We start from the raw sequence: 117,344 nt of genomic DNA on the forward strand, positions 1-117,344 counted from the left end.
TCAGCAGACAAATGGGTGCTGGGAATAGAATTCAGGTTTCCTGCAAGAGAAACGCACTCTCCACCACAGACCCACAACTCTCCAATCCTCTTCAGTTTCTCTTTTACTGTGGACTGTTACAGACTAGAGTAAAATCACATTTGGCAACCGAGATGTGGGGTGTGCTGTCTCTTCTTTTTGGATAATGAGGATCAAATTCAAGTTGTTGGACTTCTCTGTAAATCCCTTTACTTTTTTATTATTTTTAAGATTTTTTTTTAATTTTTAATTTTTATTTTTATTTGAGTACACACTAGCTGTCTTCAGATACACCAGAAGAGGGCATCGGATCCCATTACAGATGGTTGTGAGCCACCATGTGGTTGCTGGGAATTGAACTCAGGTCCTTTGGAAGAGCAGTCAGTGCTCTTAACCACTGAGCCATGTCTCCAGCCCTTTAAGATTTATTTTTGCATATGGGTACAACACAGCTGTCTTCACACACGCATCAGATCCCATTACAGATCGTTGTGAGTCACCATGTGGTTGCTGGGAATTGAACTCAGGACCTCGGGAAGAGCAGTGAATGCTCTTAACCTCTGAGCCATGCCTCCAGCCCACCCCTTTGCTTGCTAAGCCCTCTTGTCAGCCTGCAGCTGACCTTCAAAATGCTTTATTTATGAAAATGCTCTCAGCCGAGCTTCTAGCTTAGACCTAGGTGTCAGCCTCCCAGCCTGTTACTCTTCCTATGGTTCAATGCATCCCTCGGTCAAAAAGTAAAACCAAGGCTCCACAGAAAGGAAAATCAGTGACTGGTGGTCAGGGTATATACACAGACCATTTCCCCAGTCCTCCATTTATAAAGCATACGTTCATTCATTTATTTTGGTGTGTATGTGTTGCACATGTCACAGCACACGGTGGAGCTCAGAGGACAACTTGCTGGAAAATCCATTCTCACTTACCACTTTGTGGGTTCCAAACTCAAGTCGTCCACTAGGTGGCGAGCACCTTCAAGTGCTGTGCAATCTCACCAGACCCATTTTTCTTTCAACGTAGTAAGAAAAAATACGCCTTGCCCTACTGCAGAGGGGTGCCTCTTTGGAACTTAACTCCTTCCTCAGGAGCCTACTAAAAACGCCTCCTCCGCCGACCGCGTCCCTGGTCTCCATCTCCATACCTACTGGCCCTTTAAGGAGCTCCGCCCCACAGCGCGCCGCCAATCGCCTCCGATTGGTCCCGAGCCTGTCCGAGCGCAGCCGAACTTGACGCACCCGCCCGCAACCTGCCCGACGCACCTCCCACGCGGCTCCGCAGATCTTTAGCCAATCACCGCCCGGCGCGCCGAAATTAATCTGCATAACCCCGCCCCCATGGATTACTCAGCCAATTGAAGCGCTAGGCTTGGGTTTATTAGCATGAGGGAGGAGCGGGCGCGGGCGCTTGGTTGGAGCGTCGCCGCATCCCAGGTCCCGGGAAAGTTTTTTCAGAGGTGAAAAGAGCCGGGAAGTCGGGGCCTGCGCGGGGCGGAGGCTGCGGGGCGCGGCCTCCGGGACTCGATCTCGCAACAAAGGATCGCGGGGCCTCCCGCCCCAGGACCTACCCGCCCCGGGATCAGCCTCCCCCGCTTGGGCACCCCGGGGACCGGCCTGCGGTCCCGTCGGGGTGGCAGGCAGGAACCCCCTAACCTTTGCCGGCTTCTGTTCCAGGACCCCCCCGGAGTGGCCATGTCCCACGGTCCCCGGCAGCCAGGCGCAGCCACCGCGTGAGTGCGCCTCCCCCTGCCTGTCCCGACCCTGGATATGTCTTGTCCCCATCGTCGAGTACCCCTGGAAATGCCTTGTGTCCACCTCGAGTACCACTGGTCATGCCCGTCTCTACCCCGGGTACTCCTGGGCATGTCCTGTCCCACATCTCTGGGAACCCCTGAACATTCCATGTATCTACTCTCGGGTACTCCTAAACACGTTATGTCCACGCTGGGACCTCTGGACATGCACTGTCCTACCCTTAGGTACCTCTGTGAACCCCTCTTTTGGGAACCCTGGACCTGTCCTGTCCCTGTTTCCTACCTTATCCCCACTACTGGGACTTCTGACCATGTCCTGTCACTCTTCGGGATTTCTGTACTCCCCGTAGAATTGACAGGGAACCCTATAGTCTTCCTCGCTATCTCATTTTGCTCCTAGGCTCCAGGACCACCTCACTGCATCCTCCCCCCGCTCCCGGCCCCACCTCGAAATCCTTGAACTATCCTCACTCCACAGTGGTCTACTGTGACCCTTGGATCCTCAAACCCTAGGTCCCCACCCCCTTTTCCCGGGCTCATGCTTGCTCTCACATACTTCTGTGATCTCCAGTGACAAGAATGGGATGGGTAGGTATGGGGGAATGATTCTGGCACTTAATGGTGACCCTGGTTTCCTGTGTCCCCAAGACCTGCGGGAGGCAAGACTCCGGGCCAGCATGGGGCCTTTGTAGTGGCTGTCAAGCAGGAGCGCAGCGAAGGTCCCCGTGCCGGAGAGAAGGGGCCCCAGGAGGAGGAGGTGAGTCCCCATCTGAAAAGCCTGTCCCGGGCTGGGGATTTAGCTCAGTGGTAGAGCGCTTACCTAGGAAGCGCAAGGCCCTGGGTTCGGTCCCCAGCTCCGAAAAAAAAAAAAAAAAAAAAAAAAAAAAAAAAAAGCCTGTCCCCTGGCTCAGCAACACACACCTCACAAGTCCACACTGTATAAGACCCTCCCACTGCCTAGCAAGAGGCCACGCCCCCGCCCATCCTGTCATTGGCTTCAGTCCCACCCCTAGGAGGTTGTCTCCGCACAGGACAATTGGCTCTCTAGAGTTCTGACCCTTGATCTGCTGTCCCACTACTAGGCTAGGCCCCGCCCACACGCCCCAGACCCCGCCCACAGTTCTCAGAGCCCCTCCCAAGGACACAGCCCCCTCCTGCAGCCAGTGAAGAAGCGAGGCTGGCCCAAAGGCAAGAAAAGAAAGAAGATTCTCCCCAATGGGCCCAAGGCCCCGGTCACGGGCTATGTTCGCTTCCTGAACGAGAGGCGGGAGCAGATTCGCACCCGACATCCGGACCTTCCCTTCCCGGAGATCACCAAGATGTTGGGCGCGGAGTGGAGCAAGCTGCAGCCAGCAGAGAAGCAGGTAGAGACCAGAGAAGCGGGTGGCAGAAACAGGAGGGTTCCTGGGTCTTCCTGCCAGCAAGGCAAGCCTCATCGGTGATCTTCGGGTTCAGTGAGAGACCCTGGCTCAAAGAACAAGGTGGAGAGTGAGTCAGACAGACCTGGAGAAGGGATGCTCTTTCTAAGGGTTTGAGGGAGGGAGAGAGGCAAGGTGGGAGTTACGAACAGGTCCTGGCTCTGGCCACCCCTGTGTGCCTGCCTTCGTTTGGGCTGGCCCTAGTTTGTGGGTGCTACTCCCCTCCCAGCGGTACCTGGATGAGGCAGAGAAGGAGAAACAGCAGTACTTGAAGGAGCTGTGGGCATACCAGCAGTCAGAGGCCTACAAGGTCTGCACCGAGAAGATCCAAGAAAACAAAATAAAAAAAGGTGAGTGAGTCGGGCAGTGGTGGCACACACCTTTAATCCAGCCCTTGGGAGGCAGAGGAGCTCTGCGTTCGAAGCCAGCCTGGTCTATAAACAGTTCCGGGGGGCTGGAGAGATGGCTCAGCGGTTAAGAGCACTGACTGCTCTTCCAGAGGTCCTGAGTTCAAATCCCAGCAACCACATGGTGGCTCACAACCATCTGTAATGAGATCCGATGTCCTCTTCTGGTGTGTCTGAAGATAGTAACAGTGTACTTACATATAATAAATAAATAAATCTTAAAAAAAAAAAAAAACAGTTCCGGGACAGCCACAGATACCCAGGGAAACCCTGTCTCAAAAACAAACAAACAAACAAACAAACAAACACCCAGCAACAACAAAAAGAAAGGTTAATGGGCCCAAACTCCAATGGGCACAAAGGTTTCCAAGGGGGCCATGGGTGGGGACTTGGGACTGGGAGGGTCCCTGGAGTCCTGGCTGACCTGCCTTCTTCCCTCCTCACCAGAGGACTCCAGCTCTGGGCTCATGAACACCCTCCTGAATGGACACAAGGTAAGGGCCTCTCTGTCCAGAAGGACTTAAGGGAGAAGACACCAATGTTTTTAGACACCCCTCCTCCTTCCCCAGTGAGTGTGCCCCATAGATATAGGCAAGACCACTGTGGAGACACAGCAACACCATGGTGGGGCATAGCTTAGTCCTGACCTGACATGTAGGAAGCTGGGGACTCCAGGGCCGCTCAGAGCTGAGAACATTCACTGCTCTGCAGAGGAAAAAAGATTCAGTTTCCAGCACCCCCTTGGCTGTGTGCACAGCCATCTCTAACTTCAGTTCTGGGGGATCAGCTACCTGCTACCCTCTTCTAGCCTTTGTGGATACTGCATACATATGGGACACACACACACACACACACACACACACACACACACCCCAAAGGAAATAAAAGCAGGCCAAGTGCTCCAGGAGGCCCAAGCTCCAGAGATGTGGGTCCCTACCAAACTCATTGCCATGTCCCAGGGTGTGGACTGCGGCGATGGCTTTTCAACCTTTGATGTTCCCATCTTCACTGAAGAGTTTTTGGACCAAAACAAAGGTGAGATTTTCGTAGGTGCTGGTGTCCTGGTAGGAAGAAGATTGGAAATGAGAATGAGGACTGAAGTCAGGACTGAGGTTTCAGGGGCCCAGGACAGAGGAGGGATGGAGTTAGGGATGGATTGGGAATAGAGGGAAGACAGCCAGGCTGGAGACGGTAGGGGTGGGGGTAGGGCTAAGATTGGGGGGAGAAAAGGGTCAGGGCTGGGGTCGGGGATTGAGGGCCGATACCGGGTCTGAAGGGAGATGAGGTCAGGGGTAAGGCCAGGGATGGAGGGGAAGGGTCGGGATGAGGCCAGAGACGAAGTGGGTCTACAGCACTCCAGGACCAGTTCCAGGGCTCTGACTCCTGTCCTGCAGCACGCGAGGCAGAGCTGCGGCGCCTGCGGAAGATGAACGTGGCTTTCGAGGAGCAGAACGCAGTGCTGCAGCGCCACACTCAGAGCATGAACAGCGCTCGTGAGCGTCTGGAGCAAGAGCTGGCGCTGGAGGAGCGGCGCACGCTGGCGCTGCAACAGCAACTGCAGGCTGTGAGACAAGCGCTCACGGCTAGTTTCGCCTCTCTGCCGGTGCCCGGTGCGCAGCCCCGCCCACAGCCCCGGGCCCGCCCACAGGACGTTCTGTTAGGCCCCGCCCCAATTCCGCGCCAGGCTCCGCTTCCGCAGTATCTGTCCCATCTACCGGACGCGGACCTGCCTGTTGCGCGTAGGCCCCCCCGCCCCCGCCCAAGGAACGCCCCTTCTCTGCGTGTTCAGCCTCGGGTCCGCCCCTCACTAACCCGCTGACCCGCAGGCACCGGGGAGACGCCGACGCTCGGAACGCTGGACTTCTACATGGCGCGGCTTCACGGAGCCATCGAGCGCGACCCGGCGCAGCACGAGAGACTGATCGCGCGCGTCAAGGAGATCCTGGCGCGAGTAGCCAGGTCCGAGGTGCAGGAGGGGAGGAACGGGGTGAAGAGAGAGTATGGCTCAGCTCGAGGTCTTCATCACCCCCTCTGTCCCACAGCGAGCACCTGTGACAGGCCTCTTGGACCGGGAGACGCCCCTCCACACCCGCCCAGGAAGAAGCTGCACCTTGGGGTCTCCAGACCCCCCTCAAATGAAATCTCAACTGCATCCCTTTAACCTCGAACCCCAACCCAGGTTGCAGAGCCCGGAAGACCTGCCTGCCTCACAGGGAGGGTCACAGTACAGTGGGTCAGGAACAGAGGAACCATGGCCTCCGGACTCAGATACCCCACCGCCACCCCTGATGAAGAGCAGGACCCTAGGCCACTCACCATACAGCCACTGGACCCACTGGGCAGGCGCTAACCAAGCAGCGCCGGGGTAGGGGTGGGGTAGTCCAACAGCCCCTTACCCCACGCCTTTCATCACTCAATCCGGACTTTTAAATATGTGTCAATAAAAGCAAGTGAGTTTTCATTCAAGTTAACAGTTGTGGCTTCAGAGGAGTAGGCCCAGCCTGTTCATGATTGTCCTGCTGCGGTGGCCTGGCCTGCCTTCCTACCTCTAGTACAGGATCTCAGAACCTTCACTACACGGTTATCAAGTGGGGAAACTGAGGCAGAGTTGGGCTAGAGTCCCCTATCTCCCTGTCCGTTTTGAGGATCCTCTGTGGCTTTAGGGTCAGGCTGGATTCAGTTCACCCAACCCCCAGATTGGACTTCAGTCCACCTCCCAGAAATTTTACTAAATAAAACTTGCTTTAGCTGAGTGGTGGCCACAGCTAGTCCCAGCCAGCACTCAGGAAGCAGAAGCAGGGGAATCCATGAATTTGAGGCCAGCCTGATCTACAGAGTGAATTCCAGGACAGCCAGGGCTACACAGAGACCCTGTCTCAAAACAACAAAACAACGAAAAACAGCCCCACCACAGAGTTCTCCAGCCATCAGCTACATCTAGTTCTGGAACACTCCCCAGAGGAAACCCTAACTGCCTGAACCTTCTCTATGCCTGATCTCAGCCCCCCCTACACACCCACACCTACTTCACATCCTGGGACATTTCCCATCACAGCGGTCACACTGTGTGGCAATTTATGCCTGTTCTCTCAGTGGGCACCACTGACGCTGTGGGACACATCCTCCTTTTTTTCTATTCTTTTTTTCGGAGCTGGAGACCGAACCCAGGGCCTTGTGCTTGCTAGGCAAGTGCTCTACCACTGAGCCAAATCCCCAACCCCGGGACATATCCTCTTCATGGCTGAGTAATACTCCATATGCTCCAAGCTGTGGTGAGTCACTCTGCCTGAGCCTATCCACTTCCTGTTTGACCATCCATGTCCAGCCCCCAGGGCAGGAGCTGCTGGATGTGACAGAGAACTGTGGAGGACACCTCTGGCTCAAACTTGAAAGAGCCCTGCCAGGGGACTGTTTAATTAATGAGATAGACTATCCTTTAAAACCTGTCTAATCCAACACACGTGTGAGGTGCCAATGAGTTGTACCTCTCAAATGTGTTCCCACCCTCACCCCAGAACCTCCAGGCATGACCTTATTAGGAAGCAGGACGATGGCGGTGTAATTAACTTGAGTGAGGTCATGTTGGGGCAGAGTGGGCGCTATGCCAATAGCAAATGTCCTTTCGAGAAAAGGAAAGTTGACACAGGCCTGGGACTGGGCTTTGTGACAACAGAGGCAGAAACTGCACAGGCCTATGGGCCAAGGACTGTGGAGGACAGCCTCCCAACTGGGGGGTGGGGGGAGGGAGGTGGGGACTAATGCCAGACCTCCAGTTATCACCTGAAGGATTAATTCAATCTGAGTTTTGTTTTGTGACAATGTCTCATGTAGCCAAGGCTAGTCTGGAATTCACTGAGTGGTCAAGGATGACCTTGATCCTCCTGCCTCCACTTTCCCAGGTGGGGGTGTCCCTATGCCCAGATCCCTCCCCCGCACCCCCACCCCCGTAAATGCTCTATCTGCATTTACACCTGCGTGCCAGAAGAGGGCATCAGATCCCTTATAGCTCCTAACCAGCCAGTGCTCTTCACCGCTGAACCATCCCTCCCGCTCTGGTTGATTCTTTTAGGCCACCTACTTTGTGACACTCTATCGTGGGAATTCAGAAGACACACAGCCCCAGCTGTTCATTGACCCCTGCACCCCATTTCACCCACCACACACTTGGGGATCCCTGAAAAAGTAGCATCTCACAGTGGTTTGGTCTTCATTTCTTAAAAATTCTTTTGGGAAGGAGAGTGGGGTAAGTTGAGACAGGGCTTCTCTGTGTAGCCCTGGCTGTCCTGGAACTCGCTCTGTAGACCAGACTAGTCCTGAACTCAGAGATCCACTCCCTTTACCTCCCCAGTGTTTAAATTAAAGGTGTGCCCCCTCACTGCCTAGCTTATGACAATTCTTTTTTCCAGGGGTAGTGCACACAACTTTAATTTCATCACTGGGGAGGTGGAGGCCAAAGGGTCAGGAGGAGATTAGGGTCACCCTTGGGAACATAGTGAGTTCCAGGTCAACTTGGGTTACATGAGATTCTGCCTCAAAAGCAAAACAAAACTTATTAAGGGAGAGATTTGGAGGTAGGGGCAGCAGGTGGTCTTTAAAATAAACAGGTGAGCAGTCACTGGGAGCTCTGGGACTTAGCCCCAGAGGAGAGCCCAGCTTGAGCAAGAGCCCTGGGGTAGGGTGGACTCTGGGGTAGGGCAAGGGGGGGAGGCATGCGAGGCCAGATAGACAAGACACCGGTGTTCACAGGCGGGGAGTGGGGAGTTGAGGGAAGGCTTCTGACGTGACCGACCGGTAGGCTGTGCGTGGAGTGGAGGAGGAAGAGTGGGAGAAGGTAGGGGCTCCCCGGGAGGCCAAGACTGGATGCGGCACCCACAGCCCGAGGCCTCCCCCTGTTGTTCGCGGGTCCCCGGGGAGGGCGCGGCTGGCCATGGCAGGCGGTTTCACCTTCCCCCGGGCGGCTCGGGTTCCCGGATCTGCTTACGCCCGGCTCGGCTGTCGCGGGTTCCGGGCGGGAGGCGCAGGACGCTGCGACCCTGCGCGCCATGGACAGTGCTGCGCCCCGCGAGCCCGGGGCCACCGAGCCCCCGGCCCGCGCGCGCCCGCGCCTAGTGTTCCGCACGCAGCTGGCGCACGGCAGCCCGACTGGCAGGATCGAGGGCTTCACGAACGTCAGAGAGCTCTACGCCAAGATCGCGGAGGCCTTCGGCATCGCGCCTACTGAGGTGAGAGCGGACCACGGATACCACCCGGGACCCAGTCTGATGGAGTTTCTATATCCTCCGAGAACCCGACCCAGCCATCGGGAGGCCATGAATGGGGTGGGAATCAGCTTAGTGAAGCTTGTAGAGCAGTCACCTAGGTAGGGTTTGGAAAGCCAAGTACCATCCCCGACACAGGATAAAGCCGGTGTAGTGATGTAAGTCTGTTATTCTAATACTGGGAAGGTGGAGGCGAGGTTTGGGAGTTCAAAGTTGGTCACCCTCAGATACATAGTAAACTAGAGGGTCAGCCTGAGCTACGTGAGGCCTTATATAAAATAAAGTCACTTCTCAGTTCTTTCATTCAATTATTTCTATCATTCCCTTCTGGTTGTTTGTCCTTTTCTTTCTTTTAATTTTGTTTTTCTGAGACAGGGTCTCACCATATAGCCCTGGCCAGTCTGTAACTTGCTCTGTCGCTGAGTCTGGGATCAAATACACAGAGATCCACCTGCCTCAGCCTCTAGAGTGTTGGGGCTAAAGGTGTGGGCCACCATTTAGTATGGGTTTGCTTTATTATATGTGGGGATACCAGAGCACACGGTCAAGGTTGAGCAACAGTTTGTAGGGGTCAGTTCTCTCCTCCCACATGCGACCCCTGAGAATCAAGCAGGCTGGCCGACTGGACACACACACACACACGCACGCACGCGCCTTCTTGACCGTTCTCATTCTATTGTTTGTTCATTTAATTGAGATAATATCTCACTTTGTAGCTCAGGCTGGCCTGAAATTCACTCTGTAACTCAAGCTGACTTCTAACTTTGCAGCATTTTCCCTTGCCTCCGCTTCCCAACTTCTGGGCTTATATTCCTGATCCAGGATGCTTGGCCTTTTTATTTTGGGGAAGCCTGATACTCTTAGTCATCCTCCTGTCTCAGCCTCCTAAGTGCTGGGATGACAAACCCAAAGCATACCCACCGTCTTGCCAGCCCACTTGGTCACGAGTGGGCAGTTAGAGGCTGGGGGCAGCTGTCTCATGCGGGCCACAGTTGCTTCTGGCCGCTAGGGGACGCCCACAGAGCAGGTCTGCCTCAGAAGGGTGTGCAGAGTCGACTTTTGTCCATAGCTGAATCTGGGTCCCTCTCGTATCCGAATAGATCCTATTCTGCACCCTCAACAGTCACAAAGTGGACATGCAGAAGTTGCTGGGGGGACAGATTGGGCTAGAAGACTTCATCTTTGCGCACGTGCGTGGAGAGACCAAAGAAGTGGAGGTTACCAAAACGGAGGACGCTCTAGGACTGACCATTACAGACAACGGGGCTGGATACGCCTTCATCAAGGTGCCTGGGTGTGTGTGTGTGTGTGTGTGTGTGTGTGTGTGTGTGTGAGAGAGAGAGAGAGAGAGAGAGAGAGAGAGAGAGAGAGAGAGAGAGAGAGAGAGAGCTGGGTGATTAATGGCCTTGTCTAGACCTAAGAAGGCTCTGAGGACCCCAGGGAGGTGGCCCGGGCAGACGACCTACAAGTGACTGTAATTTCTCACAGAGAATCAAGGAAGGCAGCATTATCAACAGGATTGAGGCGGTGTGCGTGGGGGATAGCATCGAGGCCATCAATGACCACTCTATTGTGGGCTGCCGGCACTACGAGGTGGCCAAAATGCTACGGGAACTGCCCAAATCTCAGCCCTTCACCCTGCGTCTAGTGCAGCCCCGGAGAGCCTTCGGTAAGGACTGCTGCGCTCTAGGCTTGCACGAAGCGGGGAAATGGTATTCTTTTTTTTTTTTTTTTTTTTGGTTCTTTTTTTTTTCGGAGCTGGGGACCGAACCCAGGGCCTTGCGCTTCCTAGGCAAGCGCTCTACCACTGAACTAAATCCCCAACCCCTGGGAAATGGTATTCTGACACACATTCTCACAGCCCAAGCTGCCCTCAAACTCAATATGTACCCAAGGATGACCTTGAACGTCTCATCCTGGCCTGCTTTGCAATGGCTCCTACATAGTGCTCCAGGGACCCTAGGATGAGAAAGGAGTGTTGCTTCTAAAAAAAGTTGACGAGGGTTGGGGATTTAGCTCAGTGGGAGAGCGCTTGCCTAGGAAGCGCAAGGCCTTGGGTTCGGTCCCCAGCTCCGAAAAAAGAAAAAAAAAAGTTGACGAAATGAGCACCATTTTGGGGTGTTTTCTGTATAGTGTCCCGGGCTCTTTTTCTTTTTTCTTTTTCTGGAGCTGGGGACCGAACCCAGGGCCTTGTGCTTGCTAGGCAAGCACTCTACTACTGAGCTAAATCCCCAATCCCGTGTCCCGGGCTCTTTAAGGTGCTGATCAGTGCTCCTTACCCCCAACCACTCTTTGTCAGGAGCGCCTCAAGGTTGGACAGCCACACACGTCCACAGACATCACCCAGGATCTCTTAGGGAAAGATTAATATACGCCGGGGGACTCTAGGGGCTCTCCAACCTTGACCACACCTCAAGCCCCTCACTGGGGGATTCTAAGCGGGGATGCACCCCCCTCACCACGCCCCAGCTCCTTCACTGAAGAACTAGGCGGGGCTCCACCCTGATCACGCCCACAAACCGTCACTGGGGGATTCTAGTTGGGGACTACGCCTGACCACGCCCCTACCTCCTCATTGGGGATTCTAGAGGAAGCTCCGCCCTGACCACGCCCCAAGCCCCCTCACAAGGAGGTTTTAGGTGGGGCTCTACCCCTACCACATCCCCAGCCCCATAGTCCTGCTACAGCTCTCAGGAGATAAGGCATGCCAACCTTGAGTTCAAAGTCAGCCTGGGTTACAGAGGAAGACCCTATTTGCAAAAGAAAATAAACAGGAAAAACACACCACACAAAACAGACCACATCTGTACCGATTTGTCCCCTCCAGATATGATTGGTCAGAGGAGCAGGAGCAGCAAGTGTCCCGTGGAAGCTAAAGTGAGCAGCGGGAGGGAGACCCTGCGCCTGCGCTCAGGGGGCGCTGCCACTGTGGAAGAGGCGGTGAGTGACTGTTGGCATGGTCGCAGTTGACACTTTTTTGTCAAGACCACGGTGGGATATCAGGCCTGTTATCCCATCATTCAAGAGGGTGAGGCAGGAGGATGGTCACAAGTGCAAGGCTAGCCTGAGCCTCTGAGCAGGACCATGTGTCAAAAAGACAAAGACCCTGTTCTCAGAGCAGCCGTTTCCCACCTTGTGCAGTGGGTACCGGATGGAGAACGGGACAGTTCACAGAGTCTGAGGGGTGCCACCTGTTCCTGGCAGAGAAGCGGGAGGGATCGATGTGACCTCTAACTTATTGGTTATTTTTTGCATTTTGTGTGTATGCATACAGAGGTCAAAGGTTAATATCTGTGTCTTCCTTACTCCCCAACTTTAATTTTTAAATGGCATTTCTTTTTTGTTTTATTATATTTTGCCTGTGTATTTTGTGTGTGCACATGTGAAAAAGTGCGTGGACAGGAGAGTGGAGGAGGTCAGAGGACACTGGGAAGCAGTTTTTATTTTTGCACCTTTACAAGCACCCTAGAGCTTGAACCCAGGTCCTCATGCCTGTGAAGCGAGAGTCTCACGGAGCGTACCTCCTTGAGAGTTGGAATTCTGTGTGTTAACTATACTAGGTAATGGGGGTCCTTGTGAGATTTTTCACGTGTGTTCGAGTACATCCATCACCTTTCTCATCTCCTTACCCCTCCCACCCAGACCTCTGCCTCCTCCTCTCACCTCTTTTTAATGGTACATGGTTTGTGTCAGGGCATAGACCATCAGCTACACCACTGAAGAAAGTGTCTCCTATCCCTTCAGTAATCACCCCTGGGGGCGGGTCACCCAGCCCCTCCCCACCATCAATCGGGAAGGTGTCACCACTAGCAACTACAAACCTGTCAATTCTCAAAGGCGGGTCCCGCAGTTCCTATCCCTGGCAACCACTAATGGTCTATCAAACTTGGGGCGGGGCCTCCAGCTTGTCATTCACCCACTGGGCCATTCACCTGTCCGCAGCCCAGCGACGTGGAAGCGGCAGCGGCGCGCAGGGTGGACGACCTACTGGAGAGCTACATGGGCATCCGAGACCCCGAGCTGGGTAAGCGGCGCGGGTAAGAGCGGGGTCCCGGGCACGGGAGGGTGGTGGTCGGCGGGAGCGTGCACCCGAGCTCACAGTCAGTCTGTCTTTTCACCCTGTCCCTCCGTCTGCCCGTCCGTCCCTCTGTTTGTCTATCTTGTCCCTCTTTTCGTCTGGCCCCTCAGCGGCCGCGGTGGTGGAGACTGCTCGGAGCTCGGTGGGAGCCCAGGCCTTCGCACGCGGCCTGGACGCTGTTCTGGGCGAGTTCGCCTTTCCAGACGAGTTCGTGGTGGAGGTGTGGGCAGCCATCGGCGAGGCCCACGACGCTTGTGGCTAGCGTGTGTGGGAGTCTCCAGTCCTGGGCCCAGCCCCCTGCCCCAGCGCCACTCCACAACCCAGGACAGCCCTGAGACACGCTCCACCACCAGAACCCGACCCAGTTCTGAGACCCAGGCCCATCTTGAGGCCCAGCCTGGTTCTAGCACCCAGTTCAGCTCTGAGACCCATCCGGAACCTCATCCCGGTTCTGGAACCCAGGTTAGCTCAGAGGTCCAGCCCAGCTCTAGAACCCAACCCAGTTCTTTGATCCAGGCCCATTCTGAGGCTCAGCTTGCTTCTAGCACCCAGTCAGAATCCCAGCCTGGTTCTGGAACCCAGGTTAGCCCCAAGGCCAGGTCCTGCTCTAGAACCAAAAGTGCTATCCTGCCTAGCTCTAGAACCCAGCTCAGCTCTGAGACCCAGCCGGAATTCCCTGACAGCCCTGAACTCCAGTCCTGCTCTAAAACCAAAATTGAAGCCCAGGGCAGCTCTAGAACCCAACCCAGTTCTGTGACCCAGGCCCACCCCAAGGCCCAGCTTGGTTCTGTAACCCTGGTTGTCTCTCAAGACCAGCCAGCCTTTAAATCCCAGTCTATTCCTGGGGTACAGTCTGACTTCAGAACACAGGCCAGCCCTAAGGTTCAGGCTGGCTCTGGAACCCAGAGCGGTCCCAGGCCTGAGCCCTGTTCTAAAACTTATCCTGAATCTGACTGCCAACCCATCCCTAGAGCCCAGGCTGGCTCTGAGGTCCAGCCAGGCTCTGAGGCCACACCCCGTTCTGGAGCCCGGGTTAGAACCCAGGCCAGCCCTCAGGTCAGCTTCTGCTCAGAGACAAAGTCTACTTCTAGACCACATATGGGCTCTGAGGGTGGGCTTGGTTCTAGAACACAGACCCACCCAGATAGGAAGCCATGCTCTAGAGCCCAGGCAGACACTGGGACCAACCCTGATGCTGCAGCCCAGGTCGTGGCTGACCCTCAGCCTTCCAGAATGCAGCCAAGCCCTGTCCCAGAGCCACACTCTGGAACCAGTACAAATGTTAAGAGGCAGCAGGGCTCAGAGCACCATCCCAGTTGCCAGTCCCAGAAACCAGGCTCTGAGAGCCAGCCCAGGTATAAGACAGCTGCCACCATGGCCTGGCCCTTCCCTGATACTTGGAGTGGTCAAGGAGGAACGGATTGCTTAGGACCCCAAGGAAGGTCCAGCAAGCCACTGGCTGCCAGAAGCCAAGTTGGTTGGAGTAGCCATCTGTCCCCCACACCTTTGCTTAGTACAGGCACCCAAAGCCATATTGCTGCCCGGCCCAAACTTAAACCTCAGCCCTGCCCCACACCCCAGCTGCCTGTCAGCGCCTCCCAACGCCTTGCACCCCAAGCTGGCCCCGGTGATGAGTTTTATTCTGAGGCCCAGCCAGGGGGCAGGAGCAGGACTGCAGACCCCCACTCCCAAATGCCACGCACTACCGAAACGAGGCCCAGCTCTGGGGTGTCTCCGGGCACAGACCCCACCCCACCCAGAAGATGTCGTGCAGGCTTCAAAGCACAGTCCGATTCTGGGACCCAGACCGACTTCCAGGCCTGGCCTAGCTCCAGAGCCCATGTTGGTTGGGTCAGACATCGAGGAACCCAGCCACAGCCATTGGTAGAGAAGGAGCCCAGCTCCAGGTCCCTTTCTAGTTCTGGGGGCAGAAGCCAGCACCTGGTGACTGCTGGAGCCAGCTGTGTCCCCCAGCTGGACACAGGACAGTGGCTTGGCTCTGGAGCCCACCCAGCCTCGAGAACCCAATTCAGTCCTCCGGTTCCAATCCGCGACGGAGCCCAGCCTAGCGCTCAGAAGGATTCCAGTTCCAGAATCCAACCAGGCCTCAGCCCCAGCCCCAGCCCCAGCCCCAGCCCCAGCCCCAGCCCCAGCCCCAGCCCCAGCCCCAGCCCCAGCCCCAGCCCAGGCAGTTCTGGAAGCCAGCCCAACACAGGAGCCTGCTCCCTCAGTTCTAGGGACAGTCGTCGCCCACAGACCCCTGGGCTTGAGCTTATAAAGGAGACTGATACCCTGGCGGGACCTCAGTCTCCAATCCGACAGACCCCCAGAGCCCCCACCCCTGCCCCGAGCAAGGTCGCTGGGCCTCGTCCTCAAGATGGAACCCAGGCCACAGCAGGCCCCAGGCCAGGCCCCCCACCCTCCCTCCTGGGCCCTGTGTCACGTGTCCCAGACACCCCCCAGAAGCCAGCCCTTTTCCCCAAGCCCCAGCTGGGATGTCAGAAGCCCAGTCCCCCCCCCACCATACGCATCACTCCTAGCTCCTCCCCCGGGTCTGGGCCCCTCCCCCACCCCAGCTTGTGACCTGACTCATCCCAGCAGGAGTACTAGATGGTAGAAACTGAGGCTTGGGTTTCAGGAGCCTGGCTGCGAACCCCAAACCCCTTGTAAGAGGATCCAGCCACAGAAGGCACAGTGGTGGGAGGCTCCTGGGAGACCGTGGTGGGGAATAAAGGAGCCCACACCTCCACAACACAACCGCCAGTATCCCCTTGACTGTGGTTTTCTCGGAGCTGCAGGAAATGGAGGCAAATGGACACAGGGACGCTTGGTTGAGCACCTGCTGTATACCCGGACATTCAACCATTTATTGAGCATGTGTGTTGGATAGCCGTGGGGGGAGGGGGCTCAGTAAACACGGAGAGGTTGGTAACTCCAGAGCCAGCTACTGGGACCACAGTGGGTGCTTCCAACACCCAAGGCCGATGATCCTTGAGCCTAAAGGAACAAACATGAAGCCCCGGGACAACGGGGCTGAGACAGACGCGGACTATGGCAAGATGGGAGATGCCATCGGCACCCCAGGTTCTCTCTGTGTAACCATAGATTCCTGCAAGGGACCTCCCACATATGCTCCAACCTCCTAGCTGACAAGTAGTCTGGGGAGGGGGCCAGGGAGGATCTCCCTAGCATGGAGGAGGTATCTTTGTAGTTCACAGGAGTCAGCCCTGTGTTGTAACTCCATCCCACCAAACATTCAGGCTCCTGGGACAGGAGACAGGTCGTTAGCAGTCACCAAGAACCCCAGCTTTGATTGGCACCGTCCTTCAGGGTCCACTGAGCATGGCCTGTGTGGGGGGTGAGTGCAAGGACACAGCCTGGAGCTGGGAAGTGAACCTTGGATGCAGGCGTCGAAGCACGGACCTACGGAAGAGGATGTAGACCCAGGGGTCCAAGATCTGGTTCCATGTGGCCACGCGTAGGTAGATGAGCAGTTGGCGCTCCGTGGTCCGCAACAGCTGTCCGGAGGGGCTCATGACAGGTAGCGTCTGCAGCAAGGTCTGCAGGATGAAGACCTGGGGAAGCAGAGTGTTGTGCAGTGTGACCTCGGAGCACTGGGGTGACCTTGAGCTGCTGCTGCTGGGGCCCAGGAAGGCGTGCAGGCCTTGAGCTCGTGTCTTCCTTAGACTGAGGTTGAGGAGGTAAACTGGGACTTACTGAGGCGTTGACGCAGGGATCTACACTAACTCAGTCTTCAACATTCTCCCCTTTATTGATTTTTTTTTCTTGTGACATGATCTCACTCTGTAGACCAGGCTGGCCTTGAACTCACAGAAATCCTCCTGCCTCCGCCTCTGGAGTGCTGGGATTAAATGCGTGTGCCCCCATGCCTGGTTTACATTTTATTCCAGACAGGGTCTAGCCAGCAGCTTGGGACAGACCTTAGAGTCTGGACCACACACCTTTCTCCCAGAGGGAAGTCGTCTTTGTGCTAGGGGAGCCTGGATACAGTTGGCACACAATAAATGTTTGCTGAAGGAACAAGGCAAAAACAAAGCAAAAACCCGTGCCCATGTTAAAGTCCTACCATCTGGGCTCCATCTTCCTAGAACATCTATACAAGCCTGCAGTCCATGTGGTGCCAGGGAACACAGCGACACTGAGTTGTTCAGCCATTCTGCCTAGAATGCTTTCCCCAGCATTGTCTAGCAGGTGAACTCCTATTCATCCTTCAAAGCCCTATTCTAGAACATACAACCCCAGAAAGTCTTTCCTTACGCACGGCAGATCCTAAAAGCCCCAAAGATCTGAACTGGATTGCCCTTCTCCTGAGACACAACTAAAGACGCGCATACGTGTGTGTTTGGGGGAGGGGGTCTTCAGCGTTGGGACTCACCAGCAAGGGCATCCAACACACCGTGGCCACCACCATGATGCCTACGAGCTGAACCATCATCTCCACCTCACAGTCCCGGGGGCGCTGTGTGGCCTCGCGCGCATGGTAGACGCGGCAGAGCGTGGCCACGCTCACGGTGTTGAGCAGGAGGGACAGCCCCACGGACACGCTGCCCAGGAGAGCAAACATGAGCCCGAAGGCCACGTCGCCGCGCTCCGCCCCAAGAGTCAGGAAGCACCAGGAGCCGGGGTACTGCACACTGTAGCGGCCGAGCCCCAGCAGTGGCAGCAGCCCGAGAGTCCCGGCCCCCACCCACACCAGCCCCACAGTGGCCCAGGCGCGGCGCGACGTGGCTGCGGGTCGTGAGAAGGGCCGTGTGATGCCCACGAAGCGCTCTGCAGCCATCGCGGCCCCCAGGAGCAGGGGACACAGCCCGAAGAACACCATGGCCGCGCCCATGAAGTGGCAAAGGCGGCAACCGGGATCAGTGGCACGCCAGTCCAACAAGGCGGCGTGTTGCGACGCCACGACAGCGCCGGTGACCAGCAGCCCCAGGAAGTCGGTGAGGACGAGGCCGCACAGCAAAGCGAGGAAGGAGGAGCGGGGTCCCGCCCCAGGTCGCGCCCCGGCCAGCACACTCAGCGCCAGCAGGTTGGACCCCAGGCCCAGTGCGCAGAAGGATGCCGCGAACCATGGCGACGCGATGGCACGTCGCTCCTGCAGCGTGATGTTCACTGGGCGGAAGCATGCCCCCAGCGAGGTGCTGTTGAGCCACATGGCTCCTGAGCCTGACGTGATAAGGGGGTCAACACCCCATCAGATGCAGGTGACTGGGACGTTGGGCTGATGCAGGCTCTGGCGCACCTGGGAGACAAGGTGGGCTGGTTAGCGGGGCTCTAGCGCCTGTGGAGAACTCCTACCGAGTCTTCAATGACCCACGAACAAAATAACCTTTCTTTGAGGCAGTCTTTGACTGCCTGACCACTGTTAGTCCCAAGGCTGCTTCTGACCCTATGAAGTGGCCCAGACCAGCCTGGAACTCCTAGTCATCCTGACAACCTCCTGAGGAGCTGGAATGACAGATGTGTCCTGATACCCTGCACCCCAGGTTGCAGTTCCAGCCCTAGTACTCACTGTGTGGCCTCAGCTCCCCATCTGTCATCCATCTAGCCTATGAGGTTGTGGGTGCAGTCGTTCTGGCCAGGGTTAGTTACCTGCTGGGACGCTCCCACTGAAGCGGTGTGGGCCGTTCCTTTTCTCCCCTGACGTCACTTTTATAATAAGAAACGGACCCAAGAAGTTCCTGCTCCATTTTCGGAATGAAAAAACAGCCCAATGGCAACATGTCCCCGGGGAGGACTCCAGCAGAGACCGGTGTGGGGCAGGAGGGGAGGGGTGCAGGGGCGGAAGGGACAAAGACTACAGAACTAAGGCTGGATATGGGGTCATCTAAAAGTGAGACTATTCAACAACAAAATCCTTCACAACACTGGAAAGGCTCTGGCAGGAGGATTGCTGCCAGTGTAAGGTACACAGTGAGATTTTAAAAAAGAAAAAAACAAACAAAAAAACAAAAACCAAGGCCAGAGACCAGAGACAGACAGTAGCATAATGTCTCTCACCCTGTGTTCCTTCCTGTGCAGCCCAGGCTGGCAACAATTCTTGCTGATCCTTCCTTCCTCAGATTCTTGGTGTGTGAACCATGTTTGACCTTTTTTTATTAGTTTTTGGTTTTTTTTTTTTTTTTGGTTCTTTTTTTCGGAGCTGGGGACCGAACCCAGGGCCTTGCGCTTCCTAGGTAAGCGCTCTACCACTGAGCTAAATCCCTAGCCCCAGCCCTTGGCTTTTCATTTCTCCCTTCCCATCTCCAGACCCCTCTTCCCTCCCACTGAGCTCCAGGGTTTTAACAGGTAGTTCCTCAGGGTTCAGGATGTATCCTCTGTTCTTGTCCCCACATCCCCACAGAGAGCCTCAGTTTCACCTCTGGTAAAGACAGCTGATGCTGAGAACAATTATTTCTTGCACCTACATCTGGCACACAGTAGGTGTTTAATTTATGCAACCCAGAATGCTCCCTGCAGGTAGAAGCAGCCTAGTAGGCACTGCTTCCATGTTCCCCTTAGGAGGTCACTGCCTGGCTGGCACCATCCAGAGGAGGATCCAGGGGAGAGACTGAAGCTAGGATAAGGACAGGGCGGGCAGTCTGGTGGATAGCTCCCCCTGGCTCTGAGGACAGGGTGGGCGGACTGATGGATAGCTCCCTCTCGCTCTGAAGTGTTATGCACATCTTTGAGTTTCTGTGCTAGGTCCCCGGGATTGATGCTCCCTTTCCCAAGGCCGGCTGCATTGGCGGCCGATCCCCTCCTCTGTCCAGTCCTTGGCCCAGCCTCGCCAAGGACACCAGGTCCCTCATACCTGCTGTGCCCGGGAAAGAACAAGCCCAGCCCCCAGCTCTATGGCCCAGGAAGTCAAGTTGGAGCCCAGCATCAAGGATGGACAGCAGTTGCCAGTCCCTCCCTCCCTCCCTCTCTCTCTCCCTCCCTCCCTCAGTCCCTCACCCCCTCTGGGGTTCAAGTGATAACAGTGAGCTCAAGTTGCCTAGGCGAGACCTGAGGCCTGCCTGGCAGCCTCCCACCCTGGGCAGCAGCCCATGCTGTGTGGTCTCGGGAGACTTACTTGGTGTCTCTGCGCCCTATCAGGTTCCACAGCCTTGCAGCAAGGAGCTTTGGGCCTGGGAATGTCAAGGCTCAGGAATTCTGTTTGTCCTCCTGCAGACTCTGACTGTGTAGACCAGGCTGGCCTGGAACTCCCTGAGAGTCATCTGCCCCCAGCTTCTGAAGCTGGGGTGACAGGCGCAGGCCACCACACCCCAGCTTTGGACACCCGGGAGCCAAAGAAGTCACTGGGATGTGGGGTGGTCCTGCATTCCTGAGCCCTGTCTCCACTGTTGGGAGCGGTAGGCAGTGGTGTTCTGTCTGGGATGGGGCCTCATTCTTGTATACGTGTGCCCTGGGACGCTGGTCCCCATTCCTTGAGGCCCAGGCTGGGTGGCCAAGTTCCAGCCTTGGTGGAATGTGGTGTGTGGCTGGGCTCTGATTGCTAGGCCCCTCCTCCTCTCCCCAGCTCACCCATCTCCAACAAGCCTCTGCAGCAGGCCTCAGAGCAGCCTGGGCTCTCTGCACGTCTGTCACCCATGGCCACCCTACACAGCCTCAGTTTCCCCCGTGAATCGAATTTGCCTCCCCTGGTGGCTTTCTGCCTAGGAGCTCCTGAGCTGAACCTTGGCCTCAGCTGTGCCCAGTAGGCATCTCTGCCAACACCCCAAACACCCAGGGTGTGTGTGCCCCACAACCCCACAGACCCTCAGGCTTACCACAGCTGTCCCTCAAACCGTCTGCTTCCTGTTTGTGCCGTAGCTCCAGGGTGCAGGTGGGCTGGGAGGAGGGGCCACCTGGCACCGTGCCCTGGAGTCGATGGATGCCCGTCTGGACAGGACATGTGTGATGAGCCTGTGTGCGTACAGCCTCCAGCCACACCTTGGTGCAGCCCCCAGCTCCAATCCATCCTGGCTCAACTCTAGCATTGCCAGAGCATTCTGGCCCAGACACAGGAAACCAGTATACCCACGTGCCACCAGGCGAACTGCACTGGCCCAGGCTAAGACCACTGGAGCCCCTTCGGGGACCTTGGGTACCTGGCCACTATCATCAGAGTGGACAGGCCACAGCGGAGGGGCTGGTGATCTGGGCTCCCCAGGCACTATAGAGGCTCACCTGGGCACAGTGCTGTAACCTCACATCAGGGAGAGGAGGGACTCATCTCAGCTGTCTGGACCCAGATCTCTCTGTGCTGTTCCAGGCGAGGCAAAGAGCAGGAAGGGGAGTCTCCTGGGGAAACCGAGGCGCATTGGCTGAGGACGGCTCCAGCAGAAGCCCTGGGGCCTTGGGTATAGCGGAGCGCTGGGGACCCTGAGGCGCCCAGGGCTGGATGTGACTGTGAGGCTGTTTCCCGTCCCGCCCTGTCTCCATCTGTCTTTCTGCCGGTCTCTCGCCAGCCCCACCCCCTGCACTGGCCTCGCCCCTCAGCCGGTTCCTCGATAGGGTCGGAATCAGGCAAGGCACAAGGGTGACAGGCAGACATCGGTTGTTGACAGGCCAGGGACCCAGAAGCCCAAGCCCCACGTGGGAAGAGCTGAGAGCCAGACGGGGCTGATCCTAGCACAGCAGCCACTAACCCTCACTATGGTTGTCCAGGCACCTTCCAGGGTCTCTGGATGGCAAGGCCAGCTCCAGCCTAACTGCAGGGAGGCAGGAGAAGGCTGTGGTGGGGGAGGGGTGCAGCGCAGCAGGGCAGGCTGCAGACCAGGCTGTCCTCCAGAGATGTAGCAGTCTTGGGGAACCCTCCCCTGCAGACTCACTGCGGAAGCCCTGACAGTTGCCTGGAATAGCTGGGCCAGGCAGGGGCTGTTAGTCCTGTGCCCTGTGGCTTGAGGCGGGGACCTAGGTGGGGGAGGTGACCTTGGGCCCCTTTGGCTCTGACAGGTCCTGGTGGGGATTGGATGCCTGGCCTGGCTGTGACCCCAACCTCCCAGTTCCCCTCTTCCCAGGTTCAGCCAGACTCCTGTCAGCGGCAGGAAACCCCTTGCCTACTGCACCGCCCCTTCCGGTCTCACTTCTGAGGGTCCCTCAGTCAGTCCCACCCATCCTAACATTCAGTGCTGAGCCCTGACTTGCCTCTACCCTGGTGGACTTTCTGTAGTTCCTCTCTGGTTTCCTAGCTGGGCCTGCCCTTAAGTCTATCCATCCCATAAGCTAGGGATGGGATGGACACTGACCACACCAGGGTTCCATGCTCAGGGCTGCGCAAAGCAAATGTCCCCCTCCACATTTGGCTAGGAAGCAATGCTGTGGGGAAGACTGGGGTTTGTAGGGTGGTTAGGTATGCTGGCCCGGGGCACAAGGCACTGGTAAGAATGTCAGGGGTGAGGATGTGGGGCTGCGGTGGGACGAGAACAGCCGGCTGTGCTCGTTCTTGACGCAGACAAGTTGGGATTGGGGGCAGAGAGGCTGTTGTAGGTTCTTCCTCTGTCCCTTGACCCGAGATAAGGACATGTCTGGTTTGGAGAATCAGGCAATGGCTGAAGGACATCCAACTTTGTTGTGTGGAGGTGACAGAGCTCAGTATGAATGGTGAAACTGAGGCAGACTGTAATATGGTGCAGAGCCTTGAGACCATCAGGTGTGGCCAGGGGCTGAAATTTCTTGGCACTGGCTCCCAACCACACTGGCTCCCAACCACACTGTCAAGGAAGGGAGGAGGAGTCAGGCTTGAGGCTGCTGGGGTGATGTGGGAGCTGAGGCTCAGGACGTACCCCCTGTGGCTGTGGCTTCCGCTGAGGCTAGGGGGCCTATTCTTAGCCAAAGGAAGGAAAAGGCTGGAGTGAGAGCTGGAAGCAGTTTCCGGGACATTAGTCCATTGTGCACAAGGAGAGGTCTGAGATGGGGTTTGTATCCCTGCCCGGCTCACCATCTATGGCTCCCCAGTACCCTGGGCTGGCTGGATCCCCTTCCAACTCTGGGCACCTTGGGGTACCCTTACCTCGTCCAGCTCTGCCTCTTTGCAGGCTGGGTCGCTACACACAGGAAAGGCCAGCAGGCTGGAGACTCCATAGAGTAGCGGGGTAGAGAATGGACCTTGTAGCCCAGGTAGAGAAGCTGATGCCCAACATGCCATGTGCATGCGTGGCATCCCAGTATCCCATCTTCAATGTCTGGCTCTGCCCTGTGACCTCTGGGGATGAGCGTCAACGGCAGAGGCTGTCAGTCACCTGCCCATGGGAGAACAGAGGGGGCTATGTTTGGGCAGCAGTACAGTCTGATTCGGACAGGCATGTGTCCTGCTGCATTCTCAAGACCCCAGTCAGAGGCCATCAGGTTAGGGGCTGGGGATAACAGGGTGGCCTCTTGGCCTTGCCAACGGGTGACCCTGGTGGCAGATCTGGGCAGTCCACCAGTAACCTTGGCCTCCACTGGGTGCAATCCAGGACCTACCCCAGTGATGACCACCACACGTTCCCAGATGTGGCCAAGCCACATCTCCCCAGATGGTTGTGGTTTTAGGGTCAGGTGGGCAGAGAAGACCCTGTGTTCTGACCCTCCCCAAGCCACTTGGGTGTGGTATCTGTCCTGTGACTCAGAGCAGAAACCATTTTAGAATAAGCTTTCTATTAAACGTATCAAAACCATGTAGGGCTCCGCGGTTGAATAAGTCCACGGGAACAGGAACAAGGGGTTTCTGCCACCTCAAGCAGTCTTTCTAAAATCCTTTCAAGACAGGAAGGGACCTGCCAGAGGGGCTGCGGCCAGCACAGTGCTGGTGACTGAAGCCCAGAGGTGGTCCACGGATCCCCAAGGCTTCTGAAGAAGACCTCCTGGTCCTCTCAACCTTCCCATCCAGGAGCTGTCCAGGGGCCAGCATGGCAGGGGCGGGCAGCCTGCCCACAGGCGTCACCGGCGGTAGCGGTAGCGCTTGAAGTGGAACCAGAGCTGGAAGATTCCATTGGCAAACTGGCAGCGGAAGCCATGGCGGTGCGAGTACTCCCATTCTCGACTGACGATCTTGAAGGCGATGTCCTCGTAGGGCGGGCCTGCGTGGAAACGCAGGATGGCAAAGTCCCGGTTGTCAGCGCAGGCCTCCAGGAAGTACTCTGGTGTGGCACGTTTGCGGATGAGGTCCGGGTAGAAGATGTTAAATTTGTAGCCCTGCACGATCTTGGGTGGAGGGTTGTCAAAGTCATAATGTGTCTGGTTATATTTGTTCCATTCAAAGCCTGTGTGCACACGGTTAAAGAATCGCGGCTTCCGCGGCCGATACTTGTCGGCCCACAGGTAGGCGCGGCCACCCAGTGGCATCTCCACGCTGAACTGTGCCTCATCCTGCCCCATGCCCTCCCTCGCACGCCGGAAGAAGATGTCCTCAGCACTCTCGCTCGCGTCACCTGTGAGGGTGGAGGGGCCAGCAGAGGGGTCAGTGGGGGCCACCCACACTCCTCCTTGTGAGGGCAGAGGGGCCAGCAGAGGGGTCAGTGGGGGGCCTCCCTGCCCCTCCCCACCCCATTACAAGGTCCCTGGTCTGGGTCAGTCCCTACCTGTAGCCTGAAGCTGCTGGCGAGACAGCTGCAGGCGCTGCAGGTCCTCATGCGGCTCCAGCACATGCGCGTCCAAAGGCAACTCGTGCGCGGTGAGCAGTCGTGGGCTGTAGCGGCCAGCGTCATAGTCTGCCAGGCTCTGCTGGATCAGGTCCTCCTCCATCAGCACTGCCTCGCCATCTGCCTCTCCCTCTGCCTCGCCTGCTGCTGTGGTCTCCTCGGGTTCCACGGGGTCCACTGAAGTCCCAGGGCTGGGAGGCCGTTCCTCAGGTTCAGGGCTATACGGGTGGTGAAAAAAGCGATGAGGCCCATCCCTGCCAGGCCTGCACCAGTTCTTCCCCCACCTACAGGGTCCCCCACCTGCCAGGTCACCTGTGAGTGGCTGTGGGCTCTGACTTGAGGATGGGAAACAGCGGCTCACTCTCCACACCCTGCTCCTGCTTCAGTTTGAACAGCTTCTGTCTAAGGACATCTTGGTGGCGCTCACGGAGCCTGGGGAAAGGAAGGCGTGACCATCCCAGTCCCTTGGTAGGGCACATTCACACAGTGTGGCCCCAATTGGCCACAGTGCTTGGTCCAGTCAGATGGGGGACATCCAGAGGAACCAGGGCAAGCCAGCAGCCGCTATGTTTACAGCACACTGCCAAACATGCATGGAATCTATACACAGTTCGCTTGCCAGACGGGGAGGGGACAGAGGGAGGAGAAGAAATGTGGAGGAGTAGGGAGAGGACGGGGACTGGGAAGGCAGCAGGACAGGCAGCCCGGTGTTGAGATGACAAGCACTAGAGAAGCACTGGCCCTGGTGACCCACTGGCCAGGTGGTTATGAAGGCCAAGGAGGAACCCAGGTGCCGAGGACGTGGCAGCCTCACCTGGCCCTGGCCATGTGCGCGCGCAACTGCTGCAGCAGGCTCTCCCAGTAGCCCATGTCGAGGTTGGGGCCGCCGGCACGGATCTTGCCTTCGATGCCCTGGAAGATGACCTGCAGCTGGTTGTACGTCTTTCCCTTGAAGACGGACTGCACGTCAGAGCTGACCGAGGCGTTGACCCCCTCACGGCGCTCACCTGTAGGACAGGTTGCAGAGTATGGGCCAAGGTTCCCAGCTACCCCACCCTGTGGGCTCAGGAACAAGGACGAGAGGCCTGCCAGCCTCTAAGCTGGTGGAGGGTAGATGAGCAGTGCACCCATTACACTCTGCTGGCCCTGGGTGAAGGCCAGGGCTCTGTAGGCGGGAGTGCAGCTGTGCCAGCAGTGGCCATTCCCTGAGGCTCCCTAGCAGGCACATCCCGCTGTCCAGTGGAGGCCACTGCTGGCCCTGGAACTGGGAAGACGCCTCACCCTGCTTACCTGGGCCCTTGCCCGAGGCCTCCAGCTTGCGGAGCTTGGCAATCTCATCCTCTGTGATGGTTGTCATGTCTCGCCAGAAGTCCACGTTCTTGCCCTGCTCCAGCTCCATGTACACCTGTGGGGTGGGGCTGTGAGGGTGGAGTCTGAAGGAGGGGGCATGGGAGGGCTGGGTAATGAGGGGTGGGGTGAGGGCTGGGTAATGAGGGGCAGAGCAGAGCTAGGCACAGCTGTATGTGCAGCACCTGGATGTCCTCTAGCAGGTCCTCCATGTCTGCCACCGTGAGGCCGTTGAGGAAGGTGTAAGGTTCATGCATCTCCACTGCCAGGTCATCGTCCTCTGCACTGATGTACTTGGCCAGCAAGTCAATGGGCTTGGCCCGCCCGTCTCGGATTCGGATCTTGGAACTGTGGGAGGAAATGGGGTGGCAGGGTCAGGGGCAGAGTTTTGCTGGGATAGTTGACTCCAGGACTTTCCCACAGGACCGGGGAAAAGCTGACCGGAGGTCCCAACCAGTCACACAGGTTCAGCATGACAGGAGTGTCAGATGGCCCTCCCCAGGGTGGGACAATAGGGCTGTGCTGGGGTCTCCAACACCAGGACTGTGCTCAGGTTCCTTCAGTGAGGCCCAGGACACTCTGGACAATGACTTAACAGGGCTGCTTAGGGATCTGCCTCCTGAGTCCAGACACCACTCCTGGCAGAACCAGGGGAAAAGGAGATTGTAGTTTGCAGTAGAGGGCCAGGGAGAAGCGCACCGAAGCTTGGCCTGCCGCAAGTGGAAGCTGTCCTCCTGCTCCTCCCAGGTCTTAAAGTGCTCTGCCTCCTTCTCCCGTTGCAACAGTTCCAGTTCCTGCTCCCGCATGGCCTTCTCCCGTTCCCGCTCCAGCCGCAGCTGTTTTACCTGGGCAACAACAGAGAGCCACCCCGCTAAGAGGCATGTGCCTGGCATACCTAGCCTCCAGAACAGGATGTGAGTGAGGCACCAGAGACAGGAGGCCCCGAGCTCCCACGCGGCCATGCCCAAGGCTGGCCTACCTTTTGCAGCTCTAGCCGGTTCTCCTCCTGGATCCTCTTGTTACGTTCCTTCAGCTCCTTTTCCTCCAGGTGACCGATGCCTTTTTTCTCCAAGGCTTTGTTCCAGATAAAAGTGCCCAGCAGGTTGTTGTCTCCAAAGGGGTTGTCGGTGTTGGTGTAGCCCATGTACTCCTCACCCCAGCCCATCTTCTCACGCTTCTTGCGCTCCTTAGCTTCTTTCTTGGCCAGTCGCCGGGCACGCTTCTCCTCGGGTGTCTCGAAGGCCTTGAGCAGCTCTTCTTGCTGCTTTCGCTCCTCACGAAGCCGCAGCCGTTCCTGAAGGCTCTGCTGCTGACTCGCGGCCAGGGCAGCTACTCCAGGACTCCGGGAGCGTCTTGGGGAGTCAGAGCTAGATGCTGATGACCCTGGGGACCACGAATGCCTGTGACCCTTCCGGGCTCGGGAGCCCTGTGCTTGCTCCTCACCCGAGTCAGAGTGTGAGGACCGGTCCTGTGAGTGCCATCGGGGTGGCCGAAGGCTCCGGCTTCGCCTCCTAGACTTCTGCACACGGTTTCCTTCCGAATCTGACCTGCTAGGGGGTGGGGATGGGGTACACATCAAGACCTGCTCAGTGCTGAGTGCTGCTGGGGCACCATCCTAGGTGCGGGGGTCACAACCAAGATCAACACCCAGAGTATTTGCCTTTGTAGGTTCCATCAACCTGCAAAACACATCAGTCCTCATACAAACTAGGTTGCCCTTCATAGTAGGGCTACACAAGTCCCAGAACTATAACAGACAATACAGCAAGGAACCATGAAAGAGGAAAAAGCACCACCAGGTAGTATATTTGAGGACGTAAGTTCGAATCCCCAGTAACCACAGAAAAAGATAGCTATGGCTGTTCGAGTTTGTATCTCCAGTGTTGTATGTACAGTGTCCTGATTAGGCTTTGGTTAACTTGTTAGGAGTACATCCATTTAAGAAGTAACTTCAACTGAGCAGAAATAACTATGAGAAATTGCAAAAATAAAAATTTAACTATGAGGCAACGGCCTCTGGAGGACACCTGAGCTACAACATCGAGTTTCTGCCAGCCTGAGACAAGATCGTGTCTATGAATAAATGGGTGGCGAGTATGGTCACTCAGTCCCCTGTGCTCATGCCCCGGGGTCCCCGGGAGTCTTCGTTGCTCCGGCTCAGCCCGGCAGACTAGCACTCAGCTAACGCCCCGCCTGTCCCTCAACTCCCAGGCCAGAGCAGCCCCCAGGACTCTCACCTGCGCCCTCGACTGCGCCGTTTGCGTTCGCGCCGCCGCTCATGTTCCCGTCGCCTTCGGCCGCTCCCCCCATGGCTCCGGCTCCGGCTCCGGCTCCGGCTTCGGCTCCGGCTCCTGCTGCAGCTTCTACTCCTACTCCGCTGCTTCCGACTCCTACGACCCGCAGATCGTGAGCGCGAGCGAGAGTGCGAACCCATTTGGCGGCCCGCGCCGCGCATGCGCGGGCCTAAACAACCAGGAAGCTTGGCGCCGGGGGCTTTCTTTTGCCGCGGCGCGCCCGGGACTGCCCAAGTTGCGCCTGATCCTAGGGAGTGACTTACTCCCTCTACCGCAGACTCCAGGGACGACACAACTCGAGATTTCTCCGGAGTTCTCAAGCTTGGCACGCATGTTGTATTCCTAACGGGATGCCATTAGAACCAGAGGATTGACGTTCCATTCAGGCAGTGAAGAAGACTGACGTAGACCGGTCCTCGCACCCTAGTGGGCCTGCTAGCGGAGTGCTTAAGAAACTAGGAGGCGGTTGTTACAGGGCGGAAGAGGTCTCTGGTGGGCGGGGTTAAGGAAATCAGGATTTGCAGGGAGCAGGACTTGGGGAGGCGGGACCTAGCAGAAAGCTTACAGGAAAAAAGTGGAGCTGGGTTGGGGTATATGGAGATTGACAGTTGTGGGTTGGGAGACCGGGCCGGGGACCTGAGCGGAGCGGGGCCTGGAAAGGAACCCAAGAATGGCGGTTACGGGAGCCGGGGTGGGTGGGGTCTAGTAAGCTAGATTGACAGGCGTAGACCAGTGGGCGGAGGAGTGCATATCAGGACCTGAGAGGGCGGAATCGGGGCTGAGCAAGATTGACATCTGTAACCAGGAACTGTGAATAGGTACAGGCAGGATGTGTAGTCGAGAGTTTCGGACTGAGGAATGGAAGGAAGTGGAGCCGCGGTGGGCGGGCCTTGGAGGTGAGATCGACACATTGGACCTGAGGGCCGGGCCAATGAACTCAAACTACGCTAGGAGTATGGCTGGGCCCGGAAGGGGACGTCAAAAGGGGCGTGCCGAGAGCGGGCGGAACTTAAACGTGCGAGGCCGCGTGTAGTTCTAAAAACTGAAACCCGGAGAGCCGAACGCTCGCGGGAGACCTGGATCTTCTAGGCTAGCCTGGCAGCAACCGGTTCCGCGCTAATAAAACACAAGACAGGAAGGGACAGTTTCTGGCTGACTCCTGGAAGTGTCTTGAGTAGTACTTCGCCGGCCAGCTTGTGTATACTGCGCTCAACTTGCGGATAATCTATGGATAGGGAAGTTTAGGCTTGGAGAAATGAAGTCATCTGCGAGTTGGATTCCATCACGTGGGATCCAGGGAGGGTTTAAAGCGGTGTCCGCCTTCACCTGCTCTTCCGTCCCATGCACGCAGAATTCACCGGAGACGAGCTGTTTCTTATTAGAGATTTATTACAGATCTCAAAAAGAGGGGTGTGACAGGTGGAGCGGGAACCTGGGCTGCATACATTTGCCGGCTGCGCTGGAGGGACAGGCCCCACTGGTTGGTGCCAAGGGGACACTGTACTTGGATTGTCAAACACCAGATCACATGGGCTGAGGACCCGGGATCCCTATTCCTGATGAGTAAGACACAGGAGGTTTGTAGTTTACAGAATGGATTCAACAATAAAAACAGGATGTGGGGGAGGATGTGCGATGTGATTTTTAACCACTGGGAGAGAGGAGCTAGGGGTAAGAGACAAGGGGCTGCAGAGACAGTACCGTGCCAGGGGACCCCACGGGAAGGGCATATTGCACTGAGGTTGGTGTGGGGCTGGACAGGGGACTTGCTGGGATGGCTTGAGGAGAACAGAGGCGGGCCGGGGAGGGCACCTCTTCAGCCTTGGAGGCGCCCCCAGGCAGGCCTTTACAGTACAGTTCACACACCGTCCACGGTGGGGCGATAGCGGCCATCATAGAGAACAGGATGGGAGGTGGGGTCACGAAGATATTTACAGATTCTCTTTTGAGAGAGTCTCATGTAGCCCAGGCTGGCCTTCAACTGGATACAGCCAAGGATGGCCTTGCACTCCTGCTCTTTCTGCCTGTTTCCCAAGCGAGGGATGGCAGCTGTGTGCCTCCCAATCTGGTTTCTGTGGTGCTGGAATGGAACTCAGGGTTTATGCAGCTGGGTGAGTTCTGCCCACTGAGTGGTAGGGCCAGCCCTGTGATTTTTTTTTTCCTTTTGGTCTCGTTTTACTCTAACCCACGCGAGCCTGGAACTTGCCACAACCCTCCTGCCTTAACTTTCCAAGTTCAGGGATGGCAGGTGTGACATGCTTGCCTGGTGTGTGCAAGCCCCAACCCCTTAGTTAACTCATGCAGCAGCTCCCCACGGTGTGTTCACTGTGCATTCCTCAACAGGAAGGGGGCTGATGTGAGGTCCAGGGACAGGCATCTGCCCATCTCTCCTACTCTCCCCCTCCAGGGGTCCTCTCCCTGGCCATGCCTTTTCTGGCCACGATGGCAGTGTCATGCTCCACACTGCCTCCACAGGCTGCTACAGTCCTTGGAAGCCAGATAGCCCCTGTCCCTGAAGGTGCAACCCAAGAGGCCCATGAAGCTGACCCAAAGGTTGTGTCCTGTGGCTGCGTGCTTTCAGAACATTCCTGCTTGACTCCGCCTACCGTGGGTGGAACATCCACGAAACAGAGGCATAGCATAGCTGGACTGCACCCAACACACTGGGGTCTGCCCAGTGGAGAATGCTTGCTGCGATCTCCCTGGTGGTCAGTAGATATGGTTGGCTTTGCTGAGGTGATGTCCCTTTCTTACTCTCTTCAACCAAGGTAAGGACCAAACTCTCACTCTGCAGCCTGAAGCCTGGCTGTGCCCTTCTTGGGGGCAGAGATTTCCCTGGGAGTTGAGGGGACCCACAGCACCAGCTCAGGGTTTCATGGGGATGAGAGGCAGACAATATGGAACCTCCCAGTCAGCATCAGGTGATTGTAGCCACAAGACATGCGTAGGGACATCCTTCCAGTGGCAGTAAACAGATGCAGAAAGACCACAGGGCATGACTAGTCCTGGTTTGCTTGGGTCCCAAACCTGAGGTGAAGGAGGGGCTCTGTTGAGGCGACCCAACTCAGGAACACAGACCCGGGACGGCAAGCCGCGGCTCCAGGGCCTGTCTCCTCTGCCAGTCATAACGAGCTCTGGAGTGTGTGGGGTTTACTGGAGCTACCTGGCCACTGTCCCCAGGGTACTGAGACACATAGAACCTGATCCACCAAGGCTGGTGGCTGCAGCCTCTTCCTGGGTTTTTTGTGTCTTGTCTTTTTCCTAGAAAAACACTCCTGTGCTCCCTCTCCGTCCAAAAAAAGGGGGGGGGAGGGGTGGACCCAAAATAAATACAGAATGTGCACTCCAAATCTTGCCGCCCCAACAGGCACAGGTAGCAGCAGATGGAGGCCTGACCTATCCTGGGGCTGGGCCTGGCCAATGGCGTCCGTCAGTGGGGAGGGAGAGAACAAGGTCGGGCCAGGGCCATCGGGGTGATGTCGCTGAGCTCTGAGCCCCAGTGGGGGGCAGCGCCTCCAGGAAGTGGCTGGGGTGGCAGAAGGACGCTGGGCTCCAGATTGGGGACTGCATAGAAGTTACTGCAAAGACCAGAGAGGGGCAGGTGAGGGAGGGCAGGACCCAGGCGGGGGCCCCAGCCACCCACTAAACTTCCTAGTGCAGCCTCAGAGCTACAGGTGTAGGTGGCCCTGAGGCCAGGCCTGGTTTTCCTGGGCCAAAGGGCTGATACACCTAGAGATCCCTGTGCCTAGAGAAGCGGGGAGGGAGGCGGGGAGGAAGGGGTAGAGGGGGAGGAGTCGGGGGAAGGGAAGAGGAGGGGCTGAGCAAGAGGAATCTCAGGAGAAAAAAAGAACAAAAAAAAAAAAAAAAAAAAGAAAGGGAAGAGGAGGCGCCGGAGGAAAGGGAGGAGGAGCTAGGAGGGCTGGGAGTCACCAGGGGAGAGGGAGGAGCTCCGGCCTAGTCCTCCCACCCTACCTGGGGACTTACTGTGTCGCTCTCGCCGTCGGAGGCGGGCCGTGCGCTATAGTGAAGCGGGGAGTACACCCAGCTCCTCTCGTCGGTGGGCTGCGCAGCGCGTGCAGGAGGGGTGCAGAAGAGCAGGGGGCGAGGAGCAGACAGGCAGAAGGAAGAGACAGAAAGTAAAAGAGGGGGACCCCCAACCCTGGGGAGCAGCCGCAACCCCGGTTCCCCCTGTAAGGGGCACCTGCCCCCAACCCTCGGCCCTGGGGAAGCAGCGGAGGCGGCGGCAGCAGCGGGAAGCAGTTAGTGAAGCAAGAGGGCCGGCAGGGGTCGGGCCAGGAGGTTTCCTCCCCACGTGCCCCATGTGTCCCACTACCCTGGTCCCCATCTGTCCAGCCTGTAGTGGAGCGGGGCCCCCCCTGCTTTGACCCCGGGCTTACCCTACCCTCGACAGCCAGCCCCAAGAGCCTGCTGCTGAGCACAGGCAGACGTGACACTGCAGCTTCGGCCGCTGAGCACTGTGAGTGCAGGGACATGGCTCCTGCATGAGTTCCATCCAAGCTGAGCCTCATCAGACTCCCCCAGGCCCAGAACCCCAGAGAGCCGGTCTTGGGCTGTCACCCTGCCTTCTTCAGGGCTTCCCAGTGGCAAGGAGCACAGGCCTGGGAGTGGGGCACTGAAGTGCCTCAGACGACAAAGTTCACAGTGCTGAGCAGATAGATCAAGAGTGTATGGGTGGGGTGGGGGTGGTAACACCCCCTCTACCCAGAGGCCAGTGAGATAGATGCCCACGGTCTACCTCCTGCAAGGAGCCCAACAGTCTACCCTGCAGAGGTTAGCCTTGCACCCCCAACTTTGCCATCCCTGGCTCAATGAAATTGCAGATCCTGCTTCCACATCTTAATGCTGGGGTGACAGACATCCTGCTACCTCCAGGGCTGTGAAGGTAGCTCTGGGAAGGTCACCCAGCCTCTCTGAGCCTCATACTTATTGTTGAAATGGAGGTAACAGGCCCAGCTACGAGGTGCACTACAGTCCAGTCATGTGTCCTGGGAGGTCACTTGACAAGTGACGACTATGAGGATGGGTTCTTCTGAACCCTGTGCCCTTGTGGGTTCCTTTGTGTGGCCTGAGCCTCAGTTTCTCTCCTGTGAAGTATGCAACGGAGGGAGGGCAGATCCTCACTCGGTGGTCCCTGCAGCACAAGGCTTAGCAACACTAAAGGCTGGAGGGTCACGGGGTGCCCACGCCTGTGACATGAGTAGGTTGGGGTCTTGCAGACCTGGACACAGATGAGTAGTTGAGAAGGAGTGGTGCTCGGGTCATAGCGTGTCTCTGGTCTAGGTGGGGCTCAGCTGACCTACACTACAGCTGTGATTCCCCTTGGTCACTTGAGAGAAGGGGTGTGGGGTGCTGTGTTCTGGAGCCCAATCTCCACGAGTGGCAGACTGTGGTCACTTACAGCGCCTGTGTGGCTTGGTGTCACGGCCCGCAGTTGGCGACGACGGGGAGAGAAAAGCCAGTATCTCCCGTGGGCGAACTGGCCACACAGTGGGCCGGGCGGGAGGAAGGAAGAGAGGAGAGGGTAGAGGATGAAGCGGGAACCAGGCAGGGGATGCAGGTGGGCAGCTGAGTAGGACTAGCAGGCACAGGCGACTGAAGCAGGATGTTTGGCTGGGTCGGGGCCTAGGGACCCCATAAGACCAGAACCTAATACGGGACACAGCTCCGGGCACTCCCAGGCCCAAACCAGCAGCACACATGGCCCCAACATGGCTGACAATGTGTCTGACCAGGTGGGAGCGCCGGCCTTACTGGAGCAGCTTAGGGACAGCGGGTGAGTTAGTAGGGAGCAGTGAGGGCCCCAGGTGGGAGAGGACAACCCTAGACCCCAGATGAGGTTTCAGCACCAGGGTCAAGAGATGACGCTAGTGCCAGCTGACCCACAGGGGGTGCTGCTGCTCTGACCTGCTTATGGGCCCACGACCACAGGGTCAGTCAGGATGGTCTCAGATCTGCAAGGTCTGGGCTGTACTAGCCTTGTCCACAAAGGGGCACGTCCCACCTTACAGAGCAGGCGACATGGAGTCCTCCTGCCTGTCACTCACCGGGTTCCCAGGCCCCACTACCATAAGTATCACCTCCCGCACAAGGATGAAGCTTTCTCATGGGTTCCCAGCTTGACAGAGACACAGGGCCTCAGTCTTTGCTCAGGTCTCCCCATGGACAAGAGGAGCAATGGCCTGCCACCCAGAGTGATCACACCAGAGACAGAAGCAGCTGTGACTGTCCGCAGCCTCGGGAGCCTTTGGGGGAACTTACAAAATAGATGTCTGTGGAAGGCGCATCTTCCTCATCAGAGGCTTGGCTGGCGGGCTCTGAGGCCTGGCTGGCAGCGTCTACTTCCACCGTGGCTGCTGCCGATGCCCCAGATGGGGGAACCTCCACTCTGGAGACACACGAACAGTGATGGGGTCAGAGATGGTTCTGTGCACAGCCCACCCTCCCAATGCTAACTGGTACTACCAACTCTCTATCTCAGGGGACACTGTTTGGAGACAGGTCTCAACCCACAGCTATCTGTGCTGCTCAGTTCTCTCAACTGGACACAAAACAGTCATCCCTGAAGAGGGAATGGTGATCGAAGAAAATGCCCCCCAACCCCACTGTCCTGCACATGAGTCTGCCCCTGCACATGGGTCTACAAGGCATTTTCTTTCTTCTTTTACTGATAACTTTTACATTTATTTTGAAACAGGGTCTCTCAACACAGCCCAGCTGTCCCGGAACTCGCTCTGTACACCAGGCTGGCCTCAAATTCAGAGATCCCCCTGCCTCTGCCTGCTGAATGCTAGGATGAAGACGTGTGCACCACCAGACCCAGTCAGTGGGGCACTTTCTGTATTGATTGATGTAGAAGGGCCCACCCACTCTGGGCAGGGCCACCCTGCAGCCAGGCCTGAGTATATGAGAAAGTGGGCTGAGGCACCTCCCATGCCCTCAGTCAGCTTCAGTCCTGACTTCCCTTAGTGATGGAGGTGACTTTAGAGCTATCAGTGGAAATAAATCCTTCCCTTCCTAAATTATGGTCATGGCACTTATCACAGTAAGAGAAACCCTGAGACGCTGTCCTGCCTCAGTGCTGGGGTGACAGCTCGGCCTGGTGTCCCCTTCGTGTTAAGAGCGGGCGGGGTGGGTTTCTGTTCTAGGGTGACTGCAGCATCAGTCCCCCTGAATAAGGAGCACACTCACCCTGCACCCTGCTCCTTGGGGACGACAACCCCCACACCACACACTGGCTCCACCTGCACAGTTATCTTCTGCAGGTCTTCCGCATGCAGCTCCTCCTGGGGCCTGCAGAGGACGGCCCAACCTCAGTTTCCTCCCCGACCCCAGAGCTGCATGCAATTCCTGGTTCCCGGGGAGTCCTAGCCTGGGGTGGTCCCAGGCGGGGGCAGCCGCTGGGCCCTGCTGAGGCCTGGAGAGCATTCGCAGAACAAGCAGGTGGCCCTGTGGCCAGAGGCCCACGCTGGGGAGCTGGGGTCTGGAACTGAGATGCAGGAGGGTCGGAAGGTTCTGGAAGCCGGCCAGGCCTGTAGTGTCTGTGGGGCGAAGCCTGGAGCTCAGTGCCAAATGTTGGTGCCTTTTAAGGGTGGGTGGGGCCATGGGGAAAGAAGGGGCTCACCGGCCATCCTGGCCTGAAGACTGCGTACGCCGCCTGTGGGAGAAGTACAGAGGAGATAGGTACCTGCTGTTGGAGCTGTGCTGACACAGGGCTGTGCCCGTCTGCTCCGGCACCAGCTCCACACTGCTCCGCCAACCCAAACCCTGCCCACCTGTACCGGGGCTGCTCTGATGTGTCTGAAGGGGACCGCTCTGGGATGGAGAGGGAGGTGGATGACAGGGTGGTGGCGATAGAGGCTGTGGTGGCTTCCTCAAAGGACGGTGGGGTGCAGGGCAGGAGGTCAGGCCGGCCTGTGGGAGCAGCAAGCAGGAGCCTGTATGGCTGCAGCCCATCTCCCCTCCCACTCAGCTCCACCTCAGGAGCTGGCCTTCTGCCCCGGCCTATCAGCCACCCCATCCACTCTGGTCAGCCATGTTAGTGTCAGAAACCTGGACCACTGAACAGGCTGCCCTGTGACCTCTGCAGCCACGCATGGCATGCCCCAGCCCATGTGCCCAGGGGGTTCCTCCGAGGGCTGGTTTCCTGGGTGCCTGAGCCCAGGTGGCAGGTCACCTTCATCCTCCAGCGTGGGGTAGCTGCGGGCTCCCCGCAGGTCGTACTGCACATCCTCTCTCTCACTGGGGATCTGGCTAGCTGAGAAGGCTGCGGTGGGCCCCAGGGGCTTGACTGCGAGCAGGGCGCCACGCCCTTTCTTAGATGGAGAGGACTTGAGGGCTGCAGAGTCGGGAGAAGGGAAGGGGCGAGGGGTCAGTGCTGGGATGCTCTCCAACTCCATCGCTTTCTGGCAGCAGCCCTCCGTCCTTCCTTCACTGTCTATGTCCTGGGTTCCACCTTTTAGGGCTGCACAGGAGGCTGGGTGCAGCCTTGCCTGCTTGCCCCTCCCAGTGTCCTATGGGAACTGGTGAGATGTGGTCCCAAAGGGCTCAGGGCTCAGAGCTCACTGGAGCTCTCCTGGCCGATCTCACTCTTCCCCCAACCCCAGCTGGGGACTCGCTGGCTGGCTCTTGTCCCCCTCCCACAGGTGGTGGCTCACAGGAACTCTTCCGGAAGACCGTGCTGCTCATGAACTTGAAGAAGCGCTCGGCATAGAAGCTGGGCCGGTGGACTGAGACGGTATCCTAGGAAAGTGGGGCAAGGATGAGGTCACGGGCAGGGTAGGGACGAGTACATGATGCACACATGCACCCGCTTTTGGCTTGTTTGCTGACACTCGGTCACTATGTAGCCAAGGCTGACTGACCTCAAACCCAGGATTCTCCTGCCTTAGCCCCTTGAGTGGTTGGATGACCGGTGTGCTGCCCTTTTGCCTCTCCCCGCTAACCTTAGCACACATTCTGCCAGGACCATCCTGAGAACCCTTTGGAGAGCTTCTCTGTTCTGTGGGCAGTCTTAGACGCTGGAGTGACTCACTGAGGAGCCCAGCAGCTCAGCACACGGCGAGACCCTTCCCAGCACTCACGTGGACACCAGGCCACAGGCTGAGCTGCAGAACACACTATGTCCCCTGCCCATTCTAGCCTGCTCAGTGCCAGGCCAAGGGGTGCAATGAGTGAATGGCACTCACCCCATCGTGGACGAGGGCCTTCCAGGTGTGTTCTAACTTCTTGATGAACCTGGGGACAGATGGGGCCCAGACTGTTAGCCCGCTGGCCCAATGCCAGTCTGGGAGGCAGGGCTCAGAGGACCCCTTGGAGCAGCACTGACAGGAGCAGAGTTGAAGTGAAACCTAGAAGGCTGGGTAGGCTGGGGTCAAGGGGAGTGGGTAGGTGGGCGTGGCCAAGCAGCCTGGAGAGGTGTGGCCAGGAGGAAAGAGGTGAGCACTTTAGCCTGGTGGGTGTGGCTTGCGCACCTGTAGGACTGCAGAATGTCAATGATTCCGATGTGTAGGAGCAAGCGCTCCCCACGCCCATTCACGGCTGGGATCCCACCCATCCTGTGGAGAGAGGCTTGAATCAGCGGATCTCAGAAAGGCCAGGCTCACAACTCTGGGAAGCACCACATTGGGAGCAGACAGGCGGGCAGCCAGAAGCTACCCTGGGGACACGTCCCCATCCCCACAAACGCACAGCACCGGGGCATGTCTGCCTCAAACATCCTAAGGGGTTAATGCAACAAGTCTGCCCATAAGGCCCGGTCAGGTCAGTGGCCTTCCTCGCCTCAGTGGCCCCAAACCCTGAAGCTGAAGGCGAAGCCCCACACGGGGAGCACAGGCTGTACGGGGCCTCTGCTCACCCTTGTCCCTCACAGGTGAGCCGTGGCGTTGGCAGCTCTCAGAGGCTCTCGCTCTCAACTCTGCAGGGCGTGGTGCCCTCCCTTTCAGGGCCACTGGGGTGTGGACTGGATGAACGTACGTGTGTGTGTGTGTGTGTGTGTGTGTGTGTGTGTGTGTGTGTGTGTGTTGAGCAGGCCTCCTGCTGGGCCGCTGCAAAGCCACTGTTCCTCTTTTTTACACAGGTCTCACTACGCTGCTCTGGCTGGCCTGGAACTCGTGAGATCCCCTGCCTCTGCCTCCAACCCATGTGCTGAGATGTGAGTGGATGCCACCTGGCCGGCTTCTCTGCCCCTGTACTGGGCCTGTGACTGCACTGCAGCTTTCCGACAATGAGCGTGCCCCACTCACGTGTCATCTGTCTCAATGGCCTCCCCACGGGCAGCTCCGCCCTGAATGGACTCCATGGCTGTGGAGTAGAGGGCCTTCTGGGCCACCGGCCGCTTCTCGTCAGCCTTGCTCTGGGCGCCCTCGGCCTGGCGCTCCCGCTCCTGCTGGTCAATGTTGTGCACACCCAGCAGCAGGCTGTAGTCCATTATCTTGAAGCTCTCCAACACCTGTGCCAGGGACACCAGGGACATGGGCCAGGGGACAGGTGGTGCAGCGCCAACCCAGATGGAAGGGACCCAGCACCTGGCAAAGTGTCTAAGTGTCATCAGGACGAACAGGGCTCTCCCAGATGGAGGGCTGGGCCCAAGAGGAGTTGCTTGGTCCTGGGTGGGAGGGGTAACTCCCAGGCCTGGAAGCCACAGCCCCTCAGGACAGGTAGAAGACCCAAGAGTCCCTCGGGGAAGCTGGGAGCTATGGACAGTGAACTCAGAAGACAGGGCCTTGTTTGGTTCACATCTTTAATTCCAGCACTTGGGAGACAGATGCAAGCAGAACTGTGTCTCTGGGTTCAACCTGGTCCATAGAGCAAGTTCCAGGACATCCTGGGCTATGTCATCCAGACTGCAACCCAAAGGTGGCAATCCTGGCCTCAGGCTCCCAGGTGTAGAATGACAGGCAAGTCTGTCTGTCTGTCTGTCTGTCTGTCTGTCTGTCTGTCTGTCTGTCTCTCTCTCTCTCTCTCTCTCTCTCTCACACACGCACACACACACACACACACACACACACACACACACACAGCCTTCCTTTAGTCTTTGGGCTGCATCCTCTCCCCTCCACTGTCCCTCGTACCCCAAGACTCTTCCAGAATCCTCACATCCTGGTCACTCAGGACCATCACGCAGACCCAGGTGGCCCAGGTATCCTCCCTTCACACCTGTTTTCTGTAGCACCAGGATGGAGTCCTGGGTCCGCCTCATAGAGGACAGGGTCTCTACAGGGTCTAACTTCTTGTTTTTTCTCTCTTTAAATTTAATTTTACTTTTTACTTGTTCACTTTATTTCCTACTTACTGCCCCCTCCTGGTCACCCCTCCCACAATCATCTCACTCTCCCCTTCTCCTCTGAGAGGGTTGGAGCCACCCTCTGTAACTCCTCCCACCCCCCACTGAGGTCAGACCAGGCAGCCCAGCTAGGAGAACGTACCCGACAGACAGGCCATAGTGTTTGGGGTAGCCCCCGTTTCAGGTGCTCGGGACCCTCATGAAGGCCACACTGCACATGTTACATATGAGTGGGGCCCAGCCCTGCATGTTCTTTGGTTGGTGGTTCAGACTCTGAGAGCCCCAAGGGTCAAGGTCAGTTGACCTGTTGGTCTTCCTGTGTCATTCAACTCCTTCTTTCTTTCTTTTTTTTAAAAGATTTATTTTATTCATATGAGTACACTGTAGCTGTCTTCAGACACACCAGAAGAGGGCATCAGATCCCATTACAGATGGTTGTGAGCCACCATGTGGTTGCTGGGAATTGAACTCAGGACCTCTGGAAGAGCAGTCAGTGAGCCATCTCTCCAGCCCCCTCCTTGTTTCTTTTTGTGTGGCGCTGGGGACAGAGTCCAGGCCAGCCCTGTGCCAGCTAAACACTAACCACCAAGAGCACCACAGCCCCACCTTCATTTTCTATCTGGGGATAGGTTAACTTACCCAAGGTTTGACCCTAGTCTGAGTGGTCCTCCTGCCTCAGCGTCCCAAGTGCTGGGACAACAGGACTCACCAGTGTGAACTGGCTCCAGTCCTGAGCTCCAGTGGGGCAGAAGCTTACCAGGCAGTCTCGCTGCAGCGTCTTGACCAGGGCGCCAAAGGTGTCAGAGTCCAGTAGCAGCCCCTCTGGCATGTCCTGCATGAAGTCCAGGTCCTTGTAGGTGGGCAGGCTCTTCTCCTTCTCCTTCTTGCTGGCCCTGCGCTTGTACGTGGAGCCCTTGAGGTCGAACTTGAGGTGCATCTTGACGACACGGGGCAGCACATTGTTCATGACCACCACTCGAATGTTCTTGCCGCCGGACTGCACACAGTACAGCCCATAGAACTTGGGCAGCAAGGTCCGGGGGTTCTGGTTGAGGTTCTGTACGGTGAGAGTACAAGGAGTCATCATCTGGTGGCTGTCACTGACGCCCAAGGTCCAGCTTGATCCTCAGATCTCAGCAGAGTCAGGGGATGACTTCTGCAACCTACACCCCAGCCCCAGCCCCTCACTGGGGGATTCTAGGCAGGGCACTGCCCTGACCACACCCAAAACCTTCTTATCTTATTGTTTTTTGACTTTTGATTTTTGTTTGTTTGGTTTTTGGTTTTTGAAGTTAGGGTTTCTCTGTGTAGCCCTAGCTGTCCTGGAACTCACTCTGTAGACCAGGCTGGCCTCGAACTCAGATGTGGACTACCACTATCTGGCTCTGTTCTAGTTGTTTTTATTTTATGTGCATGTGCTTGCCTACATGTGTAAATTATGCATGTTGTGTGTACCTGGTGCCCAGAGGCCAGAAATGGCCATCAGATCTCTTGGACGTAGGCCGTGGGCAGCCACGAGCCTACACTGGGTGTTGAGAACTGAGGCCAGGTCCTCTGTGAGAGCAGCTGGTCGTCTAACCACTGCACTACCTCTCCAGTTCCTATTAACACTCTTTTGTTTGTTTCTTTGGCTTGCAGACCGGATGTCGGCCTCTAGTCGCCCTGTCTCATTAGCACACCCTGCTCCTTGCCATTTAGGCGTGTTTGTGCACACATGCATATGACTGCATGGTACACCACACATGTAGAAGTCAGGAATCACCTCTTATACTGTGCTTCCTGTTCAGTGTATCACACCAGGGACAGGCACCGCTCCCCTTGAGCTGCCCTAGGCTGAAGCTCGTGTCTGCAGTCTCCCCGTGCTCTGGAGGCCAGAATTCTCACCCCATCCCAGGCACCCAGACATTGGCTCCTGAGCTCAGGAGTCCCACCTGGGCATCAATCAATGGAAGGGTGATGCTTCAAAGGGGAACCAAGCCAAGGCTGCACTGAGCTACCCAGGGTGGTCACTTCTAACGCTCCTGGTCCGTCCCGCCTGGGACTGGCAGTCTGGCCCTGTTAAGCAGAGGAGACCCTGCTCCACTGGCCTCTCATAAGAGGTACAATGGCTGTGGCTCACTGCATCCCTGGCCCTCATGCGCCTGAGAAGAGGAGCCCGAGGGGCGTGGAGGACTGAGGTGGGCATTCCTGCAAGCTTCCCCATGCTGGGGCCCCTGAGAAGGTTCTAGAAGTCCAGCTCCCACCCGCCCACCTGCCCACACCACGCACCATATAGTAGCCAGGCAGCAGTTTCTGCAGGAACTCCGCCTCCTTGTGCATGACAGTCTTAATGATGAACTCGTCATCGCTGGTGACGTAGAAGACGGAGCCACTGGCACCCGGGTTGGACAGCTCAATGAGTGGCTCGTTGCAGAGTGAGTACTGCAGGGCAGGGCAGGGAGCTTGAGGGTGTGGCTCCGTCTGCTCGGACCCCAACATGTAAGTGTACTGCATTACAGATTGTCGGCCACAGAGTGTGATGGGCCCAGGCATGTTCTCCCGTGACAAGGCCCCTGCTTCCCTTCAGCCGCCACGGGCACGTACTTTGAGGGATGCTCCACAAATGGGTGACAGTGGCTACACCTCTGACCCTTCTACCTAGACCTGGAACCTCTGTGTGATAGCCACAACCCTGCAGCCATGCTGGGTCACGGGACCTTCCGAGGTGGAGGCTGGGTGCATGCTGGCCCTCAGCCTATGGCTGGTTTCCTTCCCCACTTCTTGCCCGCTGACATTCACGTGTCATCTCTGTACGTCAGTCTTCCCCACACTCCAGGAGGGGATGCTGATGTGTAGGGACACATGTCTAAGCCGCGTCGCATCTGTTCCCCAGCCAGGCCATCTGTCTGTCCTTCCTCCACCCACTGTGGTGAGCCACAGCCATCTCTGAAAGGCGGGGACACCTGCACTTGCTGCACTTCTCTCCTGCACCCCTGCTGTCCCATCATAACCACTGGGAGGTAAAGGGCCCTCCTGGGAACTGGCCGAGAGATGCCTGCCCCATGCCTGTGCCCCAAGTTCGCTTCCCCCAAGGGCCTCTTCGCCAAAGATGCCCTAGGCCTAAAGCCCCAGCCATTCTTTCTAGATGAATCCAGAGCCTCCTGGAAACTGTGACCAACTCAACAGGAGCCGGTCCGGTATATAAGGGGCAGAAAAAGCACAACAGGGCAGGTTGCCATGAGGAGACCCACAGTGACAGCGGCAAACCAGACCCCACGGCCGAAGACTTGGTCCCCAGTACGTGCTCCTGGGTGGTGCGTGGCGGAACCCAGGAGATGTGAGGTCACAGGGAGGTGTGCCCCTAGGGGTCATGGTCTCCATCTGGGGGAGCTTGGTACTTGGTGATGCTGACGGATACACTTACCAAGTAATCGTCCGGACGGATACCAAAGAGCTCCCGGAAGTAACGGAAGGCAACAGGTGCATAGGTCTTGAAACGGAAATCCTGGAAGTGGTGGGCGGGGGTAAGGTTGCTCCCTTCGCTGCAGAGGGGGACGCAGGGGGAGAGCTGTGAGGGATGGTGACTTTTTCGGCTGCCTCTCCCCATCTGTCCCAAGCACAACCCCACAAAGAACTTGGGATCGCTGCTTAGTGAGGATGTTGTGACAGGCTTCAGGATACACCCTAACAACATCCCTCCTTTCCTCGAACACACATGTGCACGTGGAGGTCAGAGGTCGACACCTCCCCACCGCATTCTCTGACGGGGACTGCCGGTGTGGCTGTGAATTCTCTGCCTCCCGTACGCTGAACTTAGAGACAAGCACCAGCGCCAGCTTTTGAGTGGGCTTTGGGGCCAGAACCTGGAAGCACATGCAGGACCAGCTTTGGCCAAGGAGATGCAAGCAGGGCAAACACCATGTGTGTCTCCTCCTTCCTGCAGCTAAAACACTAGCAGGCAGGAGCACAGGCAGTCCTGCTGGTGGCAGTTGGCACACTCAGACCCAGCCATGAAGGGCGGGCAGCGCTGTGGTGCCAGGGCCTACCTGGGAAAGAAGATGCTCTCCACCACATAGAAGTCCTGCATGAGCACATCGCGTTCTGGCTTAGAGCTGAGGTTGCCCACCGTGTACCCAATCCCCAGTTGGATGGCACCCTTCAGGGTGGACGAGGTGGTCTGTGGGAGGGTTGGTGGCATCAGGACCCCTGAGGCCTCTCTGTCCTGTGCTGCCTGCCCCCCACCCTACCCCCACCCCTGGGGATATATCCAGCTGCACCCATCCAACCCCTTCCACAGCCACACGGCAGGGGCTCCACGACAGAAGTGAATTCTGGGGTGCGGGGCTCAGGGGGGTTAGTCATGTCTCATGGGGATGGTGTAACACAGTGTTCCTAGAACTAGACAGCAGGGACCATGTTACATCTCTGATGGTGGACACTTTAAAGTGTAACTGTAAACTGAACAGTGCTGCCTATCTCGCCACGCCTCACACCAACATCCATGCAGGAGCTGGGGGCCGGTCACAGGGGTCTCTCTTCCCAGCCCCCACACCTGTCTCGGGTACCTTCTTATACGTAGTCTCTCCAGACGCATCCACGCCTCGATGGCCCAGCTTCTTCCCATGGCCAGGGCCTGGCTGCCCTGTCACCAACGGGGCCTGGGAGACAGGAACCAAAAACAGTTTAGGAAAGAAGCCAGAAGGTTCTGTAAGTGCAGAAGGTTGCTGTGCTGTGCTGGGGCGGGTCACCAGGGCCGAGCTGCCTGTGGTTCTCTACACCTGCCACCAGGGGGCACACTGCTCCCAGAGCCCAGATCATCCCCACGCCATCCTCGGGGCACCAGCTCTCCCTCTGCACAGCTCCACAAGCTCTGGGGTGTCCCTGGGACTCCCCTTCTGAGGGCCCCAGGAAAAACTGTCCTACTATGGACTCAGAGGACCCTCAGGCCCCAGGCGGTGTCCTAAGGCCCCGGCCTCCTGCTGTGTGGATACTGACATCACCCCAACACCACCACATACACACACCAAGACTGCCCTTCCTACCCGACACACTCAACAGTGTTTAGGGCCGAGAGGTGCTGTACACAGCCTCAGGACATAGCAGCATGTCAGCCGCCTGGGACAGGGGGACTCACCTCTGCAAGGATAGCCTTCTTCTGGGTCATACCTGGAGAGGGAGGACACATTCAGTAAGGAGGCCCGAGGTCCAGGCCAGCCCCTTCCTCAATGGCTCTCCGTCTTGCTTGTTGACTTGCTTGTTTGGTTTGGTTTTATGAGACAGGATCCGTGTAGCCCTGGCTGTCCTGGAACTTGCTCTATAGACCAGGCTGGCTTCGAACTCACAGAGGTCCTCCTGCCTCTGTTTCCTGAGGGCTGGGATTAAAGGCGTGTGCCATCACGGCTGGCTGTGCTTTTGGTTTTGAGTCAGGTCTATACTGGCTGGTCTGTGTGTCAATGTTACACAAGCTGGAGTTATCACAGAGAAAGGAGCCTCCCTTGAGGAAATGCCTCCATGAGACCCCGCTGTAAGGCATCTTCTCAATTAGTGGTCAAGGGGGAAGGACCCAGCCCATGGTGGGTGGTGCTGTCCCTGGGCTGGTGGTCCTAGGTTCTATAAGAAAGCAAGCTGAGCAAGCCAGAGGAAGCAAGCCAGTAAGTAACACCCTCCATGGCCTCTGCATCAGCTCCTGCTTCCTGCCCTGCTTGAGTTCCAGTCCTGACTTTCTTTGGTGATGAACAGCGATGTGGAAGTGTAAGTTGAATAAACCCTCTCCTCTCAACTTGCTTCTTGGTCCTGAGGTTTGTGCAGGGATAGGAACCCTGACTAAGACGGGGTCTGTCACTGAGCCTAGGGCTCACCATTACTAAGCTGCCTGGTGCCTGTCAGCCACAGCAATCCTCCTGTCTCCGTCTCCCCAGTGATGGGCTAACAGCTTTTTTACCTGGGTGCTAGGCATTCAGTCCTCACACCTGTGCAGTAAGCCCCGCATCCACTGAAGCCATCCCTGCTCCAGGCTGGGAGTGACTTTCTCCTCTGCCCTGGGATGGTGGCGGTGAATGGGGGAGGGGTGATTTCATCCCCACCCCAGGTTCACTGGGATGCCTGGATCACAGGCAGAGACAGGACCAGGTGACTGTGTCCATGTGGGTTTCAAACCCAGCACTGTGTGGACTGTAGTGCTGGTGACCCAGAGACCGAAGACCACAGGATCACAGGGACTCACAGAAGGTTCTAGAAGCTGACCTGGTATTTGCCTTTGCCTCTCTGTAGTGAACAGTCTATGGTTCTGTGTCTGGGACCCAGAGATGACCCTTGAGGAGACAAGTGTTTATAGTCCCTGTGGGCCATGGAGGCATGACCTGTCACTGCTGACATGATGGTGGTGGGGAATGGGCTGGTGGGATAGAAAGATGAGTGTTGCAATGAGGGTGAGTCTGTCTCCTAGGCCCGTGTCACTGCCAGTTCCTCAGGGGAGCTGGGGGCTACGAGCCAAGGGATGCAGGCTCCCAGTGCACAGCTGGATAGAGGAACATCCCAACCACAGGACACTCTGATCCTGACCCTCATAGGGAACAGGGACCACGGTGGCTGGGTAAGGGTGATGGTGCCTTTGAGCCACTTGACTGCAAGGTTCTATCAGCTAACCCAGGATCCGCCCCTACAGTGGAACACTGCATCTGGGGCATTGAGGCCAAGGCACAGGAGAGGCAGAAGGTTGCGTGAAGGAGGCAGAAGCTAGGACTTGTCGCAGGCTCCCTGGGGTGGGAAGGAAGACTTCAGCTGTGCTGGCAGCAGCTCCCAGGGCTACAGGTGACATTCTGAGGTCCTGAGTCACCTGCCCTGCCTGTAGCCAAGCATGGACCCCAGAGTGGGGCTCTGACCTGACTGGCTGAAACATGGAGTCAAGGCAGACCCTGGGGATGCGGTCAGGAAGGGTACAGGGGCACTCGGTGGCCCTGATGCAGCTCAGACACTCTCCTCCCAGCCAGCTGTCTTTTGAACGAGCAGCCCTGTTTTCCAGGAAATTACGTTTAAAAATAGTCCAGGAGGAGGGGAGGCAGGGCACTCACTGGCCCAGTCAGCCCACATCTGCCGGCAGCACCCAGGCCAGCGGTGACTGTACCTACGGGGCCATGCAATGACCCCTTAAGCTCCAGGCCAAAGCCAGGGCTGTGTGACCTCGAGTGATTCTATGAACCTATAGGCCGTTTCTACTGTGAGGTTGGAAGCTGTGTCCCTATCACCACAAGCACCTGTCACATGGGCTACAACTGCACACTGCCTGGGACACCACCCAGGCCACTCCATCTGTAAAGTGGGCTCTGCCCATCCCCTGAAGACACTTCTTGGCAAGTGACCCTAGAGTGACATGGACACAGAGAGATCTGGGGCACAGGAAATATGAAAGAGACTGGAATGGACAGCAAACAGAAACTATGGCCGGGGAGATCACAGGCCCTGGCCTTCACTGCCTCAGAGAGCAAGGCCTTGGGCCAGGAGACGTACAGATGGGGGTTGGGGGGGAGGGAGTTGTCCATTAGCGCACTCTAGCCTGCTGACTGGGTTACAGAGAGGCTTCCTTTTCCTGCTGCCTCCCTGCTTCCTTCTCTCTGCGTCCTCAAGCCACACAGGCCCCTTCCCTACTCCATCCTGCCCTGGGCACAGCTGTGTCCTCTGTGTCCCTCTCCTGCAAGGCTTGCCCCACTGCTGAACAAGACCCTCAAACATCCCTCCACGGCTACACTGCTCAACTGTTAAGGACCTGGTGGCTGATGGCTCTCATGCTGCCATGTACAGGTGACCTGCTCTGTCTCTGAGAAGAGGCCTGGGCAGGGAAGAAGATACCCTGTAAAGACAGCACACGGTCCTGTGGACCCAGCCCTTCCGGCCACCCAGGAGAGGCATGGCGCTCACATCCTCGGGGGCTGGTGCAGGGTGCATGCACAAGTGTGGTGTGGAGCTTCTACACTGGAGATGCATTACACAGCAGCAGAAAAGGAAGAGAATGGTCTGATGCCCTCACTCCACAATGCATTCCTGTCCTGCTGACCCACACAGCAGAGTACCACGCGGACCAGAACAAGAGTGAGGCCTGGCACAGAGGACCCAGCCAAAAAAGCCTCACAGTGCCCAGGACAGGCCATGCCCAGGGTTGGAGAACACAGAAGGAAGTGCATGTGCTTGCTGGCAGATGACTTACACAGAGAAGGCCTCCTCCGAGAGATGGAACGTTCTGGAACTATGTGGACTCCCTGGCTGCATAATCTGAAGACCACACAGGTGCATATGCCTTAAATAGGTGATCTCTACAACCTACCAATTATAGCTCAAAATCCCCAAACCAATACCCAGACACAAGTCCACACTGGTGAGCACATCGCCACTAGTGCAGGCCTCATGGGACCCGCAGACTCCATCTGTCACAGAGCTCAGGCCCTGGCCTCTGAGTGGCCAGGATCAGGGCGCTGTGTCCAAGCCTCACAGACATCTACCAACTTCCCCTCCCATCTGCTCTAGGCTGGAGACCCAGCCAGTGATGACCCCAGCAGCAGGCCCCCATTTGGACCCTGCCCCATCTCTGCAGTACTGAGGGACAGGCCAGTGGCTGTCTGCAAGCCTGAGAGAGAAGGCTCATCTTCCTGAGCAACAGGTCAGGAAGGCTGCCAGCCACACCGTCATGCTCCTGAGAGTGTGTGCCACCCTGCAACCCACGTGGAGCTGTGGACACCCGTGGGCATGCAGCAGACTTGTGAGGTTTAATGACCTTTCTGCTTCAGCCAGCTTAAGGGACTTTAGGGTTGTCTGAGTGACTTGGTCCCATATGGGCCTCCAACACCTTGCACCAGAAACAAGCTATTGAAGAGGGACTGGGTGCCATGTATTCCAGAGACACAGCAGAACATGCATCACACCCTGGTCTCCGTCCTCAGAACCGCAGAAAGAGAAAGAACAAAAAAAGAGATGACGGGGGGTTGGGATTTAGCTCAGTGGTAGAGCGCTTGCCTAGGAACCGCAAGGCCCTGGGTTCGGTCCCCAGCTCCGAAAAAAAAGAAGAAAAAAAAAAGAGATGAAGGAGGAGACAGAGGAAGACTTGGAGGACAAGACAGAAGAGGATAGAGGAGGGGGAGGAGGAGGAGGAGGAGATGGAGGAGGAGGAGATGTAGGAGGAGGAGGAAGAGGAGGAGGAGATGGAGGAGGAGGAGGAGATGGAGGAGGAGGAGGAGGAGGAGATGGAGGAGGAGATGGAGGAGGAGATGGAGGAGGAGGAGATGGAGGAGGAGGAGGAGGAGGAGATGGAGGAGGAGGAGATGGAGGAGGAGATGGAGGAGGAGATGGAGGAGGAGATGGAGGAGGAGGAGATGGAGGAGGAGGAGGAGGAGATGGAGGAAGAGGAGGAGATGGAGGAGGAGGAGGAGGAGGAGGAGGAGATGGAGGAGGAGATGGAGGAGGAGATGGAGGAGGAGATGGAGGAGGAGATGGAGGAGGAGGAGATGGAGGAGGAGGAGGAGGAGATGGAGGAGGAGGAGGAGATGGAGGAGGAGATAAAGGAGGAGGAGGAGATGGAGGAGGAGGAGATGGAGGAGGAGGAGGAGGAGATGGAGGAGGAGGAGATGGAGGAGGAGGAGGAGGAGATGGAGGAGGAGGAGATGGAGGAGGAGGAGGAGGAGATGGAGGAGGAGATGGAGGAGGAGGAGGAGATGGAGGAGGAGGAGGAGATGGAGGAGAAGATGGAGGAGGAGGAGGAGGAGGAGATGGAGGAGGAGATGGAGGAGGAGATGGAGGAGGAGATGGAGGAGGAGATGGAGGAGGAGATGGAGGAGGAGATGGAGGAGGAGGAGATGGAAGAGGAGATGGAGGAGGAGATGGAGGAGGAGGAGGAGATGGAGGAGGAGATGGAGGAGGAGGAGATGGAAGAGATGGAGGAGGAGATGGAGGAGGAGGAGGAGATGGAGGAGGAGATGGAGGAGGAGGAGATGGAAGAGGAGATGGAGGAGGAGATGGAGGAGGAGGAGGAGATGGAGGAGGAGGAGGAGATGGAGGAGGAGGAGGAGATGGAGGAGGAGGAGGGGGGAGGAGGAGAAGATGGAGGAGGGCATGGAGGAGGAGACAGAGGGAGAAGGGGAAGAGAAAGGCTGTCTCGTATAAGAGAAGGGACCAACCCTGGTGGTGTATATCCACCATCCCAGGACCCAGGAGGCTGAAGCTGGAGGACATGAGGAGGCAGAGGTCACATACACCATGGCTACACAGCCATCCTGCAGCAACACCTCCAGGTGGTAGGCTGATCACCCCTGCACAGAGAGGTATCAGGAGAGGATCAGGAGACCATCTACTTCCTACAATTAAGGAGGGCCATCCTCAGCTACATAGTGACCTTGAGTCAGCCTTGGCTACATGAGTCCTTGTCTTATAAGGCAGTTGCAGGATGTTGCATGGCTGGGCATACTCACTTGTAGAGAAACTAGACCCTAGAAGCTGTCATGGCCGGCATGATGGGATACAATGGGATGCTCCACAGAAAGAATCTGCGAAATCCTGGAGGAGCAACAGCCCCGGCTTAAGAGCTCCTTCTCTCTCTGTGGGTTAATCTTTATCCTACAGCGCCGACAGCAGAAACAACACTGGACCCTTGGACTCCATGCGCCCCGAGAGCAGCTGTCCCCACCTGTCCCCACTGCCTGGTGCACGAGTTTGGTCTGACAGCTCAGGCAGGCAGAAATGAAGAATTCAGCCACAGTGCCTCACAACCGTCATCTCAGCATCCGAGAATCTGAGGCAGGGGATGACAAGTTTCAGGCCAGCCTGGACTACAGAGCAAGATAGTGCCTCCTGTGCTGTGTGGGTAACAGGAGGGTGTTGAAACAGGGGCTCACCCACTGAGCATGCACAGATGCCTGCCCCCTGAACCCTCGAGACACTACCCGGAGACTGGGGAAAGGGGATAAGGACCCTAAATTAATTTTCTCACGAACAGTGTGGACTGGGAGCTGGGTGCTGTGAGGCTGGAGGCCAGACCACAGCCTGGATTACAGGATGGGCTGTGGAAGGGACAGGACCAAGGTCCACTGCTGCCTGTGGTGCTGAGACTCCCAATCCACATCCGCCCATTCCCCAGAGGTCCTTGCTTTCTGATAATCAGTTAGGTACCTGGGGACAGGGCTTCCTTCCGCCAGGGTATTCCATTCTGGCTTAGGCAGAACCTACATCTGAATGGGCCATCCCAGGTGCCTGACGCCGCACACGTACTGTCCCCATTGTTGTCCCAAGTCAGCATGCCTGTATATTACCTTTGCACAGCTGGTTCTACTCCTGGCTCTGCCCGCCGATACCTCTGTGCTGTGGCTGCTATTGCTCAGGGACAGCGGACCAACAGGAACCTCCCTGCCCAGCCCCTTCTCCTGGGGCTGTATAGTCTGCCTGCTTATCCTCTAAACCTCTCTGCAGCACGAACCATGCAGGACTTAGCCACCTCAGGGCTGACCGGCTCACCTCAGACACTCAGAGGGGATGGCCCTGCCCTTACAGGACGCTGACTTTGAGGCCATTTAGGGCACAGCTCAGCCAGCACACTTTCTCCTGGACTCCCTACTCCATAGAAGTGGCGCCGTCCTCTGTCATCCTGGCTCTCAGGAGACTGAGACAGGAGAATTGGGAGTTAGAGACCAGCCTGAGTTACCTGAGGAGACCATGTCTAAAGTATAAAGAGAAGGAATAGTCACAATGATGGGTTGGGGAAATGGCTCAATAGTTAAGGCACTGGCTGCTCTTCCAGAGGGCCGGCATTCAATGCCCAGCATCCACACAGTGACTAGCAACAAGGCATCTGGCACACCATATACTGGCACCATGGTGACCACAAACCTATGTGGACATGCACACATGCACACACACAAACAATGAAACAGCCCCAACGAGAGGCTTCCTTTATGCCTACTGCGGCTGTGCTCAGAAAAGAACCTGAGAGCAAGCTCAGTGGGTGAGGGGATGGATGGCCTGAGTTCAAACCCAAGGACCACATGGCAGAAAGAAAAAAGTGATTCTTGCAAGTTGACCACTGACCTCGCCACCCTCGGGGGAGCACCCATAAACGTGTAAGACAGATGCATAGACGATATTAAGAATTAAAAACAACCACTAATGTCAGTGAAGCTAGTCACAGGAAGCCACCTGCAGCCGGCAGGGAGGGAGAAGTATCCGGTGGCTGTGAGCAAGCCTGGCTTGTCTTCAGTCGGACACACGGTTTCTCTGTGACTCAGCGAGTCCACCCTTAGGCAGCCACGAAGGGAAGTGAAAAGCCCAATCCACCCAAACTGTGCACAGTCCTTGTGGGACTTTCCAAAACAGCCAACACCAAGGAAACATGGACTTCTGTCCATGGGGGGACTGCCGGCATACCAGGGCGTCTTGTCCCCACGTTGGAGTACTACTCAACCATTAAAAGGAGTGAGGCTCGGGGGTTGGGGATTTAGCTCAGTGGTAGAGCACTTGCCTAGGAAGCGCAAGGCCCTGGGTTCTGTCCCCAGCTCCGAAAAAAAGAACCAAAAAAAAAAAAAAAAAAAAAAAAAAAAAGGAGTGAGGCTCTTACACCCCATACTGTGGAGGGACCTGAAGGACATGGGGCTCAGTGAGTGACCAGGACAAAAAGGCCATACCCTCTGGGCTCCCAGATAGGAAGTGGACCCGTGGGTGCCAGGAGGTGCTGAGAAACAGGTGGGCTGATGGAAGGTTCTGGAATGAGACTGGAGTGAGTTCAGCATGACTGAGGCCTGCAGGGGAAGGTGCACAGGCCTGAGGACCCATGTCCAGTGCCCAGAGCCCACATAAAGGCAGAGGAGACAGGATGGCAGCACGATGCTGGCTGCAGTGTAATGGACAGATGGCGGGGGCACTGCAGCCTGGGGTGTGAAGTCCGCCTAGACTTCAGAGAGGGTGAGTGAAGCCGGCAGCCTATTTCTCCAACATGTTTACTGCGGCAGATAGGTGGGCAGGCAGGCGGGCAGTGACCCAGGGACAACCATGTGCAGCCCCCTGACTAGGCAGGCTGAGGCTCTGTGCAGGGCTGGGTAGCACTTCCTCCCCTCAGCCCGCCCTGTCCTGGGAATACCCGTCACCTCTTTGGAACAGAGAGGAGAGGAAGTCACGAGGTGGCGGTGGTTGAAACAGGGGGGCAGCCACACACACCGCAGGCCCTTAGGAGCTGCTGGAGACCAGCAGAGCAGGCAAACATTTGGCAGGGCAGCGGGGTGGGGTGGGGTGGGCTCCCAGGTAGATACTGGGACCCCACCGCCCTTGTTTTCCAGGGTGACTGTCCCTCTGACCCATCACGCAAGACAAACTTTGTGTTTCCCTGTTGGTCAGCTCCGAGAAGTAAACAGGAAGCCAGGCTAGGCAGGACAACCAGGCCACCACAGGTCCCCAAGTAGCCGGACACTGTGCAGTGCCAGTGGTGGAGAGGGGAGAGAGTCTGTCTCAAAGAGCTGAATGTCTGTCTGTCAGGCAAGGTGATCCCACCAACTCCCACCAACGTCTCAGGCAGAGAGGGGGCCCTGCTGTGCCCCACCAGGATACATGCGTGACCCCCAGAAGTTGGATCCCCCAGAGGCACAGTGCCCACCGCACAGAAATCCTTGTTATTTTTCTTGTGCCCCCAACCTGGCTTCAACACTCCCTACCCCATCTCTGCTCAGAAAACAGGTAAAAGGGGAGGCTGCGCTGAGGCTCAGTGGACAGGGCATTCTCCCAGCATGCACCAGGATCTGGGCTTCTTCCTCAACATCTCGTGCACCAGGCACCTCATAAACCAGCTGTGGTGGCACACACTTGTTACCCCAGCACTCAGGAGGTAAAGGAAAGAGAACTGGTAGCCTCAGATCATCCTACACTAAACAGCGAGTTTGAGGACAGCCTGGGCTTCATAGGACAACAACAAAAATGAAAGGAAGACAGAGAAGATTAAGAAACTAGAAAACTGCTGTCTCCGATGTCAACCAGGAAGCTGTTATCAGTCAGACGGACACGCTCGACAACAGAAAAAGTAAAATCTGCTGACAGTCAGTAGTCACCAGAAGAGTGGTGGTGAACCCCTGGACTCCGGCACCCTCAGAGGGCTAGTGACTCAATCCAAACGTGCTCAGTGCGCCTGTGCACCTCCACCCAGCACAATCCCTGTAGGCTGGGGATTATCTGCTCCCCGAAGCCCGCTCCCCCACACCCTGACAAAGACAGGCACATGAGCGGCTGCCAGTGCTGGGAGTCAGGGCCCCTGGAGACCTGTGACAGCAAAGGGTCTGCCCAGCCCGGCCCCGCTGCACTGTGCATGTCGGCCTGCGAGGCTGCGGCTACGACTCTGAGCTAATTCCCAGCTCAGCATAATCTCGTGGTGGGCCTCCACCTGCATGAGAGCAGGGACAGGGATGACACTCAGTGTAGTAACGGAACAGTCAGGACCCAGCAGCAGCCCCCTCACCCAGCTCGCCACACTCATTTTCAAGGGACATAGCGTCCCATGACCAAGGCCGATGTGGCCTTAACTGCACCCAGGCTGTCACATCAAGGGTCTCCAAACCTGCAGCACATACACATGAGCGCAGAGATCTCAGGGCTCTGAGCAGGCCTGGTCCCAAACCCTCCATAAGCAAGAGCTCCAGGCTAGCCCCCAGCCATCTGGCTCACCAGGCACAGTAGAAGCTCAAGAAAGGTCAACACTGGACCAGCAAAATGGCTCAGTGAGTGAGGAGCTTGCTGTCAAGCCTGAGTAGCTGAATTCCATCCCTAGGACCTACAGGGAGGAGAGGACTGACTCCTTCGAGCACACAGCCAAGGCTAACCTTCGATTCCTGATTCTTTTGACATTCAGGCCTCCATCTCCCTAGTGCTGGGATGACAAGGTTTACGTGGCCCTGGGGCAGAGCCCAGGGACTCATATATCCTAGGCTAGCTCTCTGAATAGGCAAACACTCCCATGTGCTGATAAAACTTTATTGACAAAACCTAGCAGGGGGGCTGCAACCAGTGAGTCCCTGCATTACCTTGTTCTTGCGCACATCAGCATCTTGACCCCGGCAGTCTAAATCAAGGAAGGGCTCCAGACCCTCTCTCCACTGGGGACACAGAGGCAGCAGTCACCCAAATGCATGATCTCAGGATAACACCTAGGGCAAGACTGACTGAACCTTTTGTCTCTAAGGTCAACAGCTCTGACCCTGACATCAAGGTCACTACTTCCTACTGGTCTGTGGCATTTGCCACCTGGCACACCTTGACAGTCCCCACGCACCTGTTGAATGCCCCCCCCCCCCAGCCCTGGTGCTGAACCATGCAGGAACATAGAGGCTCCTGTGGCTGGCATGGAGAACTGAGCAGCAGACAGGGAGGAGAGGGTGGGGCAGCGGTGTGGGCAGAGGGAGGGCCTGGAGCCAGTTTCTAACGGGCTCCTTATGGAACCGGAGAGTCGGTGGAAGGAAAACGAAGGACGCTGGACCAGCAGAGGCATGGGGTGGAGGAGACGTGGGCAGGCTCTGGGGTGATTTTAGAAGCAATGCTGACATAATTCGCCACCAATTCAGATGGGGGAGGAGGCAGTGGCAGGTTGGGAGCGGCGAAGCTTAGGAACACTTTACCAGAGCCCAGGCAGGTCACCAGCCCTGTCGCCTAGTACCCAGGGTCCCCAAGCCATACCACGCACCCACAAATTGCAAGGGCCCCAGCAGCCGCAGCAAGGCAGGAGACAGGCGGTTTTTGGGCAGGCCCGTGGAGTAAGAAGACTAAACGTAACTGGATTCTAAACGCCACACAGATAGGTTTCCTTCCCATCAGATAGGTGGAAATCACCAGAGCAGATAACAGGCTGCTGCTGCCAGGTCTGCAGGGAGACAGACACCCAGAGCGGAGGTCTTCTAGGAAGCAGGGTAGGTCTTGCTCTTCTTGCCTTTGACCTCCAGCCCCCCACGAGGCTGGGGATACTGACACTGGACACCCCCCCCCCCCCATTCACGTGGAGGCATAGATGCAGTTGGTGGTAAATAAACGCAACTGACTCCTTTAAGGCAGCCAGCACTCTGGTGCTTCAACCCAAGGTCAGAGGAGACCCAGGTGGCTTCCCCGGTTTACAGGTAGGGGCACATCAGGGAGCCACACTGAAGGGTGGGTCTCACAGGCAGCGATGGGATTCTATGTGGATGACTAACAGGACTCTAGGCAGGAAAAGGAACTTCCGGGAGGGACAGCCCCTGGGGGTCAGACACAGGTTTGTCTAGAGATCGGTGACAGATCCTGTCTGCTCCAGCTAGCTTGTTAAACACCGCCCCCCACATCTCCCCAGTGATGAACAAGATTCCATATACAGGGACAATGTTTGGGAACTGAGTGCCTGGCGCTATCAGGTTTATGGCCACTAAGGGCCCTGCTGTCCCCTGTATAATTTCTCCATAATGGCACGGGACACCAGATGACAGCAGCACAGAAGGGCAGGTAGCTGGTGACAAGAAGCAGATTAGCTACCACTGGGTTCCCAACAGCATAGAGAACGAATCTGACCACCTGGGTTTGGGGACCACTAGATCCCTGGCTCCTCCTCCCCTCCCTGTCTTCCATGAGGACAGTTAGGGAGAGCCTTAGAAGCCTATGTGAGTCCACAGAGACCTAACGGCAGCTGCCAGCCATGGAGTACTGCTGAAGGGAGCCTAGAGTTCTGTGAATCCAGAAAGTTCTGATGACCTCGATGGAGAAGGGAGCATTCTGTCCTCTCTCGGCTGTGCATACCGACAGCCCTGCCTACAGAATGCAAGCCCAGAGACACTGCTCGAGACAGGGAAGGGGACACTAGGAAGCGGGGTTGCCCCACAGGCTACTGTAGCATGGCAGGCAGGGTCCAGGGAGAAAGGTCTGGGAGTTTGGGGGACTAATGGGACGGGACATCTGCTCACCCAGCCGGGACAGAGAAGGCACCTCAACATCATTTCTTTATTCTTCCCCAGCCCCCATTTTAGAGGGAGGTAAATTGAGGCCCACAAATAGGTGATCAGTGGTATGCAGCAGGGAGGGACCAGAAGGTGACAGTTCCAAGATTGACAGCCCAGCCACGGGGGTCGCATGGAGGACATACTCGCTCTTCCTTGCCAGGCAGGGTCCGCAGTGGGGTCCCCCAATTAGAATGAGGGTGCTCCAGCATCCCCCACACTGTGGAGAAGCCACTCACCACACACTCAAAGGGGCAGATATGACTCACTTGTCTCTATCCCCTACAGCAAGAGAATGCCCGAAAACGGGTCCCCTCTACTACCTCCAAACCAGAGGACTGCTTCACCGCTACCGCATGCATCTAGAAGAGGTTCGCTGCGTGCACAGGCTGCCAGGATAAAGAGCCGCACCCACGCCCGCCTGCGGCTCCATCGTGCACCCAAGGACCCTAAAATTGGCCGAGCGCTGCGAGCCCCGCATCCCCGGGCGGGGCGGTGCAGTCTCCCCGGCCCGAGCGCAGATGCCCCCTCCCCCGCTCATGCAATGGGAGAGCGCGAGCATCCCCGCGCCGCGCGTGAGAATGGATCAACCCGGCTGGCCGCATCGCAGGGCGAAGCGGGCGGGCGAGCCCACGCAGCACGGCGGGGGAGAGGGGTGAACCCATCGCAGCGACGGGGGGGTCGCATTTACCTGCCGCCGCCCCACTCTCCGCAGACCAGGCCGCCTCCGCTGTCACGGCCCCTGCTTCGGCGCTCTCTGCCTCGTCCGGCACCTCTAGCTCCATGGCCGCGCGCTCCGGCGGCAGCGGCGGCGGCGGCGGGCCCGAGGATGCACCCGAGCTCGGCCGCCGCCGCTGAACAACAAGCGCCGCCCGCACTATAGGGCGGAGGGAGGGGGCGGGGTCTGGGCGGAGCCTGGAGTCAACGCGAAGCTCTTAACCAATCGGATATAAGGACCGGACTTAGGGCGGCACCCAGTCAGGAGAGTGGCGAGCGCCCTCGAGCGAACGGTGCGGGAAGGACTTGTGTTCACGTGCAGTATGGGGGTGGAGGGAGGGGCTTCAGCAAAGGGAGGAACCTGACCAATTAGGGAACAGGGGTGGGGCTAAGGTGAAGTACGACTCACTAGCGCCTCCAAGCGTCCATAGACGGATGAACAGAGCAGCTCAAACAAACGAGAGGTAGGAGCGCCTGAAGGGGACTGAGATGGGGCGGGGCTTAGAGTCTACTACAGCCAATCTGATATTAAGGGCAGAGCCTAGACATGAGGCTCAGGATCACCCTAGGTGGACACTACACAGAAGGCAGAGGCAGCAAATCTATAGGCTAGAGATAATGCTAGCCTGGTCTACATAGCAAGTTCCAGCCTAGCCAGTGCTATATAGTGGGACCCTTCCTTAAAAAACAAACGAAAAAACAAAACAAGACAAAAACAAAAAAAATCCCCCACAACCGGGCGGTGATGGCTCACAATTTTAATCCCATCGCTTGGGAGGCAGAGGCTGATGGATCTCCAAGTTCAAGGCTAGCCTGGTCCACGAGTTCCAGGAACTCAGAAACCCACCTGCCTCTGCCCAGTGCTGTGTCTGAGTTATCCTCAGCTATATATTGAGTTAAAGAGACCAACCTGGGCTATACGAGTGTGTGCGTAAAAGAAATTTATTACATATATTAGAAGTGTATTTTAGGGGTTGGGGATTTAGCTCAGTGGTAGAGCACTTGCCTAGCAAGCGCAAGGCCCTGGGTTCGGTCCCCAGCTCCAAAAAAAAAAAAAAAGAAAAAGAAAAAGAAAGAAGTGTATTTTACTGTCATTTACAACATAAGTAATCAATAAAAATAAGCATACATCGTATTGCAAAATTTTATATATATATATATGTAATATATGTCGTTTGTTGTGTTTCTGAAACAGACATTTCAGCCTTAGCTTCCCCTTTGCTAGGATGCCAGGCATGGCCACCCTGCCTGTCCATTAAGACAGTTGCATCAAAAAGCGCATTGGTTGTGGCATGGACAGAAGTGAGTCAGCTTGACTAAAGCCAGGGCTTCCAAAGTGTGGTCACTGGAGCCCAGCATCAGCCCCTTCTGGAAGCAGGTTAGAAGCCTGAATCTGAAGGCTTCTTGCTGCAGGAACTAAGATGGGGCCACCAGCTCCTCCAGAGATGTGGACACCTGGTAAAAGCTGAGAACTGTTTGGGCATCACAGAAAGGAACTAGGTCAGGAGTGCTCGAATTAAGAAGAAGCAAGGTTTGAAAAAAAAAAAAAAAAAACCTAAAACTGGGAAGTCACAAGGGGCCAGGTGTACAGACAGGGAAGTCAATGCCGATAGATAATGATCTTGGGTGTGGCTAAAAGGTGCAGCCTGGCCTAGAATTCCCCTATGAGGGCTGGGGGGTGTGGTCAGGGGTGGAGACCCCACCTAAACTCCTCCAATGAGGGGGTCTGGGGCGTGGTCGGGGTGGAGTTCATAGTGATGAGTCGGGCAGTGGTTCAGTTTCGAGTTTTGAATATTCCAGTGTTTCCCTTAACGACGAAAGCGGGAAGCTTGACAGCGGGTGGGTTGCAGCAAGAGGCACAGCCTGTTCACCCCTTAGGATGCTCAGTGCTTTCTGCGCACCTATTCTGTAGCACTTGTAAGGCCGTGGGGTGCAGCGCTAGCTAGGCCTCTCTGGGTGCTCAGGGGTTAAGGCTTGTCCGGCCACGTGAGAGTACCTTGCGACTAAGCCACAAGCCCTCCCACCTGGGGCCGGCCTCTCTTGCATTCATATTGCACAGGACCTGCACACACAGCCCTGCCGGTTCCACCCGGCGAAGGGACGCACCCGCTGCTCCTTCCACTCCACTAGAGCAGCCGCGCTGAGCAAACAGGTTGTCCAGCCTGAGCAGCCAGGTCGGGTGTCCTCTCTACCACCCATGCCAGACAGCCGCCATCCAGGACTCAGCTGCCACCACCCATCCTGCGTCCACTCCCTCAGCCTTCCAAACGGGTAAGTCCCCAGCTGTGCTCATCCCAAGTGATCCCGTCTCAGGCTCCCGGGACCCCCAAGTTTGCTCTGAGAGCCTCCCATGGGAGCCGGAAGCTGGTATTCTGTGTGGACATCTGACACAGTTTCAGAAAGTTCGAGCGGCTGCAGTTTCTGCCCTGGCTCAGTGCCCAGGACGCTGCAGCCCAGCCTTCAAAGGGTCATTGTGAGCACAGGTGGTGTCTGGAGAGGCCAGCAGGCAAGGGGACCCTAGTTCCCAAGGGAGGCTGGCCTGCCCGTGACACTTTTGGGACATGGCAGAGGAAGTTGGGGTACTCCTGAACTAACTCTTGAGTTTTTCTGGAACTCTTCCTGAGGATCACCCCATATTTCCAAGGCATAAATGTGCCGCCTGAACTAGGTTATGCATTACGGGGATGGGAGAGGACAGGGGCTCTGTCAACTCCCCAGGGCATGTCTGTCAGCTTAGACTTGCATGATGAGAGTGGAATGGATGGACAGATGTCTGACAGGGAATTGACAGAGGAGTTGGGAGCTTCTGTGTCATTCATCCCAAGACAAAGAAAAACAATTCCTTCAGGATGGGGTGTCCAGCCACCCCTGAGTTTACTTTATCCAGGACGGGGGAGGATCGGGACCACAGGGTGGACCTGGCATTGGGAATTTTAACTACGGGCCATTGAACTAGCCCAGCCTGTTTCTCGTTTTGCATCGTGGAGAAGCCAATGCTACAGTAGCAGGCTCTGGTTCCCAACTCAGTTCCCAGTTACTTCGCACAAAATGAAGTGAGGCCCAGACAGGGACAGCTGCTCCCCCAGGCTGCAAAGTAGAGTAAGACTGTCACACAGGGGGCCTTAGAGCTGCCCTCAAAGAAACTGCCCCAGGACCGACATCTAGAAAAATCCCTGCCTATTTGGCCTGGCACTTCCGTGTGGTACCGGCTCTGGGGAAAGTCCACACTGAGAATTTAGGCTCTGTCCTTCCTCCTGGGCCTGGCCAGATGCCAGAGAGGCAGTGTTTGCTCAGGGTAGAACCCAACACCCTTTGTGGCCGAGGTCAGTGGGACACTCAGCTATGGGGACGGGCTGCCTAAGAATGATGTGCATTTATTGAGCACTTACTGTATGCTACGTATGTTGGGAACAAGGCTCAGAAATTCATATTTTGAAGACAGGATCTCACATAGCCCAGGCTGGTGTCTGTGTCCATAAGTAGCTAAGGATAACCTTGAACTTTTTTTTTTTTTAAGATTCATTTATTATAAGTACACTGTAGCTGTTTTCAGACACACCAGAAGAGGGCATCAGTTCTCATTACAGATGGTTGTGAGCCATCTGTGATTTGAACTCAGGACCTCTGGAAGAGCAGTCAGTGCTCTTAACCACTGAGCCACCACTGAGCCATCTCTTCAGCCCAACCTTGAACTCTTGATCTTCCCTCCTCTACCTCACATGTGGCTTGCTCTACCTTAGGAAGATGAAGACTGAACTGACGTCTGGGGTGGTGACAGGCCAAGGCAGAAGGTTAAGGCTCCTGCTAGTGTGCCAAGAATGGCTGGAGCCAGGGGCGGGGGACAGGCTGCTGAGTTGCCTAGGTGGGTGGTAGCCATGGAGGGCTGCGCATAAAAGGGAAATGGCTCAGTGTTCATGTGAGCCCTCTGGTGGCTGATAAGGGACGACGGTCAAGAAGGCTCAGGTGGAGGGGCTGTGCTGAGATGGAGGTTCAGGGTCAGGAGCCAGAGGTCAGTGGTAAGGCAGGAAAGTTGGCAGGATATCAGCACACACAAAACCCTACCCAAAAGTTAAATTATTGAAAGGGCGCCCAAGAGTTATGGAATGTCTTGAGCTAGAAACAGTGCTTGTCAGCCCCATGCTCATGGAGCCCCTAAACAAGGACATGTTAGCCCCGCTGCACCCTTGAACCAGACTGCTAGTTGGAATAAGATTTGGCAAATGGTCAGCACTCCATAAATGCACAAGTAGCTCCCAGAGGTACCTAAGGTTTTTGACACTGTCGAAGACACAGAGATGTGATTTGTACAGCAGCTGCAGACTGAGTGACAGCTCCCATCTCAGGTCTACATAGTAAGTTCTGGGCCAGCCTGGACTACGTAGACACCAGCACTGACAATAACCCCCCCACAAAAACAAACAAACAAACAACAGAAAGCTGTGAAAAAGACTTCAGGAGCAGTTTGAAGACTTCCTGGGAGGGGGTGGTTAAGGAACACCAGATGCCACTCCTGGTTCCCACGTGTTCCCTACTGGCTGAAGCTGGTATTGCAGTCCCAAGTGCTGGAGACTGGCTCAGGGAAGCCCAGGCTAGCCATTCTGAGTCAGATTGGAAGCCGTGTTTTGCAGAAAGGGAAACTGAGGCAAGGAGCCTTTGTGGTCTTGGTCGGCCTATCTCCTGGGCGTCCCCTGTTCTTTACTTTGCTCTACTGTGTACTTTGTGGTGATGAGCATCCACAGCTCAGAGGCCTGGACCTCATTGTGCAGTATGGGTTCCTCTAGAACTGATAGCAATCCTCCTGCCCCAGCGCTCCCCTCCTGAGCGCCACCACTCCTAGCTAGTTACAAAGTCTTTTATTAGTAGTGCATGTGGTGCATGTCCATGAATGCTCACGGACCGTGGACACCGGGGACAGGTTTCCGTTGCTTCTCTCCTTCATGGTGGGCAGTTCAATGAACTCTCCCTGGCTTCCTCCTCCCCCGGGTCAGTGTGAGCTCCATTGTGCCCCACGGCCTTTGCACAGGCCACGCCTCCTTCCTCCACTGAATCTTCCTGGCCCTCTGGCTCCCTCACCTTACTGTCCGGACCTAGATCCCTACCTCTCCTTTGCCCGCTGGCGCAGCCTTTTTTGTCCCTTCTCTTCAGAGCAGGGCCTGCTCCTCCCTCCTTGAAGACCCAGCAGTGTACACCATTGGAGTTGGAGCATTCCTGAATTCCGGTCAGACCTGTCCTGCCACACCTGAGGGGACATCACACCCTTCAGTGACCCCCGACTCCACCCCATCCCACAACCTCAAGCCCTGCCCTTCGCGCATGCCTCAGTTTCCCCAGATGTATGAGAATAGGCAAGCAGAGTCGTAGTTTCCCATTCTATACGCCCTTTCTGGCCTGCAGACATTGCCCTTTCCCGGCTGGCATCGGTACTGCAGCCCTGGGATGCACGCCTGTCTGGGATGCATCTGCTTCACCGCCTGTGCTCGCCCACCCCTAGGGGCGGTTGGAGAGTTTCTTTAATTCATAATCTCTAAACAAGTATTTATTCGTGTGTGCATACGTGCATATGCCGTAGCGTGAGGAGGTCAGAACTCATGCGGATTGGTGCTTTCTATTCTGTGCGGTCTGGGGACCGCACTCAGGACAGCAAGCCCCCCTCCCTAACAACTGTTTCACAGGACACTGAACAAGGTAGTCCTCAGGATTGGTCCCAGGTACTATGGAGGTTGAGGCAGGAGGATTGTGAGTTCCAGGACAGCTTAGGCTACAGGTGAGGCCCGGCCTCAGAACAACAGCAGAACCTGACCTAGGTGGTCTCCTTTAATCTCTGGAATCAGGTGCAACTTCCAGATGGGAAACTGAGGCACAGTAGCTTACAAATAGACAAACCACTTCGGTGCCCTTTTTAGTCCACCTACCCACTCTGCCATGCAGAACCTAGGATTTCGTTACCTATAACGAAATACTACCCACGGAGTAGGTAGTAACTCCCCGAGGGCACACAGAGAACAGGCAAAAGACCTGAGATTGAACCCACAACCTAAGGGTCTGAGAACACACGTTTTTCCTCTTAGCACGAAGTGTGTTGGTGAGTGGGAGGAAATGCGGGGACAGGACTGTCACCGTGGGCCCCCAGGTGCACAAGTGTTCACTGTGTAGCCCTGGCTGTCCCGGAACTCACTCTGTGCACCTTGAACTAACAAGCATCCACCTGTCTCTCCCTTCCAAATGCCGGGGCTAAAGGCAGCACCAAGACAGTGCAAAGACTTTGACTAGATTGTCTTGGCCAACTCTTTTTCTTTTCTTTTCTTTTTTTTTTTTTCCGGAGCTGGGGACCGAACCCAGGGCAAGTGCTAGGCAAGCGCTCTACCACTGAGCTAAATCCCCAGCCCCTTCTTGGCCAACTCTTGATTAGCCTTCAGAACCGCTCCAGCATGCCCATTCCAGAACTCTAATTTAGACACTCCCTCACTCCCTCTAGCTGTGAGGTGACAACTGGAGGCTGCTACTAAGCCCTTTGACCTTGGGTTAGGCTGCAGATCAATATTTACTAGTGAGGAATGTATGGGTGGAGCCAGTACTAGTCCGGCCTATTGAGGTGACTTCCTCCCACCTTGTGCCCAAGCCTAAGCTAGTCTGACTGGACCTTTCTACAGCTAACCCTCAATGGCAGGCCCTTAGAGGGAAGCAGTCTGAGTTTGATATATGAACCTGCTTGACCCGGGGTTGGGGATTTAGCTCAGTGGTAGAGCGCTTGGCGCAAGGCCCTGGGTTCGGTCCCCAGCTCTGAAAAAAAGAAAAGAAAAAGAAATAAAAATAAAAAAAAATGAACCTGCTTGACCCGGGAAAGGCCAGGAACACTACTGGTTATGTTTTTGAGGAAGGGTCTCACTGTAGCCCAGGCTGGCCCAGACCTCACTATGCAGACTGGGGCTTGCCCCAAACTCAGAGATCCTCCTACTTCTGCCTCCCGAGTGCTGGGATTAAGGCTAGAAAACCGCTTTTTTTGGGGGGGGGGCGGGAGGACGCGTTTACTTTTTTTTTATTTTAACATTTATTTATTACACCAGAAGAGGGCATCGGACCCCATTACAGATGGTTGTGAGCCACCATGTGGTCTCTGGGAATTGAACTCAGGACCTCTGGAAGAGCAGTCAGTGCTCTTAACCTCTGAGCCATCTCTCCCCCTACCCCTCACCTCGTTTGCTCTTGTTTCTTGTGTTTGGTGTTCTGCGGATGGCTGTGAGCCATGTGGATGCAGTTCCCTCGGAGGCTGCCAGGGATATCGGATCTCTGGGGCGGGCCACACAGAAGCTTGAGCAGCTACCTCTGGGTGCGGGGATTTGAACTCAGGTTCTTACACTTTCATAGCAAACCTTCCAATGCAGACACAGATCGTTCTCGTCTGGGCAAACTCTTAACCCACCTTCAGAACCCTCCCTGCAGCGCCCCTCCCTGCTCACCACACATTTGCCTCTTTGCCTTCTCACCACCTTCGCCTCCTCCCGATCCCTCGCAAAGCTTCTAACCCGCGGGCCGCCCGGGCGAACCTCGATGTGTGTTGGTACGTGGGAAGAGAAACGTCTCAGACCCGGTACTCCGTTCCTCCTGGCCGTGACCGCTCCGGGTTTTCCCGGCAGCCTCGCCCATGCGGTCCGCTACCCGGGCTGCCGGGCTCAGCCCGGCTTTGCGGGAAACCAGGACAGGATCGCGCTTGTCCGGATCGGATCGCGGCAGGGCCGGCGGCCGCTTCCCAGAGGCGTGCCGGACTGGGGCGGGGCGGCCTCCGACTTGAAGGAGGAAGAGCAGGTGCAGCCCGGAGCCGCTGGCAGAGCCGGAGAAAGGCGGGAGCGCGGCCCGGACCCCGCCGCCACCACCTCCGGCCCAAAGTGGGGGTCGGTTGTTTCCAGGCGCCTCCAGGTCCAAGGTGGGGGCTGCCCTACCGTTTCCAGGACGCCTGTTGTACACCATGGCGGTGAGATTCCAGGCGAGTTGTGCCGGGCGCGGGGAACCGGTAGTGGTCGGATGAGAATGGGACCCAGGCTTTCAAAACCCTGTCCACCTGCCTAACAGGCGGGAAAACTGAGGCCCGGAGAGGCGCGGTGGCTAGCCTACGGGTACATGGCGAGATAAATCTGTGAATTAGCCCCAAGAGCCACCTCTTGGAGCTTCCTCAGTTGCCCCACCCCACAGACCTGAGTTCGACTCCCACTGAGACACTGAGGCCGCCCGTGTGTGATCTTGAAAATGAGTAGCTGTGTTTTGTTTCGTTTCTTGGCCGCTAGCATTTATTGAGCACCTACTGTGTGCAAAGAGGTCAAGGAGCCTGGCGGGTCGGATGACTGTAGCCAGTTCTGGGGACCAGGAGGAATTTTGTTCTTCTGGCGTGGAACCCAAACTCCTACACAGGAAGAGTAAACTGAGACCTGTCTGCTGGGTCACACTCCAAGCTTTACGTCTTCGAGGTTTACTGCCAGTTTAGGAAGAAGAGGAATGACCTTCCCCCGGCCCCGCCGACAGACCTGTCTACAACCCCTCCCTACATCCCGCGCGCCTGGCCTAAGGGGAGGAGGGGCGGGTGGGGAGCCAGTGCCCCCGGGCGCATGGCTTATCTTACCCGGTCCCTTCCAGTTCGCAGGTGGCAGAGGCGGGGCCAGGCGCTCACCTGGAGGGGCGGGGCTGAGGGGCTTGGATCTAACATTTTAAACCCGCCCTCTGGTGGTTTTCAAGCTCTCCCAAAGCTCCTCACTGGGGACAGGATAAGGTCCCTAGAACCCCCATCCCAGACTACCCGGAGGGCTCAGACACAGGGAACTCTATGGAGGAAACGAGATGAGACTGTGATACCCCAGATTCCAAGGGAAGGGGGCGCCAGATGTGTACGTTGGATGGCACCTAAGCCTAGGGGCTCTAAAGGCTGAATAGGAGTTTGCCAAGGACTAAAGCTGACAGCAAGTCGCCAGGGTTGAGTGATGGAGAGGTCCGGACTTCCACAGCCAAGAGAAAGTCAGGGCCTGCGGAGCACAACTGAGAAATGCAGGAGTGGGCAGGGGTGGGGACCCAGGGGTCACATCAATCCTTAAGGCACAGGGAGTCCCAGAGGGTTTTAGACAAAGCCTGTGACCAGCCTACACCAGCTGGGACAAGCTGGGCAGGCTGGGACAAGCCTGGCCACCTGCCTCCCCTCCCCCTAAGGAGCCCAGGCACACTTGGGAAAGCCAAGAAATAAATAAAAATTTCACAGTCGAGTGCAGATAACCTTTGAGAGTGCCACCTGAAGATCTTTGCCAGGGTTTGTGGAGGTCCCCATGTGAGGAGGCTGAGGCAGGGGGATTGCCATGAGTTTATAGCTAACTTAGGCTGAGCAAGATCCCCAACCACCCAAAAGTAAACCAAAACCCAGTCATCAGAGCTGGGGGGAGGGGAACAGCTCAGCAGAGAGGGGGCCTGGCAGGTGGGGTCACATGACATTAAGAAGTCCTGAGGGTTCAGCCCTCAGGGGGGTAACCGACCATCCTTCCCAGGACTGAGAGAAGGCTCTGAAGACCTGGAAAATCTGGGCAGAAGGGAGGCTGGGATGTTGGGGAGAAGCCATGAGGCCCTTGTGCTGGAGCAAGGATAGCAAGGGGTCATAATGGGGTAAACAGGACAGAGAGGACTCTAGGGAAGACTGCGACTGTGATCCTGAGGAAGGTGGGAGCCATCGCGCCCCGAAGCTACTGAGGATGCACTGTGGAGGGTGGAGCAGGCAGTTGATGCCATGGCCTCCTCCTACCCCATGAGCCTGTCCCTGTCCCTACCAGGTGGCAGACATGGAAGAGTTGACCATCTGGGAACAGCACACAGCCACACTGTACAAGGTGAGCTGAGACCTGCCCCTCCAAAAGAGGCCCTGGGTCTGGGAAGTGTAACCCCTTGCCTGTTACCTGTGTCCCTCAGGACCCCCGCCGCGGCTTTGGCATAGCTGTGTCTGGAGGTCATGACCGAGCTGGTGGACCTGTGGTCGTGTCTGATGTGGTACCTGGAGGCCCCGCTGAGGGCAGGCTTCAGTGAGGCTCGGAGATGGCGGGTGGGAGGAGGGACAGTGGGGGAGGGGAGAAGGCACCTGGCACAGTCAGCTCTGTCAGCAGAGCCTGACTTCCTTGGCCTCATGTCCCTAACACTTCCTAGTCCCAGAGGTTGGGCAGTGCCTGAGGGCAGAATGGCAGAGAACTGAAACAGACAATCTCTGTCTGTTCTTTGAGCGCAGAGCAGTTTTCTGAGACCTGGAGATTGAGGCTCCTGGAATCTGGGTGGAAACAAACAGGTCCTAGTAACAAGAGGGTGATAAGAAATAGAGGGGGAGAAAGAGACAGACAGAGGTGGGAGAGACATGCAGAGAGACGGGGGGGGGGGTGTGTGAGAGACATACAGAGAGATAAAGGGGGAGAGACACTCAGAGACAGACATAGAGGGGGGAGAGACATGCAGAGAGACAGAGGGACCAAGAGACAAATATCACCTGATGGCGGGAGGGGAGGGGTGCAGTCCTGAGTCTCTCACTGGAGCCACTCCCTCAGGACTGGGGACCACATCGTCATGGTGAATGGTGTCTCTGTGGAGAATGTCACATCTGCTTTTGCCATCCAGATCCTTAAGACCTGCACCAAAACAGCCAACATTGTAAGTGAACAAAGGCAGGGAAACCTTTATTATAAGTACACAGACACACCGGAAGAGGGCATCGGATCCCATTACAAATGGTTATAAGTGATGTGGTTGCTGGGATTTAAACTCAGGACCTCTGGAAGAGCAGTCAGTGCTCCTAACCTCTGAGCCATCGCTATAGCCCCTGGGGAAACTGAGTTCTAATCCAATAAGGCAGGTGATCCTGTGATATTGGAGATGGAACTACACACTTCTTTTAGAATTTTGTTTTCTGGGGGTGCTAGGGCTGGAACGCAGGACACTTAGCCTGTGCTCCACCCTGACCACGCCCCCACACCCTCACTGGGGGGATTCTAGGCGGGGCTCCACTCTTGACCACGCCCCCACACCCTCACTGGGATATTCTAAGCCTGGCTCTACTCTGGCCTCCTTCCCACATCCTCGCAGGGGGTTTTAATGCGGGCTCCGCCCTGACCACGCCCCACACCCTCACTGAGCTATTGTAGGTGGGTCCAGCTCTTTTTTTTTTTTTTTTGGTTCTTTTTTTCGGAGCTGGGGACCGAACCCCAGGGCCTTGCGCTTCCTAGGCAAGTGCTCTACCGCTGAGCTAAATCCCCAACCCCTATTTTTTCTTTAATGATCTATTTTATGTATGTGGGCGTTTTGTCTACATCTATCTGCGCTCCAAAAGAGATTATCTAATGTCGGGAGTTACCGACAGTTGGGAGCCACACGTGGGTGCTGGGAATCGAATTTAGGACCTCTGAAAAAGCAGCCTGTGATCTTAATGACTGTGCTATCTCTCCAACCCCGATATTTAATTTTTGATCCCGCAGTGGGGATCTCAACCCCTGTATAGTTGGAACTACTGAGCATTCTGGGATAGTTTCACTTCCCAGCGGAATCAGACTGTAGGACCTCCTGGTTTGGCTGCTGTGCTGGATGTGTGGTCCATAGTTGTGCTCCTGTCCGGACGCCTGCCTCTGAAGTCACATACTGGCCCTTTGGTGTTGGAAGCCAGAGAGGCGCTGAATCCCCTGGGGTTTTTCTGTGGGTGGGGTGATCTCTCCCCTCTTCCTGCCTCTTCTGACATAACTCCTTCTGACTGACAGACAGTGAAGCGTCCCCGAAGGGTCCAACTGCCTGCCACCAAGGCTAGCCCAGCTTCTGGCCACCAGCTCTCAGACCAGGAGGAAGCTGACCATGGCCGGGGCTATGAGGGGGACTCCTCCAGTGGCTCAGGTCGATCTTGGGGTGAGCGTTCTCGCCGGTCCAGGGCTGGTCGCCGCGTCAGGATGGGCAGCCATGGGCGCCGGAGCTCTTGTGGAGGTTCTGAGGCCAATGGTCTGGACCTGGTATCTGGCTACAAGCGCTTGCCTAAGCAGGATGTGCTAATGAGACCGCTAAAGTCCGTGCTGGTGAAACGAAGAAACAGCGAAGGTGAGTCAGGCAGGGGGTGTGGTCAGGAGTGGAATGTGTGTCTCCCCCTCCCTAGAATCCCCAGTGAAAGGACTGGGGGCGTGGTCAGGGTGGCGCCCTGCCTAGAATTCCCCCCATGAGGGACTGGGGTCGTGATCAGAAGTGGAACACTCGCCTAGATTGGTGGCTGAAGCAGGAGGATTGCAAATTACTTCAAAGCCAGCTCGAATGATCTTGGCCTCCCAGCCGAGGAGCCCTGCCTCAGTTTCCCTCCTCTACCTTCCAGAGTTTGGAGTGAAGCTAGGCAGTCAGATCTTCATAAAACACATCACAGAGTCCGGCCTCGCTGCTCGGAACCGTGGGCTGCAGGAGGGAGACCTTATCTTACAGGTGAGCCCAGGCCCTTGCTTAGGTGGGGAAACTGAGGCCAAGGAAGGCAGTGTTCCCAGCCCTAGAAATTATTTCCAGTCCTCCCCTCCCACCTTGCTCCAAGTCAAATGTTTCTAGTCACCCCTCAAGCCCATATTTTCTAGACATCCTGGTCCTTTACTTGTACCCGGTTCCTTTCAGATCAACGGAGTGTCCAGTGCTAATCTATCCCTGAGTGACACACGGAGGCTCATTGAGAAGTCAGAGGGGCAGCTAACCCTGCTGGTGCTGAGGGACAGTGGGCAGTTCCTGGTGAACATCCCTCCAGCAGTGAGTGACAGCGACAGCTCCCTAATGGAAGGTGAGGAGCCCAAGGCAGGTGCAAGCCCTGTTCCTAGAGACTCAGAAAGGGATGAAAACTGAACTAGAGCTGCTCGGCATGACCAAGCTGGATTCTGTGAGGTTTGAGGGGGCCCCTGGCTCATCAAGGCCTTGATGTTCCCCCTTGTGACAAGAACCACATGACCACAAGAGGTAGATGTGACCCTGGCTGGCCTGTCGCCCTTCTCCCACAGACATCTCAGACCTGACCTCGGAATTGTCCCAGGCGCCCCCTTCCCACATTCCACCGCCACCTCTGAAGAGTCGGCGGAGCCCTGAGGACAGCCAGACGGATTCCCCAGTGTGAGTGAAGGATGATGGCCCGGGAGGGGGCCACACCTCATGTCTGTGCACCCTTGCTCTTTGCAGAGGTGACCCTGCATCTGTGAGGGTCCCTTGCAGAAGCATCACCAACTCACAGGATTCTGTCATCCCACCCAGGGAGACCCCACAGCCCCAGAGGCGGGAACGGTCGGTGGATTCAAGAGCCATCGCTGAACCAGGTGAGATGCTGGCAAGCGGACACCCACTCTCAGGGCTTCCTCACTTGCAGCCGCCATGCTGAACCAGCAAGAAGGAGAGATAATGTTGGTGGTTGTGGGGGGAAGGGGATGCCCGAAGCCTAAGTGTGAAGGGCAGGGCCTAGAGAGGCAGCTTGGTGAACGGCTCTGGGTTAGACCTGATGTGATGTGTTATAAAAATATAAAGAGAGGGAATTATGTTCTATGGAGGTCTGAGGAAAGGTGGTGCCACAGTGCGCCCATGCTGAGACATCCCTTCCCTCTGAGGGACCAGCTACATGACGGTATAGTATAGAATAGTTTATTCAGGACATGGGGAGGGGAGTTAAGAGGGTAGTAAGGCAGAGAGAGAGAGAGAGAGAGAGAGAGAGAGAGAGAGAGAGAGAGAGGAAGAAGAAGAAGGAGGAGGAGGAGGAGGAAGAGGAGGACAAGGAGAGGAGTAGAGTAGAGAGGCCGGCCATGAGCATGTGGAGAGAAGGGGAGAGGGGGACGGGGAGAGAAGGCATAAAGTGCCAAGAGAGAGCAAGGGGAAGCTGGAGCAGAAGCAAGAGAGTGAGGAGCGGGCAAGCCCCTTTTATAGTGTCAGTTACATGGCAACAGCCAGGGTGGGGCGGAGCTTAGACAGAATGCCAATCATATCTCTACTCTAAGGGGCTGGGGGCGTGGACAAGAGTGGAGCCCGGCCTAGAATCCCCTCAGCAAGGCTGGTGTGTTGCTAGGTGCAGTTTCTGTGTCCGGAGTGAAGGCTCCAGGTTTTGGTTTCTCATTGCAGAGTCTCCTGGAGAAAGCCGCTATGACATTTACCGGGTCCCTAGTCGGCAGAGCCTGGAGGACCGTGGGTGGGTACCTCAGATGACCATGTGGTGCCGTGGGCCCCACATTCTGTCTTCTTGGTTGTGGAATGTCATTAACTGCCATCTGGGCTGTTTGAAAAACCAAATCCTATAAGGGGTAAGGGCACCCTCCACCGCCGCCGGACTGATTGCCCTCCTCTCTGGTAGCTACAGCCCCGACACCCGTGTCGTGCGCTTCCCCAAGGGTGTGAGCATTGGTCTGCGGCTGGCCGGCGGCAACGACGTGGGCATCTTCGTGTCCGGGGTGCAGGCAGGCAGCCCCGCCGACGGGCAAGGCATCCAGGAAGGGGATGAGATCTTGCAGGTAACAAAGGACAAAGCATATGGCCCTGGATCCTCCTGGTGCCCCCCCCCCCCCCAGTTTCCGAGTCCCTTTTGTTGCCCAGGCTAGCTTGGAACTTGCCATCCCTCCCACTTAAGCTACTTCAGTGTTGGACTCTCTTAGGCCTGCGCGCGCCCCAAGCCTGGTTTTTCGGTGGGTGCCGGGGACACAGGTCCTCAGGTTTGCACAAGTGCTCCCCTAACTCTCTCAGGAGCTCCAGAGAGCTTTTACACTGTGGGATCTGTCCCCTCCCTCTCAGGACTTCCTGAGGCTTTTGGACCTGGTTGTCCTGAGCGTTGTCCCCAGGTTGTGTACCCCGGACCTTGTTTGTGATGCTCAGAGGTGGGCTGGGGACACCTGGGGAGTCATAGTCTGGGGTTTGGCAGGCAGTGGCTCTATTCCCAGCCTCACCCCCTGCCCTTTCCTGGCAGGTGAATGATATGCCATTTCGGAACCTGACTCGGGAGGAGGCTGTGCAGTTTCTGTTAGGGCTGCCTGCAGGGGAAGACGTGGAGCTGGTGATACAGAGCAAGCAGGACAGTGAGTGTCTCAGAGCTCGTGGGCCAGCCTGGCAGAGATCCGAGGTGGGGCGGGACTGAGAATGGCATCCGATGTCAAGCCCTGGCTCCCACTCGCCTTTAATCACCACACTCAAATGACCGAGGCAATACTCTGTGAGTTTGAGGCTAGCCTGCTCTACATAGACTATTAAAAACAAAACAAAACAAAGACCAGAAGCTAGCAGGGGCTCCCGGGTGGCCCCACAGGGACTTTATCCCTAGTCCGTCTGAGTGAGTCCCTGAGACAAATGGGCCCTCGGACTCACGCAGCCCCCTCTGTCCCCAGTCTTCAGGAAGATGGTCCAGTCCCGCGTGGGTGACTCCTTCTACATCCGCACACACTTTGAGCTGGAGCCAAGCCCGCCCTACGGCCTGGGCTTCACTCGCGGTGATGTGTTCCACGTGGTGGACACGTTGTACCGGGGCTCTGGGTCAGGCCACGGGCACAGCAGCCATGGGGGCCTCTGGCTGGCGGCCCGAATGGGCAGAGATCTCCGAGAGCAAGAACGAGGCGTCATTCCCAACCAGAGCAGGTGGGGGCGCTCACCATCCCCCATTGCTGAGGGCTCCCCGGGGTAGGACACAGTGACGTGTATGGCTTTATTTATTCATCCATCACTGAGGAAGAGTTCCCTCCCAGTATCCAATCCATCCCGGTTAACAGCATCTAGGGCCCTACATCCCTTGGCTGTGGCCTCATTCTCGATCTTCAGAATTGGGCGCGGCCTCTCCTCCCCTGCCTCCCTTCAGTACTCTGTGTTGACACTGAGCCCTGAGATGGTCCCTGCAATCTGCAGTTCAGAGGCCGCGGCTTGACTCCGCACCCTCGGTGACATGAACTCAGTTCTGACTCCCAGGTCCCCTGTGCTCTCTAGGGCCGAGCAGCTGGCCAGTTTGGAGGCCGCGCAGCGGGCCGCGGGCCTGGGGCCAGGCGCCTCAACAGGCTCCAACCCACGGGCCGAGTTCTGGCGACTCCGAGGTCTCCGGCGAGGGGCCAAGAAGACAATGACCCAGCGGAGCCGCGAGGACCTGTCGGCGCTGACCAGGCAGGGACACTACCCACCCTACGAGCGAGTCGTGCTACGAGAAGGTGGGTAGCTGCGGGCATGGGGTGGGGGGAAGGTGAGGACGACTCATCGAAGGAGACCGGACCCTCCTCCCAAGATCACAGAGGCTCAAGGCCATAGCCAGCTGTCCTCAAGATGCCCTGCTTCCTGTTGGTAACAATCCTGTCACCCCAGCACTTGGGAGCCTGAGGCAGGGGGTTTCTGTGAGTTTGAGGCCAACCTGGTCTAGATGGAGAGTTCCAGGACAGTCAGTGAAACCCTGTCACAAATAAATGACTATAAAAACTTCTATGAGGGGGCTGGAGAGATGGCTCAGCGGTTAAGAGCACTGACTGCTCTTCCAGAGGTCCTGAGTTCAATTCCCAGCAACCACATGGTGGCTCACAGCCATCTGTAATGAGATCTGATGCCCTCTTCTGGTGTGTCCGAAGATAGTGACAGTGTCATATACATTAAATAAATCTTTAAAAAAAAAAAAAAAACCTTTTATGAGAAATAAAAGACCCATGGGTGCTCAGTTTACACAAATGGGCAGACTGCATCTCAATAACACTTTCTAAAATCAAGCCAAGAGTCAGACACTGCATGGCTGTGGCTCCTGCCAGTCCACTCATGGAATAGTCCCAAATAGAATCAGAAGCAAACCAACTTCCGCTTTTGCTGACCTTGGACTCCAAACAGTCCTTCTGCCGTAGCCTCTGCCCAGGCTAGGTCTGCACTATGATGCCTGGCTTGTGTGGTACTTGGAATGGGGGGTGGGGGAGGGGACTTCCGGCATTCTGAGCGAGCACCCTGGCCCCAGAGCCTGGCCTTGTCACTCACTCCCTCCACTTTCCAGCCAGTTTTAAGCGCCCCGTGGTGATCCTAGGACCCGTGGCAGACATTGCTATGAAGAGACTGACAACAGAGGTGCCAGAGCAGTTTGAGATTGCAGGTGAGACAATGGTGTCATGGCATCTGGGGTGATGATCCCAGCAACCGTAACATGGCCTGTCCCCCATCCACCCACCCGTGCCCAGGCCGGACATCCTCAATAGTCTGGGCCCACAGAATCCTTAGCCACTGTGCTTGGAACCAGGCAAACACAGCCTTTGTTTGCTGAGAGCCGTTCCGGTTGTGTTTTTTAATTTTGTTTCATTCCTCCTGTGAGGATGTTGAGTCTCAGGACAACCTGGTCAACTAAATGAAACCCTGTATTCAAATCAAGGCTCCACCCTCCATAACTGGGCCCGGGGTCCAGGTGGAGGCAGGGTGGGTACAAAGTCAGCTCTGGCTACATACAGAGTTGGAGACCAGTCTGGGCTACATCAAACTCCGTCTTTAAAAGCACTAAATAAGAGGGGAAACTGAGGCCCATGAACATTGTTCCAGGTGTGCATTTAGCAAGTAGGGTGGCTCTGGGGTTTTTGGGGAGCCTTAGAGGGTTGTGGGAGGCTGGGTGTGCCTCACATATAGAGTCAGATCTTACAGGTTTCCATACACTTAGAAAGGAGGCCCCTGGGGGAGGCTGGATAGGGCCCAAAGGGCAAAGCTATCGGCCACCTCACCAGTCATCAGATGATACAATTGCTGGGGTCCATGTGCAGAACAATGAAATGTTGGGCCTCTGCTGGGCTCCCTGCAGCAGCATTCAAAGCCTTTCAGTGGAATATTACTCAGGCAGGAAAAATGAAGGCCACACTGGTTCCTGGAACCCCCCTGCAGTCTGCATAGCTGAAAAGTCGCAGGGGCAGGAATTGGGATGGGGACGAAATTTGTCTGCAATGGGGACAGCTGCAGTATGGGGAGTCAGACTCCATTGGAACACCCACACACACACACACACGCATAAGGATCACAGGTTCAAGAAGGGTCTAGGCACCATGAATGTGCCATTAGTGGTGTCCCCCTGCCTCTTCAGAAAGCGTGTCCCGGACTGACAGCCCATCCAAGATCATCAAATTGGACACAGTGCGGGTGATCGCAGAGAGGGTAAGTGCAGGGATGGAGAAACGGAAGCCCCATGTGCTGAGTTGCCTCCAGGGAGTTGGGTGTTTGTGGCTCCTGCAGTATTTGGGTCCACATCCCTGAGCTCTGGAGGCTGATTGTCATGAGTCTAAGATTAATCTGCCTTACACAGACAGACCTGTGTCAAAAGGGGAAAAAAAGTAAAAAATGACACAAAACCACTCAGCTACAGAGGTAATCCTAGCTCCCTGGATGCAGAGGCAGGGGGATTCCTGGGGTTCCCACAGATCTGGCCAATAGATGAGCTCCAGGATCAGACACAAAACTGACCGGGAGAAGCTGAGGTCTGCTGTTACCCCAGACTCTTTGTCTATCTCAGGACAAGCACGCACTCCTGGATGTCACCCCCTCTGCCATCGAGCGCCTCAACTACGTGCAGTACTACCCTGTCGTCATCTTCTGTGCTCCGGAGAGCCGGTCAGCGCTCAAGGCCCTTCGCGAGTGGCTGGCCCCCGCCTCTCGCCGCAGCAGCCGCCGCCTGTATGCGCAGGCCCAGAAGCTGCAGAAACACAGTGGCCACCTCTTCACCGGTGCGCGGAGGTGGGGATGGGGGGCGCTGCTGGGGGCGGGAGTTCCTGCCTACTGACTCTGCCTTGATTCCCCCTGCTCCCCGCAGCCACCATTCCCCTGAATGGCACTAGTGACTCCTGGTACCAGGAAGTCAAGGCTGTCATACAGCAACAGCAGGCGCGACCGATCTGGACTGCGGAGGACCAGGTGCCGGGTAGAGGGTTGCTATAGGTGTAGCCTAGGTGAACCCTATAGGTAACCAAGTTGTGGCTTCCTAGTACCCAGTAGCCGATATAGTACCAAAGGAACCCTTAGGGAAGAAAGCCTAAAGGGGTGGAGCTGGGAGTTGTGGGATGCTTAGGAGTTGGTCAGAGTTGAACTCCCGATGAAGGCCTTGATGTCAGATTTGGGACTTGGCCTAGAATCCAGAGGCAACCATCACAGGTCCACGGGTGACCAGGGCATGGGGCAGCAGAGGCTAGCATTCAAAGTACAGGCCTTGGCTTCCCCTGAGGTCATAATATACCCGTCCTCATAGCTGAATGGCTCATCCGAGGACCTTGACCTGCCGGGCCATGGGCTGGCCGCCAGCTCTGGAGACCTCAGCTGTGACAGTCGGGCTAACAGCGACTACGAAGACACCGATGGGGAGGGCACCTATACGGATAGAGAGGGCGAACCCCAGGATTTCGATGAGGAAGCCCCACCCACGGCCCTGGCCCGGTCCTCAGAGCCTGTGTGGGTAGATGACCACCAGGGGCTGATGGGTCATGGGAGGATCGCAGCCGCGGAGGTGCAGGTGGGCACTTGGCCCTGCGGGATGGGGGGGACACAATCGCACCCCTGAAACCCCTCCACGAATGTCAACGGGGGTCACCGTCTTTCTTTTCTTCGCTCCAGGCCGACAGCCACTACACCCCGGACCAGCGGCGCCAAGACAGCATGCGGTAAGTGTTCATGAAGGATGCAGGCCTGAGGCAGGGCCACTCCACGCCCCACAGGGCTCAGGGCTTCCCGAAGGAACGGGCACTGGGGCTGCGGCTTTGTCTTCATAGGATGTGAAAGAGTCCCAAGTCCCAAACTACATTTGAATACCCGGGCTTGCTCATCCTTGTGCCCACCCTGCTAGGTGGGATCGGTGTGGGAGGGTGAGGTCACGAAGCACACCAGGCTACGAAGGCCCCGCACCTCCCTCCTGTCCCCAGGACCTACAAGCATGAGGCCCTGAGGAAGAAGTTCACAAGAGCCCGGGACATCGAATCCTCTGACGAAGAAGGCTATGACTGGGGCCCAGCCACCGACCTGTGACCTGTGCAGTCCACCAGCCTGCCACAAGCCCTCAAGCTTCTGACCATTTAATAAATCTTTAAAAGTATTTTTTACATTAGAAAATAGCACAAGACTGAGGATTCTTTGGTCCCCGCCGGCCGAGGGGTGACGGTGGCGGGGCGAAGGCACACGTGGGCGGGGCGAAGGCACATGTGGGCGGGGCGATCACAGGTATACTGGCTGTTCCTGTCCCGTGAGCAGTCGGTAGGTGGCAGCTGGCATGGTCTTGATGTGGATCTAGGGATCAGAGGTGAAGAGTCTGGTAGAAGGGTCAGGGTGTTGGTGACAGGGTCAGGTGACCGGGTCAGGTGACCCACACATACTTCTCTTGTCTCTGTGAGCAGCTGGATAATGCGCGCGTGGGGCATGGCCACCACACTCTGCCCATTGACCTCAATGATGCGGTGTCCAACGCGGACTCCACCACGCTCAGCCGCACTCCCACGCAGCAGGCTGCAAATCTGAGGGGAACAGCGCTCAGGACCCGCCCCTAGGTCATAGGCTAGTCTCCACTCCCTAGGCTGTGGGCTAGCCCACACCCCACACCCGGCCTGGGGGTCCCAGCCTCACAATGCCGTTCTCCACACAGAAGCCCAGCTGCTCGCGCACGTGGGGCCGGTGGATGACGGCCGTGGTGACTGGTGGGCAATGGATGATACTCAGCGTCACGGATGAGTGTCGCCGTACCTCCTGTGGAACCCACCATGCTGCTCAGGCCTCTGTGGACCTCAGTTTACCTACCCATCAAACTCCCAGGGAACATGGGGATATGATTAGTGATACCATACAGTCACTGAACTTAGGAGACCCTGTTAATGGGCTTCTACACAACCTACCAAGCCCCGGGGGACAGAGCCCACAGAATCTGACTCACGCGCACAGCGGCCTGGCAGGCGGCCAGCGACAGCCCCACCAGGCTGGTTCCGTTGATGGCAGTGACACGGTCCCCTATGCTCAGGGCCCCGCAGCGCTCGGCAGGGCCCCCGTGGAGGAGGTTGGCAATGACCGCGGTGGGCAGCAGCGAGCCCCAGCCTGACTCAACCAGCGCGACACCCAGGCCCTCCCCAGGCCGCTTCTGGATGCAAACCTGGGGGCGGAGCCGTGTTGGGGGCGGAAAGTGAGGCGGGGTCTCAGCAGGGGCAGGGCCACATTCAGGGGCAATGTGGGCGGAGCTTCACCCAGAGAGAGCAGAACCTAGCTCAGTGTGGGGAGGGCTCAACGATGGGTGGGGCTTCGAGAAGGGAGCAGGGGAAGTGTTGGGAGGGATCAGGCCTAACTCGGGTTGGGCTCTAGGGGGTACCTCGGTGGGGTGGGATCAGCAGGACAGGGGACAGGGCCATGGTCCCTTGGGTAGCTGTGTGTGCTGCAGTAGAGCAAGCGCTCACCTCCCTGCAGTTCTGGCTGTTGCAGAAGTGGTCCAGGTCGCCATTGTGTGGGTGACTGGCAGAGGCTGAAGGCTGCATGCCCACCTGGCTGGGGTCGATTCTGTTCTCCTGCAGGAACTGGCTGTAGGCGATACTGAAGGCCTGACCGATGGCTTGCGCAATGAGCTGGGCCTGTGGAAGGCAGTACACTCCTATATGTCCTGCAAAGCCTCAGCTTCAATGCTCACTCCTTCAAGATGCCTCAAGGTTTCTAAGCCAAGCACTCTCACCTATATGCTCTGGAGGGGGCATGGCTCACGGCTACTCACATCCTCTGAATGGAAGACATGGCATAGCATCTTGTAGAGCTGCCGCTGGCGGTCCTGAGAAGTTGTCCTCTTGGCCAGCCGCCTGCGCGCCATCAAGACCAGCACAGGCCCAATGTCCGCGATGTAGGAGATGGTCTGCAGGGCATGGTCCATCAGGGCATCCTGTGGACACACACTGGGTGGGCTGAGGGCATCTCTGGGACCCCCAATATTCACGACAGTTGAGCCAGCCCTCCGGGTACCTGGGAGTCAGCAGCCAGCACTTTCACGCGCTTAGTGGAGATAAAGATGTCTACCTCGGTCATGGGCTGGGTCTCACCTTCAGGGGCCTGCAGGGTAGGGAGGGACACAGGAGTTTGAGGTGGTTGGGACACTGCACCCTACAGCGCGGAACCCTGCCCTGGCTCACCTTGACCCGATCCATGGCCTCCTGCGCCTGCCCCATGCGTGTGCTGGGCGGCGGGTTGCGCTCAGACAGCAGCTGGGTGGAGCCCAGGTATTTCGCCCCGAAGAGGACTCCGTCCATGAGCTCCTCCTGTCCACAGGGACCTGGAACTGCAGATGACAGTGAGGGGTGCAGCCAGGCCGGCCCATCATGAGGCACTCCACAGACTCTGGGATCCCCAGTCCCTGGGCTGTTGCTCAAGAAACTCATGGTTCTGTCCCATGGCTTAGCATGCAGAAGACCCTGGCCTAGAAGACTCCAGAGGGCTCAGTGTATGTGGCCAGCTCTGTATCTGCCACTCCCAGGAACCCTGGGAAGTTTTACCCCTACTATGAGGCACCCTCAGGGGGAATGGATCCAAAACAGGACCTCCTGACCAGGCCGGAGCTCAGGGCCTCACAGTGGTGAATCAAATCCCTGATATTCTAGAGTCAGGCAGGGCCTGTGATATAGCTCAGTGGGTAAAGGCACTTTCAGCCAAGCGAGATACCCTGAGTTTGATCCCTGGGACAAGGAACTATGGGCAGAGAACTGACTCCCACAAGTAACCCTCTGCCATATGCAATAAATGCAAAACATAAGAAATAAGGTCAAGGCCATTTTCCACGATGATCTAGAACTCTCTCCAGTCAGCCTGGGGTGTCTCCAAGTCCAGGTCCTCGAAAGCCCTCTAGCAATCCCACCCACGATTCTTGATCTCATGACCCTTGCTCACAGTGCCAGATCATTCTGTTTTGTTATTACTTTTTAAACCCTGAGCTATGGAGCCAAAGCTGGTGTGGAACCTGCCATCCTCCTGCCTCAGCCTCCTGGGTGCTAGGGCTCCTGTTTTACAACTTCCAGGTTACCCCAAAGGTAACATCTGGGGCTCTAAGCACTCCCTTTTGAGTAGGATACTATTCCTTCTGTGGTTCTAGAACTCTCCAAACTACATAGATGCAGGCAAAATTCTAAGATCTTGGCCCTCCTGAGATAAATCCCAGCGTCAACCTTGATTCTACAGCCTTCTGCGATACAGGGCTGTGCGGCTGCTCTCACCACTGCAGCACTCCCTGGCATGGGAGAGTTCCAGAACATTCCAGTCTGACAAACTGCTTATTCCCAGGCCTTCAGGGCAAGGATCAGTAACCCCAGGAACCTCTGTTCCCACTTCCCTGGTACTAGGTTCTGGTTGCTGCCTCAACTGGCTTTTTAAATGGGCTATGAGGATTCAAACCCAAGTCGTTGTGCTTCTGTGTCAAGCACCACCCCACTGAGCAGTCTCCCCAACCATCAAAATTTGCATAAAACTGTAAACGCCATTTTTAGCTCACAAGACTCCACAGAGCAGCCTGGAGCTGGCCTTTGCCAACCAGTGTTTAAACCAGTGTGACTTCTAGAACATCCTACAGCTTATGTCACCGCTTGGATATCTAGGATCTACTCTAATTCAATTGTCCTCTCTAGACCTTGATCGTTGCTGGCAAATTTTGTGTCATGTTTGGGAACCCATTTTTGGGCTGTTCGAGAACATTCTGATTCCTGTGTGAGAATAAACACTCACCCTCGGAGACGGCAGGGCACGAAGCCAGGGTCTCCTGGCTCTGGAAGATAAAAGAGGGACAGGACTGAATCCCCAGCCATGGCTGAGAGTCAGGGGTCAGAGGAGGTGGACACTAACCTGGGTACCCACGGGTGGATCTCGATGTGTCACCAGGGGTGCTGTCTCTAGCCACAGCTCCGGGGAGCTGCTGGAACTCCTGTTGTCTGCTGGCTCTGTCCCTTCCATCCATCCAGGGTCCCCACCGGGGTCCTCTGGTGGCTGCAGAAGGCGGGGTGCAGCCTGTGCAGGATCTGGGGGAACGGATTGGGCAGGCAAAGAGGCCTCACACCTCAGCAGACCCAGAAGGTTGTCCCCACCTGCCTCGGCTGACAGGAGCCCACCAGCATCCAAATTCTCCTGGGTGGCTAGGCCTTGGCCAGTGGCAATGTGCAGGGGACAGGGGGCTCCATCTGGGAACTGGCCACCCAGGTCGCTGGGCAAAGCTTCCAACTGCTGAACCAGCGCCCGCACACTGGATGTGTCCAGCTCCATCTCGCTCAGGGTATCGGGGCCTCTGGGCCCTAAGGCCCACTGCGTGTTAGAGGGATGGTCCTCAGAGGGAACCTCGGGGCCTTTGGGCTCCTCCAAGTCCATGGTCGGGGGCCCTGGGGGATGCTGGGGTTCTGGCAGGAACTCCATGTCTGGGATCCAGGTTCAGGCCGGCATTGTCACCAAGCTGGAAGACGAGGGCTCTGAGTGCGGAACTCGTAGACAAGCCATGGTCCTACAGGTGTCAGGTTCCATTCCCATGGGGCCTGCCAAGGAGGAAAGGCCCCCATTTCACACAAAAGTCAGCCAAGAACTCAGGTGCCTGCCCCAGATCTGCGGCTCCGGACCTCAGAACTCAAGCTCCAGACACTAGAACTGAGGCTGCGGACACAGAACTCAGACATTGACGGTAACTCAAGCACTGTCCTCCAGAACTCAGGCTTCTGTCCCTAGAACTCAGGCTCTGTCCTCTAAAACCCAGGCTCTGGCCCCTAGAACTCAGGCTTGGGTCGTGGAACTCAAGCTGCTCCCCTAGAATTCATGCACTGGTCCTGGGAACTCAGGCTCCGGCCCCTAGAACTCAGGCACTGACCGTGGAAAACTCAGGATCCAGCCCCTAGAACTCAGGCACTGACCATGGAAAACTCAGGCTCTGTCCTCAGAACTCAGACTTCAGCCTCAGAACTCATACACCGCCCTCGGGTCGCCCACTGGAGCCCATCCGGTCCCGCGCGGCCCGCAGTACCTGTGCCTCCGGCCCGGGCGGAAATATCCGGTGCGCCTGTCCTTCCAGGAGAGTCAGCAGCTCTCTGGGATCCCAGCTTTGGAACCGGATCATCGGTCAGTGCACTATCCAGGCATATTGCGCATGCGCACTCACGGAGGCCTGCTGGGAAATGTAGTCCCCGCGGCCGCTCTCTCCTTACGCGGAATCGCTAGGGTTGCAGCATAGATAGTAGACCACAGGTTCGAATCCCAAGACTCCAGGAACGGAGGAGAGGCCCAAACCGGCTTTTCTATTCTAAAATCGGGTTCTGCATCACTTCACGGCACAAACGGCTGAGGTAGGATATGGGGAGAAACCAGGGAGGATAACAGTAAAGATCGTGTGACTTAAAAATTTGGAAGTTATTGAGGATGGACTTCCAGTTTGGATCTCAGTAGGGATCTATAACAGCACAATCTCGAGTGGACAGGGGAATTTACAACGCGGTTCTAATTATAGACTAGGGACAATGATAATCCCTAAACTTAACTGTGTGTTCTCAAAGAGTTCACCTGGTTAGGTTTGTTAGCAGTGAATCTAGAATATTCTAGCACTAGTGTATTTATTCTTGAGACAAGTTGACTTCGAACTCCTGATCCTCCTGCCTCAGCTTCCTGTGTGCAGCCAGCTTCCATTTCTGTGGTGCTGGGAGTAGAACCAGGCTGCTACCAAGCCCCAATCACCCCCCACCCCCTTCTTCTATTACTACAGGGATCACTATGTAGAGTAGGCTGGCCTGGAACTCACCTCTGTCTCCCAAGTGTGGGGTTAAGTGGGAGTTCATCACACCTGGCTACCCTTATGTTCAAGCCAAGATCTTATATAGTTTAGGCTGACCTCAAAATTGCTGTGTAGGACAGAGTGAACCGAACTCCTGATCCTCCTGCCTCCACCTCCACATCACAACTGCCGTCCTTTTAAGCTTTCAAAAATTTCACATGGGATATAAACATGAATTTACTGTGACTTTTTAAAAATTTTTAAAAACATTTATTTATTTTGTGTATGTGAGTACACTGTCGCTGTCTTCAGACACACGAGAAGAGGGCATCAGATCCCGTCACAGATGGTTGTGAGCCACCATGTGGTTGCTGGGAATTGAACTCAGGACCTCGGGAAGAGCAGCCCTGGTGCTCTTAGCTGCTGAGCCATCTCTCCAGCCATACTGTGACATTTAAAGTTACTAAAAAATCTAAATCCTTGTTGATGTTGTTGTTATTTTAAGAAAGGGTTTCTCTGTGTAGTCCTGTCTGTCCTGGAACTCATGAAGTAGACAAGGTTGGCCTTGAACTCAGAGATCATCTTACCTCTATCTCCCGAGTACTGTGATTAAAGGTGTGCCATCACCGCTTGAACTAAGGGCAGGAATTTTATAAAATATTCTTTGAACAGGCGATAGCTACAGAAGTTCAAATTAGTCATTAGACTGCCAAAGATTTTTTTTAAAAAGACTACATTTCGGGGCTGGGGATTTAGCTCAGTGGTAGAGCGCTTACCTAGGAAGCGCAAGGCCCTGGGTTCGGTCCCCAGCTCCGAAAAAAAAACCAAAAAAAAAAGACTACATTTCCCAGAAGGCCGCGGGGCACCTCCAACGCCCTAAAGAGGCTCTGGAGCGCTGCCGTAACACGGAAGCATGCACGTGTGAGCGGCCGGCGAGCGTCATGGCGGCCGCCAGTCTCCTCGGGGCAACCCGGGTGTGGGCCCGCTGGCATCCCCGGGCGCTCCCGGTCCCCGGGAGACCTGGAGAATTATTTATCCGGGAATATGCCAAGAAGGCAGGTGAGCAGGCTCCGAAGGAAGCAACGTGGGTACGGCGGGCGCGCTGCTGGGGAGGTGGGGCTCCGAGGTTTAGCTGCGCAGGCGCAGCGACACGAAGGCCGAGCGGAACGGAACGCCTCTGGCGTTCGCTCTTGCCTCGGCGCTCAGTGCGCAGGTGTAACCCTTGTGGGCCAGGATGGGGCGGGGCCAGACTGGGTTCCGCGCTCCAACTTTGAGTAAATCGTCAAACAACCAACATCAACTAAGTTATTGTCATTATTTTAATTTAGGAAGTAATGTGGGTGGACATATTGGTTCAATGTGCAAAGTGCTTGCCGCGAAAGCCTGCGCACACCTTTAATCCCAACATTGGGCCGGGAGAGTCAGGGTGATTTCCGTGAGTTCCAGACCTGCCAGGAAGACCCACCCCATCTCAAAAAAATTTTTTTTTCTTTTAATGTTTTCTTTTTTGGTGTTGTTCCAGGAGACTACATAGTGACACGCTCTCTCCAAAAATAAATAAGTAAAAATGTTTGTAAACACAGTTCCATGCCAAGTTGGCCTAGAGTCACTGAGCCATCTCTCTACTCTCAAGGTTTTGTTGTTGTTTTGTTTTTTGAGACAGGGTCTTATGACTCTCCAACCTCAACTCCAGAATGCTGGGATGATAGGCATGTGCCACCATGTCAGCATCACTGAATGGAAGAGGGTTGTGTGGTACAGACTGGGCCTTCAGAGCACATGGGTGGGATAGGTCTGTGCTGTAACAAGGGACCCCGTTATGCATGGAGGTGCTGGGGTTGTTGGTCCCTGGAGCCAGGAGACCACACAGGAGTGTTGAAGGAAGGCAGAGCTGGGCAGGCTGGACTGACCTGTGCTCTTACTTTGCAGTCAGCAAGGGTGGCAAGGGTGGCGTGGCCGCTGAGGCCCTGAAGGACCCCGAGGTGTGCACAGACCCCTCTCAGCTCACCACACACGCCATGGGGGTCAACATCTACAAGGAAGGCCAGGAGGTGGCCCTGAAGCCAGACTCTGAGTACCCGACATGGTGAGTGTGCCACACTGCCTCGGAACCTTGACACCAGCCTCTAGGAACACGATAGTCCAGGATAGCTCCCTGGGGCCTGCTGGGCATGCCTACCCTGGGGCCTGCTGGGCATGCCTACCCTGGGGCCTGCTGGGCATGCCTACCCTGGGGCCTGCCGGGCATGCCTACCCTGGGGCCTGCCGGGCATGCCTACCCTGGGGCCTGCCGGGCATGCCTACCCTGGGGCCTGCCGGGCATGCCTACCCTGGGGCCTGCCTGGCATGCCTACCCTGGGGCCTGCCGGGCATGCCTACCCTGGGGCCTGCTGGGCATGCCTACCCTGGGGCCTGCTGGGCATGCCTACCCTGGGGCCTGCTGGGCATGCCTACCCTGGGGCCTGCTGGGCATGCCAGAGAGTGCACAGAACCATATGTCCCCAAACGCTGAAGGGGCAGGGGCTCTGTTTCTTGAAGTTTATGACTGACCCTTGGTTCAGGGAAACACAGGGCTGCTCATCAACAGAAATACCCACCCCCTTCCCAGAGCAATCTGAACAGGCAGATCTGATGGGGCCCCATTCTCAGGAGATTGGGAGAGGCAGGGCAGTGGGGTGCAGACTGGGTAGTGTTTCCTCGGGAGGCCACATGGATCCGGGGACGAGTGAATAGCAAGTGTGGCCTGTGCAGAGGTCCTGGGGCAGGTCAGAGCCAATTCTTTGGGAGCAGAGAAGAGGCCTATGTGGTTGGAACAGAGACTGAGGCAGAGAGGCAGACTGGAAGCAAGGCAGGGATGTCCAGGTCCCTCAGGCTGTTTCTGTCACTGAGAACCAGAGCAGAATTCAAAGCTCCAGCTGGATACCACCCACACCCTGGAGCTATAGGATGTCATGCAGCCCTGACTCTCACCCCCAGGCTGTTCCAGGTGGACCTGGGTCCCCCCAAAAAGCTAGAGGACCTAGAACCGGAGTCCCGAGAGTACTGGCGACTGCTTCGCAAACAGAACATCTGGCGTCACAACAGGCTGAGCAAGAACAAGAAGCTGTAATGTGAGTGTGGGCACTTCCTCCCAGGAGCCAGCCTGGTGCCAGCCAGAACGGGAAGAACCGAGTCCTTCATTCGCTCACCGTGATGTGCAGGCCTTACACACACTAAATAAACAAAGATGAAAATGAAGGGCAAAATAAAGGGACCTGCGGCAGTCACGCCCATGTGATGTGTGTCAGACCTGTGAGGGCCCCAGCCTGGGCCCCAGCCTCTGCTCTGCAGCTGAGCCCTGTCCAGGGCCTCCTCTCCAGGTCCTGATGGGCCTGCTGGGCCTGGCCTGGTCAAGGCTGTGACTTGACCTGCTCTGTGCCCTCAGGGCGGTGGTGCCTGTGCGTAGAGCTGGCGTCAGCCCCGGGCCAGCTGGGCATCGCTGCTCACTAAAGGGAGCTGGGCAGGACCACCTCTCCCGGCAGCTGCGATGTGGTTGCTCATTGGACCCCAGGCTGGACCCTGTCTTTGCCATCTGCTCCAGAGCCAGCCTGACTGGGGCAAGTGGCCTGAGCTCTGCCCACCTCCCCAGGGTCGGCCGAATCGAGAGAATGGATGAGGTCATGCTGCTGAGGTCCTACACAGAAAGTAACAGCTACCCCTTCCCAGGGCTCTGGGTGGTCCCGGCAACCCTCTGTGCCTCACTGAAAGGACCTGAGGCTCCATCCATCCAGCGGGAGTTTGTGAATCCCCCTTCTGTCGCCAGCCTTCACGATGCTGCCCAGCAGGCAGGGGCCAAGTATGCGGCCATCTTACTCCAAATGCGCGTGGGGCTCCCCGGGATGTGTCAAAGTTAGAGTAGAGCCTGCCACCTGATTTCCCTCACCTGCCTCCCAGCCCCAGCTGCATCCTAGCCTGGGCCTTAGCACAGGCTGGACCACCTGTGCCTCTTCCTCCTCCTCTTCCTCCTCCTCGGGTCAGAGTTTGCCATACTATTGACATGGCAGCCTCAACCCATGCCATGGACACTCCAAGGCTCTCCTCTGGTCCTTGCATCTCCGTGAAGATTAGCACTGATCACCAGTTGTGCCCCATGTGCTGAGGGGGCTGGTGGGTGGGTCCGTGGTGGGTGAGTGAGTGTGGATGGGTGGCTAGCGGAGTAGGAGGTTAGGAGATAAGATGGAGGGCTAGGCGGAAGGGTGGAGACGTGTGGCTGGAGGCGTGGCCTGGAGTCTGGCTAAGGATCGAATGGGTGGGCGAGATGGATGAGGGTGGCTGGGTGTGTTGGGGTGAATCTGCGTGGTACGTGGGCTGGAGTAGACTACACCCAGACTGATGTCCTCAAAGCTGTCCTTGTCAGCTGCGACTCCCAGCTTGGCTCTACTTGGGTGTCTTGGCCTCCATGGAAGAAAACCATCTTGACCAGGAAGTGTGGGTCCCCTCTGCAAGAGGTTTGCTGTCCTGCACTCTGTCCCTTCTGCGACATGGACATCCTGAGATGGGATGTAACTGCTTGGGATGTACAGGGCTCACCCTGGCCCTATAACCGCTCCATCAGCAGGCAGAGCGGCTCAGGCCCCTCCCCAGCAGGTGGGCGGCACAGCTATGTGGCAGGCAGGGCCCTGAGGACTGGTGGCATGTGGGTCTCTAGCCTGGCCGTTTCCCAGACACCATGCCCCACAGGCTGGTGAGGTAGGTGCTGGGGGAAGGGGCAGGCCTGTAGTCTGCCCATGCAGGCAGAGTGGGTAGGGACTTTGGGTGACATCACAGGCACCAACAATCAGGCTGGCTCTGAGGTTCATGTGGGCAGGATATGGTCATGCCAGCAGAATTTGGGGAGCTGACTGCAGGTCTCCGATCTCTCAGGGCAGCAGGTTGGGGACACAGGCATCAGACACAGTTGTACAAAATCCTTCCAATCACTCTTTATGGGGTGTCCCAGTAACGGGGATCCCAGGGGCTCCGGAGCCTGTGCACTGGCTCACCCTGGCCCTGTGACCCTACATCTGTGTCCTCTTGCTTTCCAGTTCAGGGGTCAGGGGTCCTGGCTCCGTGTGGGAGCTGAGCCCTCAGCCTCCTGTCCCCCGGCGGGGGCTGCGACGCCCACACTGCGGAGCTCACGACCCAGCTTCTCCACTATTTTGCGGAACGGTGGTCTGCGCGAGGGCTCAGCCTCCCAGCAGCTGCCCATGAGGGTGTGCACAGGGCCTGGGCAGCTGTCGGGGGGCTCCATGCGGTAACCCTTCTCCACAGCCTCTGAAACCTCCTTTAGCGACTGTAGATACGGGGGTAGGGGGTAGCATGGGTGGGGGCAGTCAGTGACACGGGATGCACAGGCTGCCCTCCCCGGGGTGCTGCTCACCATCTTGGGGTATGGGGCTCTTCCATATGAGAAGACTTCCCACAGTAGCACCCCAAAACTCCAGACATCCGACTTGCTGGAGAACCTCTGTTGGGGCAGAGGTCAGGGTGAGGAGAGTCCCTGTGGCCTCCCTGGACACAGTCACAGGCTACTCTCCCTCCATGCTAAGCCCATGCCTGCTTCAGAGATGGGGGAACTGAGGCTGAAGGGCAGCTCTAGGAGGAATGTTGTAGGCCCAGGGCTCACTGGAGAGGCAACCATTTTCCCTTGAAGCTCAGAGAGGTCAGGGAATACGCATAGGGTCACACAGCACAATCAGAATACCAAGCGCCCTCTGAGGAATCCCAAAACCCCAGAGAGAGTGGAAGACTACTCACCCCATTTTTGAGAGCCTCGGGTGCTGTCCACTTGACTGGCAGCCGACTTGAGTCCAGCCCCTTCCTAAGCTCTGCCTTTGCTAGGCCAAAGTCACTGACCTTGGCCACTAAGTCCTCAGAGACCAGGATGTTTCGAGCAGCCAGGTCCCTGTGTACCAGCTTCTTGCTCTCCAGGTACTCCATGCCTTCAGCAACGTGACTAGGGACAGACAAGGCCCGGTCACCCTGGAGTCAGGCCTCGGTTTCCCCTTCCACTTCAGGGCCTACCTTCCTGGAGGGAATGCCACTTACAGAGCAAACTGCAGGAGCTGAGAGGTGCTCACAAGCGCACGGCCCCGCGTGCGCAGGAAGTTCACCAGGTTGCCCTGTTTGGGGGGAGGGACTTGGGGGTCTCCAGGCTGTCGGGCCACCCCTCCTCACCCACCCATGCCACCTTGCACACCTTGCTCACGTGTTCCATGACAATGTACAGGCCGTGGTGCAGGATCACACCCAGGAGTCGCACTAGGTTCCTGTGCTGCAGCTTTCTGGGGGCACAGGGGTGCAGAGGGAACATAAAGTGGGGTACATGCTGGGACCCCAGCCCGGGGACCCTGTCCCACTCAGCCACTCACGTCATCACAGCCGTCTCATCCAGGAAGGCCTGGGCTGTCACATCACACTTTATATTCTTCACGGCCACCTTCTGTCCCAAGTACTCGCCCTGCAGGACGGCTGTGGAGGGGATAGAGCTCAGGACCCACCAGCAAGGCAGAGAAACAGACCCTATGTCCCTGCCTGGAATCCCCAGTGAGGGGATGGGGGCGTGGCCTGGGCAGAGGATTGGAAATACATTCAGGAGGCCTTGTTCCATCTCCCAGGCCCCGAATGAGAGAAAACAATATTCATGCAAACACAATGGCTGTCAGAATCCAGATTTCTGTCCCATGAAAGAGCCCACAGGCTCATATTTGCATAACTTCCAACTGCAGTGTGGACAGGGCTGACTTAACTGAGGCGAGTGCAGTTTACTGTCCTCTGACCCAAGCCCCAGCGGCCTGGAAAGTTTCCTGTGTAGAGGATCCTGGGAGGTGAGGATATGACTACTTCCCAGATACCCTACACCTGTTCTGTGCTGTCCACTTGAGGGGTCAGTTCTGAGCACTGCCTGCTGTGTCCCCTTCTCACCTCCAAACTCTCCCTCTCCAATCTGTGCTCCCAGAGTCAGATGCTGCAGGTCTAGCAGCCAGCCAGCTGCAGGGACAAAGAGAGCCATTGAGAAGGAGACAGGAGGGGTTGGGGATTTGGCTCAGTGGTAGAGCGCTTGCCTAGGAAGCGCAAGGTCCTGGGTTCGGTCCCCAGTCCCGAAAAAAAAAAAAGAGAAGGAGACAGGAGCACCACCTGACCCTTCCCACCCAGCTTGCATTCAGTGAGACTTGGAGAGCTGACATCCATCCCCACAGCTGTGCACACCTGAGCATGTGCCTGCCCCAGCAGCTGCACTAAGGCTGTCTGAAGGACACCCCACTCCTGGTACCGTTTAAATCCTGCAAGCCAGAGCTGCCCTGGCTTCCATCAGAGTACAATCCCCCTAGGTCTCCTAGGTCCCCTAGACATGAGCCATGGCTCCAGGACCTCCCTCTGGGGACAAGAAGTGTGGCTGCCCTTGTGGCCTTCCATGCCTCTGGGAGGACCTTTTTTCCCCTTGCTGATCCACACAGAATAAAAGTTCTAGAATCTTCCAGGGCTGTAGTCTCCCTAATCTTGTACTCTGCACAGACCTGCAGTTGTCTCTGAAAGCCCTCCCTTTTTCCCTCCTTCCCTCCCTCTCAAAGACCTCTAGCCCCCACCCTGCCCCCACGCTGAAAATTCAAACGCGACAGACAGCTCTCTCCACTGTGATTTTTGTCTCTGGGACTCCAGACCCCACTGGAAAAGTGTGACAGGGTTGCAAGGTGCAAAGGCTTAACCAAGCCAGGGCTGGGGCATGAGGGTGGGAGTCCGGGAGGTGGGAGTCTCCCTGGTGTGCACGCAGAAGCTACCCATCGCAGGAGCAGTGCTCATACCCTTGGCGAGCTCTTCCTCTGCGGACTTTGCGCCCTGTTTCCTCTTGGGCTTCACCAGCTTGGTGCAGATGGCGCCCTTGTCCCTGGTGTAGTGCTGTGGAAGCCGGCGGCCATGAGCCTCTGGCTCTCAGATCCCATTTCCACTACCCCCAACCCAAACTCCATGAGGTTGGCAGACTCCCCTGAGTGCCAGGCTAAGGTGAGCACGTTCCCATGGCAACAGTGTGGGGTGTTAGAATGGAAGCTGAGGGCGCCCTGGGGAGGTGACCCCAGTTCTAAAGACAGAAATGACAGCTGCTGGGGCCCACCATCCACATTTCCACCCCTCCCGCCCCAGCCTCCCCCACAGGTCACCTCTACCATGTCCATCAGATTACAGAAACACACGGCCTCATCAATGGTGAGGTGCCCATCTCGATGCAAGACACGGTAGTGGATGACATCACGGCCGAAACTGACACACAGGACATAGTCACCAGGGTGACGGGCCGATTCCCTCACGAGGAACAGCCCATCCTCGGGTGGCTGCAGCTGCTGTATGGCTTCCTGACCGGAAATCTTGCCATGGAACCATCTGTGGGGATGTGTGGGGAGGGTGCTGTGTGAGGCCACCGTGGAAGGTGGCTGGGGCCTTCATGCCACCCCCAGGGTGTCACTCACGGCATGAGGCTGAGCTTGGGGTCTGTGGAAAGGGCCTCCCTCTGTCGCAGAGCAGCAGCCGCCAGCAGCCCTTCCTGCCCACTGCTGTGGTGCTTGGCTCGGTACCAGCTCTTGTCCTGCACAGGAAGGGGACAGGTGGAGGGAAGGAGCCAGTGGATGTCTGCCCTGGCGCCCCTAAGGCACACCACCTACCCTCCAGCCCCCCTCTCACCTCACAGGCCTCCAAGATGGTCACCATGTCACCCTTTCGAAAGGCTAGCTCACCGGGCTTGGGGCGTGAGTTCTCGCACTTGGTCATACATTGAGTCCCAGGGGCCCAGCGTTGCTGGGAAGGAGACAGAGGCGGGGGGTGGGGTGGGGATAGGGGGATGTCAGGGACCTACTGCGGGACAAGTGGGAAACCTGAGAGACCTGAAAAAAAGCTGGGGCTGGTGGGGACAGAAGACAGGACAAGGGAACAGTGAAGACACAAGCCTGTAGGAAGCTATCAAGTGGCTCAGGCAGGAGGAGTTCCAGACCAGCTAAAGGACAGCCTGGGCTACAGTGAGACTTGGTCTCAAAAACTAACGGAAGATGCCTGGCGTGGTGATGGACACTTGTAATCCTAGAATCAGGGTGGGTTGGGGGATGACAGGGCAGGGGTAAGTGGACCTCTGTGAGTTTGAGACTAGCCTGGGCTACGCATCAAATCCCAAGCACACCTACATACTGAGACCCTGTCTCAGAAGTCAAATAAGATAAAGGGAAGTCTGGGGAAGGAAGGGAGGGCGTAGGGAAACAGCCACAGAGGCCAGTATGGCGGGGTCCTTGGGGACTGTAGGGGGCATGTCCTATTCTCCCCAAAAGGTCCGGTGACTCAGGGCCCCACACTCACCGTTGGCATCTTAGCTGCAGCAGGCGTGGGGTGCCAAGCTCCTTAGAATTGAGGGTTCACCTGTGAAGGGAGGCAGTCTCATGCTGGGAGTGTCCCCAGGTCCAGTTCCTTCCTCAGGGTCTGGCCTGGCCTGGCGGAGGTAGCAGCCAGGAAGCAAAGTGCCTCCCTCAGATCACCGCTTGGATAGCTTAGGTGTGGAGCCCCTCTGCAGCCCTTGGCTTTAGGGAAGTGATCTTTACCCGAGGAAGATCCTTAGACTCCCGGCCACCAAAGGCCAGCCAGGAGACTCGGGAACCTCGCCCTGCCTTTGCTCGGGAAGGGAAACTGAGGTAGGAGTGGAGTGCTCTGGTGTCCCGAGTGGAAGCCAGGGCCGTGTGTGAGGAAGAGCTGGGCCTGTGGCTTCCTCTTTCCTGGGCCGTGGGCAGAGGCGGTGGGCAGGGGCCGTGACTCAAGGTCATTCTTGAAAATCTGACCCTGAGCGGAGCCTGGAGAGGCCGGATTCCTGTAAGGCTCCAGGCTCCTTAGGTCACCACGGGTCACTAAAGAAACATCTGAGAGGACCCACCCCATCCCAGTGCGGCACCGCAGGACTGTGGCTGCCTGGGTCCCTGGCTGGTGGCTGGCAGGGGGCAGGGCGGGAGGTTGGGGTGCGCTCCTGGCCTCGGGCTCAATGGGGTTTGCACGGCAGCCGCGCAGGCGGAGGCGCACGTGCATCCAGGCACAGGTGCCACCAGCCACCCCCGTGTGCGCCACACGGGCGCCAGCGAGACCCGTGCACCTGTGCGCGTGCCTCAGGCGCACAAGGGCTTTGCAGTGACCACCGGGGCTCGCGCACTCAGAGACGCGCACGCCGCACCCAGGAAAAACAAAATAAAACAAAAAAACCAGCCCGTTGCACCCGACGCTCCTGGGTCCAGGACCGTTTCGAAGTGGTGTCCCCTTTCCACCCACGCACACGCGCTCACCTGCTTAGGGCGCGACCCCTGGAGGGTCCCTGCCAGCCGGCCGAGCGCCCTGGTGGCTCAACTCCGAGCAACTTGCAAGGCTTCCTCATTTTGGGGCAAGGATGGAGGGGACCGGCTCGGAGCCCCTGCGGGTCCTAGCGCCGGCCTCTCTACGGCCGCGCTGCCACCTCCTCCCGCTCCTCCTCCCACTCCGTCCGGGCGGGGTGCTGCTGAGTGCCGGGTGCTCTCGGGTCCCCGCTGAGTCCTAGCCTTCCGTTGCCCACCCCGGGAAAGCTGGGAGCTTGGAACGGCTCGGGCACGCGCAGATGCTATGAGTAGGAAAGAGCTCCCTGTCTGGGGAGGCGAACAAGGCAGGCTGCAGCCTGGTCAGTCTGTACTTTCAGAAACATCAGCCAGTCTGCTGTGGAGCACTCCCAGCACTCGGGAAGCAGAGGCAGGAGGATCTCTGTGAGCTGGAGCCTAGCCTGGGCTACAATAGAGAGCTACCTAGTGAGACCTTGCCTCAAAAAAAAAAAAAAAAAATAAAGCAAATAAAACCTAACTAATTAATTAAGCACAAGTTTGGACAGAGGTGCCTGGCCCCGGTGGACATGACACTCCGAGAAGCCACACCAGAAGCTATAAGTCCCCAGGCAGGTACCACTTAGGAATCCTTGGCCAGGGAGGCCCAGAGACTTGGAGCAAGGCTGGCTGAAGTTCCACTTTTCACTACCCCTATTGCTGATGACAGTGTCTGAGTCACAGCCTCCCTCCCTGCTGCAGTCAGCCTACCGCAGCGCCCACCACCCACACTGCAGGGGCAGATGCCCCACTACAGGGGACAGTAGTGACCCAAGTGTTCTGCAGTGATCAGCTGCTGTCTGACTGGACCTGGCTCGCCTGTGAGACCTCCTGCTGTTGTCTTACCAGTGCACCTTGTGCACAAGTTTGTTCTACATGTACTACTACTATTTGCCTACAGTTAACAAAGATCCAAAAGTGGGGTCTGGGACGGGGACTCAGTGGGTGGCACACCGGTGTCACAGGCCTGTCATCTCAGCACTGGAGAGGTAGAAGCAGAAGGATCAGGAGTCATCCTCAGCAACATAGTCAATTTAAGGCCAGCCTGGGCTACCTGGGAGCCCGTTGGAAAGAAGAAGCTTGAGAAGCGGGTGTTGGAACGACACTGGCCCGAGGGGTTGAAGGACACATCCCTGCAATCCAAGCCTTTGGAGCGGCTGAGGCAGGGGCATGGGAAGATCAGGGTACAGAGGACATTTCCTAAAACTAACACCAGGAACAGTGTCTCTGTGCACTCTGGTCTTCGAGGAGCTCGTGAGGTGTCTGGGGTGTGGTTTCCCCCTTACTGGGCCCATGTGGCTGTCACTCCAGAGATGCTAAGGACCCATCTTTGTTGGTAAAGCCACCACATTTATCTAAAAGGATGTGTCAAACCACAAAATGAAGACAAAGAACCCTGCCGCTGGGAAGGAAGTCCTTACTGATGTTTGCCACTGCTGGCCATAGCCCTGTCCCTTCTGGTCACTTGATGTGGGATATGAAAGTGTTAGGGAATGTTTATGATTGCACAGGAGGCTGGGGCCGGGCACAGTGGGCACAGCACTCACCTTGTATGCACGGAGCTCTGGGCTCTACACCCAGCACCGTCCCAGCAATGGGGAGACTTGGGTGGAGGATCAGGACTCCAAGGTCAGCCTCAGCAACCTGGGATGACCTGGGCTAGGTGACTCAAAAGAAGGAATATAAGGTGCCCAAACACTTTGCTTTAAGACAATTTCACTCCTAGCCCATGCTAGCCTCAAGCTCTCTGTGCTCCTTCCTCCCCCAGCATCCCGAGTGCTGGGATGACAGTTGTGCCACCATGTCCAGTCCTCCCGACAGATGTTTAAAGCCAGTACCTTCAGAGATGTCAAGGGACCTTTTACTTCCTTGTGCAGGGAGCACCTTTTGTGCCCACTTTGAAGATGGGGAAACTGAGGCTCTGAGACTCACTGCCATCAGTCAAGGCACTGGGGACACCTAACCATATCAGTTACCATGGAGTTTGTTCCAGCCTGCATCGCGGCCAAATCTGCCTGCCCCAATTAGTACACCTTTAAATTTAGCTCTGCGTGGTACTTCTCATGCTAGGGGGACTCCTGCCCGGGAAGATTCTCCTCACTCTCTTTGACATCCAGTTGCACTTGGTCCTCTACCCTCCTTTTCTGTTTGTTTTGAGACAGGGTTTCACTGTGTAGCCCAGGCTAGCCTAGGACTCCTGGTCATAGTCTACAAAGCACCCAAGGACAGGGTGAGAGAAGACAGCTTTAGGTCATGTCTGCCATACAAAAGCAGGAATCGACATCACCCATACTCACTGAGTGTGAAACGCAGGATGCAGGGAGGACCAGAGGGTGAGGCTTCCCCACACAAGGTGATGAGAGGACCCATGCTCAAGGGTGGGCCTCTGATTCACACGCTCACACATTAAGACGCATATTTTAAGGCGCCGCTGGCAAATAGACTTTAGCAGCCCCTCCATGTTTCTGAATTTTCTTTTTTTATAATAAGAAGAACCTAGACCTGCATAATTTTTGGTTTGTTTTGACACGGGGCTTCTGACTATAGATCAGGCTGGCCTTGAACTCGAGGATTCTCCTGCCCCCAACTCTGTTATAAAAATATAATGAAATGCCTCTGACATAAAAGTCACCATTTTACCCCGCCTCAGCTCTCGGCAGCATGGAACTCACTCCCTTACAGTACAGCGGCACCATCTGTCTGGAGACACCTCTGTCTCCAGAACTGAGGCTCTGTCCCACACTAACTCCGTCCCCTCCCCTGCCCCAGGCCCTCACCGTCCCTGCCACTTGTGTGTCTGTAGGTCTGACTCAGACCCTGTGGAGTGTGCTCCATGTCACTGGGCATCGTGTCCTCAAGGGCCATCTGCCATGGTGCAGCAGTCAGAATGTCCTTCATGGGTGTATAATATTCTAGCACATAGCTGGACCACACCATGTATGCCCGTATATGCCATACACGTCTCTTGGAGAAGTCTTTCCTGTCTCCTTGGCAAGTTATGATCATGTAACATTTTTTCAAAATGTCAGTGAACATAGGGTGGGGGAGTCTGGGATGGGGGGGCTTCGATCCCCCTCCTGAGGAACACTGGTCTCTGGCTGGCTCTTACTTTGAGCCACGGTGATTATTGCCTTTCCTGTGGTCTGCAGTGACCTTGCACAAGCCACTGCTATCTTCCGGACCCTTCCTGTCCTCTCTAAGGCCCCGCCCACACCATGCGTCATCCGCTCCCACTCACCTTGTCTCCTAGCAACGCTCCCTGCATCCGCAGCCTGGGTCCAGCCTTTAGCACCCTGGCGGCTAGGCCGGCTTCCGGCCTATTTTGGGTCCAGCCCTGTGCACTGGCCTCAGTTGGTCTGCACGGGGTCCCCTTCCCCGTGGGGACGGGACTTGGGGCGGGAGGGTCAGATGCTGCGGCTCTTCGCGGCTTCAGCGAGCTGCGCGGCCCAGACGGGACTCCATCTGGACCCAACTCCGTGCTCACAAAATGATGGATGCTGCTGTCTAGTCGCAGAAGCTTCTCGGTTTGGGGTTGCTAGGCGGGTCCGACTTAACTCTTTGTCACCTGGTATGGACTCATCTGCCTTCCCAAGTAGACTTTGGGTGGGCTTGGTGGAAAGGCTCAGCGCAGAGCGCAGAGCGCAGAGCGAGGTGGGGGTGGGGTGGCATGGTGCTTTCCTGTTGTCACTGAGCCCCCGCCACCAAGGTCCCGGCTTCCATCCCCTCCACCCGGGAACTCTCCCAACTGTGAAGCACTGTCCCCCATAATCAGCCACAGAGACAAGGGCGCTGGGCACTGCCAGGAAGAGCTTTCTCTTTTGGTTACCCATGTGTGCTAGGCTCAGCTACACCCAGTGTCGGGCGGACATCTCCGGTCTGTGGTGGACCCAGTGTTCTGCTCCGCAGGGGTGGGTAGAGGGCAAGGAGAAGCCCGGGGCTTGGAGCACCCAGGGAGGGAGGACTCTGGTCTTCGCGGGCGGGCAGAGGGTGGGTGAACCAAGGAGGCGCAGGGGAGGGCGGCTCCGATGGCGGTTGTGCTTAGATTTGGGGTTTCACTGGGAGTGTGGGGTATGGGGGTATTGGTAGGGAGGAGGAGAGGAAAACTGGATGGCAGGCCAGGGGCCCGTGAGTCTCCTAAATTCCTCCAGGAGGCCGGAGCAGAGTGCTTCGTCAGGACCTGACCAGGGTATGGGATTCAGTAGTGAGGGTCGGCACAGGGGCAGTCACCCGGCTGCTCCCACCCTCGGAGCTCCACCCACACTCACAACGCAGCCTGGGGTGGGTAGGCTGAGGGCTGGAGGGCACAGCCACCCAGAGCCCAGGATAAAGGACATGAAGGCCACACCGCACATGGGCAGATCTACTTTATTCCCCACCCAGGCTTTTGTGGGCTGGCTGGCCTTAGAAAGCCACAGGCAGAATGGAACAGGGTTGAAGCCTAGGGATTACACCAGGGGGTCCAGAGGAGGCAAAGGAGGCCTAAAGGATAGTGCTTTGTCCTCGCCTGTGTCCACGCCCAGTGGTCCACAGGGTGACACGGGGTGGAGTGGGTCATTTACGGAAGGCACTCAGTGACTGGGACTAGGGTTGCACTGTGGGGGTGACAGTGTCCTCACAGCTGGTGTGCAGTAAGGGGGTCTGTGTGAAGGATGTGGTGGGGAATCCCATTCTGCACCCTCTGCTCCTCTACACTCATTCTGTGACCCACAGAATATTCCAGGCCACCCTTCCTGGCATCTCAAGGAAGCGATCCAGATCCCATTGACTTCTTAGGACATCAAGGGAGCTTCACATAGCAACTAGTACCAAGGAGGTCACTGCTATCTGGCTTGGGGGTGGGTAGGTGACAGCCATGGGCATGGGGTCACCTCAGGGGGACCCCCACAGCATCATGAATAAATCTACAGACACAATGACAAAGGCGTCCCACTTCAGGAGCCAGCAGCTGGAGGGACCACACCTGTTCAGGTATGGGATGTGTAGGTTGGTGATAGCTGGTTCAAGGCAGCCCTGCTGTGCCCTGCCGGCCCCTCTTCCTCTCCCTGGCCCCCTCCTGGGTCTGACTAGCCTCCCTCATCCTCTTCCGGGCCCCGAATCTGGTCCGTGGAGGTAAGTGTTCCATGTGCAGGACCTTGTGTATCTGCCGGAAGGCCACAAGACGCAGGGCATGCTGCAGACAACAGGTACCGTCAGGGAGTGCTACCCTAGCTGGACTTCAGGGATCAGACCTGCGTCCCCAGGGACCAGTGGGCTGGGCTGTTTGTTCTGTTGTTACAGTTTCTGGTGCCAGGCATGTGGCCCTGGGGAATGTCACCACTAGCCGGTGGCATGGGCTGGATTGGAGATCTTGGGACCCCACTTTTACTTCCTGGGTAGAGGGACCCCAAATTCCTTGTAAGATACTCAACCCCCATGAAAGTGGCAATGTTTGGTACTTGGGTCTGTGTGGCTGTGCACTTCTTTTGAGACTGGTGTTCATGTAGCCAAGGCTAGCCTCAAACACTCTCAATAGTCAAAGATAGCCTTCTGCCTCCACCTGTACTGCTAGATGGAGCCAGGGCTCTGTGTGGCTATGACAAGCAAGTGCTGTGGTCTCATGTGACCCAGGCCAGTCATTGTCGCCTGTGGGAGTTCCTTACTCCCAGCATGTGAGGGGGGACCCACGCACCTGTGCACTGGCTGTCAGGTCTTCTCGCTGCTGTGGGGTCATGGGCTCCAGGGCATCCTGTGGTCCTTTCTCACAAGGGTCCTGTAGCCCTGGGCCATCTGAGCCAGGAGAGGGTGGACACCCTTATGAGAGACTAGTGGGCCATGGTGGGTCACTGTGCTGTGTCTGTAGCACGCGGGGCCATGGGCCGCATCAGGCAAGGTCTAGTCTTGGCAACACAGTGGGCTTTACATGGGTCCTCTGTGGTGCCTCTGTATCTGTGCCTGTGGTGTGCCCCAGCCTATGTAGGTACACAGAAGGCCCATGTGTCAGGCCTGACCCTAGACCCTCTTTTTCCACTCAGAATCCAGGAGCTCTTGGGAACTACTTCCTTCTAGAGCCCATTCCTGCCCCCTCGGGGGACGGCACTGTGCTGGTTTCTGTTCCTCAAACTCCTTATGTGGCAGAGGCTGGCCCTGAACTCCTGAACCTCCTCTCCTTGCCTCCCTAGTGCTGGGGTGGCAGGTGTGTGCCACAAGGCCCAGATTGTGCAGTGCTAGCGTTGGGACCCAGGGGCTTTGGGCACTCTAGACAGTGCTCTGCCCTCTGAGCCACAGCCCAGCCCCATACTGTGGCTCTGTAGTCACAGCAGAGTCCTGTGGCTTCCCTAGAACTTCAGTCATGGTTCTGGGGCACTTGGGCTAGGCAGGCACCAGGTACACCGGCCACAGCACACGATGCAGCCAGGAGTGTAGCCTGTGGTGGTGGCATGGGGCAGCTCTGGTTTGGTAATGAAACAGATTCCTGCCTCTGTTCCTAGAGGGCAGCAGCATGCCTCTGTGCTTTGGACTGTAGGCTAGGGACAGGCTCCCCGTGTGAGGTGACCTTTTCTTCTCGGGCACGCATGCGGATGCCCATGGCTTCTGCTGCCCATGCCCTATCCCATCTCCTGCTCCATCACTGACCTGTCAGGAGCGCGCCCGTGGCCACGTACTCCAGCACCCGACGCATGGCATCCCCTGGGCTCAGGGGCCGGGGTGCACTGCTCAGAACCTTCTCCACCAGCAGCTCCATGGCCTGAAGGGAACATGGAGGTGGCAACCACATGCAGGGACGTGCTGTGGCTTAGGCAGAGGCAGGACTGATAAACAAGGCCATGCTGGGGTGAGTGTGTGTGGCTAGACAGGTTCAGAGTGCTATGACACGGACTGTTAACGTCCTAGGGATGTCCTCTGCAGTGCAGCCAGCACAGGGGACACCCCGGGGTCCTCTTCCTGATGTTGGTAGGTCAGTGTGATGAGAGCCTGTACCCTTGGGACGTCTGCATAGGGTCTGGGATTCACCTCCCAGCTTGGCTTTTTTTTTTTTTTTTTTTTCCCCAGAGCTGGGGACCGAACCCAGGGCCTTGCGCTTGCTACTACTGAGCTAAATCCCCAACCCCCCCAGCTTGGGGTTTAAGGTGGCAGGCAACCATGACAGTGACCCAAGGGGCCTGGTAACACCCACCCACTCTGGGATGGGTGGGTGCCGAGTAGGTGGCTGAACCCTACTTGTGCTTCCCCACCTGTGCCTCCCCACCTGTGCTTCCCCACCTGTGCCTCCCCACCTGTGCTTCCTCACCAACCCCTGCAGCCTTACCCAGGCCGGCAGGGCCCCCCAGGGGGGCAGGCAGCGGCACAGATCCCTCAGAACTCGGATAACAATCACACATGGCTGCAGGCCGCTGGCTCGAGCCTTGGGGAGGAGACACACTGTTGTTCAGGGGAACTCTGGGGCAGACTGTGGCTGGTGACTGTCCCCACTGCAGCCCACTGTGACCTGACCTGGAACCACTTTGCATGGCGGAGGGCTGCCAGGGTCTCGAGGCACCTCTCCCGGTCCAGGATGTCCTCTGGGTCAGACAGAGAGTCTTGCAGTTCTAGAAGGGATGGAGCCCAAGTCCTTTCTGCTGAGCCCCAGCCCCACAGGGTGGCTGTGCTCAGACCGTCTGTCCTGACTGAGAAAAGGTCTCCCTCTGCACTGCACCCTGGCCTCTAACTCATAGTCCCCTACCCCCACCCCAGTGCTGGAATTACAGGCTGGTGCCACACCCAGCACCTAGAGCATTCCTAAGTGAGCGATGGCACTGTAGATCTCAGAGACCCTGTCCCTAACCTCCACAAGCTGAGCTGTGGTTCAGTGGGAGGAGACCTTCCAGGCTTGTGCGAAGGCCCTGAGACACCAGCCCCAGCTCCACTGTGTGACCCCGTGTGACCCTCAGGTACCATGACTACCAAAGCCTTTTTGCCCAGAACAGAGTGAGCCTGCTGTGCCTTGCAGGCTCAGGGCAGGGAGTTGGGGGTGTACCTTGTTTTACGGAAGGGTCTTCCCGCATCAGAGGTGAGGTGGCAGACACGGTGACCTTCACCCCAGGCTCCACACAGGCCGAGATAACAATGTTGGCGTCATGGTCAGATGAGACCTCGTACTTGTCCTCTGCCACTATCTGGGTATAAACATGAAAAGAAGCTACCAGATTCCAGCTGAGCCTCTAGTGCACATGAGCAGGGGGCAACTGGCTCGTGTACCCATCTCTCCACCCTCATGTGCCTGCTGCCAGTGTTCCAGACCCTGCATCAGGGACCTCTGTGTAACCTAAGGCCCACCAGAGGAGCATATATATGGCAATGCTGAGGAGCCTCCATATGTAAAGAGCATCTATTGTTCAATAAGATGTGACTTGATAGAAAAACAACTGGTCATGAACAAAATATCAGACAGAAAAGGAAAAATAAATGGCCCTTTGCACAAATCAATCACCTCTGTGTCAGAGACAAGGAAATAAAAACTGTCAAGCTGCCACTGACACCTGTGAGTACAAAGTCTAGGGTGTGTGTGTGTGTGTGTGTGCAAGCTCACGTGCACTGGTATTGAGAACAGATCCCAGAGCCCTACACATGAGAGTGCTCACTACTGAGCTACAGCACCACTGGCCCTGGCCAGAACTTGTCATTCTCCTGTCTCAGTTCCAGAAGGACGGGTGCACACCCGATCCCTTTCTTTTGTGTGTGCCAGAGACTGAAGTCAGACTGTTTCTCAATGGCTTCCCACAGGCGCCCCAGCTCCCTGCTTGGCCAGGCTGCCTCAGGACTCCTGCTCCCAAGTGCTGGGATTTCAGGCGTGCACCGCCACACCTGGCCTTCTCAGACTCAGATCACAGTGCTTCTGTGGGAGGTGACAAGCCACCTCCTCGCCCCACAGGCCTCTCTGTCCCCTGTGACGGCAGACTCTGTCTGGCCTTGTGCTTACAGACAGCTCTCGGGGCAGCTCCTGCTTGATCCTCTGCAGCAGGGAGTGCGTAGGCTTCTTGGAGCACAGCAAGGTCAGCTGTACACTGTGGTCCCCGCGAAGGACCAGGCCCTTGGCCAGAATGCCAACCCGCACCACTCCCTTGAGCATCCTCGGTGGTGGGGACACCAGGGTACTGTGGGGACAAAGAGGCAGGAGTGTGTCAGGAGGGAGGGTGCTGCACGGACGTGGCCCTTCTACAGGGGAAACACATTGCTGCCACCCCCCCAGCAGCCCACACAAGCAGGCCAGGCTACCCACAATCTATCTGTCTGCCATCCAGCTATCTATGTTATTGACCTATCTACCTGTGGATCTATCCATTTACCTACCTATCTATATCTGAAACAAGGGCTTACTGTCCATCCCAGGCTACTCTCACACTCACAGCAATCCTCCTGTTTCAGCTTCCTGAGTCCTGGAATTACCAAGCCCAACACACAGGGAAGCAGGGTAAGAGGGACTTTCTCTGTCACAGGCCTGGCAAGGGGACTTGAGACAAAGGGGTAGGACAGGACTTTAACCCGTGGCACTCACTAACCCTTGCTGGCTGCTCTCCTCGGCCAGCGTGTCCGACACCAGTCTGAGGGCTCGCTCTGTGTGGGACACGGCTGTCTGGATAGCCTGGAGCTCCTCCTCCGTGGGGTAGATGGAAGCGTGTTTATACATGACATGACGGTCATCGCTGCTCTCTGGCCGCCGCCCTGACTGTGAGGAGAGCTACCCTCATCAGGGGTGGGCTGGGGACAAGACATCCAGCCCTGGCAGCAATTCTGAGATTGTCGGAGGGCCAGGTAGGCCCCAGGGGGCCATGGTGGGTGGCCATTGACTGGGCAGCTCCCACGGGGGAACACAGGTGCAAGGGACTTGGGTCTGGGTGGGTGGCTCTCCTCCAGCAACATTCTTCCAAGGCCAGAGGCTAAGAGCCACACAAGGCATGTCCTCCTCAAACCTTAGGTCCCTGCTCAGCCTATGAGGACAGACACTTCTGGAAGGCTGGGGGAGCCACCGTGTGGGACAGACATGCATGTGACCCAAGGCTCCAAAGGTCTGACGTGCCACACTGGACCCACAGCACTGTGTAGTCTTCAGGGTCCTGTGCCCTCTGAGGGGCTCCCAAGGCCTGGTGGGGAGTAAGTGTCCTACATGTCACAGCAGTACCCACCTGGCGCCGGGGGCTGGCCATCCCTGGTCTGGTAGTGGGAGCTGGCAATGCCCAGGTGGGTGACCCGGGCAGCTGCTCCTCCACCTGGGGCTGTGGAGGCTCCTCTGGCTGCCTGCTGTGTTCTTCTTGCTGCCTGTGGGGCCAGACGGGGACACAGGGCTGTGGTCGCCAGAGGCCTGAGCCAGCCCAACAGACAGTCAAGCTCCAGGGCTCAGGGAGAGTCTGAAGGGTGAGGCGGGAGGAGTTGCAAAGACTCCAGACCTCAGGGGACATAGGGCCATCAGAACTCAGGGGACATGGGGCCATCAGAGCTCAGGGGACATGGGGCCATCAGAGGTCAGAGTTCATGGGGCCATCAGAGGTCAGAGTTCATGGGGACATCAGAGATCAGGGGACATGGGAGCATTAGAGGTCAGGGGTCATGGGGGAACATTTGAGAGGGTTTGGAATATCCGATGTTGAAGGACTGTAGGGAGGCCAAGAGGGGACGCCATGGTCACCTCAGCTCAGAGTTCCAGCGCTGTGCATCCTCCAGCCGTGCCTGTGTCTGCTGCCGCTGCCTCTGCAGCCGCTTGGCCAGCACCCTCTGCATGGGGCCACTGGGCCGGGTGGCCACTGGAAGTGTAGGGTCAACTTTCTTCTGCAAAGGTAAAGCCAGACAGATGGTGACCCTGGAGAGGACAGGTGGGCGGCCATCCGGTGGGCACAGAGAAGTCCCAACTAACAACCGCTGTTCTTAACAGATTCACCACGGCGCCGGTAGGGGAAGCAGGCTGCACACAGCCCACAGCAGCCAAAACGGGGCACTCTGGGAAGATGTCCTACCCAGGTTCTAGAGGTGGCTTTCCATGACCAAGACTGCTTGGGTTACTTGTGGGCCACTCCTGTTCCCTCAGTGTGTGGCTGGCCCAAGCACCAGGCGGGGTCATGAGTGCCCAGTTCAGCCCACTTCTGGGAACTAAAGTCACTCAGCCAAGCACAAAGCAAGTGGGGCTCCAGGGTGCGCATGACTTTGTGCATCTGCAGGGTCCCTGACAGCATGGGAAACTCCTTCCAGTGAGTAGCAAAGCTACGAAAGTGTCCGCCTGCCTGCCCACCTATCTCCATACACACTCCCCACACCCTCACCTATCCATGCACCCCCTCTCTACCCTTCTCACCTCTTTCTTCCTGTTCCTCTCCTCACCAGCCACCTTCCCCTACCCCGTAGCCCTGGCTGGCCTCTTGTGCCCCTTGTCGGACACACCCTGTACTGCAGCCGGTGCCGGCGTCCCGTCAGGTGCATGTCTCTGGCATTCCTATCATTGAAGCTGCATTCGCAGAGCTTGCATCGGAAGCGGATCACCTTCCCCTCCTCGCTGCACACCTGGAACAGAACACAGCTCAGCTTCCCACCCGCCAGCCCTGATGCCCTGGCAGAGGATGGTGGGTACCAACTCAGCCAGGACACTGAGCCCCCCATGGGGCTGGGAGGGGTGTGTCATCCCAGAGGAGCGGCTTTGAAAGCCCAGGGGGTGTCCCTGACCTATCCCTTCATCCCGTCAAACTCGCCCTAGGGTGAAAGGGCCACCTGACACCGCGTGGGCTACCAGGTCCTCTCTTTGTCCCCATGACCATGTAGCAGGCCACCGCAGCTGGCTCTAGCTGGTGAGCGCCTCACTGGACAAAGTGCATGGAACGGAAATGCAAAGCTAGAACGTGCCACCCATCGCCTACACACACCCGCACAGGGGACATCTGCACACACTGGCAGGAGCGACACCCGGTGTTGCTGGAGCAGTAGCTACGGAGTCAGCGTGTGAGAGGCAACGCCCTACCCTGGGCGTTTGTGCAGTAGTCGGCCACACGGGTGCGGGCACTGTACTGCCCAAGGCCCTTCGGGATGGCATTCATAAACTAGGACTTTAGGGTGGAGGGGACAGGTTGGTTCTCCCAGGCAAAGCTGGCCAAGGCATGAAGTCATCTGAGGTGGACCGAGCTTAGCTCTCTGCTGCCTGGGACTGGAACAGTGGGCTCTCAGGCCTCAGGGCCGGACAGGAGGGTCTTGACGCCCTGCGTGAGCTTCCCACTCTCTGGTCCTGCTTCCCTTCCCGCTCCTTGTGTGGAAGGCCGACCTGCTGAAGGGCTACTATGGCAACTTCCTTCTCAGAACCACAGCGGGCCAAAGCTGAGCAGACCGTTGGAGCTCTGTCACCAAGACTCAGGGTCCCAGCAGCTGCTCACCTGCTCGACGTACTCTGTGCCTACTGGCTCCGTGTCTCCCGAGATCCCCGAAGCTTCCCCGGAGCCTCCCCTGGTGGCCTCTGCCTTGCAGTGTGATGGCCGCCTGTCTCCAGGCCAGCTGTGCACTGTCTGTAGCTCAGGTGACCCTGCCAGAAACCAGGGTCGGCTGCAACCTCAGGCCTGCCCCATCCCTTCCCTACACACCACAGGACTCTAAACCAGAGGGGTAGCTGGCCGTTCCCTCTTGTGGAAACTACCATGGGCCACCACATGGAATCCTGCAGCCACAGAAGGGCAGGCCATGCTATCACGCAAGCTGAGAGCAAAGGCCACTGCCTAGCTGAGGCGGATGGGTCACCTCGAGGGAACGCCAAAGGACAGCGGCCTTCCGTTCAAACTAAGTTTTCATAAGACTGGTGGCACACACTTGGAATCCTGGGCTCAGAAGGATAAGGCAGGAGGATCACCAGTTCCAGTTCACCATGGGTTACATAGTGAGACCCTGTCTCAAAAACCAAGAGCTGGCAGGGTACGGTGGGCACACCTTCAATCCCAGACCTTGGGAGGCATGGATAGATGGGTCTCTGAGTTTGAGGCTAGCCTGGTCTATGGAGTGAGTTCCAGGATAGCCAGGACTACACAGAGCAATCCTGTCTTAAAAAGAAAAAAACAAAAACAAGAAACCACTCCTAAAAATCCAAAAGCTGGGGACGGGCTCGGGGGCAGAGTTCCTGCCTGATTTCCCCCGGTGAGGGGTGCTGATACAGTCATCTGTCCACATGTACAGAGCTGTAGAGACCTGTACCCTTGCGTGAGGCTGCTGGTCCCTTGGCTGGTGCTGGCCGGCCTTGGGTGTGTGAGCTGTGACGGGCATGAGCTTCATGCTTGACTGAGGTCTCAGGGGTGCTGTCCGAACCTCGGGTGTAGGTGACACTCCGTGGTGTGGGCTCAGAGGGAATGGGCTTCCCTAGCCTGGTGTGCAACTTGAAGACCTGCAATGGACCCCACAGCATGTTTGGGAAACAAACAGTGCACTTCACACTGAACAGGCTGCTGGAGAGAATGGTGGTGTGCCCTGGTTTCTATACTGTGTAGAAACCTCCCCCTTAAAAACATGTCCTGGAGCCACCTCCTGCCTGCGGCCCCATTTCTCAGACTTGACACCTCCTCTCTCTCTCTCTCCAGCACTCACACCAATGTTGCCTATGGCAGCTGTCTCTCCGGTTCCCAACCCATAGCCTGCTGTAACCTGTGCACGAATGAGTGGTTTGGGAGACCCCGGCGTGTTCTCTCTCTCTCTCTCTCTCATGCACACACACACACACACACACACACACACACACACACACACACACACACGTGCACTCCTGGCTGCAGCCCATACTCTGGCCACAGGGCCATCACCTGAGGTCACCTCTGTCTCCAGCCACATCAGAGAATATTCAGTCACAGTCAACATGGCCCCCTCATCGTGGTGTCCTCAGCCACCCCACACCCACCTTGCACCTGCTCAGAGCTGGTGGGAAACTGATTGCTGGCCCGGGACACTCATACCTTCTGGTGCCTGGCTCCCCTCATGTGGGCAGCGTAGGCGTCCGCCCCCGTGCAGGACACAGCACACAGGCCACAGTGAAGGCTCTGGGATCCTCTAGGACCTCCACTGGGCTGCGTGCGGGTCCTCTGAGCTGCCTGCTTCTTCCGGTGCTTCTGCCCTTCCAGGTGGTCCCGATAGGTCTGCAACAAAGAGTGGAAGGCCTGAGGGGTGGCCCTTACCGGAACCCACACAGAGGGTCCCTGGCTTCCTCCACCACTTGTGCCCTAAGTTAGAAGAGTCAGGGCCTATGGGACGCATGGATGTCTCTTTAAACTCTAGACGGGATTTTCAACGAAACACTCACCAAGGGTCCTGAGTATATTGTATGGGAGCAGGGGGCTGCCCCCAAGCAAAACCTGGCCTTTCCAGGCTGAAGTTCAGGGACAAAGGTCTGAGTTCTGTTCCCAGGACCTTAGGAGCTGCCCTCTGAGGAGGAGGAGGAGGAAGAGGAGGAAGAGGAGGAGGAGGAAGAGGAGGAAGAGGAGGAGGAGGAGGTTGAGGCAGGAGCATTAGGAGTTTAAGGTCATCCTCAGCTACATAGTGAGCTCAAGACCAGCCTGGGCTACAGGAGACCAGCCTGGGCTACAGGAGACAGTCCTTAAAACACAGCCGGCTCGGGGTTGGGGATTTAGCTCAGTGGTAGAGCGCTTGCCTAGCAAGCACAAGGCCATGGGTTCCGTCCCCAGCTCTGAAAAAAAGAAAAGAAAAAAAACAACAAAAAAACAAAACAAAACAAAAAAAACCCACAGCCGGCTCAGCAAGGCAGTACACACCTTTAATCCCAATGCTTGGGAAGCAGAGGCAAGCAGATCTCTGAGTTCGAGGCCAGCCTGGTCTACAAAGCAAGCTACAGGAGAGCCAGGGCTACACAGAGAGACCTTGTCACCAAACAAACAAACAAATAACCCAAGGTGACAACAAAACGGGTTGGAAAATTGGCTCAGTGTTAAGAACAAAATTGGAGGGTATCCGCCGCCCTCTTGTGGTCTCTATGGACAAGGTGCGCATGTGCTGCATGGACTTAGACGTAGTCAAAACACTCATACACAGACAATAACATAATTTTTAAAAAAGAGAGCAACAGATGTGATACACTTGCATGTGATTTCACAGGGATCTTCCACATGGGGGCTCTGCAGATGAGAAACCCACAAACCATACCACATCCAGGCTTCAGGGCCCACAGAGCCAGGTCACTGGCCCATGTCAGAGAGAAAAGGCTCCGTTCTTAGAATTGGGAAAGCTAGGCCAGCCATGGCCAAACAGCCTAGGCGCGGCTAGAGGACTGAAGGCGGCCCAGAAACAAAACGACCGGCTGGGGCGTTGATGGGCGGGGCGGGGCTAGGGGGACGGGGGATGGGGGGATTAAAATTAAGAGGGTGATGAGTTAGGAGGATTGCATGCTCAAGGCCAGCTTTGGCTACAGAGCGAGAGTGCAACACTCTCGATTTCAAACCAGTGTGTGCACGCGCGCGTGTCTGTGTGCGTTCATCTGTGTATGGATCTCTGTGTTTATGTCTCTGTGTTGTGTGATGGATGTATGTGTGTGCGCGCGGGGGCGGACTGTGACCTCAAGGATGTCTGGAAAGCAGCCTATGATTCTGACAGGCTATTTCTCTGCTTTCTTTTCCACCCCATTCTCCATACATTTAAATATAATTTTCTGTGTGGGGTGTGTTGCTTGTATGTGTCTGTGCCTGCCTGCCTGAGGTGGCCAGCAGAGGGCGCCGTGGTTACAGGGTACAGGACCTCGCCACGTGGGCCTGGGAGCCAAACCCTGGTCCTGCAGAGGAACTGTGACAGGCTCACGGAGCCCAGATTGACCTCACACTCATCACGTAACCAAGGATGGCCTGAATTCCCCATCCCCCTGCCTCCACTGCGGTGTGGCACATCTGCCACTATAGTTTTTGATAGAGGGTGACACTGAGCCATCCAGTTGCCGGTCCTGACCTGCGGCCCCGCGCAGCTGACCCTGCAAACTTCGCAGTAGTGCATGGAGGGCGGCCTGGGGCCCGCCTTGGGCTTCGGCAGCCTGTCCAGGAACGGCAGCGCGTCGCTGGTAAAGGTGGGGTCCCAGGGTCCTAGGACCGGGCCACCCCACGAGTCCGGCGACACCGAGTCCGAGTCGGGGCTGCGGGAGCTTGGTCCTAGGAAGGAGAGACAGGAGGAGGTGCAGACGCAGCCAGGCTACCCCTGGCAGCAGATCCACAGCGTGTTTAACCGCACTGCAGCCCAGGCTGGACCCGGGTGACTTGGGTGGCTGTAGCACCAGGACAAATCTCAGGCTGGCGCATCAGCCTCCCTGTGTGGGTCCAGCTTCCTGCAATGTCTGCAGCTCAGCTGGCCGGATCTCAAGGACATTTTAGATCTGGGACTACAGCTGGCAAAATGGCTCCACAGATAAAAGTGCTTGCCTCCAAGCCCGATGTCCTCCCGAGCGCAGGCCTGTCCTGTATGCCCCAGGCCGAGTTGTGTGGAGCCCCTTGTGTTGTCTACACAACCCTCCGACCAGACCGTGCTCCCCAGCCCCTCAGAGAATCCCCACAGCCCACCTGGCCGGGAGAGCGACCTGGCTGGCCGCTCCCGTGAGTCTGTGCGGCTCTTGGTCGCCTTCTCTCGGCAGCTGTGACCATCCTCCTGGAGGACACAGAGAGAGAAGCAGCTCAGGGAGGTATGTGGGACGCTCGGGGTGGGGGACAGTGAGGTGGGACGCTAAGGGGGCAGTATGGTGGGAACCACCGGAGGCAGTGCACAGCCAGCTGCCCCCAGGATTGGACCCTGCTCATCCAAAGCCATGTTTGATGAGACAGGCTGTCATAGACCAGGCTGACCTCGAACTCTCCAGTTAGCCAAGGATGATGATGTGACTCCCCAGTCTTTACCTCTGGGGTGCTAGGGAAGACAGGAGCTGCCCCTAGGCCCCGCTTATGTAGTGCTGGGGGACAGAACCAATAGCTTCGTGTGTGCTGGGTGAGTGTGATGCCCAGTGAGTTACATTCCCAGCCATTAAAAAAAATTACAGTTTATTAATTTACTGTGTGTACATATGTGCACGTGTGAGCATGGGGAGGGGCATGTGCCAGAGCATGCATGTGGAAATCAGAGGACAGTTTGTGGGTAATCAGTTCACTTTCCACCATGTGGGTCCCGGGGATCAAACGCAGGCCATCAAATTTAGCAGCCAGTGAGTGCCTTTGCCTACTGGCCACCCACCAGCTCCCTCCCTCCCACCCTCCCTCCCTTCCTTTCTTTCTTTCATTTTTTTTTTTTTTTCTAGTCAGGGTCTGTGTAGCCCTGGCTGTCCTGGAACTTACTCTGTAGATGAGGCTGCCCTCACAGAGACCCGCCTGCCTCTGCCTCCCAGTGCTGGGATTAGAGGTGTGCCTCCACACCAGCCTGTAGTTTGGCTTCTTTGAGGCAATATTGCCACACCCAGGATCACCCCACCCCCTGCACAGACGATGATCCTGCACCATGCAATGGATCTGACACTTTGTGACAGTGACACAGGAATGGAAAAGAAATCAGGAAAAGAATGGCTCACGAGGTGCAGGTGGCCCCACCACGAGGGTGAGCCACCTCCCTGTCCCTGGACCTATTCACTCTGCTGCCCCTCAGAGATAACCAGAGTCATGGCAGGCCCTCAAATGCCACCAAAGCCCCCGGATGAACAAGAACGCCAGAGCTGCACGGGGGTGTGGAACCTCCTCCTGAGCCCCACCACAACGCTCCTGATGACACCCAACTCTGCCTCAACCACCTGGCTCCTAAAGTCTTCTCGGTATGGAGGGCACAGTCCGGTTCCCCTGAGTGTAGGCATCCCAAGTGTTGGCAGTGAGAGTCAGGGGTGAGAGGTGGGTGGCAGGAGGTGTGGTTGTGGGAGGGAACCCTGAGTTCCAGCACCCGCAGGACAGCTGTCTGGTGGAGGAGACCCCATCAGAGCCAGTGTAGGTTTCTCCCAGGGGCCACTATCAGGCTGGGCCACAGTTCTGTACACATTGAAGCCCCCAGATCTCTCTGGGCTCCTTGGGGGCTATCAGTGTGGTGCTCCTGTCACTCCAGAGTATGTCTTGTCCCTAGAAATACAACTATAACATAGCTGAGAGCCAGGGGCATCATGCATGGCCCCACCCAACACTCCCACATTCCCTGGAGGTACTAGGGGCTTGGAGATGGCCAGTGGTTACAGTGGCAGTTGCTCTCACAGAGGACCTAAGTTTGATTTCCAGCCCCCACCCAGTGGCTCACAACTGTCTGAACCCCAACTCTGGGCCATCTGATGCCCCTTTCTGGCCTCCATGGGCACTATACACATGTGGTGCAGACACATATGAACACAACACACTCATACATGTAAAAAAATTAAATAAAAGTTCATTGTATGGGATGATGCTGTAGTACCTGGTGGGTGGATGCTGTGGTAGGCACAGGACCCCGGGACCGGCTGTTGGATGTGGGGCCCTGGCTGGGGTGGGGCTGGGAGCAGCTGTACCCCACTGTGACTCCTCCTCTAGGTGCAGGCGGCTGGCTGGTAGGTGCCAGGGCCAGGCTGACAGTGCTCTTCATCCTGGGGGTAGACGGCACAGTGTAGCTGGCCCCAGTGGCTGGGAGGGAGAGAGTGGAGGAGGGCTGGGTGTCCTCAGTATGTGACTCCCAGAGCAGGTTCTTGGCCAGGCCAGCCCCTCACTTGCTACGGGGCCAGCGCAGAATCACTGTCCTAACTGTATGAGCACTAACTAGGTGATCTGGTCAGCAAGCCCCGGGTCCTCTTGTGTTGGTCCCTCCAGCATCCGGGGCATAGGTGTGTGTCACCATCACGATATTTTATGTGGATGCTGGGGGTTCGAACCTGGGTCTTCACACTGATGCACCGCGAACTTACACCAACTGCAGTGTTGTCTCTCCGGTATGGCTTGATATCCAGTCACAGCCCGAGAAACCCAAGCAGTTGAGGGCACTTGCAACCAACCGGGTGTGGGCTGCCTGTTACCCCAGGGATATTTCTATTTTGTGAATGTGGCTGATTTGCTGGCATCGTTTGTGTGACTGGTGCTGAGGCCAGCAGAGGGCTCCAGGCTCTGAAGCCAGAGACAGTGAATCACCCCTGCCCTGCACCCTCCACAAGTGGGGCCCTGCCCTAACCCCAACCATCTCTCCAGACACTCATTTTAGGCAGGGTCCCACTACTGCCCCGATTGCTGGGAAGATGGCACCAACAGCCACCAGTTATAGCTGTCTGTGCCACGGAATCCCTCGGGGAGGCTAGGGATGTGATTCTGTTTGAGGGTTCTCGTGGCGCTAAGAACCCGACCCAAACCCACACGCATGCTCAGTACTACCTACTGGGAGTGGCCTCGGCGGCAGCTTAGTAAACCCCTGGCTACCAGAAACCTATCGGAGAATCTAGGTGGGAGCAGGAGACGTCAAAGCTGTGTGACACTGTGAGATCCCTATGTCTGTGAAAACTGGCATCACAGCTGAGGGTTCCCAGGCATTTGTCCACGGGGATCCTGAGAGATACACCATGGCGAGCACATCCAGACCTCAAAAACTGGACCTAAATCAGAAGCTGCCAGAGGGGTGCCAGGCGGAACCTGGAAGGCTGGGCTGCCGCATGATGGGGTTGTGGTCTTGGTGACGGGCAGAGGCCTCTGGAGCGGCTCCAAGGGACAGGAAGCGGACACGTTTCCCTGAGTAGCTTTGTGTCAAGTCAACCCAGGCTAAAGTCATCACAAAGGGAGCCTCAATTGAGAAAAGGTTTCCATGAGATCAGGCTGTATGCAGACTGGTAAGGCATTTTCATAACTAGTGTTTAATGGGGGAGGGCTCAACCCATTGTGGCTGGCGCTATCCCTGGGCTGGTGATCTTGAGTTCTATAAGCAGGCTGAGCAAGCCATGCAGCCAGCGCAAGCCAGTAAGCAGCACCCTCCACAGCCTCTGCCTCAGCTCCTGCCTGTTTTCAACAGGGGCAGTGGTGTGAAACCATGCTGAGCTGAGCTGAGCTGACCATTTTGCGCCCTAACTTCTTTTGGCCATGGGGCTTCACCATGGCGATAGTAACCCGTCTAAGACAGACTGGTGCCAGGCTCGTGAGGATTCAATGAGACAGACATCACCATGTTCTATGGAGGACTGAGAAGCCATAGAGCACTCCCAGCTTAGTGAGCCGTAGAGAGAATTAGCGGGATGCTCTCCCACAGGATGCAGGGTGCCTGGTGGAAGCCAGGTCTGTGAGGTTCAGAGGGAGTGAAGATTGCATGGGGGCCATATGCAATTCTGAACTAAGGGTCTGTGGTTCTGGTCAGCTAGAGAAGAAATGAGAAGAAGGCTTCTGGGAAGTGCTTCCTGAGAGCCAGCACATAGCTGTGTTCCAAAGGTAGCCAAGGCTGTACCTGGGGCTGGCAGCTGAACTTAGTCAGGGTCACCCCGGTGGCCCTGGATTTGAAGGCATGAATGGGTCATGGAGAGCAGCTGAGACTTGGCACCGTGAGAGGCCAGGAAAGGCCACTGGTCAAAGTGCAGCCTCGGTGGCAGTTGGCGGCCATGGAATGAAGGGGTCATGTGGAGAAGTTAAGGGATCCTATGAGAGACTCTGGGCGACAGTGCAGCCCCGTTACACACAGAAACCATAGTGTTTGGGAGATACCAGTCCCATGGGACGACCACCAAGACTAGCAGCAATGGTGGTGGAGTGGAGTCAGGCAGAGCTTAGAAGACAAGGTGAGTGTGCTACAGGGGCCGGAGCCCCAGAGGATCCCACAGGATCCCAGATGTGGGATTCTGAGTTGTCTACATTGCTGGGATTGCTTCGGCCTTGCTCCACTTTTTTTTTTCTTTTTTCTTTTTTTTCCGGAGCTGGGGACCAAACCCAGGACCTTGCACTTGCTAGGCAAACACTCTACCACTGAGCTAAATCCCCAACCCCCCTTGCTCCACTTTTGACCATGTCTTGGTTCTTGGAATAAGAAAATATTTACTTTAAAAATACATATTGAAAAAAAGAAAAAATAAAATAAAAATACATATTTATTTGATTTTTTACAGGAGCCTACAGTTGAGAGACTTGGAAATTTTGAAGAGATTTTGGAGTTTTACAGAGATTTTTTTTTTTTTTTTTTTTTACTTTTTGTGTGTAGTTTCTTTGCCTACATGTCTGTCTGTGCACCGCATGTGTGCCTGGTGCCTGCAGAGGCCAGAAGGGGGTGTTGGGTCCCTTGGAGTCACAGATGGTTGTGAGCAGTCAGGGGGGTGCTGGGTATCGAACCCAGGTCCTCCGAAATGACAACTGGTGCTCTAACCACTGGGCATTGCTCCAGCTCCAAAGAGACCGAATCCTAAACTGATTTGTAGAGAAGTCTGAAGTATGTTTTGTATTGTGGTATTGGTGTTTATTGATGTCTGGTAGACTGAAGTTATTACTAAATAGTGCTGTTACTGGGGTGTCGATTGACAAAGGCCAATTGTGCTGAACGGTTTTATCAACCGGACACAAGCTAAAGTCATCTGAGAGGAGGGAACCCACGTGAGAAAACGTCTCCGTAAGATCTGCGGCAGGCAAACCCGTAGGGTGTTTTCTTTTTTTTCTTTTTCTTTTTTTTTTTTTCTTTTTTTTTCGGAGCTGGGGACCGAACCCAGGGCCTTGCGCTTGCTAGGCAAGCGCTCTACCACTGAGCTAAATCCCCAACCCCAGGGCATTTTCTTAATCAGTGATCAGTGGGGGAGGGCCCAGCCCACTGTGTGGGGCCATCCCTGGGCTGTGGTCCTGGATTCTATAGGAAAGCAGGCTGGGTGAGCCAGTGAGCAGCACCTCCGTCAGGAGCCTCTGTGTCAGCTCCCGCCTCCAGGTTCCTCCCTGCAAGTTCCTGTCCTGGCGATCTGAGAGTTAAACCAACCCTTTCCTCCCCAACTTGCTGTTGATTGGAGTGTTTTCATTCCTTCTTTCTTTCTAACATCTGTATATTTCTGTATGTTGTGCCATGGCAGTGAACTTGCCTGACTCTCAGGCCAGGAACTCTGGTCCCCACAGTGACCCCCTCACCAGCTCTTGGCCCTATGTTATTACTGCAACACCACCCCTAACCAAGACACCTACTGAGGAGGACATGTCCCCAGCTGTCAGTCCCCACTCCTCACACATCCAAACTCCTTTTCCTCACAATTTGGTGCCTTCATTCATTGTCCATTTAGTCTCCTTAACTCACTCAGCCTGGCCTCATACTCACTGTAGCTCAGGCTAGCCTTGAACTCAGACACACACACTGCCTTGCTTCTCTCCTCAGAGATTGAACTGGAGGCCTGTGTCTTTACTGTGTCCAAAGACCAGAGCCTCCCTTCACCCTGCCTGGCTAGGCCCCCCCATCCATTAGACACAGAACCCCAGACCCCATCCCTGTCTGGAGAGTCCCCCATCCGTCAGGGACTAAAACCCCAATTCATCCCCATCTGGAGGGTAACCCATCAGAGGCCAGAACCCCCAATCCATACTCACCTGGAGGGTCCCCCATTCATCAGAAACTACAACCCCCAATTCATATCCATCTGGAGGGTCTCCCATCCATTAGACACCAGAACCCCAGACTCCATCCCCGTCTCGAGGGTCCTCCATCTATTAGATACCAAAACTCCTGACTCCATCCCTGCCTGGAGGACCCCCCCATACATCAGGCACCAGAAATTTCAATTCTATCCATCAGGGACCACGACACCCCACCCTATTCCCGCTTGAAAGGTTCCCCAAGGTCTCAGGTCCTCTCTGAGGTCAGTCCCCTCCTCCAGCTCTGGCCTCCATCCTAGGATCCCAACCTCCCCTCCCAGGTCGGTCCCTCCTAGGCTGGCCCCGTCCCCCTAGGGGTCCCCGCCCCCACCCAGTCTGTCATTCCCCGGACTCCCCGCCCCGCCCTCCCGCGGACCCCAGGGACCGTCGCCCCGCCTCGGGCCCGCCCCGCTCCCCGTGACTCACGACCCAGTCCCGCGGGGTTGGGGCGCCTCGCCGCCCACGGGGCTCGTTACCTGGACGACGGGCTGGCGCCCTGCGCGAGGCCGGAAGAGCTGCTAGCCGCCATGTCCGCGTCCTCCCGGAGCCCACGGGAGTGACGTCAGGGTCCTGCCCCCGACGCACCGCCCCGTGCTCCCTCAAGCCCCACCCCTGTTCCAACTTGCCATCTATAGACCCTGAGAGCCTCAGCCTGGCTCCGTCCACTGACCAAGACCCGCCCCCTGTTCAGGAGGCCTAATTGGTGCCTCTATGATGATGAAGGGACATCTTGGGAAAGTCGGTACCCCACCCCCATCCCCATCCCCAACCCCATCCCCCGGACTGCCATCCTAGGGATCAGGGATCGAACTCCAGTTGTTGGGCTTGGCGGCAAGCCCCATCACCTGTTCATGCACACCGCCACCCTCCTCAAGTCTTCTATGAAGCAAGGCGGAGAACTGGCTGATTCTTAGACAGACAGCTTGGGAATACCAAGGCCGAGAGGGCGGGTGGGTAGCACGTGACCATCCTTGTCCCGGCTTAGGTGTGTGGCCCACATCTTTCTAGAAGGCAGAAGACCGTGAGTTACATATGACTTCTCCACCTACTATTTATTACAAGCCCTGTGCCCTTGACTTGCTCCCGGGGAGTCCAACAGTTTCCAACTTGTTCTAGAAGGGTGAATTTGTGTACTAAAGGGAACACACAAAATGGAGTAATGCTCAGCCTAGAAAATGGAAGGAAACCCTGACACCTACTCCAACATGGATGGATGGCCCTTGAGGGCGAGACGAGCCAGGCACAAAAGGACACTCAGGCCAGGATCTCACTCCCAGGAGGTCCCTGTCGTCCTCAGACTGACAGACACAGGAAGTGGGATACAGGAAGTAGGGATGATGGAGACAGTGTGGGGTGGACCTCAGCCGCAGTGTGGATAGATGGAAGGTTCTGAAAGTCGACGGTAGGGACAGTCATACCAACAGCTGAATAAGCCTCGTGCTCAGTGAGACGGGCAGCCACACGTTTTCCACGGTGGGAAACACTTAGAACAAACCTATAGTCAGGGAGACTATCTTTTTGGGTTTTTTTTGTTTGTTTGTTTGTTTGTTTTTTCAGAGCTGAGGACCGAACCCAGGGCCTTGTGCTAGCTAGGCAAGCGCTCTACCACTGAGCTAAATCCCCAACCCTGCAGGGAGACTATCTGATCTACACTCACATGTGATTATA

The 117,344-nt window shown here is 56.7% G+C and overlaps 10 protein-coding genes and 1 long non-coding RNA gene across 59 annotated transcripts; 4 read left to right on the forward strand and 7 right to left on the reverse strand.

Moving 5' to 3' along the window:
* The first annotated feature begins 1,401 nt into the window (after nt 1–1,401).
* Nucleotides 1,402–6,062, forward strand: Hmg20b (high mobility group 20 B). Of its 5 annotated transcripts, none has more exons than XM_087557689.1 (10): nt 1,421–1,471; nt 1,689–1,744; nt 2,417–2,525; nt 2,851–3,132; nt 3,416–3,536; nt 4,041–4,087; nt 4,553–4,628; nt 4,988–5,332; nt 5,420–5,552; nt 5,636–6,059. In XM_087557689.1, the coding sequence occupies exons 2-10, from the start codon at nt 1,707–1,709 to the stop codon at nt 5,646–5,648; spliced, it is 1,164 nt and encodes a 387-aa protein (XP_087413815.1). In that variant the 5' UTR covers nt 1,421–1,471; nt 1,689–1,706; the 3' UTR covers nt 5,649–6,059. The 5 variants fall into 5 exon arrangements, with proteins under 5 accessions (NP_001102201.1, XP_087413815.1, XP_087413817.1 ...); XM_087557691.1 differs by having other exon boundaries at nt 4,988–5,203; XM_087557690.1 differs by having other exon boundaries at nt 2,929–3,132.
* LOC148004446 (uncharacterized) lies at nt 3,459–5,150 on the reverse strand. 2 transcript variants are annotated; one of them, XR_015625058.1, is made up of 4 exons: nt 4,859–5,150; nt 4,531–4,654; nt 4,241–4,298; nt 3,459–3,732 (listed from the first exon to the last, which is right to left on the reverse strand). It is a non-coding gene; the product is annotated as an uncharacterized LOC148004446 (long non-coding RNA). The 2 variants fall into 2 exon arrangements; XR_015625057.1 differs by having other exon boundaries at nt 3,459–3,766.
* A 2,422-nt stretch (nt 6,063–8,484) lies between the features above and the next one.
* On the forward strand, nt 8,485–15,686 carry Gipc3 (GIPC PDZ domain containing family, member 3). Of its 3 annotated transcripts, none has more exons than XM_087558585.1 (6): nt 8,485–8,815; nt 9,952–10,137; nt 10,340–10,520; nt 11,679–11,791; nt 12,794–12,888; nt 13,040–15,686. In XM_087558585.1, exons 1-6 carry the CDS (start codon nt 8,636–8,638, stop codon nt 15,510–15,512), a joined length of 3,228 nt encoding a protein of 1,075 aa, XP_087414711.1. In that variant the 5' UTR covers nt 8,485–8,635; the 3' UTR covers nt 15,513–15,686.
* A 65-nt stretch (nt 15,687–15,751) lies between these two features.
* On the reverse strand, nt 15,752–24,189 carry Tbxa2r (thromboxane A2 receptor). Of its 11 annotated transcripts, XM_087555751.1 has the most exons (6): nt 22,924–23,545; nt 21,560–22,608; nt 21,099–21,212; nt 20,699–20,810; nt 17,326–18,189; nt 15,752–16,504 (listed from the first exon to the last, which is right to left on the reverse strand). In XM_087555751.1, the coding sequence occupies exons 5-6, from the start codon at nt 18,100–18,102 to the stop codon at nt 16,256–16,258; spliced, it is 1,026 nt and encodes a 341-aa protein (XP_087411877.1). In that variant the 5' UTR covers nt 18,103–18,189; nt 20,699–20,810; nt 21,099–21,212; nt 21,560–22,608; nt 22,924–23,545; the 3' UTR covers nt 15,752–16,255.
* Cactin (cactin, spliceosome C complex subunit) lies at nt 23,533–28,339 on the reverse strand. Of its 2 annotated transcripts, none has more exon segments than NM_001439798.1 (9): nt 23,533–24,322; nt 24,473–24,750; nt 24,845–24,964; nt 25,347–25,539; nt 25,823–25,937; nt 26,065–26,227; nt 26,579–26,724; nt 26,859–27,429; nt 28,117–28,339. In NM_001439798.1, coding segments are annotated over 9 exon segments (2,295 nt in total). In that variant the 5' UTR covers nt 28,335–28,339; the 3' UTR covers nt 23,533–23,831.
* Nucleotides 28,340–29,542: 1,203 nt separating this feature from the next.
* Pip5k1c (phosphatidylinositol-4-phosphate 5-kinase type 1 gamma) lies at nt 29,543–57,279 on the reverse strand. Of its 16 annotated transcripts, none has more exon segments than NM_001009967.3 (19): nt 29,543–31,751; nt 32,158–32,235; nt 33,593–33,670; nt 34,453–34,579; nt 35,383–35,484; nt 35,816–35,848; nt 35,967–36,105; nt 36,368–36,529; nt 36,849–36,933; nt 37,380–37,428; nt 37,665–37,748; nt 38,436–38,641; nt 40,233–40,532; nt 41,744–41,896; nt 42,879–42,996; nt 43,501–43,631; nt 44,020–44,112; nt 44,589–44,620; nt 57,104–57,279. In NM_001009967.3, coding segments are annotated over 19 exon segments (2,067 nt in total). In that variant the 5' UTR covers nt 57,198–57,279; the 3' UTR covers nt 29,543–31,748.
* Nucleotides 57,280–59,205: 1,926 nt separating this feature from the next.
* Tjp3 (tight junction protein 3) lies at nt 59,206–77,174 on the forward strand. Of its 3 annotated transcripts, none has more exon segments than NM_001437966.1 (21): nt 59,206–59,400; nt 66,927–66,983; nt 67,063–67,172; nt 67,683–67,785; nt 68,883–69,210; nt 69,476–69,579; nt 69,760–69,919; nt 70,134–70,242; nt 70,381–70,442; nt 71,233–71,299; nt 71,462–71,618; nt 72,068–72,176; nt 72,483–72,729; nt 73,072–73,286; nt 74,102–74,197; nt 75,164–75,234; nt 75,590–75,800; nt 75,887–75,987; nt 76,319–76,579; nt 76,681–76,727; nt 76,986–77,174. In NM_001437966.1, coding segments are annotated over 20 exon segments (2,709 nt in total). In that variant the 5' UTR covers nt 59,206–59,400; nt 66,927–66,935; the 3' UTR covers nt 77,089–77,174.
* Nucleotides 77,120–82,143, reverse strand: Apba3 (amyloid beta precursor protein binding family A member 3). Of its 3 annotated transcripts, none has more exons than XM_087559236.1 (11): nt 82,064–82,143; nt 80,908–81,584; nt 80,791–80,830; nt 79,212–79,357; nt 79,045–79,131; nt 78,803–78,964; nt 78,495–78,665; nt 77,984–78,196; nt 77,680–77,799; nt 77,433–77,570; nt 77,120–77,346 (listed from the first exon to the last, which is right to left on the reverse strand). In XM_087559236.1, the coding sequence occupies exons 2-11, from the start codon at nt 81,466–81,468 to the stop codon at nt 77,275–77,277; spliced, it is 1,710 nt and encodes a 569-aa protein (XP_087415362.1). In that variant the 5' UTR covers nt 81,469–81,584; nt 82,064–82,143; the 3' UTR covers nt 77,120–77,274.
* A 1,561-nt stretch (nt 82,144–83,704) lies between these two features.
* On the forward strand, nt 83,705–86,075 carry Mrpl54 (mitochondrial ribosomal protein L54). Its single transcript, NM_001106770.1, is given in 3 exon segments — nt 83,705–83,863; nt 84,734–84,890; nt 85,781–86,075. Coding segments are annotated over 3 exon segments (408 nt in total). The 5' UTR covers nt 83,705–83,745; the 3' UTR covers nt 85,914–86,075.
* Nucleotides 86,076–87,740: 1,665 nt separating this feature from the next.
* On the reverse strand, nt 87,741–96,693 carry Matk (megakaryocyte-associated tyrosine kinase). 7 transcript variants are annotated; one of them, NM_001437880.1, is given in 13 exon segments: nt 87,741–88,115; nt 88,203–88,289; nt 88,580–88,778; nt 88,871–88,944; nt 89,022–89,106; nt 89,194–89,293; nt 89,747–89,812; nt 90,625–90,718; nt 90,979–91,198; nt 91,285–91,400; nt 91,496–91,609; nt 92,159–92,218; nt 96,422–96,693. In NM_001437880.1, coding segments are annotated over 12 exon segments (1,404 nt in total). In that variant the 5' UTR covers nt 92,168–92,218; nt 96,422–96,693; the 3' UTR covers nt 87,741–87,875.
* An 837-nt stretch (nt 96,694–97,530) lies between these two features.
* Nucleotides 97,531–116,240, reverse strand: Zfr2 (zinc finger RNA binding protein 2). 6 transcript variants are annotated; one of them, NM_001427319.1, is given in 18 exon segments: nt 97,531–98,353; nt 98,852–98,949; nt 99,796–99,907; nt 100,469–100,564; nt 100,654–100,748; nt 101,177–101,315; nt 102,119–102,293; nt 102,699–102,865; nt 103,323–103,455; nt 103,823–103,962; nt 104,569–104,688; nt 105,546–105,691; nt 106,351–106,537; nt 107,100–107,279; nt 109,093–109,289; nt 109,695–109,779; nt 111,544–111,709; nt 116,153–116,232. In NM_001427319.1, coding segments are annotated over 18 exon segments (2,460 nt in total). In that variant the 5' UTR covers nt 116,206–116,232; the 3' UTR covers nt 97,531–98,182.
* Nucleotides 116,241–117,344: the final 1,104 nt, after the last annotated feature.

Source organism: Rattus norvegicus, chromosome 7 (genome assembly GCF_021556685.1).
Source record: "Rattus norvegicus strain SHRSP/BbbUtx chromosome 7, alternate assembly SHRSP_T2T, whole genome shotgun sequence".
Classification (NCBI taxonomy): domain Eukaryota; kingdom Metazoa; phylum Chordata; class Mammalia; order Rodentia; family Muridae; genus Rattus; species Rattus norvegicus.

Bases quoted from the DNA above. Each gene is read 5' to 3' on its own strand.
- Hmg20b (XM_087557689.1), top strand. From the start codon at position 1,707: ATGTCCCACGGTCCCCGGCAGCCAGGCGCAGCCACCGC. The intron at 1,745-2,416 runs GTGAGTGCGCCT...TGTGTCCCCAAG, and splicing joins CAGCCAGGCGCAGCCACCGC to ACCTGCGGGAGGCAAGACTC. The intron at 3,537-4,040 runs GTGAGTGAGTCG...CCTCCTCACCAG, and splicing joins AGAAAACAAAATAAAAAAAG to AGGACTCCAGCTCTGGGCTC.
- Gipc3 (XM_087558585.1), top strand. From the start codon at position 8,636: ATGGACAGTGCTGCGCCCCGCGAGCCCGGGGCCACCGAGCCCCCGGCC. The intron at 10,138-10,339 runs GTGCCTGGGTGT...AATTTCTCACAG, and splicing joins CTGGATACGCCTTCATCAAG to AGAATCAAGGAAGGCAGCAT. The intron at 11,792-12,793 runs GTGAGTGACTGT...ACCTGTCCGCAG, and splicing joins CTGCCACTGTGGAAGAGGCG to CCCAGCGACGTGGAAGCGGC.
- Tbxa2r (XM_087555756.1), bottom strand. From the start codon at position 18,102: ATGTGGCTCAACAGCACCTCGCTGGGGGCATGCTTCCGCCCAGTGAAC. The intron at 16,505-17,325 runs GTGAGTCCCAAC...CTGCTTCCCCAG, and splicing joins TGTGTTGGATGCCCTTGCTG to GTCTTCATCCTGCAGACCTT.
- Pip5k1c (XM_087557055.1), bottom strand. From the start codon at position 57,197: ATGGAGCTAGAGGTGCCGGACGAGGCAGAGAGCGCCGAAGCAGGGGCC. The intron at 37,749-38,435 runs GTGAGTGGGGCA...CTCTCTCCACAG, and splicing joins GCCATTGAGACAGATGACAC to GATGGGTGGGATCCCAGCCG. The intron at 32,236-33,592 runs GTAAGTGACCAC...CGCGCTGCGCAG, and splicing joins CACCAAGCCACACAGGCGCT to CCCACCGACGAGAGGAGCTG.
- Apba3 (XM_087559236.1), bottom strand. From the start codon at position 81,468: ATGGAGTTCCTGCCAGAACCCCAGCATCCCCCAGGGCCCCCGACCATG. The intron at 79,358-80,790 runs GTGAGTGTTTAT...TGTCATCTGCAG, and splicing joins GTGCCCTGCCGTCTCCGAGG to TTCCAGGTCCCTGTGGACAG. The intron at 77,571-77,679 runs GTGAGGCTGGGA...TGTTCCCCTCAG, and splicing joins TCTGTGTGGAGAACGGCATT to ATTTGCAGCCTGCTGCGTGG.
- Matk (XM_087558883.1), bottom strand. The intron at 89,813-90,624 runs GTATGAGCACTG...TTGTCCCTGCAG, and splicing joins AGAGGAAGAGCTCGCCAAGG to CTGGCTGGCTGCTAGACCTG. The intron at 88,290-88,579 runs GTGAGTAGTCTT...CTGCCCCAACAG, and splicing joins CCGAGGCTCTCAAAAATGGG to AGGTTCTCCAGCAAGTCGGA.
- Zfr2 (XM_087557049.1), bottom strand. From the start codon at position 116,205: ATGGCGGCTAGCAGCTCTTCCGGCCTCGCGCAGGGCGCCAGCCCGTCG. The intron at 109,290-109,694 runs GTGGGCTGTGGG...TCTCCTTCCTAG, and splicing joins CAGGTCGCTCTCCCGGCCAG to GACCAAGCTCCCGCAGCCCC. The intron at 99,908-100,468 runs GTAAGGCTGCAG...TGTTCCCTTCAG, and splicing joins GGGGGGCCCTGCCGGCCTGG to GCCATGGAGCTGCTGGTGGA.